Source organism: Furipterus horrens, unplaced genomic scaffold (genome assembly GCF_987537825.1).
Source record: "Furipterus horrens unplaced genomic scaffold, mFurHor1.1.pri manual_scaffold_6, whole genome shotgun sequence".
Taxonomy (NCBI): Eukaryota; Metazoa; Chordata; class Mammalia; order Chiroptera; family Furipteridae; genus Furipterus; species Furipterus horrens.
In genome coordinates this window covers 86,691,631-86,829,446 of record NW_028327176.1, presented here as the reverse complement: position 1 = coordinate 86,829,446, position 137,816 = coordinate 86,691,631, and the positions used below count along the sequence as shown (strand labels likewise).

Below are 137,816 nucleotides of genomic sequence, written 5' to 3'. Positions count from 1 at the left end.
TATCAAAGGTGGTGGGATTATTATGGATTAAAGGATACATAAGAGAATTTCAACTAAATGATATGGGTAGCCCTTGTTTCAATCCTGATCAGAACAAGCCTAATTTATAATAAGACATTTCTGAGACAATCAAGTGAAATGTAATATAAACTGGATATTAGAGAATATTGAATTCATGTCATTTGGTGTTAATGGTGTTGATATAACTTTAATTGAAATTGCCAGATAGCAAGGGAAATCCTGATCAAAGCAGAAGACCAAGTAAGGGTGCTAAGGCAACTGACTACTTCCATGGCCCTAATGTAGCAGAACGGCACACCTAATCAGACTCTGAATAAAGCCAGAACCCATCAGAAGAGTATAGCCTCAGGAAAATAAGGAACCAGAGGAAAATATTACCTTTCAGAGGGAGACAGTAAAGAAACTTTCTGACTTAATTCTAGTGGAGAGAGCATTAAGTCTCCTAGAGAATCCGTGGAGCCTGAACTCACACTATTTGGAATGGTGTGAAAAACCTCTAAGTCTCTTTTGATCCATCAATCCCATTTCAAGGAATCCTTTCTTAGATAGTTAGATGTGACTAAACAACTAGAAAATGATGTACATACAAGGCTAGTCAACATGGCCTCGTTTGTAATAAAAAAAAGGGTGGAAATAATCCAAGTGTCCAGTAGAGGGAACTGGTGAATAAACTTTGGTCCATCCACACAGTGGAGTCCTAGGCAGATGTAAAAACAATTGCATTTCTCTGTGCTAGTGGGGAGTAATCTTGAGGCTGTCTTGTCAAGCAAAACAAAGTGCAGAATAACTTATGTAAAAGAGGGAGATGTTTTTCATACAGGAGAAGGGGAATAAGCACATGCATATTGCTTGTATTTACAAAAGGAAACATTAGTAAAACGATAAATGATAAAAATGACAGGTGGGGAAGATAAGGTGAATAGGGGTGGTTTATAGCTTTTTATACAGTTTTGACCTATTTTTAAAAACTTAATTGAAAATCCCAAAGCCAATAGTTAAAAATCAGTCTAGGTGGGTTTGTGCTGCAAATGACCAGCCAATGTAAATCCTTTCTGGATGAATGTGCCCTGGCCTAAAGAATAGAAGGGGTTGGGATGGAGAAACCCACAGTCACCCAGGCCTGGGCCTGGGCTTGGTGGTAACCACACCTTGGAGGCAAAGCGCAGGGAGTTAAGAGATTCAGAGACGTTCTCTTCTAGGGGGGAAATGTTCACAAACATGAGCCTGTGGAGAGAGGAAAGGGGTAAACCCCAGCATTAGTGGCCAGATGAGCCTGGATCAGGTCTTGACCATTCCCCCTTTCCACCCCTGACCTCAACATTACAGTTCCCACACAACCCTTTCCACCTATTGCTTTCACTCACATCTTAGCGCTGCCACCTAGAGAGTTCTGCAGCAGATAGGTGAGTTTGCTGTTCCGGTATGGTATGTGGGACTCCTATGGTTGAGGGGCACAGTGATTAGGATTGGAAAGGGTTTAGCACAGTTAGCCCCAGGTCCCACCTGCCCCAACCCCATTCCCACCTTGTTGCTCAAGGCCATGATGACGAGTCCCAGGGTGGACAGGCTGCTGTTAATGGCTTGTGTTTCCCGAAGACGTTCCCGCTCACCAGGACCAAGGGCTAAGCCAGGGTCTAGCCGCTCACTCCCAGCCAGGTCCACAAGATTGAGGGGGGCCCCACACTGTAGGCCTCGTCCAGCATGTTCCCCAGAGATCTGCAGTTGGAACACACTGTGGCTGCGTGATGACCGCTCATTCTGGGCTGTGCGGGCTACAGCTCGGTTCTGGCGGGCCAGATGGAGCAAAGCCTCCACCTATGAGGGGGAAGAGAAAGGGGTAAAGGCAGGCAGGAAGTCAGTATAGAGCGATGGCAGGAAATGCAATGAACAAGAGCCAGCTCTTGCCCTCTGGGAGCTTTCTTTCTAGCCAATAAAGAGACAAATATGTAAAATACACAACATGTCTACAAGTACTAAGGAGTAAAATAAAACAGAAAAATAAGGAGTGTGTGAGGATGAGGTGAGGGTTGCAATTTTAGACAAGATGGTCAGATATTAAGGCAATGAGGGAGCAAGCAATTCCAGAAGAGGACCATTCAGGCAAAAGGAAGCAGTAAGCACAAAGACCCTGATACGTGACAAGAGTATGACTAGCAGGCTGAGAAACAAGTCAGGGAGCCAACACGGCTGCAGTGTAGTGAGCAAGGAGAGTAGTAGGAAATGAGAGCTGAGAGGCAGTGGGCAGGGGGCTAGCGACACCCCTGCCTTGGCAGGTGCCTCTCTTCTCCCCCACTCCCTGGTTATTAAGGCAAATCTACCTCACAGTCCCCAAGCCCAAACTGTGGCAACTGATCCTCACACCTTCCCTTCCCTTCATCCTTCAACATTCTCCCACTCCCTCTTCCATCCACCTCCATTTCATGTCACCCTGTCCACTCGTCCCCATTTTCCAGACACACTGCCGTTAGTGCATACCTCTTTCTCACAGGAGACAGGAACATAGCGGGCATTGGTGACAGTAAGCTCCTCGCTCCCTGGCCCAGCCCGGCGAATCTCACAATCACCCCCCTGTCCCTTCCGGGTCCCGGTGGCCAGGAGGTCTCGGACAGTTTCATTGTAGATCTCCACATAGCTTGCCACAAAGCTGTAGGTCCAGCCCTGGCTGCTCAGCTCCTGGGCCACAGAAAATAGGTGCCGTAGGGCCCTAGGAATCAGCCCCTCCACCTGGGGGTCTCCCCCAGGCCCACCCTCCATTGTGAAGGTCTTGCCGCTTCCTGTCTGGCCATAGGCAAAGATGCATACTGGGTAGCCATCCAAGGCTGACTGGACAAGCATGGCAATCTCCTCAAACACTTCATCCTGTCCACTCCCTGGTGGGAATACCCGGTCAAAGGAAAAGTCATGGCGGGTGGGGGGCACTGGCACCCCACTCAGGGTCCCACGACGCTCATCAGACCGAAAGAGGCTGACGTGGGTTGGAGGATCAGATGGCCCACCGGGGCCAGAGGGAAACAGAAGGAAGCCAGGGGGTGGAGTGGGCTCCCCTGGAAGGACAGGGCGGACCCGACAGAACACACGGATGTTGCCTTTGAGCTCCTGTAGCTGGTTGTGTAGTCTCCGGCGCTCCATCTCTAGCCAATGGAGACGGTCTCCCCGCTCAGCCAGTAAGGCCACCTGAGCTGCAGCCTCCTGGCGTAGAGATGCCACTTCCGCTTGGCTGCCTGACAGAGCTGCTTCTGATGCCTGAAGCCTCCTCTGCCCACAACAAAACAGACACAAAAGGGCAAAATGCAACCAAGAATCAGAATAAATCATGATGGGGTGGGGGGCAGAGGTGGGGTGGTCCCTGCCTCTAAGGACTTCACAGTCTGGTAAAGAAAGAGACAAGAAAGGAGGAATCATGGTATAGAATGGGGAGTGCAATGGACCTATCCAGAAGGTGTATGGGAAGATAATGTCTAGGCTGATACTGAAAAATATAGGAGTAAACCAAGGGAAGGATGGAGCACAAAAAAACATTCCACAAAGAGAAAAACAAATATGTAAATTCCCTGAACCAGAACTGAGTCATTTGAGAAACTGCAAGTAATTTAATCCAGCTGGTGCTCACCAATGCTGAATGGACATGAGAAGAGGGAGAGAGAATGCAAGGGGATTTTTGATCAGGAAAGACAACAAAGAGAGGGGGATGGAGGAGTAGGGGATACACAGATTGGGGGGAACTACAAAACTGGAGGGGTGAAGAAGGGTAGAGGACAGAGGTATGCTGCTGGACACAGGCGGTCAGGAATTCTAAGCCCAAACCTAGAGCAGCGTTTGGTGAGAAGCTGGGCTTACCTCCTGCTCCTCTAGTCGGGTGGCCAGTCCCCTCCGCTCCTCCTGCAACCCCAGCTGTTCTTTCTGGAGCCCTTGCACCAAGTGCTCCTGCGTACCCAGCCGCTCTTCCAGCTCCAGGACATGGGCACTCAGGTTCCCCAGCTCCTGTTGGCCCTGCTCAGCCTGGTCCCGAACCCTGGCCAACTCCCCTTCTAGTGTCCTGCGCTCTGCCTCCAGGGCCATGGCCTGCTGCTGGGCCTCCCTAAGCTGGTCCCGCAGCTGTTGGTTCTCCTGGTCCAAAGTCTGAGTCCTGTCACGGCAGCATTTCAGCTCTGCATTTAGGTCACATAACTGACCCTTTAAGTCCCAGGCTGGACGTTTGCTGGGTTTCTTCCCTCCTGGCCTGGGAGGAGCAGCTGCTGCTAAGATGGGCACAGAAAGGACAAAGGTCAAGGAAGTCTTGGTTTCCTATCTCACCTCCCTCCTAGCCTAATTTAGGGCCTCCACACCTGATGCTACATTTCTTCTTCTCCAGATAGGGAAGAGACCAAATAGATCCTTCTGGGTACTCACCACCTCCTCTTCCCTAACCCATCCTCTCACCCAACAGTTGTATTTGTCACCTACTGCCAGGCTTCTGGGCAGGAACAGCAGGGCCTGGCTTCTGATTCTTCAACACTACAGAATTGGGGAGTTGACATTACGAATTATAGCATAGTGACCTTTTGCCTCCATCATTCTCCCTTTACACGCACTCCATACCCCTTCTCAGCCCAGCTTTAAGGACTAATTACCTGTGGCAACAGCTGTGGAACATCGGAGTCCTGTCTTCTTGGGAACTTTTGGAGCTGTCGGGAAATGGGAAAGTGGAAAACAAGCCATCACTCTCAGGATGGCATGCACTCTGGCTAGGCCAGGGGCAGAGGAGTTTTTACTAAGGATTAGAAACAAGAAAACTTCCCTCTTCCCCTACATCTGGCCAGTTCCTAAAGATATCCTTTCCTAGAACTAGAAATTACTGAACATGCCAAGAAACAAGTTGGACCAAGAGAAGCAAAAAGAGCACGGGGCAGAACCATATGGAAAATACATCTGTCTAAAAAAAAGGTGTTGGGGAGTACCCGCGCCGCTGCCGCCAAGTCTGGACCCATCCCTGCGTGCCACCGACGCCATCCCGCCGTGCACACCCGACTCCTTTTGGTTCTAAGTCCAATATGGCAACTCTCAAGGATCAGCTGATTATGAATCTTCTTAAGGAAGAACAAACCCTCCCCCCAGAATAAGATTACAATCGTTGGGGTTGGTGCTGTTGGCATGGCCTGTGCCATCAGTATCTTAATGAAGGACTTGGCAGATGAACTTGCTCTTGTTGATGTCATGGAAGACAAATTAAAGGGAGAGATGATGGATCTCCAACATGGCAGCCTTTTCCTTAGAACACCAAAAATTGTCTCTGGCAAAGACTATATACTGCAACTGCAAACTCCAGGCTGGTTATTGTCACAGCTGGGGCACGTCAACAAGAGGGAGAAAGCCGTCTGATTTTGGTCCAGCGTAATGTGAACATCTTTAAATTCATCATTCCTAATGTTGTAAAATACAGTCCCAACTGCAAATTGCTCATTGTTTCCAATCCAGTGGATGTCTTGACCTGTGTGGCTTGGAAGATAAGCGGCTTTCCCAAAAACCGTGTTATTGGAAGTGGTTGCAACCTGGATTCAGCTCAGTTCCATTACCTAATGGGGGAAAGGCTGAGAGTTCACCCATTAAGCTGTCATGGGTGGGTCCTTGGGGAGCATGGAGACTCTAGTGTGCCTGTGTGGAGTGGAGTAAATGTTGCCGATGTTGCCCTAAAGACTCTGCACCCTGATTTAGGCATTGATGCAGATAAGGAACAGTGGAAACAAGTTCACAAACAGGTGGTTGACTGTGCTTATGAGGTGATCAAACTGAAAGGCTACACATCCTGGGCCATTGGACTATCTGTGGCAGATTTAGCAGAAAGTATAATGAAGAATCTTAGGCGGGCGCATCCAATTTCCACAATGTTCAAGGGTCTCTATGGAATAAAAGAAGACATCTTCCTTAGTGTTCCTTGCATCTTGGGGCAGAATGGAATCTCAGATGTTGTGAAGGTGACTCTGACACTTGAGGAAGAGGCCCGTTTGAAGAAGAGTGCAGATACCCTTTGGGGGATCCAGAAGGAGCTGCAGTTTTAAAGTCTTCTAATGTCATACCACCTCACTGTCTAGGCTACAACAGGATTTTAGTTGCGATGTGCATATTGTCCCTTTTATCTGATCTGTGATTAAAAACATCAATTTCCTAAAGATAGAAGATAGAAATGATAATGATTCATAAAACCCTGCATCTGTATCCTGATGCTGAAAGGTACTTATCTTGTGTAGCCCTAACCTGGTTAGTGTGAAATAGTTCCACCTCCTCAAAGGCACCATTGCCAGTGTTGCACACACTACAGTTGCCCTTCAAACGGGGTGTGTACTCACTCTGTGCTATATAACTTGTGGTTCCTTTACCCAATGTGCCTAGTCCAGCTTTTTTTTCTCTAGTCAATCCCATCCTGGGATCCAATGTATAAATCTAATATTGCATGTCTTGTGCATAACTGTTCTCAAGGATCTTATTTTGTGTACCATATGAATCAGACTAGTGTACATTGCCATATAATGTAAAATGAAAAGTCTACATATAAATAATGCAACCAACGATCCAAGTGTCATACCAACTAAAACACCAAATAAACCTTGAACAGTGAAAAAAAAAAAAAAAAAAAGTGTTGGGGAACATACCATATTTACTTGAACACTCACAGAACATCCCTAGAAGGACAAACAGTTGTCCCTAGGGAGGAAAATTGGGTGGCTGGGGGACAGAGGTAGGAGGGAAACTTTTCCAAAATATAATAACTTTTGTGCTTTTTAAATTTTGAAACAAGTGAAACATATTACCTATTCAAAATAAGCTAAAATTGAAAGAAAAGAAAAAGTGAGTTGGCGAGCACTGATCTCTATCCACTCTCAGAGCCCACCTGCAGTCTGGCTTTGTGTCTGTGCCACTGTGGTAAGGACCGGTGCTTTAGGGTGGGATGTGGCAAATTTGGTCGCTGTGCCCAGGCCTCGTGTCCTTTTCTAGGGAAATACAAGGGGTCCATAGTTACCCTCCCTGATTGGCTTACATACACTGTCTCTCCCACCTCTCTTGCATACACACACACGCACACACATATATACGTGTGTGTACACGTACCTGTACAGCCATACACACCCAGCTCACCTTCTCAGGCTCCAAGATATCCTCCATCTGGTCACACCTCCTCTTAAACCTGCTTCCTGGGAGAGGCAGCCGGGAAGGGGCCTTGACCAGGGGTTTCTTCAACTCTATGTTCCCTTTCACTTCCAACAAGGGGGACCTCTGCTGGGAAAAGAGACACTTAAGACAACACCTTGGAGCCCAAACGTCCAAAGAACTTCTCTTTGTGATTCCCCCCCCCCCCCAGCCTAATTCTCAACATCACCAACAAGCATTAATTTTGTACCTCTTGTGCCACAGATTATGTGCCAACCAAAAAGCATGGAGAAGTGGGACACAATGTAGAAGTGGGAGTAATCTCTAAGGGGGAAGCTGGATGGACATTTGACTTCAGCGAATTCTAACAGTAGTACTCAAGCAAACAGAGAAAGACCTGACTGGTGTGGCTCAGTGGGTTGGGTGCAGACTGAAAGGTCTCCGGTTCAATTCCCAGTCAGGGCACATGCCTGGGTTGTGGGCCAGGTCCCCAGTTGAGGGCATGCGAGAGGCAGCCAATAGATATTTCTCTTGCACATCAATGCTTCTCTCCCTCCCTTCCCCTCTCTCTAATAAACAAACAAACAAACCGGCAGAGAGAAATGGACAGTTACTTTAGAAGGCAAAAACACACATGGTATGGTTGTGAAATCAATAGACCCTTTTAGCTAGAGCTAAGAATAATAAATAAGGGAGAGAGTGAATGCTTCCAACAGATAAGACTGAAGACTAGGCTGGAGAAGCAAGTAACAATTATTAGGAAATGTTTTAAATGCTTTATATGTTACCAACTTAATCCTCACAGCAGCCCAAAGGAGGTGATATTATTACCCTCATTTTGCAGAGTAGGGAAGGAAGGTACTGAGAGGTTAAATAGCTTGTCTAAGCTCATCAGCTGGTAAAAGTCAGGGCCAGGGTTAGAACCTAGAGAGTCTGCTCTGGAGGCCATGTTTTAACCACTAAGCAACACTGCCATATAGGGCTTTGATGCCAAAGTAAGGAGTTTTAGTCCTGCATACAAAGAGAGCCAGACACCGTTTCTGATTAGGTATATGAAAAATATGTGAAACAGTCTATTATAAAGAATGAGTTGTAAGTAGACTGACTTGCATGGAGAAGACTAGGGAGTCGCACGAACAGTTTGAATAACACTGAAGTAGGGGTATGAGGTGGGGACAGTGGGAAGGAAAGAGAGCCTCTCCTTTAAGCAGTGCAACTCAGTGTCTGGAGATTATGTCTACCCCATGGTTACCAACCCTTCTGATTTGACCAGAACTGAAGGGTTTCTTAGAACACAGGAATGTCGGTTACCATCCAAATAGGAACAGTTAGTTACCTCACTCGTATCCTACCAGCAGGAAAACACCATGTATATATAAATCAACTTCTGATTTTCACTAGAGGTAACTTAATTCCAAGGCCAGTCTCTCTCTTCCCTTCAGTTGACTTAATTCAGTCAATGTTTATTAAGTGCCTTTTAAGTGCCTGGAGTTATCTAAGTTCTGGCTTAATAGATGTGGTCTATGACCTCAAGATGCTCATGGGACACGGGGGAAGGGAAACATTTAAAGAAATGATTAAAACTTTTCTTAGTACTATCATAAAAGGATCCCAGAGGAGGGGGTGGGCATCTAGTTTAAAAGGGGAGAGTGTCAGAGAACACTTCTAAAAAGTATTTTTAGGCAGAGCCTTGAGGGTGAAAAAGTTGGCTTGATGGATTTGGGCCAAGAGCATTCCAGGCAAAAAGCAAGGAAGAGTGCATTCCACAAATGACAAATTGTTCATTCAGCTGAACACAGATAATTGCATAGAAAGTGGGGATATGAGAACAGAGGCAGAAGAAAAAAGATTGTGGTAGTCGGTATGCCACATTAAAGAGTCTGGAGTTTACTGAAGACAAGAGGGACCCTACTGATTTTCAATCAGGAGAAAAATATGACTAGATTTGTACTGAGAAAGTTAACTATGAGCAAAGTAAAGCACGAATACAAGGAGAAGATGAGGGGTATCAGAGGCATAGACTACATTATTCCTTCATTTATTCAACAAGGATTTTTGCACTAAGATTTATTAGAAGACTGCTTTGTAACAGACGCTGTTCTAGGTACTGAAGAGTAATGAACATAAAATCTCTACCTTCCCAGAGCTTATTTTCTAAGGCAGCCTTTCCAAAATGGGTACCACAGGAGACCAAAGCTCTACAGAAAACTGTCTATTTTCTCAGTTTTCCCAAAGATGTATACAGCTCTTAACATTCTAGGTGACTAAGAAAGAAGTTAAATTCATTAGCTGCAAAGGATCCCTTAGGGCATCAGAGCTTAATTCTCACAGAACTTAGTTGAGAGGGGCTGTTCTAAGAGTTTAAGGGCTAAGTAGAAATCCATCTTAGAGAAGGCCAAAGAGGGGCTGAGTTACATGAAACTAAGCACAGCAGGCTTCCCCTGATCTGCGTGAGGTACCTTTCAATATCCGCAATGGATGCCTAAAACCTCAGAGTACTGAACCCTATATGTGTTTTTTCCTATACATGCACACTTATAATAAAGTTTAATTTAGAGACAAATAACCACAACTAATAGAACAGAATAATTTTAACAATATACTGGCTTTGGAGTCATTACTAAGTAAAATAAGTACTGCAATACCCTGACCGTTGATCAGATAACTGAAATGGCTACTAAGTGACTAACAGGCAGGTAGTGTATATAGCATAGATATGCTGGGCAAAGGGGTGATCCATGTTCCAGGCTGGACAGAATGACACGCAATTTAAAACTTATGAATTGTTTATTTCTGGAATTTTCCATTTAATATTTTTGGACCACAGTTGATTATACACAACTGAAATCACAGAAAGCAAAACCTTGGATAAGAGGGACCACTGTGTTGACCTAACTGGGAGCTGCCTTGGGGATACAGGGCAGGCAGTGAGGAAAATGGAAGAGTCCAGAGGCTGACTCCAAAACAGTTGCCATGGTTCCATTAATTAAGATCACAGGAGGAAGGGCTGGTTTTGTTTTCTTGTTTTTCAATTAAACTTTCCATGTTAAAATCATTGTAGAGTCACATGCAATTTTAAGAAATAATACAGAGATATCTGAGAGCACCTGAAGGGCTAGTTTGGTAAGTTCAGCTTTGGGAAAGTGACTGTGAGCTACCCGTGATACAAAAGATATAATCAAGGATATTCACAAAGCACTACTGTAAGAGAAAACTCTGAAACAAGTTAGTACTCTGGCTTCTTAAATTTTAGTTTATTGGTTTACTGTCTATCCTTATATTAGATTATGAGCATCATATGAACACACCTGTTTTGTTCACAACTATATAACCAGAGTGCCTAGTACAATGTTGGCTACATGGTAGGACTCATAACATTTTTAAAGGAATAAAATCAGATGTCCATCAGTGGGAGAATACTTAAAACTGTAATACATCCAAACCATTGGCTTCTATACAAATAAATGGGGAGGAGGTGGTGACATATTTTCCCCCTGCCACCTGCAGAAATGTGCACAAAGAATGCTTATTTTAATTTAATTTAGCCAAATGTATCATGAAAACCAATTTTTTTCTTTAAATTTTCCAAGGTCAAACACTGAATTTCTTCTTTTTTTTAATAACCCATGCCCTTCAGTCTCTCTATTCTACCATAGCAGACCTACTAAAGACCCACCACCCTGGAATTTGTGGGGGTTCAGAAAATGTGTACAAAGGTTTGTTTATTCAGGATGACTCCAAGAGTACAGTATTTATTTTTCTCCCATCTACATAAAACTAGACACGATGACTCACAACTTTGCATAATTACCATAAGCACTTAACCTATAAAAACAAATATTCATCCAACCCCTCCTATACCCACTTCCCTGTCCTTTAGGCAACCTCTCTGCAGGTGCTTGAGATCCCACCTCCTCACCTACTCACGAATTTCAGCAATCCTTCCTTCTCTCCTCTACATCACCAACTTCTCACTCTCTCCTGGTTCATTCCAATCAGTATGCAACACATGCTATTACTTCTTCCAACCTAAGAGTTTCTTGACTCTGCTTTCCCTGCCAGCTACTACCTTCCGGACTTCTGAGTCCGGAGTCGCCAGGAAATCAGGAAAGGACAGCGAGCTTATACTAAAGCAACTGATTTACTGGGGAGACTCTCCAGTGAGAGGGGGAATTAATCAGATCAGGACCAATTCCCACCCAAAAGGGGTACGGATATTGGTTTTTAAAGCAACAAACTGCACTAGAGGGAAGAATATGTTGGATAAGTCTCTATCGGTTACTTTCTGTATTTTAGTGAGTTATTCCCTTATTGGCTAGGGGGCTTCTCTTTGGGCACTGTAATCCCCATCCCCTTCCAGGCCTTGAGCTGAATAGACAGTCTCAAGGTTTTCCTTTTCCCAGCTAGTGGAGATAATACACATAGGCTTTCAAGGGCTACCCGATTCCTGCACTATCACAATTTACTTGTGTTGTTCAGAATGCCTGGTAGCCTTATCAGACCAGGCTCAGGATTACTGGGTCAGTGGGTGAGACACGTCTTCCTTTGCTTCAATGGTGAGGGTCCTCCCTTTGTTTTGGGGTTACAGTATTCAGTTCTTTCCTGTCCCTTCCTGTTTTTCTGTTCTGGGTTGTTAAGTCTGTTACCTATCACCACTACGTTTCTGCAGCAAAACACCTCAAAAGTGTTGACTACATAGTATTCACTGTGTCCAATTTCTCTTCTAAACCATTCCAATGAGGCTTTAACTCGGGGTCGCACAGACTTCGCCCTCCAAGCAGGCTGGGACTAGGCCGACTCGTCAACATCGTGGGTGGCCTGCAGTCGCCTCCGCTCCCCGGGGCAGGAGACCCGCGCCGCCCCTACTCACCTGAGGCTCCATGTCCAGCTCCGTGCCACACGTGTCAGGGAGGCGCAATGAAAGAGGACAGGGTGCCGCGGCTTGCGGCACCCGCGTTCTCTCGCCCGCTCGCGACGCAGAGTACGAGCGCTCCAAGATCTTGCAGCCACCAACTCTGCACCACACCCGCTACTTTTGAATTTTAACGGCTGCCACCACACTCACCTCGCTCCGCACGCAGAGAACCAATCGTCGCCGTCGCCACAACCGAGGGCCAATCGCAGCGCCCTCCGCCTCCCGAGGCCACACCCACCGGGCTGGCGCCTACTCCTTCCAGCTTCGGCGGCGCGCCGAAGGCAGGCGGGTTAGCCACACTTCCCGCCTCACTTTTCCTCTTAAACCGGGTCCTCTAGCTGCTAGAGTCTAGCAGTAATCACGCCGGGCTTCCGCTTGGCTCCAACCACCGCCCGCTACATCAGAAGTTGTCTGAGTACGCCCCAGAAACGTAACTATTGTTGGGGGCGGGACGCCGAAGGAAAGTAATCACGCGTGCGCAAACGAGGACCCTTGCGGGGCGAGGGGCGGGATGAGCGCCCCTTAGTGACTGCAGTAGGGAACGCACGCGTTTGCCTGATGGAATTGCGGCGCGTTCGCGGTGTCTCCCAGCAGAGTAGAACTGGCCCCGGGAGTGGGAGCTGGCGCCCTCACGGGGATGTGAGTGTGGCCTCGTCATTCCATTCCCCGGTCCTTTGGGCATTTCTTAAGAAATTTAGGGACTTTAGGTGCAGCTTGACATTCCATGTAAGCTCGTCAGTGGGGAGTCGAGGCTCAGGGGAGGATGATTTTTTTTCTGCAGACTTCTCACCAGACCTCTGTACCTGAACGCCGTTTACTAGTGCTGGAGAACGGGTTTAGGACCTTCAGAGCCTCGAGCCCACGGAAAGTTTACTGCTTCCATTATGGGGTATTTTATGCTTTTTTCCAGACTAATCTGCACGTGCATTATCTCGGTTTAATCGTCGCTAAGTTAAGTGCTTTGCATATCTTACTTGCAAGCTTGATGAAGGTTTAGAAAGGTTAAGTATGTCAACCTAAAAAAAAAAATCATTTGAAGAGTCAAGCATTTATTTGGGAATCTAAAAATTCCAATTCCTGAAGCACAGATTGAGGCCAAAACCCAAATGGTATCCCAATTACATGGCGAAAGTAAGGGGTTTTCATGAGAGAAAAGGAATAATTACATGAAAAGAAGAAAAAATCTTATTGGTGCTGACAAGCTGACTACTCTTGGCTATACAGGATGGGTTACTGGTTCTTTCTTCAGATAGGCCTGTGATTATTAGTCCTTGTGATCAGGATGTCCGCTTTCCTTCTGACTTCATGTTGTAAACAGTTGTGATTTAGCCCAGTTCAAAGTTTCAAGGAACAAGATGAGCAGTGCAGTTCCTCTAGAATGGTTGTTCAGACTCGGTTTAAAAATGACTCCACAACAAACAACGAGTGCTCAGGAGTGTGTGAAGAAAGGGGAACCCTTGTGTGCTGTTGGTGGGAATGCAGGTTGATGCAGGCACTGTGGAAAACAGTATGGAATTTCCTCAAAAAAATCAAAAATGGAACTCCTGTTTGACCCAGCAATTCCACTTACGGCAATTTACTGAAGACACCCAAAACACTAATTTGAAAGAATACTCCTATGTGTATTGCAGCATAATTTACAAAAGCCAAGATTTGGAAACAGCCCAAGTGTCCATGCGTAGATAAGTGGATAAAAGAGCAATGGTACATTCACACAATGGGATACTACTCTCTTTACCCTTTGTGACAGCCTGGATTGACCTGTACAACATTATGCTAAGTGAAGCAGGCCAGTCAGAGAAAGACAAATACCACATGATTTAATTCATACGTGGAATCTAATGAACAAACTAAACCAACAAGCAAAATAGAGACAGACTCATAGAGAGCAGGATGACAGTTCTGGGGGTGGGGGTGGCAGGATCAGGCAAAAAAAGAAAGAGGGCTCCTGGACAAGGACAACAGTATGGTGATTGTTGGGGAGGGTGATGGGTGGAAGTAGAAGAGGGTATAAGGGTAATAAATGGTAAGGGAAAAAAATACAATAAAAATGGCTCCATTTATGTATTTTTACAAGTAATGAATACAGAGTCACACTAATTGGGAGTGGATCTTGATTCCATTAGCTTTAAATACAAGCTATATCTATCTCATGCTACCTATAACAATCTTGGTAACAGAAACAACCTGTGAATAATTTGCAGCGTGGTTCTACTACATTTACTCATCTGAGTTTCCAACAATCCTGGTGGACAAGGACAAGAATTTTATTTATGAAACTGGAAGGCAGGGGATTTGATACATAATTAGAGACTGATAGAACTGGAACTCAAGCCACCTAATCCTCTAATCCATTGCTTTAATTCGGATCCACACCTGCTTGTGGAGGGGAGCTGACTGTGTGTGGGGGTGACACCTACAATGCCCGAAAACCCTGTCCTAATCCCCCAACCTTTGGTATCCTAGGAAACCTAAATAAAGCAGAGCTTGAAAATAAGAGTGAGGAGTGAGGGAGGAAACTGGAGAAGACCAATACTTAAAGAATGCATAAATAGGGAGAACTGAGAAAGGAAACCTGAGAAGAAATGTATAGCAAAAAATATTAATCGAAGTTAAAAATATGTTAGGAGGAATATGGACGCGTTAGTGCATTAAAGGGAAAAAGTTTATTAATCTCAATCGACGTAAAAAATACTCAAAATATTCAATATCCATCGATATTAAAGAAAAAACCCATAACCTGACAAAGGACATCTTCAAAAGTCCTACTGCACATACCACAATACTGGTGAAACATGGAAAACATTCCTCTTAAATGAAGAACAAGTAAGTCAAGGATGTCTGCTCTCAATAATCCTAGTCAATACAATAATGGAAATTTTAGCCAGTCCATGGAATGACAACAAAAATGAATAAGGATTGGAAACAAACAAGAATGTCAGTATTTGCAAATAAAATTATTGCATGTGTAGCAACCCCAAAAGAAAATTCAGATAAAATTGGTGAGTGAGTTTAGCAAGGTTGCTGGGTACAAAATCAATATAGAAAAAAATCAATATACAAAATATATTGCATTTCTATCATTAGCACCCATCAGTTAGAAAGTATAACTTTAAAATATATGTTTCCCATTTGGTTATATGAATATATGAGTATACATATATGAAAGTCAAGCTGTACCCTAGATTTGTGCACTTTATGTTATACTGCAATAGAAGTTTTAATAAATATACCATTTGCAATAGCAACAAAACAAAGTACTTAGTAATAAATTTAACAATAGGTGTGCAAGCCCTTTGTGAATAAAAATGATAAAGCTTTATTGGAAGATATTGAAGAGAATCTAAAATAACAGAAACATAGATTATGTACTTGCAGAAAAAGATGATATTGAAGAGATGTCAGTTCTCTCCAATGCCTTGGTGTTGGACTAAGGAAGATAATGAGTCCTTAATACCTGGTTCGCTGAAGTCTCTCTCATCTGCCCATCTCGGGAGCAGGCTGAGTGGGACAGCCCTTGATGGTCTTTTCCACCAACCCAGAGATCCCTCCTACAATCCAGAGAGGATTTCTTACCTTGAAAGTGATATTCCTGAACTTTATGTCCCCACCCCAGCTTTTCTTCCTGGCTTCTCTGGCAGACTCCTTTTCTCCTGCTCAATTCTTTGCAGGCTTTTCCACACATGGCAAGGTGTGCAATGAAGTTACTTTGATTATTTCTGAAGGATGTCAACCCTTCATTCCCCACATCTCACCCCAACATCTTGTGTCCGCTATTCACTCACATCTTCAAGTTTCACTTCTAATTCTAGTTCTCTTGCTGTTTCCATCACAACTACAGATATTTACTCCACTGAATCCCTCAAAGTCATCCATGATGGCTGAATCACCTTTTTCCAAACTCCTGTTAATGTTAAGATTTTGACCTCTTCCCATGAATTACAATGTTCTTAATGGCAACTACAATGTTGAATATTTTCCAGAAGGTTTTAAGTCTTTGCCCAGATCCATCAAGTGGAATCACTCTCTATGACAGCTACAACCTTATGAAATGTATTTTTTAAATAATAAGTCTTGAAAGTTGAAATTACTCCTTGACCAATGAGCTACAGAATAAATGCGTTACTTAATGTTTGTCTATGTGCATCAAAGCCCAATAAAATGTGAACAGGAGTCTGCAGCAAAGAGAGTAAAGGTTTATTTAAGGAAATGGTTTCAAGCCTGGAGACACAGGTGAGCAAGTGCTCTAAGACCTGGCTCCCTGATGGTTCCTGGGGATACATTATATATGGGAAAAATAATTAATCTTTGTGACTAACGGAGTTGGGGTCATGGGCTCTACTGATTAGCTGGGAACAGGGTAGAAAGTAGTTGGTCATTGTATCGGGTCCTGATGTCAGCCATGGCTTCCTTCTGTCTTGTTTCACAAGAGTGTGATCAGTAGAATCATTCTGCTTTCATGAACCTGGAGCTTAAACACAACTGATGCCAAGATGTTCAAGATGTTATCTTTTTCTTTCTCTTTTTAATTTTATTTTTATTTATTTTTAGAGAGAGGGAAGAGGAGAAAGAGAAGAAGAGAAGCATCACTCTGTGGTTGCCTCTCATGCACCCCCAACTGGGGACCTAACATGCAACCTAGTCATGTGCCCTGACTGGGAATCAAACCAGCGACACTCAATCCACTGAGCCACAGCAGCCAGGGCTAAGATGTTATCTTTAATTTGACTGAAATTCTGTTCCCTTGATCACAACTTAAGACAGGTTGATGCTAATGTCCTAAGTGCTTAATGATTATGTGAGTGGGCATGGAGTATGTCATGGTGTTATTATGACTGGACAAAGCTAGCTTAAATTAAGTAAGAAGTCATATTATGGAAATAAAGTTCTTGTGTGGTTACAGTTTCTGTGTTAGCAGGCATGAGAACAACAACATTAATCTCACTGTACATCTCTTATCAGAGCTCTTGGGAGACCAGGTGCATTGTCAATGAGCAGTAATATTTTGAAAGGAATCTTTTTTCTGAGGAGTAGGTTTCAATGGTGGGCTTAAAATATTCAGTAAACTGCCCTGACCTCTGTGGCTCAATTGGTTGGGCATTGTTCTGCAAATCAAAAGGTTGCCTATTCAATTCCTGGTCAGGGCATGTACCTGGGTTGCAGGTCTGGTCCCCAGTTGGGGCACGTATGAGAGGCAACTGATCGAAGTTTCTCTCCCTTTCTTTCTCCCTCCCTTCCCCTTTCTCTAAAAGTAAGTAAATAAAATCTTTTTAAAAATAAAATAAAATAAAATGTTTAGTAAACCATATTGTAAAAATGTGCTATCATCCAGGCTTTGTTGTGCCATTTATAGAACACAGGCAGAGGATATTTAGTACAATTCTTAAGGGCTCTAGGATTTTAAGAATGGTAAATTGGCATTGGCTTCAACTTAAAGTCACCATCTGCATTAGTCCCTAGTAAGAGAGTCAGCCTGACCATTGAAGATTTGAAACCAGCCATGGACTTCTCTGTAGCTATGAAATTCGTAGATTGCATCTGCTTCTAAGGCTGTTCTGTCTACATTGAAAATCTGTTGTTTAATATAGCCACCTTCATTAATTATTTAGCTAGATCTTCTGGATAACTTGTTGCAGCTTCTACATAAGCTCTACCCTGCACTTTTATTTTATGGAGATGGTCTCTTTCCTTCAACCACATGAACCAACCTCAGCTAGCTTCATACTTTTCTTCTGTAGCTTTCTCACCTCTTTCAGACTTCATAGAATTGAAGGAAGTTAGGACCATGCTCTGGATTAGGATTTTGCCTAAGGGAATGGTGTGGCTGGTTTGATCTTCTATCCAGACCACTAAAACTTTCTCCAGATCAGTATTAAGACTGTTTCATTTTCCTATCATTCTTGTGCTCACTGTAGCAGCACTTTCAATTTCCTTCAAGAATTTTTCCTCTGGGTTCATAAATGGGCTGTTTGGTGCAAGAAGTCTAGCTTTTGGCCTGTCTTGGCTTTCAACATGCCTTCCTCACTCAGCTTAATCATTTCTAGCTGTCAATTTAAAGTGAGAAATGTGCAACTCTTTCTTTCATGAAAGCTTAGAGGTCTTTGTAGGGTTATTAATTTCACTATTGTTCTATCTCAGGAAATAGGGATGCCAGAGGAAAGGTGTAGGGGACCGCCCTGCGTGGTTTTGGAAATTGTAGCCCAGCTGCAAGCTAGGCCCCCCCAGGAGGCCTGTAAGTCTCGACCAGAAGACCGGGAAGGCTGCAGGCAGGCATGATCCAGAAGCCCATTCAAGGGCTTCCCGTGGGAATTGGATTTAAAGAATGCATATTCTGCTTTGAAGCTTGCCCTGTTTTTCTCATCTCTTAAGTTAACTATAGACACTGTGTGACATCAAATACCTGAAGGGTGCATAAAGCTTTGCACCTGATGTCCACATAGTGCCAGGATGCCTAATAGACTGTGACCCAGAATGCTCATTGTGTTCCTTACATAGTTATTGGTAATCATTGATTGTTAACAGTAATCCAAGCATTTGAAATTGATTGATGGTGTATGTATCCTGACTCTGTATCCCCTGGATATCCTTCTCAATAAAAGGAGCTTGGAAGGCGTAATCGGTGCTCTTCTCCCCTAGAGAGATCAGCCACCTTTCCTCCTCCAGACAAAATACAGTGTTTGGGTTACTTATTGTCTCTCATCTGCGATCCTGAGACCACTGCTGAACAGTGAGTTTCCACTGAACTGAAGGTGTTGGGGGTGACCTGCCTCAGAGAGGGAGAGAGGTAGGGAAATGGCTGAAACATGGAACACTCAGAACACACACAACCTTTATTGTTAAGTTTATCAATTTTTTATGGGCATGGTTTGAGGTACCCCAAAACAATTATGGTAGTGATAGCAAAAATGACTGATCACAGATCACCATAGCAAATATAATAATAATGAAAAAGTTTGAACTATTTTGAGAATTACCAAAATGTGACACAGAGACATGAAGTGAGCAAATGCTATTGGAAAAATGGTACCAACAGACTTGCTTGATGCAGAGTTGCTACAAACTTTCAATTTAAAAAAAAAAGGCAGTATCTGTGAAGTTCAAGAAAGCAAAGCACAATAAAATTGGGTATGCCTGTTGTTGGGGTTTTTTTTTTATAGCTATGCCCAGCTCTTCCACTTTTTCACCATGAGAGCCTTTAAATGCATTATCCTTTGAATCAACTGACATGTACATAAGAGATTTTAGCCTTGAACAAGATTTGGAGAATAGGATATTATACTAGGTAAAAGCATGTGCTTTGGAGACAAAGCCTGGGTTCGAATCCGACTTCCAGCACTTCTCTGGGCGTCATGGAAAACAGGGATAATAAAAATCCTGTAGCAGTTAAAATGCATTCAGCTGTTAACAACAGAAAACTCAGCTAAAAATAAAGACATTAAGTTGTTTCATATTACAAAAAGTTCTGGAGGTAGGCAACTGGTAAAACCCCTCAACTATCTCATCTAAGACCCAGGCTCCCTCAATTCTTCTCTTGGTGTTCTGGCTTTTTGGGCCCTCTCTGACACTCCACTGATACTCTTGACTTATAAGAAACTTTGCTCCTGGACTTCTCAGACAAATCAGAGAGTGTTACTGTTTGGGTGTTGGCCCGATGGTGGTTTGGACTGTTTATTCTCAAATTTTTGCTCCCATTATTTAAATATACATCCATGCCCTTTGCTGTGTGACTTGCTTGGGCCAACAGAATGTCACAGAACACGATGCAAGCAGATGCTTTAAATGTGTTTTTGTAATTTGACTTAGCCTATGACAAGAGAAAAGAAAATTCCAGATATCCGCTGCCCCTTCAGCAAGGATCCCTGAATAAAGACCCTGGACCAGAACTGAACACAGCCAGAAGCCGGGAGCCCTACCAATTCCTGTTGAGCCCAGCTTGGATCACCCAAACCACAGCCACCTTTTAGTACCATGAGGATGAAAATAAGTGGTTGTTGTAAGCCATTGAGATCTTGGGGCTATTTGTTACATAGTAAAACTGAGTATTACAGGCCAGTTTTAGGGCCTCACCAATGTCTAAACTTTTTAACAATATCAGTTATCTTACACCACCACTCAGAGATGTGAGGAGATGTAGTTTATCTGTAAGCAATGTGGTCTTTCTTGTAATCCTCATCCTCTGGGTAGCAGTAAAATCTCAGTTGTTATAGTGCAATGCTGCAGAACAAATGAGCTGTTTAGATACATTTTAGTCTCTAGATAAAAATGCTCAGAGTCTCAGATTTCACAGAGGTCATCCCTCCTTCCAGGCTTCTTGCCAAGCAGCTTTTGGGGTTCTTGGAGAGAAGAGGTTTAAGCCATCTCCTAGGGGACAGAGGTACGAGGACACATGCTTTCAGTGTGTCCTTTGTCTCCTTTTGTTTATGGGTCAATATATACTTGGTCACATTGACCCTGGTGGTCTTTGGCTAAAGTCAGCACTGAGAGTATTTCATGGGTCTCTCTCAGCTGGTTCTGTTCTCATTGGTACTCCTGGCTGATTCAACCTCCCTGTGGCTCTGGAAATCCCAGTGGACACCCTAAATCTCCACCATGTTCCCCATCCATCCCCTGACCTAAGATGTCCAAGCCACATGTCTTTGTCTTTTCACCGTCTTCCACGTCTTCCAGCCACGCCATGCCCCATGGCAGGCCCATGGCTCTCATTTATTGCAGAAGGACTGGAAGTGCAAAGTAGTCCCCATCATACCGACTTACCCCAATCTGCCCACTTAACTATATTGGGCACAAGTGTGTGTCAACCTCAATGATTTCTTCTATTTTCTGGATGTTTCTGAAGTCATTTCTCCAATTCCAAATTAAACCTGTTTGATTCCTATTTCAAGCTCACCTCTGGGCTTTCTTCAGTCCCCAAGGCAAGAAGGGGCAGGCTTTGCCATAATCCCTTTCATATTATATGCTTGGTTTCCTGGCTTTATTTGCCACTCCCGAAGATGGAAGTAATCTTTGAGGTAGGTGTTATCATCATCATTATGGACAAATGAGGAAATCAAAGACGAGAGATTAAATTACCTCCTCTTTGGTAGAAACTTGAATCTAGGTCTGGATCTTGATTTTGTTAAATGGAGGGGCTAAAGAAAATGTAGAAATTATTTATTTCTCATAGAGTCCAGTTTTCAAGCCTATTGTCTTGTTGAAAAATCCTATTTTGAATTTCAACAGATTTATATTAGTTCTCGTCTTCTCTTTATAGTCCTCTGAGACAATCCTAATCTCCTCATAAGAGGGCCAAATAAGAACATCATTTAGTTGCTGAGGGCAAAGAAAAAGCACATGAATAGTTTCTCCATATATTACACTGGGGAACACAATTTTCATTGAGTTAGATCTGAAACTTGTTTTTGACTAACTTTTTGGCATCTGAATCCAAAAATAACCTCAATTTTTCTCTATCACATCAACTTTTTAAGGTACAGGATACCTTTGTCTCTAAAATTATACAAAATGTACATAAAAAGGAAAATAAAGGAAAAATTACTTGAATATACTGTTTATTTAGAGTTATTTTAGTCACATGAAGGCTATATATTGTTACTGTAAGTCAAATTGTGTACAAGTAGTAAAGTTCTGCTACCAAACACACGTATTAAGATATTTTATCTTTTCAAACAACAGTCTAGGAAATGCCAAAATGAGATACTTGAAACACTTTCCTTCAGTTGGCAAAGCTTTAACAAATTGCTTCATGAGACCCAGTTTTATGTGCAGAAGTGGAAATATAATGTTCTTTCTGTCAACAAGTGACTCGTGTAGAATGTTTGGATCACCAGGTTTGAGGTCAGATCTTGGAGGCCAGTTTGACTCCACTCAATGCTTCTCACAAACTCTGCTGTCCCATGTACACAGAAAACAAGGATACTTGGTGGGTCTGCGTTGCTGAGCAAGGAGGAAGCAGACCATTTTAAGGTCTATACAGATGATCCAATTGTGCTTGTGATATTGCAACAGATCAGTGACTCTCTTTATGTCTTCATATTCTTCATGAAAACAAACTGAATGGCCAATTGGGCCTGCACCAAATAAATTGCCATTGTGGAGGAGGACACACTTCAAGCTCAGCTTTGAGCTATTGATGAACAGTCGCCATTCAGTTGTGTTCTAGATTGGACTTCCCAATTTCTCAATTAAACCATGTATGTTATAACAATACACAAAGCCACCGTCACTTCAAAAGTACTGCAGAAATGCACTTTCTCTTGATCGAAAGTAGGATACCTTTGCTCCTTTTTCAAGCAAGTTTTTCTCATGCAGTCTTGATGCTAGGAGTTCTGAAGCCTTTTTGGATAGTCCCAAATCTCATGCCAAATCATTTAGCTCGTGTTGATCAAATACCTTACGAACTGAGTCATTTTCAATTTCGAAATCTTCATTGTTGCTGTCACTTAGTTCTTCACCATACTCCTGTTTTTCGAAAGAGGATAGTTCAATGAAAACTGGCACTGGGATTTCAGCTGAACGAGGCACTAGGCATATAGCTGATGGTAGAATAGGATACTCTATTTTACATTTATTTTTCTTGTTATATCCTGATGTTTTCACTATACAAAAGTAACAGTGACTTGAATGATTTCTGGGCTCTTGCCAAACCATAGGTATACCAAATGGCAATTTATCACATGTTCCCTTCGTCCACATCTATAAACTCTCGACACACTGCTTGCACACCTTGTGAGGGCCCAAGACTTATCTTGATCACCAAGTTTCACTTTAAAATATTCAAAGTAGGCTTGACTGACAAATGCACCGGTGTTTGTCCTTTGGGAATGGTGAAACTGCCACAGATATTACAAAATGAATCAGGGTTGTTTAGGCACTTATGACGAGAAATAGCAGAGGTGGACATGATCTGAAGGAAAGGAAATAAGTACATATGTAAATACAAAAGTAAATTCTGCTAACTCCTTGTATACAGACAATAACTCAGACTACACATCGGAATACAATTCACTATATAGACTGGCACACAACCTCTCACCACACTGTCTCATGTGTAACTGAATAGCCTAGACAAGTATGACCCTGTTGCTGGTCTCCAAGGTTGTCCCCCACCCCTCCCTACTCAAGGGAGGTTTGCTCTCAGCCAATAGGAGAGCACTAGTGCTTCCCTCGATCCAGGCTCGATCCAGTCTAGAGTGGTCACATTAAGATAAGCTGTACAGAAAAACAACATGGTAGAAGAAAACTAACTGCAGTTTTGAAATCAGCATGCCTATTTAAGTCTAAAACAGCTGAAAAATCAAACTCAACAGGAATTATGTTAAAAATTGTTCCCCTATGTTATGCATTTGAGCTTCATGTTTCTACCTGACTTCCCCACTTCAAAGTCCAGGGAATTTTTATCTAGTCCTTTGAGTGTGCGTACACATGTGTGTCAGTGTGTGCACACCCATGTGTGTCAGTGTGCACATACGTATATGTATGAGTGTGTGTGTGTGTGTGTGGCATGTTGAGAAAAATAAACTCTACAACTGTTCTTCCAAAGCTGTTTTCTTTTGTCATGAGTCTTTGGCTTTTAAAACCCCAAAGTCATCCCAGGCTGGTGTGGCTCAGTGGATTGAGCACCAGCCTGCAAAACAAAGGGTTGATGGTTCCATTCCCAGTCAGGGCACATGCCTGAGTTGTGGGCCAGGTCCCCAGTTGGAGGCGTGCAAGAGGAAGCCACACATTGATGTTTCTCTCCCTCTCTTTTTCTCTCACTTTCCCTCTCTCTAAAAATAAATAAAAATTTTCTTTAAAAAGCCAAATTCAAAGATTTGGTTCATTTGTAATTTGTTTTTCGGTGATGAGAATAGGGACAACGGTTGCAGGATATACAGGATAATAAGTAACTATTTTAAAATCTTATATTTCCAGGAGCTTAGCCAATGGCAATGTAGATAGAAAAGAGGACAATGATAGTGACTCAACCAAACTGCCACTGAGCTGGCTCCAAATGCAGGAAAATGAAGCCAAGATACTTTTGAGTCTCAGTCATATACCCAAAAATATGTTTTGTACTTTCATATACATGACCTCTTTTTATTCTCGAAGTAGTCCTTGAAGGTAGGTATTATCATTATTACTTTTTAATGAAAGATCATAGACTGAAACAGGTTGAATAAATTCTCCAAAGCCTCGCAGCTAAAACCTGAAAGAAGTGGGATTCAAACGCTATTCCTTGTGATTACCAACCACACTATTCTTTCCTTACAAGGTGCCTCTTGAGAGAATGTGCCGGCATTATGTGAGGAGAACTCTATGAAAAGGAGTATTTTCTTCCTTTAGGAATTTATTTTAAAACAAGCTTAAAATAAGTTTACCTATCCTAGCTTTAAACTAAAGGGATCAGATTTAAGCCTTTCCCAAGAAATATCACTAGTGAGAGTGAGGCCTCAGCGCCCCTGCCATGTGTTAGCAGGAGCTCACCCTGGGATGGGTCAAGAACCCAATATGGAAGTGCTATTTGGGGCATTTCCCACTCTTGTCTTTAAACTTAGGCTTTTTGAAGGCTATAATAATGGGTAAATAAAACAATGCCGAGGAGACTCCAACGGCCCCTTGAGGTGGACCGGGAGTCTCCTCTCTCCCTCTCTTCCCCCTTTCTCCTCTCCCACTTCCCTTGCTCCTATGGGCCCTCAAGGTGGACTGGGAATTTTCCTCTTACCTCTAATCCCTTTCCCTCCCTTCCTTCAATAAACCTGGTGTAAAAACCTAAAAAAAACCAAAAACTAAAAACAATGCCTATGGTTTCTATTTTTTGAAGAACTCAAAAAATTCTAAAATGCGTATTTTATTTCATATCAGCATATACTTTTAGCTGCCCTTCATGTTTAGTTCCTTTCAAGCACAGTAAAAATGTCATTAGATCTTCCTGGTCTATAGAGGGAGTACATCAAACACCAAGAACCTAAAGTTCTTCTTTTGGTTCAGTTTGGGTTATTTATTGATTCAAACAAATGGCCCCAAAACCCAGTGTTTTAAAACAGTTACCATTGTATTGTTTCTCACAATTCAGTGGGTCAGGAACTCTGGCCAGTGATGTTCACTAGGCTGGATGTCCATCAAGGGTTCTTCACTCATGTGTCTAGAGCCTCATCTGGAAAAGCTTGAATACAACTGCTCAACTGGGCTTACATGCCCTAGGCCTTGGTTCTTTGTCATGAAATCTCAGGGTCTCTCCCTCTCTATGTGACCTCTCCATGCAGTCACTGCAATAGGGTAGACAGACTTCTTATTTGAACATTCAAAGTTCCCAAAAGGAAAAATGAACACTACCAGGGTTTCTTAGGGTTTAGACTCAGAACTGGTATATAGTCATGTCCACTGTGCCTAACAGTTAAATCAGGTGACAGGGTCAGCACAGATTTAAGGACAGGGGACTACACAAAGTTGCGAATATTGGGAGGCCTCCATTAGGGGTTACTAATATAATAGACCACCACAAGTCTCAAATTGCATCAGCCAGCCCTGCAGAAATGTCCCTCCCCTGATTGTTCTAGACAAACACACAAGAGGCCTTACGTGTGTTCATAAACATCAGCTGTATCTACCACAAAGTATTTGCCCCGTTCCTTCTTTTCTATTCTAGTTCAACACCCATAGTTTTCAAAGCTGCTCAAGGAAGCTTTGCTGTTACCTCAAATGATACCTAGAGAGGATGCCATCAGCCAATTTTCAGAGTATTACATTAGTCCTGGAGTCTGTGACAACTTGAGACAATAAGCCACACCTTGGCAGTTGGGCCCCACAGCATTGTGGGGACTTGTGTCTAGAGTCTTTGACATCTCTCAACAAACAGCACCTTCCCCTGATGACCACAGGCCTACTAACCACTGGCACTCAATCCCATACTACAGCGTGGGATGGTGATGAGCATACATCATGTTATCCCCTTCTCTTTCCCATAGATGTAAATCAAGTCAATGCTCTCAAGCTCCTAAAGCAATATAGGCAGAAGGTGGAAGGCACAGATGTTTTCACCAGCCAGAAAAATGCCCTGTTACTCAATTAATTGTGTGACAATATCTTTCTGACAAATTCCTAAACTCGTATTCTCCCAATCTATTGGAGTTGGAGATTAAATGTCACAAATGTCTGTGATAAATAGCAGGTCATAAAAGGATGCAGATGGAATTCTGATGAAGAACTTTTTTGTTTTCTTTTTTAAATTGTATTTTATTAATTATGCTATTACAGTTGTCCCAATTTTTCCCCCTTTTCCCCCCTCCACCCAACACCTCCACTCCCTCAGGCAATCCCCACACAATAGTTTATGTCCATGGGTCATGCATATAGGTTCTTTGGCTACTCCATTTCCTATACTGTATTTTACATCCTCATGGCAATTCTGTAACTATTTTACTTCTTAATCCCCTTACCTCCTCACACTTTCCGCCACATTCCCCTCCCATTTAGCAACCATCAAAGTGCTCTCTGCATTCATGATTCTATCTCTGTTCTTCTTGTTTGCTTAGTTTGTTTTTAGATTTAATTGTTGATGGATGTGTATTTCTTGTAATTTTATTGTTCAAAATCATGAAAAGCAAGAACCTACAGCCAAGATTCCTCTACCCAGCAAAGATAACATTTTGAATTGAAGGACAGGTAAAGAGCTTCCCAGACAAGAAAAAACTAAAGTTCATCATCACCAAACCATTACATCAAATATTAAAGGGACACATTTAAGAAAAAGGAGAATATCAAAACTATGAACAAACAGTAAAATGACAACAAACTCACAACTATCAAATGAATTTAAAAAACAAAAACCAACTAAGTAGACAACTAGAACAGGAAGAGAACCATAGATATGTAGATCATATGACGGGTTATCAGCTGGGAGGGGGGAGAAGGAGAAATTCGGAAATGGTGCAGGGATCAAGAGACATAACTGGTTGGTACAAAATAGACAGAGGGAACTTAAGAATAGTAAAGTAAATGCAGAAGCCAAAGAACCTATATGCATGACCCATGGACTTGAACTAATGAGGAGAGGGATTGCTGGAGGGAAGGGAGGTAGAAGGCAGAGAGGGGCAAAAGGGAAAAGAAATTGGGACAGCACGCTGTTACAGTTGCCCCAATTTCTTTTCCCTCTGCTCCCCTCCACCCAATGACCCCCTCCCTCCAGTTGTTCCTCCCCTTAGTCCATGCCCATTTGTTGTGCATATAGTTCTCAGCATCTTCCTGTCTACTTCACTCCCTCCTACTATGCTTCTTAATTCCTGCATCAACTCCCTCCCTTTCCCCCTTCCCCCTCCCCACTGACTTACCCCAATATGTTCCCCATACCTATAATTCTTTTTCCACTCTCATTGCCTACTTAGTTTGCCTTTGTTTCGATTCCCTAGCTTCTGTTGTTTGTTGCTGTGATACAGTTTTCATTTTAATGTCAGTAGTTTTAATCCTCCTTCTAAAAAAGTCCCTTTAATATCTCATATAACAGTGGTTTGGATCGAATGAACTCCTTCAGTTTTACTTTGTCCTGGAAGCACTTCCTCTGCACTTCTATTCTGAATGACAGCTTCACTGGATAGAGTAATCATGGTTGTAGGTTTTTGCTTTTCATTCCTTTGAACATTTCTTGCCAATCCCTTCTTGCCTGCAGAGTTTCTTTTGAGAAATCAGTTGATAGTCTTATTGGGACCCCTTTGTACATAATTCTCTTCTCACTTACTGCTTTTAAGATTCTCTCTTTATCCTTAATTTTTGACATTTTGATTATAATGTGTCTTGGTGTGGTTCTCCCTGGGTCCAGTTTATTTGGAACTCTCTGTGCTTCCTGGACCTGTAATTCTATTTCCTCCCCAAGTTAGGGAAGTTCTGCTTCATTATTTTTTCACATAATTTTTCCATTTCTAGTTCTTCTTCTTCACCTTCTGGCAGCCCTATGATTCGGATGTTGGCCTGCTTATAGCTGTCCAATAAGTTTCTGAGCCTCTCCTCATTTTCCTCACTTTTTGTTTCCTCTTTCTGCACTGGTTGACTGTTTGTTCCTTCCCTATGTTCTGATTTATTAATTTGATCCCTGGTTTTCTTTCCCTCACCACTAGTTTCGTATGTGTTTTTGTTCATTTCAGCAGGACTAGCCTTCATTCCTTCCTCATCTTGTTTAAGATCTGCTGTTAGGTCTGTAAGCATTTTTATAACCAAAGGTCTGAACTGAGCCTTAGAAAGATTTCCTATCTGCTGAGCCGTTAGATTAGATATTTGCTGTCTGGTCAGCTGTGTCACCGGGATCTCGATCATGATCTATGCCATCCTGATAATTTTGTGTTTACCTTTGCTTCCTGGGCAGGGCTGCCACACCTCCTACACTCTAGGGGGTGGAGCCCCATGCACTCGTCACAACTGGGTGACCCTTCTCACCACGCTGTGGCATTTTCTGTGAGGGTGGGGGTTCAAGTTGGATTCCTGTCATTCACTCTCCGCTGAGAGAAAGGGAGCCTCCTCCTCTGTCCCCACCCCCACCGGGGCTCACAGTCCAAGGCAATGGAGGTCTGCCTTCCCGGCTTTGGAATCACAAGCTGATGGGTCTGGTCTGCAGCCGGGGTTGCTCCCCAGGCGCTTCTCACCTCCCCCTAAACACAGGTGTTTGTGCTTACCTCTGTCCTGCCTCCATCGCTGCTGCTGCTGCTGCGGACAGCACAGCTTGAACTCTCTTCTGCAGCTTCGCCCCTCCTACCTGTCTGGATGAGCACCACTTCTTTATAACTTCATACGTTGGACTTCCATTTATTTTCTGGAACCTCTGGCTATTTCTGGTTTTGCGGTAGTTGTATTCCTTCTTAGTTGTGGAGGGAGATGGAGCATGTCAGTCTAGACCTCCATCTTGGCTGGCAATAAAATATATATTTTTAAAAAGTAAATATTTATGAGACATCAGAATTTTTATTCTTTCTGTAGTTACTTAAATTCACAAGAAAAAAATTAGACATAAAATTAAAAAATATGCAAGGGCGATGTAGTTTTCCAAAATGTTTTTAGGGAACATGCAAGCAAAAAAAAAAAAAAAAAAAAAAAAAAATTAAAGACTAATTAAGTAGTCCTGGTAATGATCTTATACTCAGGAAAGAAGGGACTCCGCCTTGAACCCCACATTTTAGAGAGCCCCACGTGTCATAGCACAAAAAGAATAAATTTGGAAAGTCTATCTCCATTATTAAGATCTGATGCTTAGTTCTAGCACAGTCTATTACTCATCCATTGCTGTATATGACATTACCCCAACACTTAGTTGCTCAAAACAACACATATTATTATCTCACGGTTTCTGTGGGTCAGAAATCTGGGAGAAACTTAAGTGGATCCTCTACTTCAGGGTCTCTCACAAAGCTGCAATCAAGGTGTTAACACTGATCTCATCTGAAGACTTGACTGGGGAACGATGTGTTTCTAAGCTAGCTCCCACAGTTTTTGGCAGAATTCAGGTCCTTAAGGGTTAATGGACTGAAGGTATCAGTTTTGTGTTGGCTGTTGTCCAGAGGCCACCTTCAGTTCCTTGCCATGTGGGCCTCTCCAACATGGCAGCTTGCTTCCTAAAAGCCAGCAATAGAGAGAGTGCCACCAAGACAGAAGTCATGTCTTTTATAATGTAATCTCAGAAGTGACATCCCATCACTTTCATCATATTCTATTCATTAGAAGCAAGACACTGGGTTTAGACCACACTCAAGGGGAGGGGATTACACAAGGGCATGAATATCAGAAGGCAGAGCTCACTGGGAGACATTTTAGAAGGCTGCGTACTCTACACAGCATGGTCATAAGTTTAAACTCTTGTAATTAGTACTACTGAACTCCCAAAGAAATTTGTCTCCATATCTCTTTCCCTCCATCATTGAAACAAAAGATCACAGTAACCAAATGCTGTGAAGATTTATCAGCTGTGCTGCTGCTAACTCTAGAAATGGACCTTTGGAATGCAGGAAGAATTTAGGAGTGATAGTGATTACATAAGAAAAAAGACTAATTAGTCCTGGCTAGTGTGGCTCAAAGGATTGAGTGCTGGCCTACAAACCAAAGTGTTGCTGGTTTTATTCCGTCAGGGCACATGCCTGGGTTGTGGGGCAGGTCCCCAGTTGGGGGCGTGAAAGAGGCAACCGCACATTGATGTTTCTCTTCTTACTCTTTCTCTCCTTTCCTTTCCTTCTAAAAATAAATTTAAAAAAATTTTTTAAATATATTCTTTAAAATAAAAAGAAGAGCTCTGGCTTGTATGGCTTAGTGGACTGAGCACTGGCCTGTGAACCAAGAGGTTGCCAGTTCAATCCCAGTCAGTGCACATGCCTGGGTTGCAAGCTGGGTCCCCCACTGGGGGCATGGGAAAGGCAATTGATCCATGTTTCTCTCTTTCTCTTTCTCCCTCCCTTCCCCTCTCTCTAAAAATAAATAAATTAAAATAAATTAAAAAAAAAAAGAAAAGACTAATTAACTTGTGAAACATCTCTCAGTTACTATGAAGGTGGTATTTACTTACATGATAGGAAGAATTTACTTACCTAATGTGGCCAGTAGGGCCACAATCATACATGGTGGCCGAGGAACATTTTCCTGTACTAAATAATTCATATTACTCTTTTTTTTTTTTTTTTTTTTTGCGGGGGTGGGGGAGAGAACAAGATGTTTATTTTTCAACTGGAGTATGATGTGCCATAATCATCGTCGTCGGCAGCCGTCCGTCTCGAGAGACGATGGTGTAGCTTCTTAAGTGTCTATCTGCACCGCCGAGAATGGCTGTGCAGTCCGACTCGGGAGTGACACGGCATCTGCCTCCTCCCGTGTTGAATCGACATCTTGCGATGACGCTGGAGTGTCCTCTCCAGTGGAGCTGAAGCTACAGAGCCTGGGCAGGGTGATATGGAGGGTCTGCTGTTGCCCATGCAGCAGACCCCCCCTCTCTTCGCAGCTGAAGGGTCCAAGGGAAAGACGGAGTCGATACAGCTTGGTTTCAGGTGCGCCGCAGGAGTTGCCGGTGTTGACTACAACGTCAAACCGCCTTAGGGACTCCGGCTCCGGATTTTCTGTCGGGGTTTACTCCCTTAGCCTTTCCCCAGAAGAGGTATGCCGCAAGGCAGCGGAGGTTTTTTGGAGTCAGAGTTTTCCTTCTCTGATGTACCCTGACTGGAAGATCGAACCAGCAACACTTAGCCATAATCATATTACTCTTAAATTTGTCTATATATGTGTATTAGCCATAACAAGCGTGAGGCATGAAGTTACACTGGGAACTAAATAAAACATCCAAATGTTTGAATTACATATAGTTCTGTCTTATAAAAATATTTAACAAGACAGCCCTGGCTGATGTGGCTCAGTGGATTGAGCGCCGCCCTGTGAATCAAAGGATCACTGGTTTGATTCCCAGTCAGGGCACATGCCTGGGCTTCAGGCCAGGTCCCTAGCTGGGGGCAAGCGAGAGGCAACCACGCATTGATGTTTCTCTTCCTTTCTTTCCCCCTCCCTGCCCCTCTCCCTAAAAAATATTTAACAAGATTTAGTTAAAATTTCAAAAGTTCAATTTTAAAATGTTAGCTTTCTATAAAAAATTTTAAATAATCAGTATAATTTACATATCATATTTTAATTTTAATAGATAATTTAAACAGAAGAAAAATAATTTTGAAAGTATGAAAATGATTTTAATTTTACATTCATTTCATTTCACATTTTTATAAAAATATATTTAAATTGTGTAAAGTTTGAATACACTTGCATTTAACATTTTAAGTCTTTAGCTCATTACTGTCAATAGAACATGGATTATATAAAAATCTTGATTATAAGAATATAATTAGTGACTTTGCTAAAATGAAGAAAAATATGTTTTAGAATATATATTTACTACTTTGTTAATAATTCATGCCTTTATTTTATTACTCATCCTACCTATCTGGTCCAACAACAGAATACCTAGATATATGTGGTTACAATTAAATGTAGCCCTGGCTGGTGTGGCTTAGTGGACTGAGTGCAGGCCTGTGAACTAAAGGGCCGCCAGTTCAATTCCCAGACAGGGCACATGATTGGGTTGCAGGCCATGTTCCTGGTTGGGGGCTGGTGAGAGGCAACCACACATTTTGATATTTCTCTCTCTTTCTTTCTCTCTCCCTTTCCCTCTTTCTAAAAATGAATAAATAAAATCTTTTTTTTTAAATGTGGTCATTTTGATATTCTTCCAGTTGTGTTGCTTTACACACAATTATCAAAGTATGAGTAAAGAACATATGTAACAGTTTATTAGCTTGATTATTAACTTTAAACAATTTAAAAAATATCTAAGCCTCCATTTTTATGGTTGAATTTTTTATTTCACGATTGTAGTTGAAGTAATTATAGTTGATTAATATAATTTATGTTGTATTAGTTTCAGGTGTATAACATAATGATAGACATTTATATACCTTACGAAGTGATCACTCCAATAAATCTAGTACCCATACATAGTTATTACAACATTATTGACTATATTTCCTAGGCTGTACTTTACATCTCATGACTATTTTTTATAAGTGGCAATTTGTACTTCTCAAATCTCTTTCACTTTTTTCTCCTAACCCCTCTCTCATCTGGCAACCATCAATCTGTTCTCTGACCCAATGAGTTAATTTCTGTTTTGTTTGTTTGTTTATTTTGTATTTTTAGATTCCACATTTAAGTTAAATCACATGGTATTTGTCTTTCTCTACGTGGCTTATATCACTTGTATAATATCCTCTAGGTTCATTCACGTTGTTGCAAATGGCAAGACTTCATTCTTTTTAATGGCCAAGTAATATTCAATTGTATATATGTATCACTTCTTCTTTATCCAATCATCTATCAATGGACACTTAGGTTGCTTCCGTATCTTGGCTGTTGTAAATAATGCTGCAATGAACATAAGGGTGCATATATTTTTTCAAATTAGTGTTTTGAATTTCTTTGGATAAATACTGAGAAGGGGAATTGATGAGTCATATGGTTGTTCTATTTGAGGAAATTCCATACTGTTTTCCATAGTGGTTATACCAATTTACAATCCTACCAACAGTGCCCAAGGGTTCTCTTGGTGTATGTTGATTAATTCATAGTAGCCCATTCTGAGAGGTGTGCGGTGATATCCCATTGCAGTTTTCCTTTGCATTTCCCTAATTGTTAGTGATATTGAATATCTTTTCATGTGTCTGTTGGCCTTTTTTTTTTTAATCTTTGGAGAAATGTTTATTCATTGTCTCTGCCCATTTTTTAATTGAGTTATTTATTTGTTGTTGCTTTTGTTTTGTTTTGTTTTGATGAGTTGTATGAGTTCTTTATATATTTTGGATATTAGCCCCTTATTGGATATATCATTTGCAAATATTTTCTTCCATTCAGTAAGTTGCTTTTTTGTTTTGTTGATGGTTTCCTGTGCAGTGCAAAAGCTTTTTAGTTTGATGTAGACCTATTTGTTTATTTTTGCTTTTGCTGTCTTTTCCCTAGGAAACAAATCCAAATTTTTTTTTTACTAAGACCAGCGTCAAAGTGTTTATTGCCTACGTTTTCTCCTAGGAATTTTATGGTTTTCAGTCTTGCATTTAAGTTCTTAATCTATTTTGAATTTATTTTTGAATATGGTGCAAGGAAGTGGTCTGATTTGATTTTTTTGCATGTGACTTATGGTGTCCCCAACACGATATACTAAAGACATAACAGTAGAAAACCAATAATTGGAAATTGTAACCCACCTCACCATTCTTTTGACATTGTTTCTTGTAAGTGCTGATTCTCACTAATATGTGATTTGTAGATGAAGAGCATGTTTGTATAAGAATCCTTGGAACTAGTTTCAAAAGATATAGACTCTGACCTTTAAGCATTCCAGCTCCAGGAGATCTGCTAACCTTAATCCATGGAGCCAAGATGACATGAAGCCAGGATGATGCACACAAGACCATCCCTTGCCTTATTGGAATGAACTGTGCTCGCCTGCACGTAGAGAACTTTGCAAATCCCTTCCTTGATCTCTTTGTTCCCCTCTTCCTCCTTATAAAAACCTCCGCCTCCACTGAGAGAGGGAGATGGGCTTTGAGACATTGAGTCCCACATCTTCCAGGTGACTGGCACCTGAAAATTAATCACTTTACATCAGCATCTGCTTCTTGAGTATTGGCTTTCATAGCAGCAGGCAGCAATACCTTCTTTTGATTACAAAGAGACTGTTTTTTACCTTATTGTGTACTCTTGCCTCCTTTGTCATAGATTAATTGACCATATCGGTGTGGATTTATTTCTGGGCTGAACCTCAATTTTTTTTTTCTAGATCTGGGCCCTGCATATATCTGCATCTTCTTTTCTCTTCTCCAACCAACCCCTTCAAGCCCAGCTAATGGTGTTACTTCCTAGTTCACTGAGAAGCAATGCGCAACATACAAGAACTCCTTTTCCCACCTCCTACTAAATCTCCTTGCCGACCTACATTTCTACGCTTAGACTCTGTCTTCCCTCAAGGCACCACAAATATAAGTATCTATCTAAAGCTAACCCCCTGCCCAGCTGGTGTGGCTCAATTGGTTGGAGCATCCTCTCATGCACTGAAAGTTTGTGAATTCGATTCACAGTCAAGACACATACCTAGGTTGTGGGTTTGGTCCCCAGTTGGGACACGTGCGAGAGGTAACCAATTGCTGTTTCTCTCTGTCTCTCTGGAATCAATAAATATATAAATTTTTTTAAAATTTAAAGCTGCCCCTTCCACTTGTGCAATGAATCCCAGCCTCTCTCACTCAGGGACATCACTCCTATAATTGCTCCTTCAATCCCTGTCTCCTTTCCTCCCTACTTTGTCATTCTTATCAGAGCATACCTTTTAAAAAATCCTTCCTCTTGATCCCACATCTCCTTCTACATTATGCTGCATTTCTCTCCTTCCTCTTATGACAAATTTCTTTAAAAGAACTGGCTATATAGTCAGAGAAAGACAATACCATGTGATTTTGCTTATATGTGGAATCTAATGAACAAAATAAACAATAGAAACAGACTCATAGAAACAGAACAGACTGACAACTGTGTGTGTTTTGGGGGGAGTTGGGGCCTGGGTGAAATAGGTGGAGATATTAAGAAAATATTCATTGACATAGACAACAGTATGATGATTACAAGAGGGAAAGGGGGATGGGGTAGATAGAAGAGGGTAAAGGAAGGATAAATTATAATGGAAGGAGACTTGACTTTGTGTGGTAAACACACAATACAGTAAACAGATGATGTATTATAGAATTTTACACTTGAAATCAATGTCACCCCAATAAATTCAATAAAAAAAAGAGTTGGCTATACTCTTGTTCTCCTCTTCTTCACTTACTACTTTCCCTTGAAACCTCACACTTATTCTATCAAGAAGTTGGTTTATGGGTCTATATCTCCTCTGTGTAAATCAAACAGCTTTATGACTCTGTTGTAACCAACACGCTGCATAAATTCTGAGGCTAGGTCAGAAAAGATGAAACAGCCTCTTTCTTGTTCACTGCAACACTTGCTTCTGGAGCCATGAGTGCCATGTAAGGTTCCTAAGTATCCCAATGTTGCCATGCTGTGAAGAAGCCCCGGCTACATGGGAAAGACACACATAAGTGTTCTGGCCAGCAGCCCCAGCAGACATCCAGCTGACAGCCAGCGTCAACTGTTAGACATGTGAGAGAAGATGCCTCTAGATGACTCCAGCTCTCAGCATGTAAGTCACCCTCAGTCTTTAAGTCTTCCCAGCAGACATCACTGAGCAAAAGCAAGCTGTCCTCACTGTGTCCTTTTTGAATTTCTGACACAGTATTCCATGAGCATACTAAAATGGTTGTTTCACACCACTAAGATTTGAGGAGGTGTGTTAGGCAGCAATAATAACTAGAACAGTATGTGTGTGTACATACGAGGTCTGTCTTGAAGGTATCCAGCCATGTAATATGAAAAATGGAGACATTTATTGAAGAGGATACAAGAAACATTGTACATAGGATAGTGAAGCCTCAGTCCCCTTCAAAGTAGGCACTTTGGGATGCTCACACAGTTTCCCCAATCACCATCAGCTGCCCCATCACATTTTCCTGAAACTCACTGATGGTCTGAACTCTCTTCCCTTTCAAAGGTGATTTTAGTTTGGGGAAAAGCCAGAAGTTGCAGGGTGACAAATCTGAGTCACCTGGGTGATTTGGTGTTTCACCAAAAAACTCTGCATGAGATATGATGCATAAGTGGGTGCATTGTCGTGATGAAGCTGCTAATCTCCAGTTGCCCATAACCGTGTCCTCCTAAATCATCCAAAGAGTTTCTGTGGAGAAATGTTCAAGCTTAACACAAAATTTGATGCAGATTCATTGTTATACTTGCTCGGTTATTTTTAATGCAACAGCCACACAGTACAGATGCTCACTCAATAGTGTCTACCGCCCCCATTGATTAGTATAATGAAGTCATCATTGTTCACACATGTGCATTCCAGGCCTCTCTCCTTGGCCGCCAGGTTACATCAGTGTCAAGCAAATCATTCTCATATTAACAATGGCTGGACTTTTTCCGGAAAGACCTCATATATTCTTCTATATTCATATAGTTTCTAGCTCTGTGTTCTGAGAAGGCCTAGAAACAATGGCATCCTGGTAACAATGAGGAAATCTGGCATCCAGATCTTGGTTTCCAAATACCATCCACTTTTAAAAGAAGCCAGAGCCCCTTGAAGAAATGACAGATTCCTGGGCTAAAGCAGGAAAAGTACAAACTGATTCTAGATTACCTCTTGTACCAGAAAGTAAGGAAGTGCTTAAATAATGTTAAAGACATTTCAAAAGGACACATGAGCTAGCCTGAAGGGCTTTCCCAATTGCAAAATTGGGGATAATTTATATATCCAAGTAATAATGATAGTAAAATGATTACAATTTATTGAATAAAATGGAAATTTATTGGTCCAGACAATCTAAGTAAATATAGTAAGGGGTTACACTTCATTGAGTAAAATAAGAATCTATGAGTCCATATCATATAAATAAATAATTAATGGGAGAAAAGGAATGTTTTCCCTTACAGAATATGTCAACTAAAAACTGAAGATAATGAATAAAAAAGAAAAAATCACCATTTAACAAACATTATGGTGGTTATTTCAATAGAGGCCATAAGTGAGTAAGTCAGGTAGGTGGAGATTTGATAATGTATCATCAGATACTTAGGAATTACAAAGAGACAAATGGCGGCTTTATGGAGGAGAAACCTGCCAAACTGGGTTGGCAGTGCCATGGATGAGATGGGCTCACCTTTTGATGTGATACATTGCAAAGACCACCTTGCCCTAACTGGTGTGGCTCAGTGGATTGAGCACTGGCCTGCAAACCAAAAGGTCGCCGGTTCAATTCCCAGTCATGGCACATGCCTGGGCTGTGGGTCAGGTCCCCAGTTGCGAGGCATGCGAGAAGCAACCAATCAATATCTCCCTCGCACAACAACGCTTCAATCCCTTTCTCCTTCCTTCCCCCTCTCTTTGAAAATAAATAAAATCTTTAAAAAAAGAAGAAGGGCACAACATTTCTCTTTGCCCTTATATACACTTAGGTTTGAGGAACATCTTACAGAAATAAAAGGCCTGTACTCTTTAAAAGGGATTCATTAAATCCTGGCTGATGTCCTTCAGTTGGTTGGGTGTCATCCCACAAAGTGAAAGGTTGCCAGTTTGATCCCCAGGCAGGGCACATGCCTGTGTTGTGGGCCAGCTCCCCTTTTGGGGGTGTGCAAGAGGCAACCGGTCAATGTATCTCTCGTACATAGATGTTTCTCTCCCTTTCTTTCTCCCTTCCTTCCCATCTCTCTAAAAATAAACAAAATCTGCCCTGGCTGCTGTGGCTCAGTGGATTGAGCGTTGGCCTGCGAGCCAAGTGTCGCTGGTTCAATTCCCAGTCAGGGCACATTACTCGGTTGCACATCGGGCCCCTAGTTGGGGGCGCAAGTGAGAGGCAACCACACAGTGATGTTTCTCTCCCCTTATTTCTCCTTTCCCCTCTCTCTAAAAAATAAGCAAAACAACAAACAAATAATAAATTATTTAAAAAAAATAAACAAAATCTGAAAAATAAATAAAGTCTTTAAAAGGGATTTATTAAGGACAGGGAGCCCTAGCCAGGCGGCTCAGTTGGTTGGAGTGTTGTCCCCGTACATCAAAAGGTCACGGGTTTGTTTCCTGGTCAGGGCACACACCTAGGTTGTGGGCTCAGTTCCTGGTTGGGATGCATATAGGAGTCAACAAATTGAAATTTCTTTCCCACATTGATTGATGTTTCTCTCAAATTGATGTCTCTCTTTCTCTCTCTCTCTCCCTCCCCCTACCTCTCTCTTTAAAATCAATTAAAAACAAAAACAAAACAAATCTGTCAATGAGGATTAAAAAAACAAACAAGAATGCTTTATAAATAAATAAATAAATAAATAAAGACAGAGAAAGACAGAGAAACTGCCCAGATTGAAGGAGACTGCAGATATGCAGAAACCAAATGCAATATGTGATTCTGGACCAGAAAAGACAGAGACATTATAGAGACAGTTGATGAAATTTTAATGGCAACTGTGAATTAAGTAGTGGTGTTGATTTCCTGATTAGAGGATAGTGTCTTCATTTGCTAGGTCTGCTGTAACAAAGTACTGCAAACTGGGTGGCTTAAACAAGAGAAATTCATTGTTTCACAGTTTTGAAAACCGGGTCTAAAATCAAGGTGTTAGGAGAGTGGGTTCTTTCCAAAGGCTATGAGAAAGAAGTCTATTTCATGTCTCTCCCTTAGTTTCTGGTGCTTTGTTGGCAATCTTTGGCACACTTGGCTTGTAGACACATCAACCCTATCTTTTCCATCATGTTCACCTGGTGTTCTCATTGTATGAAGGTTTCTGTCCAAATTCCCTTTTTAAATAAGGACATCAACCATACTGGATTAGAGGTCTACCTTACTGCGTGTAGTATGACCTTATCTTAATCTAACCAATTACATCTGCAACAACTCTATTTCCAAATGCGGGGATTTAGGACTTCAATGTTTGAATTTGAGATGGGGACAAAATTTAATCCCTAACTGATGGTTATACTGGGGTTGAGAGAGATAGAACAAATACAGCCAAATGTTGACAAGTGGAGAATCAAAGCATACCAGAGTTCTTGACACTGGTCTTAAATGTTTTCAGTGACTTTAAAATTATTTCAAAAACTTGCCCTGGCTGAGTGGCTCAGCTGAGTGGAGTGATGTCCCGTACACCAATATGTTGGGCGTTTGATCCCCGGTCAGGGCACACATTAGGTTGTGGGTTTGATCCACAGTTGGGGTGCATATGGGAGGTAACTGATTGATGTTTCCTTCTCACATTGATGTTTCTCTCTCTCTCTCCTTTCCTCTCTCTAAAATTAATAAACACATCCTAGGGTGAGGATTTTTAAAAGATTTAAGAACAAGAAATTACTTCCAAAATTTAAAAATAATAAGATGCCTGGTTCATGTATCACATACAATCTTAGTACTGAACCTACCATGGGAAAGGAAATGTAGGAAATGATAAAGGCGTTTGGGTAGCCTTATTGCAAATTTGCCTGCGACATAAGTGAGTGTTTCAGAAATTAATACATTATATTTACATAGCACTTCATAATTTACAAAATATAATGATGCTTATTTCGCATTTGTCTCTCATAACAATTCTGTGAGGAAAAAAGATTTCTTAATTTTATAAAAAGCTTTTAAAAGTTCAGGTGATTTGCCCAAGGTCACAGTCACACAACTGTTAAAAGATAAACTGAAGCATGTTCAAATTTTTAAGTTTATTTAAAACAGCAAAAATCCATTTGAATGAGGCAGCACCAAATGGTAAGTGGTTATGAGTACTCTGGAGACATGAGCCAGAGAAAGTGTGGAAGCAGATAAAAGAAAGTTATTTTATTGGAGGAATTCCGGTCAAGATGGAGGTGTAGGTAAACGCAGTTTGCCTCCATGCACAACCACAGCAAAATTACAACTAAAATATAGAATAACCATCACTCAGAACCATCAGAAAATTGAGCTCTATGGAAATCTGACAACTAAGGAATTAAAGAAACCACGTTCATTCAGATAGGTAAGAGGAACGGAGGGCCAGAAACAGAGAGACATGGAACTGGCTAGTCCCAAACCCATATGTGGTGAATATAAAACAGAGGTATATCTCGGGAATGAGGGATTTCAGTCACAAAAGACCACCCAGCCCAGGGCTCCAGTGCCAGGAAGATAAGTCCCTGTGACTTCTGGCTGTAAAGACCAGTGGGGTTTCGGTCAGCAAAAAAAAAAACAAAACAAAAAACCTGCAGGATTCTCAGGCCTCTGCTCTTTAAGGGTCTCCCACTGCACAAGGACTTACTCAGACTCTCTCCCTCTGAGCTCCAGCACCAAGGCAGCAGCTTAAGGGTCACCAGTGGCATACAGGGAGGGACTGAAGTGTTTAGCATCAGGGCATGAGTTGGTGATGCTGGAAATCAAGACTTCTGATTTGAGGTATGTTTACATGCCTCTCGGTCCAGGTGTTTAATGATCCCAGCAGAGAGCTGGACTCGCTGGTGCCGACAGTCTCTGACTGCTCAGGCCTCAGGATCTTAAAGACATCCTGTGACTTAAAAAGAATCTTGCTGAGTACTCCATCTTCCTTGATGTTGATAAGGAAATCAAACAAAACTAAATACAAATGGTGTTTAACCTTGATTGATTTCTGAACAGTGCATCCGTTCCTTGGTCTTAAAAGAATAAATGATTGGATTTCTGTTTTTCTGTTTTTGAATTTATGGATGATATTTAGACTTGTTTATCAGGAAGCGTTCTCTTCAGTTGATCCTTTAAGCTTCCTCCGTTGTAAGTTTCAAGTACATTGTAATAATTCCTGGGATGTGCCTGTGAGCTCATTCCTGGACCCTCCCTGTTGATTAGCATATCTGCAAAATCCAGTAAAAGGAAGGTGCTTGCACTGCTCAGTGCTGATCCTGCCTGAGCGAGCGGCAGCCCTCCGACCGTCCCACATTCTGTCTGTTGGAATTACTTCCGCGCCCTCGACCACAAAGTACTACAACAAGCTGGGGACAACTTTCTCCCAGACAGAACTGCAGACAGTGGTCATTGTACTTTTGCTGAGCCCTGCTCCCCACAGAACCAAAGAGCACAGGCACCATATCTGAGTCTCCATTGACCTGGCTTACGTGGTAAGCCCCATCCTGATGATTACCTACAGTTCTATTTTATCCAACTTATGGGCCCACCCAAGCAACCCTCCTACCCTGATAACAGTGGCTTTTCCATCTGAAGGTCTGAGCTAGGCATAGGCTTCAGACCTTCCTAAATCCACTCAAACAAGCAATAGCTGAGCCCAGCCCTGTACCTCTCACTGAGTGGCCCCAGACCCAGCACTAGCAGCAGCATTCTGCAGATTGCTTTATAGTTTACACCAAGGGGCCTTAGATGGAACACAGGTGGAGGCTGACCTTCGCCTGTACCACCCAGGAAATCCCGGAGCCTGCACACCCAGTGGACAGTTACAGAAAGCATTAGCACACCACCAACCACCTCCACAAGCCCAGAGGGAGGTGGTTGCTGACCAGGGTTCACAGCCAGTCCTACCAGCTGCCTGGACTTGGTAAATCCCTCCCACTGACCTGCTGACGGCAATCAAGAATCATCTACAAGAAGAGGGAGTATTAAGTCCACATGGAGGGAGCACCTCGAGTACATATCTTGGGTGATAGGGAAGGGTGGGCCATTGGATCCTACAGGACAGCTACTACACTACTACACTACCAAGACATGGAGTCAAAGCAGCCCTACCTAAAACATAGAAACAAACATAGGGAGGCTGCTAAAGCGAGCAGACAAAGAAATATGGCCCAAATGAAAGAACAGAAAAACTCCAGAAAAAGAATTAAGCAAATTAAAATATAAATAAACAATTTATCAGATGCAGAGTTCAAAACACTGGTTATAAGGATGCTCAAGGAACTCAGTAGATACTTCAACAGCAGAAAAAAGAAAAGACCCAGGCAGACCTGAAGGATATACTAACTAAAATAAAGAAAAATTTATAGGGACTCAACAATGGAGTGGATGAAGCCAAGAATCAAATCAATGATTTGGAACATAAGGAAGAAAATGACATCCACTTAGTACAGCAAGAAGAAAAAAAGAATCCAAAAAATAGAGGATAGTGTAGGGAGCCTCTGAGAGAACTCCAAACGTTTTAACAATCGCACCATAGAGATGTCAGAAAGAGAAGAGAAAGAGCTAGAAATTGGAAACCTATTTGAAAAATAATAAAAGAAAGCTTCCCTAATTTGGTGAAAGAAATAGACATACAAGTCCAGGAAGAACAGAGAGTCTCAAACAAGTTGGATCCAAAGAGGACCACACCAAGACACATCATAATTAAAATGCCAAAGGTGAAAGATAAAGAGTCTTAAAAGCAGCAATAGAAAAGCAGAGTTACCTACAAAGGAGTTCCCATAAGACTATCAGCTGATGTTTTAAAAGAAACTTTGCAGGCAAGAAGGGACTGTCAAGAAGTATTCAAAGTGATGAAAAGCAAGGACCTACAACCTAGATTACTCTATCCAGCAAAGCTATCATTTAGCATGGAAGGACAGATAAAGTGCTTCCCAGAAAATGTAAATCTAAAGGAGTTCATCATCACCAGACCATTATTATATGAAATGTTAAAGGCACTTATTTAAGAAAAAGAAAAGCCTTGGTTTGTGTGGGTCAGTGGATTGCATGCCGGCCTGTGAACCAAAAGGTTGTGGTTCAATTCCCAGTAGGGCCCATGCCTGGGTTGCAGGTCATGTCCCCAATTGGGGGTGTGGGAGAGGCAACTGATTGATGTCTCCCTCGCACATCAATGCTTCTCTCCCTAACTTCCTCCCTCCCTTTCCCTCTCTAAGACTAAATAAATAAAGTCTTTCTTAAAAAAAAGATTAAGGAAAAAAAAGATTAAGGAACTAGTATACATGACCCATGGACATGGACAACACGGTGGGGATTGACTGTGGTGGTGGTGGGAGCAGTGGAGAGCAATGGGGGGAAAATTGAGACAACTATAACAATTTTAAAAGGTATTAAGAGACTTCTGGCCAAGATGGAGGCCTAGATAGACACACAGCATCCCCTCCACAACTAAGAAGGAATACAACTACCTCAAAACTAGAGACAACCAGAAGTTCCAGAAAATCGAGTTGCATGGAACTCCAACAAACAAAGATATAAAGAAGAAATTCTCAGCCAGCCAGGGTGAAGAGGAAGCAGTGTGGCAGCGGCGTTAGCAGCAGCAGTGGCGGCAGTGGCAGTCCGGCGGAAAGCACAGTCACATGTTTAAAAAGTAATGGGGGATGTCTGGGGAGCACTCCCAGCACCAGCACCAGATCAGATCAAGCAGCTAGAGTTCCAGCACTGGGAAAAATAAAGCCCCATTGCTTCTGACTGTGAAAACCAGTGGATGTTGGGGCAGAGGAAAAAACTGCCAGTCTCTCAGCAGAGTCTGTTTGTTTAAAGAGCCCCCACAGTCACAGAATATCTGTAAACCCACCCACTCTGGGAACCACGGACAGAGCAACAACTAAAGGGGTGCCAGTTGCATAGGGAAGCAAGAGAAGTGCCTGGAAAATGAGTGAGTGCTGAGGAAGTGGCATTGTTCCCTCTCAGACCCCTCCCTCACATACAGTGCCACAAGGTGGTGAAACGGGTCACCCTGTACTGATGAGTACCTAAGGCTCCGCCCCTTACAATGTAACAGGTGCGACAGCTCTACCTAAGACACAGAGGCAAACAAACACAGGAGTCTGTCAAAAGAGGGAACAGATGAAGGTTCCAGTGGGGGAACTAGTGATTAGAAGATAGCCAACCTAATAAATGTAGAGCTCAAAACACTGGTGATAAAGATGCTCACAGACTTGACAGATATGCTTAAGGACAGCAAAATCATAAGGTAATAAGTGAAGGCTATGCTAAATGAAACGAAGGAAAATCCACAGAAAACCAGTGGTGAAGGGAAGGAAACTGGGGTTCAAATCAATGATTTGGAACATAAGGAAGAAAAAATAGTCAACTAGTACAGATTGAGGAAACAAGAATTGAAAAAAATGAGGAGAGGCTTAGGAACCTCTGGGACAACTTAAAACAGCCAACATCTGTGTAGTGTACAGATATGATGTTAAATATGACCAGGGACGCTGAGGTAATTCCAATAAGCAGGATGAATAGCCAGTATGCACTGAGGACTGTGGCTCGCTCAGACCAACAGCAGAGAGCGGGAAGCCTCATCCTCCTTTTATTGGATTTCACTGATATGCTAATTAACAGGGAGGGTCCAGGAAAGAGCTCACAGGCAGATCCTGGGAATGTTTACAAAATACTTGAAGCTTACAACAGAGGAAGCTTAAAGGATTAACTAAAGAGAAAGCTTCCTGACCAACAAGTCTATATAGCATTCCTAGACAGAAAGACAGGAAAACAGAAATCTAATCACTTACTCTTTTAAGGCTAAGGAACGGATGCACTGTTCAGAAAGCAATTAAGGTTAAACACCATTTGTCAGAAAGCAATTAAGGTTAAACACCATTTGTACTTAATTTTGTCTGATTTCCTTATCAACGTCAGGGAAGATGGAGTACTCAGCAAGATTCTGTTTAAGTCACAGGATGTCTTTAAGATCCTGAGTCCTGAGCAGTCAGAGACTGTCAGCAGCAGCAAGCCTAGCTCGCTGCTCGGATCATTAACCACCTGGACCGAGAGGCATGTAAACATACCTCAAATCAGAAGTCTTGATTTCCAGCATCACATCTGAATCATAGGGGTGCCTGAAGAAGAAGAGGAAGAGCAAGAAATTGAAAACTTATGTGAAAAAATAATGAAGGAAAATGTCCTTAATTTGGCAAGGGAAAAAGATATACAAGTCCAGGAAGCACAGAGAGTCCCAAACAAGCTAGATCCAAAGAGAACCACACCAAGACACATCATGATTAAAATGTCAAAGGTTAAAGATAAAGAGAGAATCTTAAAAGCAGCAAGAGAAAAGCAGAGTTATGTACAAAGGGGCGCCTATAAGACAATCAGCTGATTTCTCAAAAGAAACTTTGCAGGCAAGAAGGGACTGGCAAGAAGTATTCAAAGTGATGAAAAGCAAGGACTTACAACCAAGATTACTCTATCCAGGAAAGCTATCATTTAGAATGGAAGGGTAGATAAAGTGCTTCCAAGACAAGGTAAAGCTAAAGGAGTTCATCATCACCAATCCATTATTATATGAAATGATAAAGGGATTTACTTAAGAAAAAGATAAAAACTCTGAACATTAAAATGACAACAAACTCACAAGTATCAACAACTAAATCTAAAAAATAAAAACAAAAGTACTAAGCAAACCAGAGTAAGAATAGAATTATAGGTATGGAGATCATTTGGAGGGTTATCAGCTGGGAGGGGGGAGGGGGAGAAATGGGAAAATGGTGCAGTGATTAAGAAGCATAATTGGTTGGTACAAAATAGACAGGAAGAAGTTAAGAATAATATAGGAAAGGGTGAAGCCAAAGAACCTATATGCACGACCCATGGACATGAACTAAGATGGGTGGGATTGCTGGAGGGAAGGGGAGTACTGGGCAGAGGGGAGCAAGGGGAAAAGAAATTGGGACAACTGTAACAACACACACAATAAAATATACTTTAAAAAATATATTAAAAAATAAATATAAAAAAGATCAAAACTATGAATATTAAAATGGCAATAAATATATAACTATCAACAATTGACTCTAAAAAAGCAAACAAGCAAAACAAAAACAGAATGATAGATATGGAGAACATTGGGATGATAGCCACTGGGGAGGGGTGAGTCTGGGAGAATGGAGAAAAGGTGATAGTGTTAGTATAGATAGCAAACCAAGGCCGGGAGGAAAAGGAGTACATGTTTTAGTCACTGACTCGGCAGTCCTTGAAATTCTATGTACCTTTTCCATTATCTGAGAAAGAAAGTTTTTTAAACTGTGCTTTCATCCCAAGGCCTGAAAGACTGCAAAGAGTCCTTGTGCCTAAAGGAAGAAGGCCATTAACACCTTTGGATATTCACGCCCAGTCCTGGAAAACTAGCACCACCTTTACCTGTCAATCAATATGTAACTGCTTCACCCTCCCCTATACAACCAACTATGTACGTCCTCAGAACAAAGAACTTGCTCTCTCTCTGTCCACCCAGCCGTAGTCCACTCCAGCTGTTGCTCTTAACACCCCTTGCCCTTGCCACTCCTGCTCTTGCCTTTCTCCCCCACCTCAGCAAAGCCCATTCTCTTCCATGAGAACATATCACCATTAAACCTTGCTTGCTTGCACTATAACAGATTAGCTGATCTGTAATTCTTTACTGCGTTGTCGAGAAGAACCAAGTTTCTGGGAGTTTCCCTCGTAACAAAGGGATTAAGAAGTACAAATTGGTAGTTAAGGAATAGGCAAGGGAATGTTAAGAGCAAGTACAGGAAATGGAGTTGGAAGAACCCATGGACATAAATAAAGGAGGGGGGGGTCACTGGAGACAGTGGGGGGTGCTGGGTGGAGGGGGGCAAAAGGGGAAAATTGGGACAACTCTAATAGCATATTCAATTAAAAATTATTTGATTGGCTATGGCTTAAAGCCTAGTTGAGGCATTTACGGGTTTAGATTTTGGTTTGCTTAAGTAGACTCCATAGCATTAGTGTTAAAAAACAAAAATTCAACTGAGTAAATGTAAAGATATAATCGGCTTTATTTGATGATTCATGAATCATGCAGCACCCAATCTAGTAAATAGAAAGGTGATCCTGGGAGCTGGACAAATGTAAGGCTTTTATAGGCAGAAACAGGGGTAAGGGGTAACAAGGAAGTTAAAAGAGTGGATTATTTCAGGCAAGGTCATCTTTTCTTAGGGGAAAGTAGGGGGTCTTATCGGGCAGATTATCTTACTGCTTTGACTAGGAAATTACAAACTGATTCATTTAACATCCATTGCTGGGAGAGGCTGAAACTGCAGTTAAATTAGGTATTGTCTTGGTGGGGATTAGCAAAAGTGACTCCATTTTAGGCCTGGTTCTTTTTAATAAGAGCTGTCTCAATAAAATAGCCTCTTTGTTTAATTAACACAATTAATAAATGATTAGTTTGGACCCTAATCCCAGGTTTTTGGATTCATAATGTGAACCCCTATGGGAACAGCAAACAATACTATGATTTGACTAAAACAAAATTGTGACATCCTTTGCACCATTTGAGGTCAACAAAATCTACCCAAGTAAACAAGGTTTTCCTAGCAAGGTCAAAATGAAGTTTAGGTAGGAGACTTTAAAGGCTCCAGGTATGAAGTCCACTAACACATGCATACTTCCTCTGTTGTCAGCCCCATCACCACCATTTATCCCAGGGGCCCCAGGTCTCCCTAGAGACCTCCCTTTCTTTCACGGAACTTCAGGCCAGTGCCTGGGGAACAGGGCCCAGAAAAAGCCTTCAATCCTTGCTCTAAGACTTCTTGGGGAATATTTCCCACCAGCAATTCTCTGACCAGACCCTCCCATGGAAAAATCTCATTCTTCCTTATTGCCCCAACTGGTAAATCCCAATCATACACACTTGCCCTGCTGACCAATCATGGTCTTTCTTTCTTTTTCCTCCATCTCCCCGTTCCCCTCCTCCTCCTTCTTTTTTTTTCTTCTTCCTACTTTAAAATTTTTTAAAAAATTTATAAACCTCCCCTTGGACTCCTGCAGCTGCTTGTTCTCACCAGCCTCATGAAGAAACCCCCCACCCCCAGCCCCCATTAATCTGGAATGGACTTTAAATCTTTGACTGACAGTGGCTCAGAGTAGCATACCAGATCATTCACATTGCATTGGATAATTATATGACTGTTCCAAAGGCTCAGAGGCTCTACTCTCCTGTCCCCTTCCCACTCTCTCTCTGCCTCTCTTTCTCTCAGGAGTTAGTTAGGGTCAAGCCAGGCAGGTGCAGGACTTGCAGCCACCACACCTCTTAGTCCTGGTATTGCTGAGCAAGGGCTTCCATCCCAGCCTCCCTGATCCCGCTAGCTGCCAGACTGTAGGTTAGGATGGCAGAGGAGGAAGGTGATGTGGACGAGGAAGATGTGTTCCTGGCTTTTGTCCAGGGTCCTTCTCCTTCCAGGGGTCCCCTATGTCAGGCCTTGGACAAGGCCTTCTTTATCTTCCTGGCTGTCTTTCTGACACTACTGATGCTGGAGGCTCTTTATAAGCTGCTGTGGCCTCTACTATAGGCAAAGTTTGGGGACTGACTCCTGGGAACACCTCAGAACAAGGAGAAGCTGGAATTGTGACCACTTTTTCTATAAACATCTTCTTATCCTGCTACAGAGGTGAGTGGGGAGATGGGCACAAGTGAGACTGTTGGGGACTGTGGAGGGCACACTTGGATAGCTTAGAGAAGCTGTCTAAAATTTCTGCACCTATATTCCAGGAAACAATTTTGAAAAAAATCTGTACTCCTCACATATTTTTAAGTAAGCATCTAAATTTTTTCATCATAAATTGAAATCGTTTCAAGGATGTAATTCTTGGCATACTAAAAATATTCACATTTGACTTTTTTAGTTTATTTTATTGTTGTTCTGTTATCGTTGTCCCAATCGCCCCCCTTGCTTTCCACTGCCCCACCCCTTCCCACAGTCAATCCCCACCCTGTTGCCCATGTCCATCCGTCATTTATACTAAAAAATATTCACATTTTAAAATAAATCAATTAAACCACCCTTTTAAATGTCCAGGGGAATTGAAATATCAAGGTGACTTGATACCTGCTATCATCCATTAAAAAATACATAAGTTCTTAACAATTAGGAATCATTCTTTTTCTTCTCTCTTTTCTCCTTGAACTCCTCTTACCATTCACTCCCCCAGAGGCAGTTTTATGCATTTATACTTGAAAGTCTCAGATGAAAAATATTTTTCTTTCTTGTGACCAAAACTCCAGTTTTTAAACAAATTTCTTCAGGGTTATTATTACAATTATTATGAAAGCAGAACTGATCAAATAGCATGAAGATTGTACACATTTTATAATTGTTAAAAATAAAAACTACATTTTTAATGAGTAGACAAGGTGGTGTTTATAGTGCCTTGGTGAAAGAAATAGGCTATATATCTGTTAATTTAAGACAAGGTAAGGTTATCTCCAGATTTCATGGCTAAGAACTGTATGTTTTTTTTAAGAGGGAGAAAATCTATTGTAAAAGAGAAAAGGAAGAAAAAGAACCTCTCCTCTAGGTACTTACTCAGGAAGACAAATTTTGGGAAAGTTGAGGATCTGGAAATTAAATCCCTTATATCTCCCAAGTCCGAGTACTCTTTGAAGAGTTTTCATTTTCCCCAATTTGAAGATGGTAGGTTTAGAGGACTGGAAAGAAGTGGTGTGGGATTCTTTAACTGAAGGGAGGGTTTGAAGTTATGAGACTGAGGGCTTGGAGGTGTAGGGACCTCTGCGGTCCTAGAAAGTGACAAGATGCTCACCACCTGTGGAATGCGCACGGATGCAAGAGGTGGGGAATCTCAGCGACTGGAACCGTCAGCCTTTCTGGTTTCTCTATAAGCTCACCTTTCTAGCCAGCTTTGCCTCCATGAGTCCCTCCCACCTCCCTAAACTGGGTGAGGGGGGCATCAAAGTGAGCGTCTTCTGCTCTGGTCCGGTAGCTCAGTTGGCTGGCGCTTGGTCCACATATGCCAGGGTTGAGGGTTTGATCCCCGGTTAGGGGCACATGGAAGGGTCAACCAATAAATGCGAGGATGGGGTCGAACAACAAATCTCAATCTCTCTCTCTCTCTCCCTCATCAACAAATAAGAAAAGGGGGAAGGAAATTTCCAAGTCAATCTTTCTAAAAACTAAGTCGGTTACTTCTCTCTTTGTTCTTTCCTCAGTTTCTCCAAAGGAAAAAGAGACGAGACCCGCTGTATTTTCTGAGACTCATTGCGTCTACAGCCCTCACAGCGGCAATTCTCACAGATTCTCCTCAGGGCCCCCCACCACATATATATCCCCCTGGAGCTCCTGAGCAAAGCACTGCTTCGCTTAAGAGACTCCTCTAAAAATGGACGGAGAACCATCTAGGTCCCACCTATTTGGTTGGCAGAGGCAGATTAAGGTCGGTTGAGGCCCCGGGCGCAGAAGAAAATATTGGGCCCTTTAAAAAAAGGAGAGGGACAGGGAAAATAAAAGTATTTATTTATACGCACAGAAAACTATTTTTAAAACCGTAAATGAAACAAGTACATATCCACAAACTAATTTACATCCCTGAATATTTGCGTATATCCTAAGTCTGCTCTGCAGGAAAACCGTTGTTAAGTACAGCGTAGCAAATAGGATTCTATTGCTCCTAGGAGCGGTAATGCAGCCGCGCGGGGGCCTTTGCAGAGTAGTATGTGTATAGTATGCAGCGTAGTAATGAAATAATGAAAATAAGTGAATACAAACATACTATCAGGTTTTACCGCTGATTGTAAACTTGTACATAATTAAAATTGCACATATGAAACCAAACTTGGTGTCATTAGAAAAAAAAGTGTAAAGTTGGGGCTTTGCGGGGCCCTTCAGAAATCGGTGACCGTTGTTAAATCCGCCTCTGTTGGTTGGTCCTTAGTTCTGTGGTGACGCTTGAAAAACAAGTCAACAACAATAGCAATAATAATAACACATTGTTTAGCGTTTTGATTTGTGTGCATGTGTTTTGATTTCACGATTGGGAGACAGAGTCACCAGGATGGAGAAGTAGCAAGGGAGCGAGCAGCCCATGTAAGGGAAGGCGCTGTCGATTAAGCCGTGGAATTGAGTACCTGGAGGGTAGGAAAGCAGCTCAGGAAGGCTTGTCAATAGCCCATCGGAAGGAAAAGCTTTTATTTCCCTTACAAGAGACTCCCGCTCTTCCGTGCACCAGGCGCAGCCTTGGAGGGTCCAATTCCTTAGCTGCCTTGTTTCGTTGCCCCTCACCTACTGGGAAAGGTGGCTCAGCGCTCTCTGCACGCGACTCACAGGCCGTTGGGCCGGCCACAGGAAGTTTCTGATTGGAGGAGTCGTAGAAGCGCTGGGTGAAAAGAGCGCCACTGGCGGCGCTCTGGAGTCTGGACAGAGTCAATGACGTACGGCAGAATGGCGGCCCCCAGGTGCTTAAGGACGCGCGTCCAAGGAAATGAGCCCGTCCCTTACAGGTCAGGCGGAAAAGAGCGTCATACTGTGTAGGCGGCGATGGAAGGGCTCTGAAATCGGGCGTACAGTCACTTCCGGCCACAGCGAGTTCCGTACGACAATATGGCCGCGTTTAGGTGCCTGTAGGCGGAAACTCAGCGGCTTCCGGCCCAGAATAGGGCCTGTGGTAGGAGGGGGACGGAAAGAGGAGGGAACCATGCGAGCTTCTGATATCCGCGGTGAGGGTCGCCTCGGGAGGCTGTTTGTGAGGTGCGGGCCGGACGGTGCGGGGATCGAAGGCGGGGGCGGGGGTGTCAAGGGAGAGGTAATGGGGAGTCCCGGGCGGTAAGTCTGAGGGGCAAGCTGTGGTACTCTCCCCACTATCCCTCGAGGGGAGAGGGGCGGGCGGGGGCTGAACTGGGGGAGGGGGACTTGGCGGGAAGCTCATCTTGGGGAAGGGGCCAAACATAGGATTAGGGTCTGAGAGGAATCGAGAGAGCCCATTGCGGGGCTCACAATCGATTACAGGTCTTGGAGAATGAGGAAAATTAGGGTGGGGTGAGAGGGAGGGGACTTGAGATGAGACACCTCCAATCTAACTCCGCCGTTTGAGACCCATTAGGGGTGGAATATGGAGATAAATCAGAAAGAATAATGTATTGTTAGGAGGGGCTCTTCCTCTCAGAGAGGCTATGAGTTGGGGGTGATCCTTCAGGATGGGGTGGTGTGAATTTGACGTGTTTGAGAGCAAAAGGTGGAAAACACGTGAGGTGGTGCTGACCGGGGTGTAGTTTTAGTACCTGTGCGAGGAGATGTCAGTGAAATCGGGAGTGCAGTGTGGGAAGTGGTCCAGGGGTTGGGAGGACAAATCAACTTGCCAACTAGGAGAAATACTGGGGAAACCGCAACCAAAAGACCGGATATAATATCAGGGGTGGGGCTGGGGGTGGGGACTTGAGGTTTCAGATGCCTTGGGGCTCCCTAGTAGGGGGCCCAAAAACCATGGTGCTAGTAGTTGCTGAAGACAGGCAGGGAGGATACTGTTGGGCAGGGCTGGATGTTACTGAAACCCAAGAAGATTGGAAAATGTGTGAGATGAAGGGGTGGGGCTATGCTGGAGGGGGCTCTTTCTAAGGCCCCATCCCCTTCCAGCAGGAATTACGAAATCCCCAACACTTCCTCCCTCCGGGGGATTTGATCCCCCATGGCCACCGATAACAGCATCATTGTGCTGGATGATGATGACGAAGATGAAGCAGCTGTTCAGCCAGGGCCCTCCCACCCACTCCCCAACCCGACCTCACCCAGGGCAGAAGCCCCTGGCTCCTCTCAGCCCCATGGGGCTGGAGGGAACAGTAGTTCGGGCGGCAAGAAATGCTACAAGTTGGAGAATGAGAAGCTGTTTGAAGAGGTGAGCTTTAGGGGAGAAGGTTCTTGTACCCCAGGGAGAGGGGTGGCTCACTGGCTTTCCTGTCCTTTCTTCCCCACTAATCCCACCTTGCCTTCTTTCTCTCAACCCCCTCCCTTGTCTCTTTCCCCCTACCTTCTTCCCTTGAACCCTCCAGTTCCTTGAACTGTGTAAGGCGCAGACAGCAGACCACCCCGATGTGGTCCCATTCCTCTATAAACGGCAGCAGCGTGCCCACTCTCTGTTTTTGGCCTCAGCGGAGTTCTGCAACATCCTCACTCGGGTCCTCTCTCGGGCCCAGAGCCGGCCAGCTAAGCTCTATGTGTACATTAATGAGCTCTGCACTGTTCTCAAGGCTCACTCAGCCAAGAAAAAGCTGAACCTGGCCCCCGCTGCCACCACCTCTAGTGAGTCCTCTGGGAATAACCCTCCCGCAGACCCCTCCTCGGACCCCACAAATGCTGAGACCACTGGCTCTGAGGCCCCAAGGACCCGTGGTTCCCGGCGGCAGATCCAGCGCTTGGAGCAGCTGTTAGCACTATATGTGGCAGAGATTCGGCGGCTGCAGGAAAAGGAGTTGGATCTCAAAGAATTGGATGACCCAGACTCCACATACCTGCAGGAGGCAAGGCTGAAGCGGAAGCTGATCCGCCTCTTCGGGAGACTATGTGAGCTGAAAGACTGTTCTTCACTGACAGGCCGTGTCATAGAGCAGCGCATTCCCTACCGTGGCACCCGCTACCCAGAGGTTAATAGGCGCATTGAGCGGCTCATCAACAAGCCAGGGCCTGATACCTTCCCTGACTATGGAGATGTGCTGCGGGCTGTGGAGAAGGCAGCTGCTCGGCACAGCCTTGGCCTCCCGCGACAGCAGCTCCAGCTCATGGCTCAAGATGCCTTCCGAGATGTGGGCATCAGGTTACAGGAGCGACGCCACCTTGATCTCATCTACAACTTTGGCTGTCACCTTACAGATGACTATAGGCCAGGTAGGGATTAGTGAGATGCACATAAATCAATAACCCTTATATGTCAGGTGTGTGGTAGCGGGGGCATCTCTGTAGTCTCTTTTTCTAGGGTTTGGACTGAGTACTCTGACTTTATATCTTATATAGGCATTGACCCTGCGCTGTCAGATCCCGCCCTGGCCCGGCGCCTGCGGGAAAACCGGAGCTTGGCCATGAGCCGGCTGGATGAAGTAATCTCCAAATATGCGATGATGCAAGATAAGAGTGAGGAGGGCGAGAGACAGAAGAGAAAAGCCCGGCTCCCCCAGGCCACCTCTTCCCACTCTGCAGAACCCCCCAAAGGCTCCTTGGATTCTGGTGAGGTGTGGAAGGGATATGCCCTTCAGAGAAACGGTGTTCTTCCTTTGCACTTGCCAGCAGGGAGTCCAGGGTGACTGACAGGGGAGTTCGTAGAAGGAACATAGAAGTAGACCCTCTGGGGCAAGGGATTACTAAGAGAAACTCCTTTGTCCCTCAGGGTCCTAGTGGAATGGTATCCCAGGAACACCCTACCTCCTCTAAGGCTGAGACAGATGACGAGGAAGATGAGGAAAGTGAGGAAGAGGATGAAGAAGAGGAGGAGGAAGAGGAGGCCACAGATTCCGAAGAAGAGGAGGATCTGGAACAGCTGCAGGAAGGTCAGGAGGATGATGAAGAGGAGGAGGAGGAAGCAGGTATGTCAAGGAAAGTCTCCTTATGTCAGTTCCCTCTACTCTGTTGGGTATAAGCCATCTGTTTGAGACCCTTCCCTTCATCCTCTTACTCCTAGCGTCTTAGCAGTATTCTTTCCCCTAGTTCTCATGCTACCCCTCCCCTTTGTTTTCATTTCCCAGGTAAAGATGGAGACAAAAGTCCCATGTCCCCACCACAGGTCTCCACTGAAAAGAACCTGGTACCTAGCAAAGGGGTCAACATGTCTTCGGGGAATCAGCAAAACAAAGGACTCATAGCATCACCATCTTCACTGTCAGAAGAGCCACTGGCCCCCTCCAGTATAGATGCTGAAAGCAATGGAGAATACCTCGAGGAGTTGCCCCTGGAGAAAGAGAGTCCCGTGTCTCAGGTCTTTGAGCTAGAGATTGAAGCCTTGACTGTGGATAACACCCCTTCCCCTGAAGAGGGGGACATTTCCTCTTCTAGGAAACAATCAGAGGACCCCCTTACCACTGTCTTGGAGAATGGAGCAGCCATGGTCACCTCCACTTCCTTCAATGGAGGTGTCTCTCCTCACACCTGGGGAGGTTCTAGTCCCCCCTGCAAGAAATTTCGGAAGGAAAGGCAAACAGGAGCAGGGCCATTAGGAAACAGGTAACAAGGAAGAAAAGGAGGGAAGCCAAGGAGGGATTGCAGGGGGCTTTCTAAGGAGTTTTGAGGAACTGAGTCTGCTGGGAGAGACTGACACTCACCCTCCAGCCTCAAGCTCCGTACATTTATGTTTCTGTCCCTAGCTATGTGGAAGGGCAAAGGGCAGTACATGAGAAGACTGGGAAGAAGATATGTACCCTGCCCAGCCCACCTTCCCCCTTGGCTTCCATGGCCCCAATTGCTGATTCCTCAACAAGGGTGGACTCTCCCAGCCATGGCCTGGTGACCAGCTCCCTCTGTAGCCCATCTCCAACCCAGTTGTCACTAACCCCCCAGTTACAACCGTCCAAGCCTGGTACTTACAAGGTAAGAGGGGGAGGCTGTTTTTCCTGACTTCATTCTCTTTCAATGTCTGTTCATTTTCAGGCGCTTCATCTGAATATTGCACTCAGCGCATCCTTTCTTCCTTTTTCCTACCCTAATTTTTAACCTGATAGGTCCTTCCCTCTGCTTCTCCTCTCCCTATATTCCAGACCACTCTGACTCTTGGTCTCTCACTACCTTGCAGATGAGTGTGGCCACACAATGTGATCCAGAGGAGATCATCGTGCTCTCAGACTCTGATTAGCTGCCTCTCCCCCACTCCCTGACTCCAAAATGTTTGGGGATAGTATTTGGAGGATGGTGGGAAGCAGATGATTGAGGACAGGATGGACTGAGCTAACCTCCTTTTGGTGTTGTTTCTTTTGAAAAGTTGTTTTACACAAAACATTAATAAACAATAAAGTTCTTATTGTATTCCTGTCTTTTCTTTGTCTTTCTGCTCTTACCCGATTGGCACCAGCTGTTCTCTGAGTCAGGGTTATCCTGGTCCCGGGGTAGCACTGGATCCTCCCTTGCTAGCCTGCCCTTAGCCCAGCTGCCCTGGAGATTCCTTGCCTTTACGTTTTCCCCCAGCCCTTTGCCAGGCACTTAAAAAAAAAGGAGGAAAAAAAAGTGCTTCAGCGCTTTATTTTCTCGCTTCGAGCGGTAGGAGTAAAAAGGCCAATCAGAAGCCGACTTAAGGGTATTCGGCCAATCCAAGGCCCGGAGGAAGGGGGCGGGGTTGCAGGGGTACTGTCAGAAGCTAGGAGACTTGGGCTATTAGATCCTGCAAACCCGTTTAAGGCCACAGCTCCAAGGCCAAGACCCATCGCCAGGGGGAAGAAGCAGGCTTACAGAATTAAAGGGGAATGAGTGCTTCGGCCAAACCAAGTCTTGAGTGCTTAGCGGCGGAAGAGAAATGGTACCTTTAAGGTGGAATGAAGCAACTTTTTTAAAGGAGAAGTGGCCGAGTCGGCCAAGTATTGCCTAGTGGCACGGGTGGGGTGCCTGCCTGTGCCTTTAAAGCAGGAAAAGTAGGAGGTGGAGCGGAGGCGGAGGGCGGAGGGAGTCGGCGCAAGATGGCGGCGGGAGGGGCCCAGGCTGCGGCTCTGGCAGCCGAGTGAGGGGCGGGGGGGCCCGGGGGCGCGCGGCTCGGTAAGCGGAGACGCGCGGGGTTGTGGGGCGCCTTCCGGGTGGGAGAGGAGGTCGAAGTAGCTCCTGGGGCGGAGCAGAGGGGGGCGGGGGTAGGCAAGGGGCGGGGCCGAGAAGGCTACAGAGGCGGGTCTTGAAAAGGGCGGGACCGAAAGGGCGTGGGGGCGGGTCTTGATGGGGGCGAGGCTAGAGTTTAGCGTGGAGGGGCAAAGGGGCGTGACCGGCGAAAGAGTCCCAGGCACAGCCTAAAGGGAACTGGAGACAGGGTGGTTTTAAGTAATCGAGCAGACCTTCCTGCCAAGAAAAGGGTACAAAACATCAAAAAGGTAAATTTTGGATAGTCTGGCTCTCTGGCATATTGGAAATTACAAGGGGAGGCACCCCATTCCCAAAGAAAGAGGCATTAGGTTTGGAGTTAGAACACCCGAGTTTGCTGGCGTTGCCACTTGTTGGCTGTGACCATGAATAATCTTTGTCTTTCTTAGCCTCAGTTTCTTCAGCTATCAAATGGGGTTGAGAGGAACAACAGTGTTGTGGGGAATTACTCAAATAATCGGTGTGAACATGTTTTTAAACTGTAAAGGGCTGTTTCATTATGAAATGTTCTCATTCTTCTCTTCTTTTCTTCCCAGAGAACCCCCACCCCCCCGGCCGCCCTCCTCCTTCCCTTGATCCTGTGGCTGGGGGGGGGTACCCCCTCCCTCCACACCATGGAGCCATCTCCTTTGTCTCCAAGTGGGGCAGCACTTTCCCTGCCTCTGTCGCTGGCCCCGCCCCCACTGCCCCTGCCTGCAGCTGCAGTGGTACACGTATCCTTCCCCGAGGTAACCAGTGCCCTCCTGGAGTCCCTCAATCAGCAGCGGCTACAGGGCCAGCTCTGCGATGTGTCCATCCGAGTGCAGGGCAGGGAGTTCAGGGCTCATCGTGCTGTCCTGGCTGCCTCCTCCCCTTACTTCCACGACCAGGTCCTACTCAAGGGCATGACCTCCATCTCCCTGCCCAGTGTCATGGACCCAGGCGCTTTCGAGACTGTCCTGGCTTCAGCTTACACTGGTCGCCTCAGCATGGCTGCTGCTGACATTGTCAACTTCCTCACAGTGGGTTCTGTGCTCCAAATGTGGCACATTGTGGATAAATGCACTGAACTTCTTCGCCAAGGTCGGGCCTCGGCCACCAGCACCACTGCTGCAGCCACCTCAGTCACTGTCCCTGGTGCTGGGGTCCCATCAGGAAGTGGGGGCACAGTGGCTTCTGCCACCATGGGCTCTGTGCGCTCCCATGCCTCTAGTCGGGCCAGTGAGAATCAATCACCCAGCAGCAGCAACTACTTCAGCCCCCGAGAGTCCACTGACTTCTCATCTTCCTCCCAAGAGGTGTTTGCAGCTTCTGCAGTGGGCAGCAGAGAGCAACGAGGAAGTGGCACTGTATTCCCAGCCCCTGTGGTTGGCAGTGGTGGGGCTACCTCTGGGAAGCTGCTGTTAGAGGCAGATGAGCTGTGTGATGATGGTGGGGATGGGAGGGGTGTGGTGGTCTCTGGGGCTGGGTTCCGGAGGCCTAGCTATGCACCTCCTAGCATCATGCCACAGAAACACTGGATATATGTGAAGCGGGGTGGAAACTGCCCAGCACCAGTGCCCCTGGTTCCCCAAGACCAAGATATGGAAGAGGTTGAGGAGGAGGAAGACCTGGTTTTGACCTGTGAGGATGATGAAGATGAAGAGCTAGGGGGTGGCTCTGGGGTTCCAGTGAGGGGAGGACCTGAGGCTACCCTTAGCATAAGTGATGTCAGGACCCTGACTGAGCCTCCGGCCAAGGGAGAGGAGCAGGTCAATTTCTGTGAGTCCTCCAATGATTTTGGCACCTATGAGGGTGGAGGTCCTGGGGTAGGGCTTGATGATTCAGGGGGGCCGACTCCTTCCTCCTATGCCCCCGCCCACCCACCGCGGTCCCTGCTTCCTGTGGACATGCAAGGCAACCAGATCCTAGTCTTCCCATCCTCTTCATCCTCCTCCTCCTCCTCACAGGCTCCAGGCCAGCCACCAGGGAACCAAGCTCAACATGGGGCTGTGACCCTGTCGGGCACATCTGCAGGAGGCCTGGGTGTCCCTGGTGGCACTGGTGCGACCCCTGGAGGGACAGGCAGCGGGGATGGCAATAAAATCTTTCTGTGCCACTGCGGGAAGGCCTTCTCTCACAAGAGCATGCGAGACCGACATGTGAACATGCACCTCAACCTTCGGCCCTTTGACTGCCCTGTATGCAACAAAAAATTCAAGATGAAGCACCACTTGACTGAGCACATGAAGACACACACAGGCCTCAAGCCCTACGAGTGCAGCGTCTGCGCCAAGAAGTTCATGTGGCGAGACAGCTTCATGCGCCACCGAGGACATTGCGAGCGCCGGCACCGCCTCGGTGGCAGTGGGGCTGGAGTGGGATCCGGGGGGCTCACAGGGCCAGCTTTGCCACCCAGGAGAGAGTCCCCCGGGGTGGGTGGGGGCAATAACGATGAGGTGAGTGGGGCCACACCCCCATCCAGCCGTCGGGTCTGGTCCCCACCTAGTGTCCACAAAGTGGAGATGGGCTTCAGTGGGGGCGGAGGAACAAACTAAAGGGGCAGGCTACTGGGAGTAGTTTTCAGGTAAGAGGAAATAGGGAGCCGGGCGCCAGTGGCGCTGTGGCTCCCAGGTGATCTCCCGCCACGGTTACTGTCTTCCTTAGCTCTATGGACTTGTATATACGCTGGAGGGGGAACCGATTGCACCATCGACCACCCCATTCCACTCCTCAGCCCTAACCCCTCAAAGTATCCAGAAATTAAGACCTTCCTTTCCCTCAGGTGTGTACACTGAAGCCCCAGCTCCACAATAGGGCGCATGTAGTGGGGGAGGGAGAGGGCGCCTGTTGAGCATCCTGGAGTCACAGGGTTAAGGGTCAGGTGGTTGCAGTCAGTATCTAAAGTCTGTTGTGGGGACCAGGCCTTGGAGCCCCATCCCTCCCCACCCCACTCCCCCAACTATGTGCCCCGTAATATCTACCCTAATCCCTCCTCCCCTTCCTTGGGGCCTCTCAACTCTATTCTCAGTGGGGAGGGAGTGGAGACGGAGGAAGTCATATGAGTACGAGGTTTTTATTTTAAATATTATTTTTTTTAAACAGTGATTAAAATATTTATTGGTCATTTCACTTGGTTTCTCGACAACCCCTGTTTGTTTGCTGCCGACCAGGCACGAGCGGGGGCGGGGGGCGGGGCGGGGTGGTGGTGGTAGTGAAGCCGAGTGGATTCTGGGGGCCGGAGACCGGAGGGAGTCTAGGGTTGGGAAGGCCTCTGAGACGAGGCGCTGGGTGGGGTGCGGCAGAGGTCTTTGGACCGCCACTGGAGAGGATGTTTCAGCAACCCTACCCCACCAGTGGAGAAAGCACCTTCCTCCCACGTGCCCTCACCTAACCTTGGCGGGGATTTCCTCCACCCCTACTGCTGGCCTTTCGAGGAAAGTGAAAGTGAAAGGGGAAGGGGAAGAGGAAGCTTCAGGGCTGAGGAGATCACGGCGCCATGAAGCTCCTGTCCCTACTCCTCGCTGTGGCTTTGGGTGAGCGAACCCAGCGACTCTTTGCCCTGGAACCGAAGTGGGGGTGGAAGCGGAGGGAGGTGATCGGGGGTGGGAGGAGATCGGGTCACCTGACTTCCGAGCCCCCCTTCACTCTCACCCAGATTCGGTGACCGTGGTCTCCGCTGGACTGGCGGTGATAGAGTGCTGGTTCGTGGAGGATGCAGGCGGGGGCCGCCTGGCCAAGAGACCCGCTGCGTTGCTGCTGCGCCAAGGCCCGGGGGAACCACCTCTACGTCCGGACCTGGATCCTGAGCTCTACCTCAGAGTGCATGGTGAGCCTTCCCAGACTCGCCCGCAACTTTCACCTCCACAGAAACCTCGTCCTCTTTAGGTCGCGCAGTGACCTTGGGCCTCGGTTTCCCACTATGTAAAACGAGTCTTGATTACTTCAAAATCTTTCCCTACCGGGTAGTGTGCACATTTAAAATTCTCTGGACGCTGCCCTCCCAATCCCGTTTTAGCGGTGACTATACAGCTGCAACCCTTCCTCCGCCCTCACAGATCCTGCGGGCTCCCTCCAGGGGGCCTTCAGGAAGTACCCTCGGAGTGCACCTGCACCACACTGTGAAGTGAGCCGCTACATCCTTCTCCCCGCCTCGGCGAATTGGGCCAGCGGCCTGACCCCGGAGCAGAGCTGCCCGCGGGCCCTGGACGGGGCTTGGCTCATGGTCAGCGTGTCCAGCCCGGTCGTCAGCCTTTCCAGCCTCCTGCGACTACAGTCCGAGTCTCAGAGGGAGCCTGCACTCATCACCATGGCAACAGGTAGCTGGAGATGGAAAGTGGAGCTGAATGGGTGGATTCTAAGCATCTAGATCAGCTGGCTACTGCTGTGTGGACGTGAGCTAGTCATTTCCCCAATCGGAGTTCAGTTTCCTTATTTGTAAAGTGAGTAGGTTTGACTGGAAGGAAACTTCTGTCTTCTAGTCCCAACCAATTAAAAAAACCAAAACCAAAAACACCCTGAGGTTTGGGGCGGGGCTTTGAAGAGAGGCGGGATTTCCAGATATCTGACTGAGAAAGTTGTAAGGCAACTGTTGGGAGGGGCTCAGGGCAGAAACTTTTCTCCCAGATCTGTAATTTGCTAGGTACCTCCACCTTTGCGGTTCATCCAGGATCAAAAACTAGCCTTCGAGCAACACCCGTGCCCACATCAAGTGCTGCAGCCATCAGCTAGATGAAGGCTCTGGCGCTCTAGGGTGTTGACCTTCCTGACAGCCTCTTCCCTATGGCGCTTGGGGATGGGCTGACTCTGGTCACCAAATGGTGTGCTCAAGTGGGCAGAAGGGGCACGTGGGGGAGACCAGATAATTCCCATTGCAAGCGATTCCTGCTGCTTATTGCATCGGGCAACTCGGTTTGAGGCCCCGGAGTCCGGCCCTGCACTGGGCTGGGGCCTGGGGATGGAGAGGGCGGGTAAAGCAAGAATGGTGAGATCTGACTGGGATGTCTAGGAGCTCTTCCAGTGAGGGAGGATATGAGAAGAGTTCTTGGCTTCCCTCAGTTTTGTGCGATTTTCTGTAAACAAGGCAGCCTGACCAGCAGGTCAGCCGTAGCCCAGTTCTGCACCTTTCCAATGCCAGTACCACCTCCTTGCCACCCTCCTCACTGAATCACCCACAGGGCTCCACCCATGGGGCAGGGGCAGGAGCAAACTGCCCTTGGGTGCAGTAGCTCTCTCTAGTGTGGAGGAGTACCTCCCAGAGCTACTGGCTTTACTGGGGTGGGGTGAGAATGTCCTTTTCTCTCGGAGTCTGTTTTTCCAACTGTAAAATGTGGATGCTGTTTCCCATCTGCCTTTCTGTTGTTGTGACTATCAAGGGACATCCTTTGTTAATTTTTTCACTTATTCAGTAAATACTTACTAGCACCAAGAACCCAGTAGTTCTCAGTCTAGCCTGCAAATAGGAATCTTCTTGAAGTTTCTAAAATATATTGTAACCTTGAGTCCCACTCCAGAATCTCTGGGATGGTCCTGGGCCCTGTAAGGGTCACAAAAGTGATATGATGTAGACTCTGCTCTGGAGAAGGTTCTTGGCAAATTTGTCATGGGTAATTGTGGAGTAGAAAGCCACTTGGGCCCTGAAAGAAGTGCAGCCAGGGGAATGCCCAGGTCTTTCTTACTTTTTCACACCTACTGGAGGTAGAAGCTAGTTGGCTGTGCTCAGCCTTCCCTTTCAAGCATTTCTGCTTGATTAGGAATTTAAGACAATGAAATTTGTTATTTTAATGTAAAATTTAAAATGGAATCTTTCTAGGGTCACAGATCATTGATAATTTTGCTAATACACGTTTATATGCATTATTTCTTATCAAATATAGGGTACTTTAAATATTGACAAATACACTTTTAGCATATGTTGAATGATATTTAATTCTCATCTTTCTTTTAAAAATTGTTATGGAGCCTTGTCCAGGTGGCTCAGTTGGTTGGAGCATCATTCCATCCACCAAAAAGGTTTCAGGTTTGATTGCTGGTCAAAGCACATAACTAGGTTTCAGGTTTCAACCTCTGTCTGGACTCTCAGGGAGGCAACTGATGGATGTTTCTCTCTCTCTCTCTCTCTCTCCCTGAGATCACTAAAACATATCCTTGGGTGAGGATTGGAAAAACAACCACATTATTATGGAAAATCTCAAAGATACACAACAGTTGAGAGAATAGTATAATGAATTTTCACATACCCATTACCCACTTGTAGAGTTATTATATTTTGCCAAATTGTTTCACCTCCCCTTACCTTCTTTTCTTTTTTAAAAGTGTTTTGGAGAAGATTCCAGGCATTATATTAAATATTTTACTCATAAGTAATTCAGAAAGCATCTTTTTTTCATGAATTTTTTTTCTTCTTTGCTTAATCCCTCCACCCCCTAGTTTATCCCCTCCTCACAGCTGTCAACCTGGCTATCTATGAATCTCTGTTTTGCTTATTAGTTCATTTTGCTCATTATATTCCACATAAGAGTGAAATCATATGGTATTTGTCTTTCTCTGCTGGCTTATTTCACTTGGCATAGTGTTCTCCAGGTCCATCCATGCTGTCACAAAGGTTAAGATTTCCTTCTTTTTTACAGCCGAGTAGAGAAAGCATCTTTATTAAATATGGACTTAAAAAACCACAATACCATTATCATACCTAACAAAATAAACAGTAATTCCTTAATATAATTTAATTCCTAGCCCTTATTTAAAATTTCCTAATTGGTCAAATGATGTTATTTTATAGTTTATTTGTTCAAATCAGGATCAAAAACAGGTCCATGTATTATATTTTGTTGTTTTATCTGCTTGGGCTTGAAAAAAAGGAATTTATTTTCTCATAGTTCTGGAGATTAGAAGTCTAAGATCAAGTCAAAGCTCAAGACGCTCCAGGGTTGGTGTCTGGTGAGAGCTGGCCCCTTGTGGCTGTGTCCTCACCGGGGAGAGAAACATCTCTGATGTTTCTCTTTTTATGAGGACACCAATTCTATCAGATTGGGACCTTACATTTTTTATGTCATTTAACCTTTCTCACCTCCTCATAGCATCTATCTCCAAAAATAGTCACATTTTTTTTTTTTTACTGTGTGGTTGCCTCTCACTCGTGCCCCCAACTGGGGACCTGACGTGCAACCTAGTAATATGTCCTGCCTGGGAATCGAACCAGCGACACTTGGCTTGCAGGCCGACGCTCAATCCGCTGAGCCACAGTAGCCAGGGCTCAATAGTCACATTTTGAGTTAAGGCGTCAGCATATGAATATGGGGAGGAAGAAGACCACAGATATTCAGCCCATAACAGTTTTGTTTCTTAAATCTCTTATCTATAATTGCCCTCCTTCCCCACCTTTTGAATGCTATTGATTTGTTATTTATTCTATAGAATTTCCCACATTCTAATTTGGCCAATTGTCTCCTCACTGTGTCATTTTCCTTGTGCCTTTTCCTCCGTATTTCCTATAAATTGATAGATCTAGAGGCTTGATTAGATTTGAGTTTACATTTTTTTAGTAATACTTTATAATAGTTATAACCATTCACTTTTTTATTTTTTATTTTTTAAATTACATTTTATTGATTATGATATTACAGTTGTCATGATTTTACCCCCTTTGCCTCCCCTGCTCAGGCAGTACCCCCACCATTGTTCATGTCCGTAGGTTATGTGTGTAAGTTCTTTGGCTCCTCTATTTCCTATATTGTACTTTACATTTCCCTGGCTGTTCTGTAACTACCTTTTTGTACTTCTTAATCCCCTCACCTCTTCATCCATTCTCCCCCCCACCCCCCTCCATCTGGCAACCATCAAAATGGTATCCGTATCTATGATTCTGTCTTGTTTCTTCTTGTTTGTTTAGTTTGTTTTTTAGATTCAATTGTTGATAGATATGTATTTCTTGACATTTTATTGTTTGTAGTTTTGATCTTCTTTTTCTTAAATAAGTTCCTTTAACATTTCATATAATAATGGTTTGGCGATGATGAACTCCTTTAGTTTTTTCTTGTCTGGGAAGCTCTTTATCTGCCCTTCGATTCTAAATTATATCTTTGCTGGGTAGAACAATCTTGGCTGTAGGTACCTGCTTTTCATGACTTTGAATATTTCTTGCCAATCTCTTTTAGCCTGCAAAGTTTCTTTTGAGAAATCAGCTGACAGTCTTATGGGAACTTCTCTGAAGGTAACTAACTTCTTTTCTATTGCTGCTTTTAAGATTCTCTATCTTTACATTTTGGCATTTTAATTATGATGTGTCTTGGTGTGAGCCTCTTCACATCCATCGTGTTTGGGACTCTGTGCTTCCTGAACTTACATGTCTAATACCTTGACCAAATTAGGAACGCTTTCTTTCATTATTTTTTCAAATAGATTTCCAATTTCTTGCTCTTTCTCTTCTCCTGGCACCCATATGATGTGAATGTTGGACCTCTTAAAGTTTTCCCAGAGGCTGCTTACACTATCCTCATTTTTTAAAATTCTTTTTTCTTCTTGTTTTTCTGATTGGTTATTTTTTGCTTCCTTATGTTCTAAATAATTGATTTGATTCTTGGCTTAATCCACTCTACTGCTGTTTCCCTGAAAATTGTTCTTTTCTTCAATTAGTGTATCCTTTGTTTCTGACTGGACTTTTTATGCTGCTGTGAACCTCATTAAGTTCTTTGGTCATCCTTATAACCAGTGTTTTGAACTCTGCATGTAATAGATTGTTTATCTCAATCTCTTTTAGCTCTTTTTCTGGAGTTTTGATCTGTTCTTTCACTTGGGCCATGTTTCTTTGTCTCCTCATTTTGGCAGCCTCCCTACGTTTGTTTCTATGTATTAAGTAGAGCTGCTTTAACTTCATGTTTTGATAATGCGGCCTAATGTCGTAGGTGTCTTTTAGGGTCCAATGGCCTGCCATATCATCCAAGCTGGGTATTTGAAGTGTGCCATACGTGTGGGCTGAGTACACCCTCCTCTTGTAGTTGAGCCTTAGTTGCTATTGGCATATCAATGGGAGGGATATATTCAGACCAGTCAGTGGCAAGATTGACTGTGACCACTGACCACCAACCTCAGCCCTCCGTGGAGGATCAGCTGTGCAGGGGCAGGGTGGTGGTTCTCTGATGTGGTCTGTAGTTGTCCCCTGGGTGTGCTGGCCCTAGGGTTTCCTGGGTGGTGCAGGCTAAGGTCACCCTCACCTGTGTTTTGCCAGGGGCCACCCTGCCTGAGCTATAAAGTAATCTGAGATGGCTGCTACTTGTGCTGGACTTGGAAATTTGCAAGGAAATCCAAACTATGAATCAGAGCTGTCCGCTGCTATTGCCAAGCGAGGGTGCTCACTGAGGGTGCTCACTGAGGCCAGCTGTTCCTTAATTTGAGAGGATTTAGGAAGTCATGTAACATGAACCAAGATCAGCCGTTCATATGGAAAAGCAGCTTGGGTGGGCCCATAACTTGGGTGGGACAGAGTCTCTGGAGATCTTTAAGGCAGGTCAAATAGTGTTAGCCAAGTTGATAATCTCAGATGTGGCACTAGCCTTCTGGCTCTGTAGGAGGAGGGCCCAGAAAAGGGGCAATGGCTTCTGCTTGCCTTGATGCTTGACACCTCAGCCTCAGCCACTGGTGCCCCTTAAGTTGCCACCTTGGCACTGGAGCCCTGAGGGGAGTGAGTTTGAATAGGTGAGTCCTTGTGTGGGTTAAGAGGAACTGCTTAGGATTCCAGTAGTTTCTTCCACCAACTCACTCCCTGCTGGTCTTTGCAGTGAGAAGTTGTGGGGGCTTACGTTCCTGGCACTGGAAACCTTGGCTGGGGGGCCTAGTGTGGTGCTGGGACTCCTGGCTCCCAAATTTTTATCCACCACATGTGGGTGAGGGACCAGCCTGTTCTGCGTTTGCGCCCCTCCTACTCGTCTCAATGGATGTGGTTTCTTTAATTCCATAGTTGTCAGACTTCCATAGAACTTGACTTTGATGGTTCTGAGTGATGGTCAGTCTATATTTTAGTTGTAATTTTGATGTGGTCGTGTGAAGAGGCGAACCATATCTGCCTATGCCACCATCTTGACTGGATGTCACTTTATTTTATTTTTTTTTAACAGAAAAGCAAAAACCTATATAATACAGGCTGTAAAAACAGATAGAGCCCTGACTGATGTAGCTCAGTGGACTGAGCACTGGCCTGTGAACTACAAGGTCACTGGTTTGATTCCTGGTCAGGGCACATGCCTGGGTTGCGGGCCGGGTCCCCAGTTGGGGGCACGCAAGAGGCAACTAATCAATGTTTCTCTGACACATTGTTGTTTCTCTGTCTCTCTTTCTCCCTCCCTCCCCCTCTCTCTAAAAAATAAGTAAATAAAATCTTAAAACAGAATTTTTCTTACTGTTCTGGCCCTGCTGTACTTACACTTGTATTTTTACAGAGTCCAGTTTGTAAGCTGCAGGTCTAAAACTACTTCAGTCGTCGTCGTCGTCGGCAGCCGTCCGTCCCGAGAGACGATGGTGTAACTTCTTAAGAGTCTATCTGCACCGCCGAGAATGGCTGTGCAGTCCGACTCGGGAGTGACACAGTATCTGTCTCCTCCCGTGTTGAATCGACATCTTGCGATGACGCTGGAGTGTCCTCTCCAGTGAAGCTGAAGCTACAGAGCCTGGGCAGGGTGATATGGAGGGTCTGCTGTTGCCCATGCAGCAGACCCCCCCTCTCTTCGCAGCTGAAGGGTCCAAGGGAAAGACGGAGTCAATACAGCTTGGCTTCAGGTGCGCCGCAGGAGTTGCCGGTGTTGACTACAATGTCAAACCGCCTTAGGGACTCCGGCTCCGGATTTTCTGTCGGGGTTTACTCCCTTAGCCTTTCCCCTGAAGAGGTATGCCGCAAGGCAGCGGAGGTTTTTTGGAGTCAGAGTTTTCCTTCTCTGATGTGCCCTGACTGGAAGATCGAACCAGCGACACTTAGCTCGCAGGCCGACGCTCAATCCACTGAGCCAAACCAGCCAGGGTCACTACTTCAGTAACCCATACAAAAAGAACACTGTTAGCTTAAGGGTTAAACTGTAAAACCTCTAGCTTTTGTTATTAATCCCCTGGATTGTTTTTAACAATTCAAAAGTATGTTTCTGGATTTTGATAAACTAAGTGACATTGTCTACTTTTTTTTAGTCTATTGAACAAAAACAATCCTATGAAGTTAAGAGAAATTTAACCTTGTAGGCCTCAGAAACTAGGATTGAAAATCATATACAGATAATCACAAGAGAAAAAAAATTAGTTTTATGTGGAGGACCCAGACATTTCTGGAAAGAAGTAGCAGTGGAACCTTGAGGGACATGGAGTTTAGATGTGTGAGAGGAAATGGGGAGGGACATTGGAAACTGAAAGAACCTTATGACCAAAGGAAAGAAATTCCCTATGATTAGCATTCTACTAGTTGCAAGAAAGGGATTCTGTGTGGCCAGTTCTTAGGTTGCAAGAGAGGCCTGGAAAGATAGGTTGGGGGTTGAATTATCAAGTACCCTAAAAACTTCATATGTGATAGTGAACTATCAGAAGTTTTTCTTTTTTAAATATATTGTTTTTGAAAAGATTTATTTATTTTTAAATATTTTATATATTTATTTTTAGAGAGAGGGGGAGGGAGGGAGAAGGAGAGTGTGAGAAACATGGATGTGCAAGATACATCAATTGGTTGCCTCTCACATGCCCCCAACTGGGGACCCAGCTCACAGCCCAGGCATATGCCCTGACCGGGAACTGAACCTGTGACCCTTCGGTTTGTAGGCTTGCACTCAGTCCACTGAGCCGCACCAGCCAGGGCAGAAGTTTATGTGTGTGCGCATGCATATCATTTTCCCAAAGAGCCTGTTATTTTACTTGATTCTTAGAAAAGGTGGGCAAGGATCAGATCATTGGAGTAATGAGGAAAATATAGATTAATTGGTTTTCCCAAGATACCCAGTCCATGATGATAGTAATGGAAATAGTAACAGCTAACATTCATTGAGCATTTTCTGTATGCCAGGTCCTGTTCTAAGCACTTTATAGGCATAATCTCACTTATTCCTCTCAGCAGCCATAGGAACTACATTCTGATACTGCCCACATGTCACAGATGAAGCAGTATGAGACACAGAGCAGTTAGGTAATTTATGCATAGCTTGTAAGAAGCAGGACTAGAAATTGAACCTGGGCCATCTAGCTCCTGCCTATGCCTTTACTCTTCCAAGGTAGCTAGGGTTTTTAAACAGGCAAGTGACTGGATCAGACTTGCAGCCACAGTGGCTATAATGCAGAGGATGAGTTGAAGGAGAAAGATTGAGGATAGAAAGACCAGAAAGGAGGCTATTGTAACTGTCCAAATGTTCGTTGATGAGAACTTGAGTTAGAAACAGATCTATTCAGGAGACAGAACTAGAGCCTGGTGGGGACAGCACATAGCATATTATACTTGGCAATTTGCTCATCTGTCTCCCTTATTAAACTGTGAGCAATTTGAGGGCAGTAACTGCCCATCTTGTTTACCAGTCTGTCCTCTACCATGAACATACTAGGTGCTCAGTAAATATTAGTTGACTGAATAAGAGGAAGGTGTCTTATGACTCCAAGTGTTGATTCTTCATCAAGGCAGGAAAGATGGAGATTGGAACAGGGTTGGGAATGTTGCAGAGATGCTGTTGATTTGGACTCTGTTAAGTCTGGCAGATGGTTAGAGGTAATCACATCAAACACTTGTGAACTTACTGTGTTCCGGGCACTATGCTAAGTGCCTTTCATATATAGGTGTCTTTGTTATCCAGAATCAGGAACTGAATATATCTGGGTAGCAAGAGGGATTAAATGATTTAACCCTCTGTACAACCCCATGAAATAGGTACTGTCATCATCATTATTATCTTTATTTAGGAGATTAGGAAGCGGAGCCATGGAAAAGTGAAGTAACTGATAAATAGCTTCAGAGTTGGATTAGCAAGGGCAGCCAGGCTCCAGGCACTTAATCAGCACTGTTGCTTCAGTAGAGCAGAGGTCTGTGCTCAGGTCTAGGCTAGAACCAGAACCTTCCTGAGTCAGTAAGTACTCTATAGCACCATAGGATCAACAAACAATGAGTCATCATTGTCTTTACCAGCAAACCAAGAAAGATGTGGGTCTTTAAGGGTGGTACATGGAGACTGGACTGGTTTAGGCTGTGTCAGAAATGCACTCAGATCCCGCTGTCCTTAGAGCTCAAGAAGACTGTGTTCAGAACAGCCTGCAAGGTCTGTCATTAACTCCCTGCCCCTATTCACCTCTAAACCTCTCCACTTACCCTCAGCCACACTGGGTCCCAGCCAGTCCCAGAGCAAAGGTGGTTTGCAGGGATGGCTGGGAGATGGTGAGTCTCAGAAAAGGATGTGTTTTCTGACAGGTGGGTAAATTGGAGTTCATTTCACCATATAACTCCATTTCTCTATTTTTTCCTCTTTTCTCTCCCTCATACACTGCCTCCCCCCGCAACTCTCTCCTCTCCCCATCTTCCCCAGCTGTGCTGACTGTCATCACCCACACCCCTACCACCCGAATCCGATTGGGACAAGATGCTCTGCTGGACTTGAGCTTTGCCTACATGCCCCCCACCCCAGAGGCCACTGCATCTCTGGCCCCAGGTCCTCCCCCTTTTGGGCTGGAGTGGAGACGCCAGCACCTGGGTAAGGGGCACCTGCTCCTGGCTGCAACTCCTGGGCTAGGTGGGCAAATGCCAGCTGCCCGAGATGGGGCAGTGGCATTTGCTGCTTGGGATGATAATGAGCCATGGGGTCCATGGACCGGAAATGGAACCCTCTGGCTGCCTTCAGTGCGGCCCTACCAGGAGGGTGCCTATCTGGCTACCATACACCTGCCATACCTACAAGGGCAGGTCACCTTGGAGCTTGCTGTGCAGAGTGAGTTGGGGTCCCCATTGGTATAGGGTGGGCACTGGGATTATAGGGACACCATTATAGGGGGAGGGATGGTGGAGAAGAGGATGCAGGGTAAGTTGGGGGGAAATAGATTGGGGTTCTTGGGAGTCAGAGGAGTAATGGGTGGAGGCTCCCTGAGAATCTGAGGGACTCTGGGATAAAGGTTCCCAAATCTGAGGAAACATGGGTTCCTGAGAACCAGGGCTTTGACATGAGAAGTCCTGTGATGCGCCAGTGGGGAGACAGTGGATTCCCTATTCTGGAAGAGAAAACCTAAACCCGCCTTAGTTTTGGGGAAGCAAGAGGGCAAACTGAGAGTCTCGGAGGGAGGACAATGTAGATTGATTCACTCCATGCTCCTTTCCTTTCCTCATCCCAGAGGCCCCCAAAGTGTCCCTGATGCCAGCACCTCTTGTATGGGCTGCCCCTGGGGAGGTACCCCCAGAATTGCTCTGCCTCGTGTCCCACTTCTACCCCTCCGAGGGCCTGGAGGTGGAATGGGAACTCCGAGGTGGTCCAGAGGGCAGCTTTCAGAAGGCCAAGGGGCAGAGGTGGCTCTCAGCCCTGCGCCACCACTCAGATGGCTCAGTCAGTCTCTCAGCCCACCTGCAGCCGCCTCCAGTCACTGCCGCTCAGCATGGGGCACGCTATGCCTGTCGTGTCCACCACCCCAGCCTGCCTGCCTTGGGGCGCAGCACTGAAGTCACCCTGGAGGTGGCAGGTAAGAGCCAAGGGACTGAGAAGAGGGTGTGGTGCTGAGAAGGGGGTAGGGTCTGGGGAACCCATGGGGGAGCTCACTCTTAACCCCTTCTGCCAGGTCTCTCAGGACCCTCCCTAGAGGATGGCATAGGCCTCTTCCTTTCTGCCTTTCTGCTCATAGGACTCCTCAAAGCGCTAGGCTGGGCAGGTGAGTGTGAGCCGACACTGGAAGTCATTTCCAGCTTACTCCCAGAAGCCTCACCTCCCATCCCTCTGCCTGCCCTACCACTCCCCGATCCCATTCCTTCTCCATCTCTCCACAGCTGCCTACCTGTCTACTTCCAAGGAGTCAAAGGAGAAGGTAATAGCCTCCACCTTAACATAATCTTTCCCTTCTCATTTTATTCCCTTCCCCCAACTCCTCACCCATGGAGGGAGACTGCTGGCATGGTGGGCAGAACCCTGCCTGGGAATTCACAGACTTGGGTTAAATCCTGCCCCCTTAAATACACTTTTTAACCAACATCTCAGTTTCCTTGGGTGTAGGGATAAAAAATAACTTAGGCAATGCTGACCTATAGAAATATAATGCAGTGCCCTGACTGGGGTGGCTCAGTGGATTGGGTGTTGTCCCACAAAGAAAGGTTGCTGATTCGATTCCAGATCAGGCACGTGCTTGGGTTGCAGGCTAGGTTCCCTGTTGGGGGCATGCAGGAGGCAGCTGATTGATGTTTCTCTGACATTAATGTTTCTCTCTCTCTTGTTCTCTCCCGTCCCCTCCAAAAAAAAAAAAAAAAAAAAGATATATAATGCAAGCCATGTACATAAGTTTAAATAATCTAGTAGTCCATGAAAAGGAATTGACATGAAAAGGATCCAAGCCTGTAAAGAGTTTTTGTGAGTTTATATGAATCAAAACTGACAATTGCCAGGAAGCAAGGTTTCAGATGTTCCTCAGAATGACAGTTTGCAGCTTCTTTTATGCATTTGAAATTAAGGAGGGAATATAAGGAAGATTACATAGAAGGGGGGAACTACAGAATAGTTAACAAGATTATATGCTCTCTTGAGGGTGGTTATTGTTTCAAAGGCTGTTAACTTAGAGGTACGAAAACAATGGGCAGGGCTTGCTTAAGGCAAAGATAACCCTTTCAGTAAAGAAGCTATAGGCCCGAGGTGTGACTATCCACAATGACCTGCTCAGTTAGGAATTCATGATTAGAGCACCCTGTGAGGCTACTTTCCATAAGACTTCTTTTTTTGCCCAGAAAGTTAAAATGAAACAGGTAAAATTAATTTTAATAATATACTTTTCAACATATAATCAGTGTAAGAAATTCTAGTGTTTGTTTCTATTCGAAGTCTTCAAAAATAGATGTTTATTTTAACCCTCGCTCAAGGAAATGTTCATTGATTTTTTTAGAAAAGAGAAAGGGAGAGAGAAACATTGATTGGTTGCCTCCCACACGCTCCTTGATGAGGATCGAACCCACAACCTTTTGATGCATAGGAGGACGCTAAACCAACTGAGCCACCCGACCAGGGCAACAGGTGTTTATTTTAAACTCAGCACATCTCAGTTCAAACTAGCCACTTCTGAATGCTCAACAGACACATGTAGGTGGTGGCTACTGCATTGGACAGCAGAGCCTTCAGAGGACTTTTAGGATTAGAGGTGATAGTGCATCTCCTTTGGGAGCTACAGGAGCAAAAGCATTTGGCACAGTGTTTGCCAGGCAGAAAACAGAAAATGTCAGCTCCATTATTCTCCCACCCTCTATGCCCATGGTGGTTCCCTTTTCTCTGGATCAACCATGAGCACTTCGCCCGAATTTCTAAAACACCGAATTCTTCACCTTGTTTTTACTTCTTTTCCAGAAAGCACAGTGAGGACACTCACAACCATCCAGGGGAAGCCACCATCATCCCTGGCCTGAGCTGCTGTGGTAGACCCCACCCCCCATCCCAAAACATGCCATCACCTGCTCCTGCTCCTTTCAGTCTCTCTCAACTGAGTCGCCAGAATGTTTTTTATTTTTGCTTTTTTAAGATTTTATTTATTTTTCTCTTGCAGGTCCCCAACTGGGGACTAGGCATGTGCCCTGACAGGGAATTGAACTGGCAACCTTTCAGTTTGCAGGCCATGCTCAATCCACTGAGCCACACCAACCAGGGCCAGGATGTGTTTTTTTTTTGTTGTTGTTGTTTGTTTTTTACAGACACAAATCAATGGCATTCACCTTCTTAGAGTTCTGGGGGAGTGGTTCTCAATTTTTTTGGTCTCATGACCTCTTAAAAATTATCAAGGACTCTAAAGAGCTTTTGCTGATGTGGGTTATAGATATTTATCATAATAAAACTTAAAAGGAAAGTTTAAACAGAATACATAAGCACATTCCATTAGCTGTGAGGGTGATGTATGTAAATATACATCATGTAGCTTCTGGAAAACTCCACAGTACATTTTTGAGATGAGAGTGAAAAAAGCAAATAACATCTTAGTATTATGAAAAAGTTTTAACTTCGTATACCCTTTGAAATAGTCCCAGGGACCCCTGAGACAGTGCCCACACTTTGCGAATCCGTGCCTTACAGGCCAAATCGATTCTTCTTGCTCTTGGCACATGTATTTTCCACTGGAGCCACTGCTTACTTCTTCAACCCCACCTGGTATCCTCCTGCCTTTCTCTCAAGGCTCATCACCCCAAGGGCTATTCCTTTCCTCCAATGGCCTCCCACCCACCCTTCCTGGGTCTGAGAGCTTTGCTCCCTCTTCCTGGTCCACCCTCGTTTTCCCTGGACTCCAGACCAGGCCAGTCTCGTCTTCCCCTCAGACCCCTGCGTGTCCCATTTGTGCGGTTCACCACGTTAATATTTAAGTCGTTGATAAAGCCTGTCTCCCCTCCCCCGGACTCTGCTCCTGGAAAGCAGGAACAAGTCTGCTCACTGCTGTATCCCCGGCGCTGTCCCTGGGCTTGGCACACATCGGAGGCCGCTCGGTACAGATATTATAGTATTTTTCTTTTCGTTATAAGTATTCGAACACCTGTGTTGGGTGAAATAACTACTGGATGAAGGAAACAGCGGCTCGATTTGAGGACCTCCGAGGGGCAGGGTGGTGGGCCAGACCAATGGGAGGGGGCGTGTCTAATCGGGTGAAATAAAGTTGTGTTCGGTGCTTCCAAAGGAGTGACTCCCAATCATTTCTGGTGCTTTCCAATTACCTCCACCTACTGTCGACACCCAATATATTTAAGAAACAGTTTGGGGTCGGGAGCCACTAAAGTCGTATCCGACGCCACCTAGCAGCAGTCTTTACCGATCGACCAAAATAGCAGAGATCCAACACCGGAAGCGCCAGAGCGCCCATTCTGGAACCGGATATAGTGGCTTCCTGGTCCGCCCACTGGCGGGGAGGGCGGGCTCTGAGGGCTCTCCGGAAGACCCGGAGTGGATTACGGCCAAGACACGCGTGGGTGGGGAGTATAACCCCGCGGGGTGGAGTAACTGGATCTCACCCGCCTAAAACGCGTCCCGCGGGAGTTTTAATCTTGTCCGGGAACGGGAATCTGAAATTCTGCTCCGGCCCTCCTCCAGGACTGGAAATTAGACATTATACGAATCCAGTGTGGGCGATATGGGCTCCAGGATCCCCGAGGCGGAGCTGGGGCTGGGGCGGGGGGGCGCGCAGGATTGTGGAGCTGGGGACCCGGGCTCCTGGGTCCTGGCCCCTGGGCGTCCAGCGCTCCTCTAGTCCGCGGCCCTGACTCCTGTTCTCACTTCCTTCCCTTTTTGGCTCCTACAGTCGGAGCGGACGGACGTAGCGGGGAGCGGAAAGGGCGGGAGGGCCGGGAGCCTGGCGGGGGAGTACAGGGGGGTGCGAAAAGTCGGGGAGGGGACTCGGTTGGGGGCCGGAGACCGACGGAAACAGCGGCCCGGGACCCGTGCCGTCCCCACCCTTCCAGAGCAGGTCAGAGCCAGAGCACCTTGTGACCCTGCCTGTTCACGTACTCAAGACCCTCTCACTCCCCAAAGGCACCAAGGCCCTCCCATATTGCATCCCTGTGTTGCCCTATCCCCAGCCTCCCTGCAGGACGCCCATCGGGTTACCTAGACACCCACCCGCGTCCTTCCCTGCTCACCAGCGCCCACCAGACTCCCCACCAGCCCCACTCCTGTCTCTCCCTAGTCGCCCTGATGACCAAGTCCCGCTGACTGCTCGGCCATGCTCCCCCGGCCCCTGCGGCTGCTTTGGGACACAAGCGCCCCCGGGGGAGTGGTGCTGAGCAGCTTCCGAAGCCGAGACCCCGAAGAGGGTGGGGGCCCAAGTGGCCGGAGCGTGGGAGAGGGGCAGGAGGAAGAGGAGGAGGAGGAAGAAGACGAGGTGAGATGTGGGTGGCGGGAGGTTGGGGGTTCTATTTCGGAGACTCCACCTTTCCGTGTCTGTGTTCCTGAATTCCTTACTCCCTGTATCGTTTATTTTCGCTCCTCATGCTGGTGTCTGCCTGTCCCCCAGCTGCTGGGAGTCCCGGCATTTCTGTGGTTCACTGTGGCAGTGTGACTCGGGGCCTGCCCTGTTACTGCCAGGAGCGTCTGGCTTGCTGTCCTGCGGGTCTCTCACCCTCTCCGCCTATACCAGAGTGTGCCTGCATCTCTGGGCATTGTGTCTTGGTCCCCGTCTCCCTCCTTGATTTTGTTTGGCGGGGAGGGGTTTGTTTCCACAGTAACCGGCTCCTCTGACTCTGGGATTGGGGAGGGAACCCTTCGATTTTGTGACCCATCCCGTTCTCCCGCCTGGCGCTGGGTGGAGGCGGGGAGCCAAGGTTCCTGGATCTTGGAGGGATGATCCCAGACTGAGCTGGGGGTGGTCACCTGCTTTCCTCTGGGACTAATAGTGGTGGCCAGGAGCAGAATTTGGGGCTTCAGAAGGTACCAGAAGTTGGATTTGGGGCTCCGAGGTTCTGGACTCCTGGGTCCAGAGTCTGGGTGAGGGCAGAGTGACTGGCAGAGCTGGTTTTTCGGGCTCCGTTGGGGGAGGGCCAGGAGCCACGTGACCCTTGAGTCTACGCCCCCCATCATCCTCACTTCCCCTTCTCTCTCCTGTGCTGGGTTAGGAGCCGCCACCTTGCGGGGGTGCGGGGAGGGTCTCTAGGGATCAGGGGAAAGGGGGCTAAGGGGAAAGGCTAAGTCTTACGGCTTGGCCAGTTCCTTTGGGGAAGGGCGGGGCATGCGGCTCTGTCTGTGACTGAGGTTTCAACTTCCCAAGGTCTCTGCCTTTGCCTTTCTGTCTGTTCCCTCTCCTACTCTTTGCACTTTGTTTCTCTGCTGGGTTAGGGTTCAGCTCTGGGGAGAAGGGGTTACAGTGATCTCCTGGATCAGAGTTCCTGCATTCTACTCTCCCCCCCACCCCCCGCCCCCACAACTCCCTCGATTCCACCAGGCCCCAGAGGCCCTTTGGGTAGGGCTTTCTGGGCCCCAGTGAAGGAGACCTGGGGTCACCAGTGCCCCCGACCCCACGCACTCGCTGGTACTATCCCCCACCACCACAGGTTAGGGGTACAGAGGATCTGGGTGTGAGGGTTGGGGCAATGGCGTGTGGTGCGGGCCTGTCTAACCTTTTACTTACTCCTGCAGGCCCGTGTGTCTGTCTGGGATGAGGAGGAGCATGGTGCCACCTTTACTGTTACAAGTCGCCAGTATCGGCCTCTTGATCCCTTGGTGAGATCATAACTTTGGCTTCTCATCTCTGACTGATAACCCACAGAATGGCCAGCTTTCTGGCCAGAGTGCTAGATTGGAGGTCTGGAGACCTGGCTGGACTTCCACTATGTGACACTTGTCAAGTCTTTTGTGTTCTCTCTGAATCTTAATACAGTCGTCGGCAGCCGTCCGTCTCGAGAGACGATGGTGTAGCTTCTTAAGAGTCTACCTGCACCGCCGAGAATGGCTGTGCAGTCCGACTCGGGAGTGACACGGTATCTGTCTCCTCCCGTGTTGAATCGACATCTTGCGATGATGCTGAAGCTACAGAGCCTGGGCAGGGTAACATGGAGGGTCTGCTGTTGCCCTGGCTGGTTTGGCTCAGTGGATTGAGCGTCGGCCTGCGAGCTAAGTGTCGCTGGTTCGATCTTCCAGTCAGGGCACATCAGAGAAGGAAAACTCTGACTCCAAAAAACCTCCGCTGCCTTGCGGCATACCTCTTCAGGGGAAAGGCTAAGGGAGTAAACCCCGACAGAAAATCCGGAGCCGGAGTCCCTAAGGCGGTTTGACATTGTAGTCAACACCGGCAACTCCTGCGGCGCACCTGAAGCCAAGCTGTATTGACTCCGTCTTTCCCTTGGACCCTTCAGCTGCGAAGAGAGGGGGGGGTCTGCTGCATGGGCAACAGCAGACCCTCCATATCACCCTGCCCAGGCTCTGTAGCTTCAGCTTCACTGGAGAGGACACTCCAGCGTCATCGCAAGATGTCGATTCAACACGGGAGGAGACAGATACTGTGTCACTCCCGAGTCGGACTGCACAGCCATTCTCGGCGGTGCAGATAGACTCTTAATACAGTGATCCTGGGTTATCTCCTAGGACTAGGGTTTTCCCCAGAGATGTAGGGGCAGAGTTAAAGGAAGAGGCAGTGACTGGTCCTCTGTCTCCCCCAGGCCCCGACACCTCCCCCGCGTTTGTCCCGAAGGCTCCGAGCTGGCACTCTGGAGGCTCTGGTCAGATACCTGCTGGATGTCCGGACATCAGGAGCTGATGTGACCTTCACGGCAACCTTCCTGGCCACCCACCGGGCCTTCACCTCTACACCTGCTCTTCTAGGGCTTATGGTTGACAGGTCAGGGTCATAAGGCACCAAGGGTCATAGACGTATCTGGACTTTCCAGAACCACAATATCCTACCAAAGTAGTTAAGCCACTGGGGGTTTAGAAAAAATGGACAGTCAGAATCTTGTTCCATCCCCAGGCTGGAAACCCTTGAATCTCATCCTACTGATGAACTAGAGAGGACAAAAGGGTGAGTGACTCCTGATTCTTAACTTCAGAGTCCCCTGTGCCCAACCTGCACCTTGACATCTGACCCGTGGCTGATCCCCCTTCTCCCAGGGTAGCCATCTCTGTGCTGTCAACCTGGCTGGCCTCTCACCCTGAAGATTTTGGCTCTGAGGTCAAGGGTCAGCTTGACCGGCTTGAGAGCTTCTTGCTTCGGACAGGGTATGCAGCAGGGGAGGGTGTTGGGGGGGGCAGCGCTGACTTCATCTGCAACCTCCGGTCCCGGGTGGATCTCCAGACCCCTGACCTTCCTAAGCCCCTGGCCCTCCCCGGCGATCCCCCTGCTGACCCCACGGATGTCCTGGTGTTCCTCGCTGACCACTTGGCCAAACAGCTGACCCTGCTAGATGCGGTGAGACCCTGACCTGTGACCCCCATGCCTCCTGCCCCCTTACTAACCTTCCCCTGACTCTAGGTCCTCTCCTTGCTTCCAGCCCTCCTCCTCTGTCCCAGCCTCTTCTGTCCACCCAGTTTTGACCTTCCCCTGTTTCCCCTTGGTTGTTACCCTTCAAGTTCTGTGCCCCTCTGGCTCCTTGGCCACCTGAAATCCTCACACCCCTAATATTGGAAGGCTGGCTCTCTTGACTATGAAACTTAACCTCTGACCTCTGCCCCACAGGAGCTGTTTCTCAGTCTGGTTCCCTCTCAGTGCCTGGGGGGCCTGTGGGGCCACAGAGACCGGCCGGGACGTTCCCACCTCTGCCCGTCTGTGCGGGCCACTGTCACACAGTTCAACAAGGTGGCAGGGGCAGTGGTCAGCTCCGTACTGGGGGCTACCTCAACTGGAGAGGGGCCTGGGGAGGTGACCGTTCGGCCACTCCGTCCACCCCAGAGGGCCCGGCTTCTGGAGAAGTGGATCCGAGTGGCAGAGGTAAGTGAGAGGACGGGCCCTGTTTGGGGACCGTGGCGTAGAGAGGAGTCCCACAGCTGTGGCCTCCCTCTCTGACCCCTACAGGAGTGCCGTCTACTTCGAAACTTCTCTTCAGTTTATGCCGTGGTGTCGGCCCTGCAGTCCAGCCCCATCCACAGGCTTCGGGCAGCCTGGGGGGAAGCAGCCAGGTGGGGAGGATGGGGCACTGGGTTGGGGTGAGGGCTGGGAGAGAGGTGCTAAACCAGGCCCATCCTCAGACCTGCTGCCCCCCACCCCCCAGGGACAGCCTCAGGGTCTTCTCCAGCCTCTGCCAGATTTTCTCTGAGGAGGATAATTATTCCCAGAGCCGGGAGCTGCTCCTTCGGGTGAGGCCCTATTCCCTGGCGTTCCTAGCCATCCCTGCCCGCTCTCCCACCCCCATTTCTCCTTGTTCTGTCACCCCCAGGAGGTGAAGGTGCAGCCCTCTCTGGAGCCAGATTCCAAGAAGGCCACAAAGTCTGGCTCCTGGGGTGGGGTGAGTGCCTGGTGGGGGCATGGTTGTGAAGGAGCAAGAAGTGTGTGGGGGAGCAGTCTGAGGGACAGAAAAGGGAGACACAGCCGGGTGAGGACAATTCACTTTGTCCTTTGAGGCAGTGGGATGGGAAAGTGCAAGGGATGGAGCCCTCAGGAGCAGTGGCAGGGGTGTCTGACTCTGGCCTCTGACTTCAGGGTGTGGTCCCATACCTTGGCACCTTCTTGAAGGACCTGGTGATGCTGGATGCAGCATCCAAGGATGAGCTGGAGGTCAGTGGTGTGTGTGTTCAGAGCAATGGTGGAACAAGTGGCCTCAGGGTCAGACAGAGCTTCCTCCAGGAAGGGGCTGCAGGCATGAGGACTGAGGTCTCCCCAGGGCTCAAGCCAGAGTGCCAGGGTTCTGGTTCTGTTTTTCTGGCAAATTGCTTAAACTTCTTGTGCCTTAGTGATCTGTGAATGGGAAACTAGTGACAATATCTACATCAATCTGTTATGAAGGGCAAATGAATTAATTTTTAGCAAGTGCTTAGAACATGCCTGAAATTTAAACATGTTGTTTGTAAAATAAATGAATACTGGGACTTTGGGAAAGTTCCTAATCCTCTTTGAATCCTAATTTTCTCTTCCATGAAGTGAACACAATTTCTACCTGAGATATTCAGTTTAGAGGGTAAAGTAGGATGCTTAGAGAATGATAGATGGTCGGGGGAAGGGGTGGAGGAGTCAGAGGTGGGAGGAATATGTGTGGTTGGATGCGGAGGTGCCTGTGTCTGGGAGGGGGTGTAGCCTCTCTGGCAGGGTTGGGACTCTTACCCCACCCCCTTATCCTTGCAGAATGGATACATCAATTTTGACAAGCGGAGGAAGGTGAGGGGAGTGCTTTGGGCTGGGTGCTAGACATCCCTAGCTATGTCCCAGGAAAGAGGAAGGGGAGAGGAAGGTTGGGGTCCTTGAATTTTGGCTCCCATAGTCTGAGGGTCCCTTCCTAGGAATTTGCTGTCCTTTCTGAGCTGCGGCGGCTCCAGAATGAATGTCGTGGCTATGACCTTCAACCTGACCCCGACATCCAGCAATGGTTACAGGGGCTCCGACCACTGACAGAGGTCCAAAGGTGACTGGCTGGGAGAGGTTGGGACTTCAGAGCTTGGGCAGGATGTGGGGATTGGCATGTCATATCCTTATTTTTTAAAAAAGGTTTTATTTATTAGAGAGAGGGGGAGGGAGGGAGAAAGAGAGGGAGAGAAACAATGTGTGGTTGCCTCTCACGTGCCCCCAGCTGGGGACCTGGCCTGCCACCCAGGTATGTGCCCTGACTGGGAATCGAAGTTGTGTTTCATACTACCTCTGCTGTTGCCCTTCTCCCCAGCCATCGAGTGTCCTGTGAGGTGGAGCCACCTGGTATCAGTGACCCTCCTGCCCCTCGAGTGCTTCGGCCAACACTAGTCATCTCGCAGTGGACAGAGTGAGGAGTCAGCAGTTGGGGGGTGGTCTCTTGGGGACTGACCTTCTTTCTCTGACCCTCCCAATCTCCTCCACTGCAGAGTTCTGGGCTCTGTTGGGGGTCCCACGCCCCTTGTATCCTGGGACTGGCCCAGTGTTGGGGGAGATGAGGTGCCTGGAACCCCTGCTCCTCTGTTGACCCGGCTGACCCAGGTGAGCTCTTCTCCTGACCTGTAATCTCAGCACTGACCCTGACTGTGAATATTTCTTCCTTGACCTCTCTGCCTTCACACCAGTCCCCCATGTTGCTTGTCCCCAGCACGTGAAGTGGCCATCTGTGTCATCTCTGGACTCTGCCTTGGAGATCACTCCATCCCTGCCCAGTCCGGCTGGCCCCAGCCACCTCTCCCCACCAGCGTCCTCCCCTAGGCCCTCTCGAGGTCACCGCCGCTCAGCCTCCTGTGGTTCCCCACTCAGTGGGGGTGCAGAAGGGGCCTCCAGGGGGAGTGCATCCGGGGGAGGTGGGTCTGGGCCAGGGGCTTCTGATTGTCGAATCATCCGAGTCCAGATGGAGCTGGGGGAAGATGGCAGTGTCTACAAGAGCATCTTGGTGAGGGAGCCGTGGGTTGGGAGGTGGGGTAAAGGATGGTGACTTGTGGGACTATAGATGATTATGGTTTTAATTCTGACCTTTGGTTTTAGCAGCCAGGTTTTATCTTGAAGCATTATTAGCTGCTACACCTTTTGTTGGCCATATTAGATGTTTTCCCCACAGGGACGTAGCCCTATCCCACTGGGCACCATGTGGGTTGGCCTGTGGACAGGGAGATACCATATAGGGTTTCCCTGTTCACTCTAAAGTATTGGACATGGGTAACCTTTTTTGGTTGGAAGTAAGTGGCTGGGGTTGGAGGGATGGGAAGCAGAGGTCATTCTGGCCAATTTATTGCTCTTTTGGTTTCCTGTCCTGCCAGGTGACAAGCCAGGACAAGGCTCCAAGTGTCATCAGTCGTGTCCTTAAGAAAAACAATCGTGACTCTGCAATGGCTTCAGAGTATGAGCTAGTGCAGCTACTCCCAGGGGAGCGAGGTCAGAGGCAGACTGGGGAGGAAAGTGGTGCCCACCAGTGGGAATGCTTCTACACCTGGGTGGTTGTTGGGGGAATGACTGGGCTTGAAACCCTCTCTCTCAACCTACAGAGCTAACCATTCCACCGTCGGCTAATGTCTTCTATGCTATGGACAGAGCCTCACATGATTTCCTTCTGCGGCAACGGCGAAGGCCATCTACTGCTACATCAGGCCTTGCCAGTGGTCCCTCTGCCTCAGGAACTCCCCCTAGCGAGGGAGGGAGGGGTTCCTTTCCTAGGATCAAGGCCACAGGGAGGAAGATTGCTCGGGCACTGTTCTGAGGAGGAAGCTCTCTTGGCTTACATAACTCTCAGTGACCATATCAGATGCAGGTAGCCATGCTGAATCGCAGCAGTTACGTTGCATTGGGAAGAAACCCAGAAAGGTGGCCAGCCGTCCTGGAGTGGTGAAGTGCCACTGTTTTATTGGACTGCCAAGAGAGCCTTCCCTGTGGGAACTGGTAATCTTGGTAATCAAGTTGGATATCTGTGTATAACTCCCCACTTTCCACAAATGCAGTACTTGGCTAGTGCTGGAACAAGGGGTCTGATTCCTGGCCACATGCTAGCATGCCAGGGGCCAAAGAAAAGGCTGTAAGTATGGGGAGAAGAAAGACCTAGAGGCTCTGAGCTCCAGGGAGAGGGGATGGCAAGAAGTAGGTACTAGAAAGTTTACCTATTCTGGGGGTTCCTGTCACTGTGAACACTAAAATAAACCAAAACACTATCTGAGTTCTACTCCTGTCCTTGCAGTGTGTGAACTAGCTACTGGGAGAGGGGGGTGGGGGCCTGTATGAAGTACAGATGCCATGGAACACAAAGGGACCCAGTGTTTTCTAGCTCCATGATCTGAAAGTGAGGTGTTGCTGAAAAATGGTTTCCTAAGAATGTTTTATTATTTTTTTTATGATTTCATTTTCAGAGAGAGGGAAATGGAGACAGACATTCATGTGTGAGAGACACATTGATTGGTTACTTCCCTCACACCCTTACTGGGGACCTGGCCTGCAACCCAGGCAGGTACCCTGACCCTCAATTGAACCTGTGACCTTTTGGTTTGTGGGAGGACACCCAACCCACTGAGCCACATTAGGCTCCTCCGAATGGTTTATTCCTCCCTAGCAACATCTCCATCCCTGGTTCCTTTATTTGCTCTTAAATTTTTCTCCTTAGTTGTCACAGACCCATGTCAAGTACTAGCCACCCAATTAAAGTGATCAGTATAAAGAACTACTCTGTAAAAAAACAATTTTAGGACAAATAAATGGAAGAACTGTGGGCAATGTACAAACTTGGAGGACTTATATCACAAAGTATGTGTTGAGATTTTAAATCAGTCCAAGCTACATTCAGACAAATTCTAGGAAGAGAGATACTAAAAAGAATTAAGAGATGCCAAGGCTATTTGGAGGATAACAGGAAATCATAGCCCAGAGGGTCACCACCTTTCATCCTGGGGTCTCAAGTTAGAGAACTGTGAGTTCCTAAACAGATCTTCCCAACAATTGTTGAATTGTAAATGACCTCATGTTTCCTAAAGGGGAATGCCAACCAAGATAAGAGAGAGTTAGGGTTTTATATACAGACAAGAAGTTTGAGATACTTCAGATTTTAGTCTCAAGAAAGGATGGATTGCTTTGTCACAGATTTCAGTTGCAAGAATTTGAACCTGAGGTAACAGGTGGCAGGGGCTGGGGGAGAGTATGGAGACAATTAAAACAGAAGTGGCTGGTCAGAAAACAGCCAGGTATTTTCACATTTTATTAGCTACAGTATTGGCCCTAGAGCTGCCTGGTTACCCTCCCTCCCCCCAACTATGGGGTCAGGCCTTCCCAGGAGCCCCTGCCTTTGCTGCCTGGGCCCGCTGGAACTCCTGCTGCAGCAGAGAAAGGGTCTCCCTCTGTTGCTCTGACTGCTGCTCAAGGTCCCGGAGCTGGGATTCATATCTCTTACTGAGTAAAGAGATAAAAAAGCAAATAAATTAGTGAGACTTACTGAGGATGCTGAAATCAAGAAAGAGATCAGTGGACAACTTGAGATCTAGGGGAGGGAGGGGAAGAGGTTAAAGGGGAAGGAGTTGGAGGAAGTAGACAATGGGGGTACTCTGGAGAGCTACTTTACAATGGTTCCTCAACATCTCCGGTGGTGTCAGGCACATCACAGGGTGGTGAGACAGACTCACATTTCAGCTGTGATATAGTCCAGTCTCTTCCCCACTGTGGCTCGAGCCTCCCCCAGGTCCTGTTTGACCAGCACAGGACCCAGAAGTTTAAAGACCACGTTGGACCCATCCAGCAGGGCCAGTTCCTGATGAAGGGGTTGAACACATACGATCAGAATTCTTGCCAGTACAGATCCTTCCCCTTTCCACAAATCCCAATCTCACCTCCTTCACGATATTATTTTCTGTTAGTTGTGCTTCAAGCTTCTGTCGCCCTGACATAGATTTACTCAAGTCTGGGGGTGGGGAAGTGTGGGTGAGAGGAAAAACTTGATTAGAGACATCAAATGTGCTACCTGACCTCCACAATCCTAGCCAGAAAATGGAGCTTACGAAGTAGACAACGATGGGCGGCGGGTCAGGGGGCAGCGAAGAAAACACCTTGGTATGGCTTTGGATTTGCAGTGAGCGAAGGGATTGGGGAGAGAGGATACACCCACCCTGCTGCCTTACCCTTCTGTAGCTGTTGATATTTCTCCACTTCTCCTTGTAGCTTCTTCTGGATCAGCTCAGCCATGGCGGAGACGAAAGTCTGCGGGAGCGGGAGAAGGGCGCTGGGTCTCACACTTTGGAAGGTATCTGAGCTCCCCTAATGGTCTGGCCTGAGGAAATGACAGCACTCTTTTGAGAGGCAGCCTCTCGGGGTACCGCCAGCTTTCTCCGTCCGGATATCGACACGACCCAGGCTGTAGGGTGTGGCGGTTGAAAGAAGACCCCAAGCCTCTCAACCGAAACCTCACCCCGCTCACGTTCTCTTTGGTATTCATAAACCCGGAAGTAAACAAAGGATGTTGGGAAAAGACTGCAGAATGCTACCCTCTGATGCATGCCGGGATTGTAGTTCAGAAGCATGTAATAAGCGGCGTTCCGCTTAAAAAAACAAACAAAACTTTGAAGGTTTTAGGCAAGAGGGGGAAACTAAAATGGAAAAAGAAACTGTACAGTTTCTTGGGACCTGGTCCCGGACTTGCCTTTCTTCTGTTATTAGTACATAAACTGCTACTCACGGGGGCGGGACCGAGGCCCACCTCTCTCCTTAAAGGCGGGCGCGACTAAAGGCGTCACACTTGGTACGCTGCTGATTGGATGAGGGCTAGAGGACTTCCGGGAGGTCCCAGTCCAACCTTTACAGCTGAGAAGAGTTTGCACGTGTGTCGTTCGTAGGGTGGGCTAGATGGAGTTTGCCCCCGAGCCGGGCAAGGTTGCCCCTCCCAAGAAAGACAGACTTCAGACCAAGAAGAAGGTAGAGATCTTCTTAGGGTGGGAGGGAAGTTTTCAGCTGTGGGGTCGGAGGGGCGGGGCTCAGGTAGCGGAGCATCAAGGGTCTATCTTTCCGTAGAAACCGCGGCGATACTGGGAAGAAGAGAGAACTCCGATCGCTGCTGGAGCCTCTCCAGGGACCCCTCGTAACAAGAAGAGGAATGGAGAACAACTCCCCCAGAAGCCAAAGAACACTCACGTTCCAAAGAAGTCTCGCATCTCCAAGAAGCCCCAGGTCCTGAAGAAATCCCGAGAACGGAGGAATCCGAAGCCTCAGCGGAGTTTGTCTGGGGTGAGCATGGGGCCAGATAGGGTGGCGGGGCAAGTCGGCTAATGCTTTGAGGATGCCTAGGTTGGGGTCAATCCAAGCCTGTCCGCGAGTTGCCTACTCCCTGCCCTAGGCCCAGGACCCATTTCCAGGCCCCGCCCCGGTCCCTGTGGAGGTGGCTCAGAAGTTCCGTCGCATTGACAAATCCAAAAAGGTGAGGATTTTGGATCCTGAGAGTGGGGTAGCAGGCAGGGAGTGTCTGGATGATCTAGATGGAGGCGGGACCAGGTGGCTCTCCTGTGACCACACAGTCTCTGGTTCTTTTCACACTCCTTTCCCACTGTGAATGTTGTAGCTGCCACATTCTAAATCCAAAACCCGAAGCCGGCTTGAGTTGGCTGAAGCTGAGGAAGAGGAAATAAGTGTTAAAGCTGCTCGTTCTGAGCTGCTCCTTGCTGAGGAGCCTGGGTGAGTGGCCCCTGATTTGAGCTCTCCAGCCCCTGCTTTATGGAACTATCCTTTCTTACTTTGTTGTTGGCACACTCAATTCATATTAGGAAGCTTTACTGCAGCTCCAACACTCACTTGCAGGTTTTTAGAAGGTGAGGATGGGGAAGACACAGCAAAGATAAGCCAGGCTGACATTGCGGAGGCTGTGGACATTGCAAGTGCAGCCAAGGTGAGCCTGAGGATGGGAAAGGAGCCAGGCAAGAGCGAAGTGGGGACTAGAAGAGGGAATTACTGATGTGAGCCAATTATTGTACTTCTTAATTCTTTTTGAAACTTCCCTTCCCCAGCACTTTGATTTGAACTTGTGGCAGTTTGGACCCTATAGGCTGAATTACTCTCAGACTGGGAGGTAAGGTTGAATTCCAATGACACTTGAACTGGGACATGGTCATGTCTCCTTACCCACTGCAGCCATGGCCACCTCAGCCATACCAGTGTATGTTTGGGTTGTTGACGTAGGGAGTCTCCTGTGATTTACTTGCATGTGAGGGTGAGCACCTGGAGATATGAGGCTGGCATCGGCAGATTGTCTAAGGGTGCTCCCCTTCTTGTTCCCCACCTCCAACAGGCACTTGGCTTTTGGAGGGCGCCGGGGTCATGTGGCTGCCCTTGACTGGGTGACAAAGAGGCTCATGTGTGAGATCAACGTAATGGAGGCGGTGCGGGACATCCGGTCAGTGGCCTGTCAGTAGTCAGTGGCAGTGAGACAGCCCATTTCTGATTGAATGATGGCTGTAACCCCCTTACCCATTGAGCCACTCCTCCTTTCCTCCCAGGTTTCTGCATTCAGAGGCACTGCTTGCTGTTGCTCAGAACCGCTGGCTGCACATCTATGACAACCAGGGAATCGAACTCCACTGTATCCGCCGCTGTGACCGCGTCACACGGCTTGATTTCCTGCCTTTCCACTTCCTCCTGGCCATGTCTGTGAGTGGCTGTGCAGCACAGAGACTGGGTGGCAGCCCCTAAAAAGACCACTTCTCTGGGGCCCCAGTAAAGGGAGAACAGGGCAATCAGGACTTATTCTTTCTCTCACAGTCAGAGACAGGGTTTCTGACCTACCTGGACGTGTCAGTGGGGAAGATTGTGGCAGCTCTGAATGCTCGGGCTGGACGGCTTGATGTCATGACCCAGAACCCTTACAATGCCGTTATCCATCTTGGTCACAGCAATGGTTGGTTCCTGGCTGAGATTTGACTCTCTTCACCATCCTGACCTGCGTTTCTTCTATATTTGTACTTCATGAATCCCTTAAAGTTGCCCTTTTACTTTTCTCTCGGCCCCTCTTGGTTTTGGGTTCCCATCTCTCCCAAGTTTAATTTCCTCAGTTCCCATTAGTAACTTTAGCTCTTCTCTGACCTCCAGGTACTGTGTCCTTATGGAGTCCAGCCATGAAGGAGCCATTGGCAAAGATTCTCTGTCACCGTGGTGGGGTCCGGGCTGTGGCAGTAGATTCCACAGGCACGTAAGTCAGTTGTTTGGACATGAGGTGCTGGGGGTCACAGCTGGGCAGAAAGAAGTATAGATTCTGTAGTCAAGCTGCCTGGGTTTAAATCCTGGTGCCACCCCTGATAAGCCAGGGTAGTGTGAGCACATTACATAACTTCTGTGCCACACCTGTCTTAGCCTCAGATGATGCATGAGTATCTAGCTCAAGGGCCAGCAAACTTTTTCTATAAAGAGCCAATTAGTAAATATTGTAGGCTTTGCTGGCCAAGAAGCAATATGAAGGGCGTTATGTAGAGACTTAAATAATAAGAGAGAAAACAGTATCACAGATTTTTAAGCAATGAAATTCAAAATAAATAATGAATAAAATATTTTTCAAATACAGGCCTACTAATGGGAAGAATTGGATTCCTCTTTTTGAGGATAGTTTGCTTAATTGATATTCAAAGTTGGTGTTCCAAAATATAACTTAAAAAATAAAATAATCTAAGTTAATACAATGAAAAAAAAGTTAGCATTTCAAATACTCAAACCTGACTGCAAATGTTTATTTGTTAATGCTGATCTGTAGAGAGATTTTACATATTTTATCTTTGAAAACATGCCTGACACGGAGAGGTAATGAGATTGGTGGTCTGTGAGGTGCTTGCAGTGCTCTTAGATTACAGCTGCGTCACTGTGACTCCAGCAACTGTGAGGCGATTAGTGGTCTGTCTTGACCACTCTACTGTGCAGTCAAAAGCAGTAAACGAATGTGGTTGTGTTCTAATAAGACTTGATTTGTGCACACAATTTCATATAATTTTCTAATCTCGAAATACCTGTAAAAAAAGAAAAAGAACTGTATGTCATCCTTGCATAGGGGCTGGGCTAATCTTCTCTGTGTTGTTCCAATTTTTAGTACATGTGCTGCTGAAGTCATCACTCAAAATAGTCTTAATTTTTTTCTAACCACTTAGAAATGTAAAAACCATTCTTAGCTTGTGGGCATTAATGAGATAGGTAATTGGGCCATATTTATTTGGCTGTAGTTTGCCAACACCTGGGCTTAGCTCATAAAGCTGTTATAGACAGTGAATTAAGGCACAAAGAGTTTAGCATGGTGCCCAGTGAATAGGGAGCACTGTACTTCAGCAGCAGCATCATTAAAGATGACCGTACTCTTCAGGTCTGGCTGGTGATGTGAGGGGTGAGGTGGTGGGTCTGCCTTGAATTACTGTACTTCCTGAGAGAGTATTTGCATTTCATAGTTGTTCTGATTTGTATGTATGTCTGGATCTGGTGGACAGTTTTTCACACAAATTCTCATGTGTTTTCCTCTAGTTACTTTGATTTATCAGGCCTTTACTGGGCACCTGCTGTGGACTGGGCTCTGTGTTAAGGTTCTGGGTAAAAGGATGAATCGGCCTTTGGGCCTGCCCTGGGGCAGTATTCCTGTTCCACTTTATTTACAAACACAAGTGGCAGTTGTTTTCAGAAATGATTCACTGGGGGGTGTGGGGGTGGTGCATTTAGTTTCTACTCATTTAAATGTCTTATATCACCCCAGACACTTGATGTGTCCATCACTGGATAAGATACCCCACACCCAGGTTTCCTCATTGCTGTTCCTTCTCTGTCATGTTTTCCTGTCAGCCACAATTTTACTTCCTTGTCACGTCTGGGTTGCTACACAGCCCCATGTTCCTTAGTCATTAGAAATATCAAGAATCGAAAGCACTGTTTACCAAGTGCTTTCTGTGTGCCCAGGTTCTGCTGTTCATGACCTCCTGTGAAGTCCTGACTGCCTCTCCCCTCCAAGGTCCGTTTCTCTCCACCCTGTTGTCTCAGGGGGCATGTGTGGTGCTCACAATCAGTGTCCAGCCTCCAGTTTTTCCTCCTGCCTTGTTCTGCAGGGTGTTGTCAGAATAACCTTTCTGACAAGTTGCTTTCCTCTTTTACACTGCTGCTCAGGATTCTACTTTAAATATAAACTACATGACTGTATCTTTAAGTTGTTTTAAATGAAATCAGGAAAAGCCCAGCAGCCACCAATTTATGAAAGTCTTCCAGAGGCTCAGACCCCTTAGACTCTTGGAGTTGTATGTTTGTGGGCAGGTGATTGGTTCCACCCTCTTTGATTCCATAGCTATGCCAGCTTGGCTCTAGGACAGTGAAGAGGCCTATCTTGGGGCTTTTTGGGTTGCTGGACCTGAGCTATAGTTCGCCTTCCCGGGGCTACCTGGGTCAGCTGCTCCTGCTCCTAGGTGGTCATCAGCCAGTTTACTGAGGTGTGGTCAACTCTTAGATACTAAACCATTTTGGTCTTTGATCTTAGGTCCAGCCCCCTTATCTCTGGCCTTCCTCAGGAGAGCCTCAGACAGGCCACAGGGGCTCCAGAGATGAGGCCTACTGTCTTCCTTAAGAGGCTTTCTGGAAGCTTGCTTTAGGATTGGATTCTCAAAGTTGAACTGTTTCTTACAAGTTTAGTAGTGTGGTGCTTGGGTGCCCATCTGACCAGTGGGTTGGTATTTGCATAGGGTATCCCAAAGGTGGGTGAGGAATCAGCATGTGCCCCAGAGTTGTTGGTTCACTGAAGGGTGTGACCCTGTACACCATGAGCCCTCAGTAATTCCTGGTTTGTACTGATGGCCTTTCCCTTTGGTGGAGTTGGGGCCGATGGTCTTGTGAGAAGTATCCAGCTGGGCCTCTGTTTGGCCCCATCACAGGGCAAGTCTTTGCTCTTAGGAACTCTTCAGTTCCCCGCTCCTGGGTTCACAGCCATAGCTAAAGAGTGTTCTTGGCCCTTAGGTAAACATACATCTCCTGGTCTGGCTGGTTCTTCTTCAGCCTCCCTTTCTGAGGAACAACTTCAATGTAGGTAGAAACTCCAAACTCAGAAAATAAACAAATTATGCAGTGCCTGATTCCTTGAGAGACTCTTGTCAGCAAACTTGCCCTCCCTCCTTCAGGGCAAGAGAGAGTGCGGTAGGGCCGTCTAACACTTGACTTCATTACCTCCTAGGGTTTTCTCAGGTCCATGCAGTCTTCAGTTGTGACTTGTTATTGGCAGAGTGCTTTTGAGGCATTGGGGCCTCAGTCTGACTTGAAAGAACCCCTGCAGCTTGTTCCCTCCTGATCCTCCTGGCTGTATTTCCCACCATTCCTGAAAATAAACTTTTGCTTCTGTGTCACCATCTCCACTCTGATCATTCATTTGTACATGCTGTATCTCTGATTCTTGTGCTTTCTTGAGAATTACTGAGATTGGCTTACACTCCAGTTTTCCCAGGAAGTCCTCCCTGACCACTGTAGTCAATCCTTCCTGATCCTTCCCTTTGCTGAGCTGCTGTGCTTCCTATCTGCAGTGGGACATCATATTTAGAGAGACATTGCCACCTGCATGCTCCCTTTGGTTCACGTCTTGAGTAGGTTAGAGGACACATGCTAAAGAAACAAGCCTGCCTGGAATTCTAGCTCTATCCCTCACCCTGATTTCGTTCCTCTGAGCTTCAGTTTCTTTATCTGTAAAAGGGAAATAAAAATAGTACAAGAGTTATGTGACACGTAACCAAGAGTGTCTGCAGAGTGTCTGGTGTGATGGCTATGGTTACTATCAGTCTTTCTCCTCAGCCAGACTTGATGCCTGGACTTGGCCACAGGCATCTTTAGTAACACCTTACTTAGCTTAATTGATCCTCCCTCTTCCATCAGGTACATGGCCACCTCTGGCCTGGATCACCAGCTAAAGATCTTTGACTTGCGAAGAGCATACCAGCCTCTGAGTGCTCGGACCCTGCCCCAGGGAGCGGGGCACCTGGCCTTCTCCCAGCGGGGACTGCTTGCTGCAGGAATGGGTGATGTGGTCAACATATGGGCAGGGCAGAGCAAGGCCAGCCCACCCTCCCTGGAAAAGCCCTACCTCACCCACCGGCTCTCAGGCCACGTGCATGGCCTTCAGTTCTGCCCCTTTGAAGATGTGCTGGGGGTGGGGCACAATGGAGGAATCACCAGCATGCTGGTCCCTGGTGAGTGGTCCAGGTGATGGGGCTCAAAGTCAATGAACTCTAGATAGAAGTTTGAGTAGGCCTGAGACAGCCAGGAGCAAGGCGCTTAATCAGGCTGGTATTGTTGAACTAGGTTCCTATTTATGACTCCATGCTCTTCCCTCCCTCCAGGGGCTGCTGAGCCCAACTTTGATGGCCTGGAGAGCAACCCATACAGGAGCCAGAAGCAGCGGCAGGAGTGGGAAGTGAAGGCCCTTCTGGAGAAGGTGAGTATGTGGGGCTTGGGGGTGGGGAAGAGGTCCCAAGCTGGGGGTCTTGGGAAGAGTGGGATTTAACAGTCTCCCTGGCTTCAGTCCCTCTTTGGGGTCATCCTCCTTATCCGTTGCTGTCCTGTGACATTTACAGGTACCTGCAGAGCTCATTTGTCTGGACCCACGAACCCTGGCAGAGGTTGATGTCATCTCTTTGGAGCAGGAAAAGAAGGAACGGATAGAGAGGCTGGTACGGAACAGGCCCGAGTGCTCAGACACATCCTCCCTGACCACATCCCCAGACGTGTGGCACAGCAGGTGGCTGCTGCCACAGTTCCCTATCTCTGAGGCTGTTACAGACTTCACTCCTGTCCCCTCCCCCAGGGCTATGACCCAGAGTCCAAGGCTCCCTTCCAACCAAAGCCAAAGAAGAAGGGCCGAAGCTCGACAGCAAGCCTGATGAAGAGGAAGAGGAAGGTCATGGACGAGGAACACAGGGTAAAGGAGCATTTGGGGGGTGGGCCAGGCCTTCCATGAATTGCATCCTCCTTCTGTGTATGCCTTTGGCCTTTCCAGCCTGCCATTTCTCACTTTGCCTGTCTCTCTACCACACCCCAGGACAAAGTCCGGCAAAGCCTTCAGCAGCAGTCACAGCAAGAAAAGGTGGCCAAGTCCACAGGGGCTCGGCCATCTGCCCTGGACAGATTTACGCGCTGAGCCAGGCTCCAGGGTGGCCTGGGAACAACAATCTCTCCTGAAGATCACCTGTGGGGAAATGACTGCTTCTTGGGAACTGGGAGTGAAAACTGGCTCCTGGGGTGGGTTGGTATTAAAGAGGAGGGTGAGATTTTTGAATGTGTCTGGATCGTCCTGTGGGCCTGCCCCCTACCTTTGCCCAGCATGGGGCTACTATAGGCTCCAAGTGGTCATGGTGTCCTGCCTCTGTACCACCCCATATTTTGTGGTTGCTATGCCCTTAGCTTTGTTCTTTAGGGACCTTTCTCATAGAGACTGTCCTCTATCAAACCCATGTCTCTGGAAACGTGCTTCCCATCCAGCAGGGCCTAGCATCCGCCAGGCTCCCCAGGTGTGTGTGCCAGGACTCCTGGTGAGGACCACACTGCGCTCAAAAAGGTTAAAAGACAAGTTTATTGAGGGACTTGTGCCCTCTCCTGCCATAGATGGAGAGGAATGACCTCAGCATTGTTTTATTCTCTTGATGACTATATTTGGGGCTGGTAAGCCAGGCCTCGGATTTCCCCTCTATCCTTCAGTCTTCAGTGACAGACTGAGCTGAGCATCTGGTATAAAGAAACTGCTCAGCTGTAGCCAGTGGCCTTGGGCTTGGGAGAAGGGTTGTGGGGGTGCTAGCTGGCCCCGAGTGCCTCACCGCTCTCCTACGGCTCAGGTCCTCTCAGCTGTGAAGCCAGGCTATTATCCGACACCGCAGGATGCCCAGGAATCCCTGGAGCCAGGAGCAGAAGGGTGCAGGGCTTTCCCCATCAGAGCCACCCACCAGCTTCCAGGCTTCCTCCATCTTCCAGGGGTCCAATTTGTGGGATGTCAGCAGGAATTTGCCATAGCAGCACCGGTCCAGGGGGTAGTGGGTGGCACCAGCCAGCTTGACACAGTGGGTTGGGGCGAGGCCTCCTCGTCGGGCACTTACTCCTACAAAGACGTCCTCCAGTGGCAGAGGAGGTGTCCGGCTGGCCACTTTGAGGATGAGCTGCACAGCAGAAGCTGAGAGCACATACCCTGTGCCCGAGGCATAGGGTGGAAAGGGGCCCCAGGTAGAAGGCCACTGCTCCTCTGATATCTGGTGCTTGCCCCCTGGTGTCCGAGAGGGGTGGACCCGCCAGTGCACACGGCCCAGGTACAAAAGAGGCACGGGCTGGCTCCCCACAGTGGGGCCGCCTCCTTCCCTCTCTTCATCTCTAGGCTCAGTCTTTCTCTGGGGCTCTGTGTCCCTCTCCCATTGTTCCCAATGGCCCCCTCGACGGACCAGTTCTGTTACCAGTTCTGGGACGTTGACAAACACATCATCATCAGTCTTGAGGATGTAGCGGGCCATGGGGCAGTGTTTGTAGGCCCACTGCAGCCCGCTGAGAGTCTTGAGAGTAAGGTTGCGGTAGGAATCCTGGAAGGCCGCCTGCAAGATGTCCCCTTGGGCCGCTGACTCCCGTGCCAGGTTGTCCTCATGGGAGCCCCAGATGGGATGCCCCCCACTCGGCTCTCCCAGAAGAAAGAGAGTCTGCACCCTGAGCCCTCTGGCCTCGCGCTGCCCTCCCCACGAAGCCCGAATGGCGTTTCTTTGGTTCAGGTTCTCCGGGGCTGTGCACACCAGGATGAGCAGGAAGGGAGGGGAGCCAGGGCCGCGACACGCGTTCTCGTTGGGGATCAAAAGGCGGGGCAGGGCCAGGGGTGGTCCCGGCGACGCTGGTGCTGGGGGCAGGAAGGCTAGTGAGAGGTTCAGCAGCTCCTCCCCGAGGCCCGCAGGCCCGAAGAGGATCCAGACAATTACCAGCAGCAGGGCGGCAAGGAGAAGGCGCCGGAAGAGTTTGAGGGACATGGTGTGGCGCAGTCAGAGGGAACCTGGAGAGAAAGATGGAGGGCGGCTGGTGGGTGGAGCCCAGATCTCAGCAGCTTGGGTCCCCAGTCGACCACGCCTGGGATGAGGCCAGCTGAGCGCGCGGGCCCTACTAGCATCGAGGGGCAGATGCGGGAGACCACGGCCGGAGCAGAGGGGAAGTTACCTTGTCGCAGCCCCTTTGCCCTGAAGCTCGCCTCCATGGCTGGCGAAAAGCTGCAGCACCAGCGGCTCCGGCTCCGGCTTCCGCCAACCACCCACGGCAGCCCCGCCCCTTTTCCGGGGAGGGCGTGCCCAGAATCCCAGCAGGAAGCGTCCGTCGGCAGCACACCAACCCTCCTGAAAGTAGGGCTTTCCGGGGACAGGGCAGGAATTTAATTGAATCAGTGTGCCTTCCCAACCATGCGGTGCATCTCCGGGTATGGAATCCATCGATTCTACGTCCAAGAAATCTGTAGCCCACTCCCAAATCTCTGACATCCACCTCACATCTTTAGAAAGCTAGGGTGGCCAAAACTTAAAAAATCCTCTCTGGAGCTGCTATCGACTGGGTTCAAACTACCTAAGTGTGCTACACCACTCTGCACTCAAGCCCCAGGGAAAACTGGTTGGGATCCTCAAGGCCCAGTGTTGACTGCTGACTTCTTAATAACTTAGGGGTGGGGGCATCAGCTAAGAGATTTGGGAAGGTGACCAACAGGGTCCTTCATGATATCTAGCATTCCCTATCAGTGTCCCCAAAAGAAGGAAGAAAAAGCACAAGGGAAGTCACAGGTGTATAAGCACAAGGGAAGTCACAGGTGTATAAACTATTTATTAACAGACGAGGCCTACAGATTTATTTCTTCTTGGACACACCCACAGTGCGACCCCGGCGGCCAGTGGTCTTGGTGTGCTGGCCTCGGACACGAAGACTGCAGGTGAGAAAAGGGAAGGATCACAGGTTATACACATTACACAGAAAAGATCTGGTAAGACAGAACACGAAAAGTCTCTGGGAGCCTAGGGGCAGGAAGGAAAGGAGACCCCCACCCAAGACTCACCCCCAGAAGTGGCGCAGCCCTCTGTGGGCCCGAATTTTCTTCAGCCGCTCCAGGTCTTCACGAAGCTTGTTATCCAGACCATTGGCCAGGACCTGGATTTGGAAGACAGGGTGAGGGATGTTTGTTTTACCAACAACCAACCCCCATGACCAACTCTGTTTTAACTGGGTCCCCTGCCTATCTAAGCTTTCAATTCAATACACACCTGGCTGTATTTTCCATCCTTCACATCCTTCTGTCTGTTCAAGAACCAGTCTGGAATCTTGTACTGGCGTGGGTTCTGCATAATGGTAATCACACGTTCCACCTGGCAGGCAGGATAAGGGTCAGACCCAGATGGCACCCTTCCAAGGTGGGCCCAACCACAACCCCCTTCCTTGTCCTCACCTCATCTTCTGTGAGCTCTCCTGCCCTCTTGGTGAGGTCGATGTCTGCTTTCCTCAACACCACATGAGCGTATCTTCGCCCCACACCCTAAGGAGAGGTTTTGGAATTGGGTCTGAGCCACCCCTTTTTCCTTTATAGCTCTATTATTCAAAAAGCACACAAAGGTAAGGTCTGCAATAACCTAGTGCTTTACACCTCCCCAGATGACCTGTACTTCACCCACTTTTCCAGATAAGAAGTCTAAGCATTAAGTAGCAAAGAGGAATAGTTTTGTTTGTGGGCAGGGCTAGACCAAGAACAGAGAATTTGGGGTAGATAACTGCTTGAACGCAGGAACTTTTCTTTCACATTGCCCAGCTTGTGTACTTGTCGATAAATGCTGGCTATTAGACATTGCAATGGCACTCAGGAGCAGAATCTTCTGGTTTCTGCATTGAGGCAAACAAAGGGCTTGCCTCTCAAAGCAGCAAAACTAGGGTCTTTTGGTCAACAGGGTTGATCAAAGGGGTAGTATTGTCAGCTGCTTGGAACCTCTAAAAATCATCATTCTTTGGATAAGCCACTGTAGCCCATGATCAGGCTTTAAAATTTTTTTCACTTTATTGATTTGAGGTGTGTGGGGGGGAAGACATCAATTTGTTGTTCTACTTATTTATGCACTCACTGGTTGATTCTTGTATGTGCCGACTGGGGATTGAACCCACAACCATGGTGCATCAGGATGACACTCTAACCAACTGAACTACCTGGCCAGTGCCCCCATAATCAGTTTTTGAAGATCATAAACTCAATTTTATCAGTCCCCAGAGATGACCAGTCCCTAGAGAACTAATTGCCCAAATCAAACTTTAAAACAAACAAACAAAAAACCTAATTCTTACACTGGTGATATTACATAAACACCAACACTGGTTATCTGCCACCTGAACCATCAATCAGATTTGGATAGTAAAGGATGGGAGGCTGGGTTAAATAGTGTCCCCTGCCATGTATTTTCATCCAGAGTCGCAGAATGTGACCTTATTCAGAATAACCTTTGAAAATAGTTAGAATGAGGTTATACTGGAATAGCTGTATCCTTACAAAAGGAGAGAACCCTAAGACACAAAGGGAAGGTCACGCTATAACAAAGAGATTGGAGTGATGCAGCTATAAGACAAGGAACATTATGAATTACTCGTGATGACCAGAAGATAGGAAGAGCCTTCAGAGACAGCATGGCTCTGTGACACCTTCATTTTGGATGTTTGGTCTCCAAAACTCTTAAGAGTAAGTTTCTGTTGTTCTAAGCCAAAAAGTCTGTGGTAACTTGTTACAATAGCCCAAGGAAATGGAAAGAGATGGTATTTCCTCTCTGTAAGAAAGTGACCTAAGAAATCAAGTGAGGCTTGGCTGGTGTGGATCAGTGGATTGAATGCCGATCTGCGAACCAAAGGTCACCGGTTCGGTTTCCTGGGTTGCAGGCTGGGGCGAGTGAGAAGTGACTGGTCGATGTATCTCTTGCTTATTGATGTTTCTCTCCACCTTTCTAAAAATAAATAAAATCTTAAAAAAAGAAAAAAAAAAAAAAAAAAAAAAAGGAATTCAAGTGACCAGGTCAATTCAGAAGAGATTAGGGTCTAAGTTTCTCAAATTTAAATACATGCTGATAAAATAGTATGTCTGAGCTTTGACATATGTGTGGATAGAAAAGTGCATAGATAAAATAAAGAGTTCTAATTTTAGCTAGATGATATATCCACAGGGGTTATTAATTTTCTTTCCTTTCCTTTTTAAAAGACATTTTTATTTATTTTTAGAAAAAGAAAGGAGGGAGAAGGAAACATCGACTGGTTGCCTTCACTACACAACCAACTAGGTACCAAACCTGCAACCCAGGCATGTGTCCTAACTGGGAATTAAACCAGCACCCTCCTGGTTTGTGGGCTGACACTCAGCTGACTGAGCTACACTTGCTAGGGCCCCTTTCCTTAAAAACAAAACAAAACAACAACAAAAAAAACAAAACACAAAACTTTACATCGACTGCAAAACATTGATCAGTTGCGTTCTACACCTGCCCTGACAGGGACCGAACCCACAACCCAGGCATGTGCCCTGACCAGGAATTGAACCAGCAACCTTTCAGTTTGTGGGATGATGCCCAACCAACTGAGCCACTCTGGTCAGGGCATCTTCCCTTCACTTTTAGATGTTTAAAAACTTCCATAATCAAGTTTTTAAAAGTCGCCATCAAGCTAAGATTTTTGCAAACCCTATTTACTGATTTTGGATAATGGCTTACAAATTTCCTGAGTTAGATCCAGATGCTCCCTTTTTTGCCCCATTATCACCCCTGCTTTCTCCATCCAGAAGGCTATACTACAGGAGACCAACACGCATCTTTGTAGCCCAAGGGCCTATACCATATAATAGAAGAGCTGATACCAACTTTATATTACCTTCTGAAAGTATTTATATAAGTAGTATTCACAAGGACACTAGCATTTTTGGCAAGAGAGCTCCTTTAAACAAGGCCAGTGGGTACACTTCCCAGTCATCGTACCCAAACCCCATACCCCCTCTTTCCATGTTTCCCAATAATCCACAGATAGCAGTTATCCCTGATTTAGAGGAAGAACAGAAGACTAGCCAGCTTTAAAGAATACCCATAGCAAAGGTCTACAGGTGGAAATACATCAGGAAGGGATCAGGGCATAGAAAAATCTTGCATGATCTTAATTACCTCTCAATACCCTCTTCTGCTCATAGCGACTTCCATTCCCTTCTCTACCCTTCCCTGGCCAACTAATCTTGCTTATTACTTCTATAACCACATCTTTTGAGGCACCCCTCCCCACACTCAGGCTGCCTTTCCCCCAGCCTGGATCTCTACCTCCAAGATTTATAGAGTTCCCTTACCAGAGGAAGAGTTGGCTATTTTTACTGGCTCTTCACAAAATTAGCAAAAAGCTAATACTTATCTATAGGAACAACTTTTCCCAACTATAAGCAGACATTCAGGTTCCCTAAAGACTTATCAAAATGTTCATTCACTATCTGAAACTGCTTAGGTTAAATCGTTTCAAGTTCACTACCAAAGTTATGATACATGTTTAACTAAAGTAATAAATACAAAAGGAATTAATTTTGAAGAAGCAGTTTAAGAGAAGAATCCTGTTAACCATGGTCACCTTTTACCTTTACCATCTCCCTTAAGTCTTGTAACAACTCTTGAAAAAGGTACTTCTTAATTTTACGCTACCTTACTAGTGTCCAAGAACGTACAAATTGCGAACAAATACAAGTTGTGCTCCCTGCAGTGCAGATTTAAAAACCAAGGAAATCTGATGAAGCTATGATTTAGTTTTGAATTAACTCACCTATAAAACACCAGTTTCTCTCAAAGTTCTTTGAGACCAGGCCACAGTATACCTGATAACATGCATTTCCTAACACTGCCTGAGCACCTACCACGCACCAGAAGCTGGAAACTGAGAGCAAGACAGGACTATCCCAGACACCAGAGGTGGTACATACAGTAAGAAAGTTAGTCATTCAGCCATCTCCACAAATAACTACACATATTCCAAAAAATAAAAACAGACACCCACCCCCTGGAGGGCCATGAGTTCATTAGGCTGGTGAAGGGAGACACCCAAGCTTGCATTCACCAAATGATTCATGCAATAAGCCAAGTACTGGTACCTGCTTGAACTGAAAAGGGGCAAAGACCTTCACCTCTGGCATCCGAGCAAATGTTCTGCTCATGATGTAGTGACACCCCTTCCAACTATACCTTTCTTTCCACTTAGAATCCAGAATCTGTTGGCCTTTCTACCCATCCCTCAAGGTGCATAATTATCCAACTTATAGGGCATATAAATGTCACAGGAAGGGCTGCTGTTAATGATGCACGGAGGGAAGGGGGCAGGAACCAAACACAGAATCTCAAGATGATGGCTGATGGTCCAGGAAAATCCTAGCAAATTCACGTAGACAGTGAAACCTACTCCCCATCCCCTAGGTGAAATATTTTGGCTTGACCTGAGACGATTCTCTGGCTTTCCTCACTTTTCAGGGTAAATGTGGTAAAGGTCTAAGGGGATTACCCAGCAGCTGAGGTGACCTGGTTGGGGGTTATGTTTTCTTAACCTTGTCTCACTTATAGCTGAGGTCTTAAGTTTCATTTGTGTTCTCCACGCCTTACCCTATTTTACCTTAATTGCAGTGATGGCAAAGGCAATTTTCCGTCGCCCATCAATATTGGTGTTGAGTACTCGCAATATGTGCTGGAACTTCTCAGGAATCACTAGAGACTGACAGAGATCGAGGGAGAAAGCAGACACTGTGAACTACTATCAAATCATAACCTCAAAAAGGAACGTTAAACTGTGTCACACAGGGAGCAATGATTCCCCTCCAGGTTTTCACGACAGAGCAAATTGCTTAGTTCTGCAGACAGCAAGAACACGAAGTGTACGGGCTTGGGAAAAATGCAGCCTCCGGGAAAGAACAAATCCCCTGCCTGTTTCCAAAAGTATACTCTGAGTGGCGGAGGCCGGAGGTCTCCATACACACTCAAGCCTTTCGCCGCTTTCGAGTGCCCAGGGGATGACTCTTCCTCTGGCCCCACTCCCCAGAAACGAATGTCTTTAGTCATTCCTTCCCAGGGGCGCGATCCAAGGTCCCACGCAGAAAGTTGCAGGCCCCTAAACAGGGTGTTTTCGATTCCCTGATAGCAGACTTTCCCTGCCCCAGTTCCGATGTCGCTGGATCCCCGAACAGACTCGAGTCTTACCATGGCTGCAACGGCGTGTAGGCCTCCTGTGGAAGAGAGAGCGGAAGTTACGAAATAGTCTTATATAGCAAGCAGGCGGAAGAGGCGGGGCGATCTTGGTGAAGAGCTTCTAGGGATGGAGGAATCCATTGGACTACTCAGAGTTTCAATTAGTTGCCCCAACTTCCGGTGCGGTTCTTTACAGTTCGTCAAGTTTTGGGGTGTAAGAGCAGCGAAGGTTCCGGGTGAGATCGTGCGTAAGACTTCCAGTTCCCATTGTACTTGGGTGAAGTGGTTAGAGCTCAAAGGGAGAGCTGGAGTCAAACAATTTAACGCAAATATCTGGGAACGATTTCGCGCCGTGCACGACACTCTAGCCTTGTAGTTCCATTCGGGAGAACGGACTTGACACGACTGACAGGTGCCGGAAGTGAGACTGCGCAGAATGGCCGCCGCTGCCACTATGGCGGCAGCTGCCCGGGACCTGGTGATGCGGACCGGAGCCTCAGATATGGAGGAGGAGGAGGGACCGCAGGTGAGAACGCAGGGCTTTTTCTCCTCCGGAATCTCGTTCGGTCGTCCTTGCGTCAGAAAAACCTGGGCTGGGTTTAGGTATAAGGGTGGGAACTCGGTTGCTACCAGAGGTACTCTTCGTAGCCCTCCGTGGGATCGACCTCAGCGAATGGTCGACTCAGATTCCCGGGGCACAATTTCAACTAACCTCCAAATTTTGGGGCAGAATAGAGAAGCAGTGCCGTGTAAAGGTTAAGAACATGGCCTCTGGAGCCAGATTGCCTGTGTTTTAATTCAGTTCTGCTACTTTCATGCTGTGTGTCCTTGGGCCAGTTCTCTGTGCCATCACTTACCATACAGATAAGGTGAAGAAAATAATAAGACTTACCATATAGGTTGTTGGTTAGACAAATGAGTATATTTAAGATGGCACCTGGCATGCAGGTGAACATTGTGTGTTAGCTGACATTTCTAGAAAAACGAGCTCCCAGAGGGATTGTGATAGAACACGTAAGTTAGCAGGAGTCTGGGGGCACCTGAATTCAGTTGCAAGTTCTGCTCTGGTCTCTGCAACTCCTAATTCTTCTCATTCAGACACCTCCATTCTCTGTGGCTTGCTTGGCTCCTTGTCCGTCAGTCCCAAATTGTAGAGCGGGTACAATGTGAGACTTTTGGAATTTTTTGACTCCATACCTATGGCTCCCCAGTAGAAGTTCCTCTCTCCTCCTTGAAGGATTAGGGATTATTCCTGTTATAGTTCATTCTTCCCATCTTTCCCTGTATCCCTTATGCCTTCCAGGGAGGTGGTCCTGGTCTTCAGGAACCTTTGCAGCTTGGAGAGTTGGACATCACTTCTGATGAATTTATCCTGGATGAAGTGGATGGTAAGTGATGGCATGGGATGGATGCAGAGCGCCTGTAATCTGGAAGTAATAAGGCAGGGATTGGTGTGCAGATGTTCAGTGTGGGGAGAGGGAGCTGTGGAACTGAACCCTTATAATAAACTTCTGTTTCTAGTTCACATTCAGGCAAATCTGGAGGATGAATTAGTAAAGGAAGCTCTTAAAACGGTGAGGTTTTCTACTATACTAACCAGCCCCCAGCCTCCACCCTCCCTACCGCAACACTTACCCTCCCCACCGCAACACTTACCCTCCCCTTAAAGAAAAAAAAAAAAAAAAAAAGAAACATCTCATGCACTTACATCATCCTGGCCTCTTACGCTCTAGTCCTTTGTTGATTCTGTTCCAATGTCTTCTTGCTGTAACTTTTTCCTGATATGTCATGTTTATGTTCTCGCAGGGTGTGGATCTCCGTCACTATTCAAAGCAGGTAGAGCTGGAGCTACAGCAGATTGAGCAGAAATCCATTCGGGATTGTATCCTCCAGCAGAGGGAAAGGGTGGTGTTATTAAAATTGGGGATTTTGTGGAACATGGTGCAGACAGCCTAGCTGGGAATGACATCTTCTCTCTGAGGTTTTTGTCACCTCAGGGGGAAATTGGAGAGGTCCTGCAGGTCTGAGGATCTCCATCTTCACAGTGAGGCACCTTGACTTTCTGTGGGTCAGATATCCAAGAGAGTGAGAACATAGCATCTCTGCACAACCAGATTACAGCCTGTGATGCTGTCCTTGAGGTAAGTGACCATGACCTGTAATCCTTAAGATAACTTTGAACCAGCCCTGGCTGGGTAGCTCAGTTGGTTAGAGTGTCGTCCTGATATGCCAAGGTTGTGGGTTCGATTCCTGGTCAGGGCACATACAGAAGTCAGCCAATGCATGCATAAATAAGTGGAACAACAAATCTACGCGCCCCCCCCCCCCTTCTCTAAAATCAACCAATTAAAAAGAAACAACCTTGAACCAGATCACGGTCTCTGGTATCATTCTTTAGATCATAAACCTAAAGGGGCACGGGAGAGAAATGTTGATGTGCAAGAGAAACATTGATTGGTTGCCTCTTGCACGTCCCCACCTAGGGACCTGGCCCGCAACCCAGGCATGTTGCCCTGACTGGAAATTGAACTGGCAACCTTTTAGTCCACAGGCCCACGCTCAGTCCACTGAGCCACACAAGCCAGAGCAGCAACCTTTTTTGTTATTGCCGTAACTAATGTTATTTGCCAGTGGCCTTTGGGGTACCTCTTTCCTTATCACCTGCTACCCTTGTGGGCTGATAGATACTGGAGACTTCACCAATGCACTTAAGTGGCCTACTTGTTCCCTACCAACCCTTTGGTGCTCCAGCAACATCTTCTGCCTTTTCCCCAGCGCATGGAGCAGATGTTGGGAGCTTTTCAGAGTGACCTCAGCTCTATCAGCTCTGAGATCCGGACACTGCAGGAACAGTCAGGAGCCATGAACATTCAGCTTCGAAACCGCCAGGCAGTTCGGGGGAAACTTGGGGAGCTTGTCGATGGTCTGGTAGTGCCCTCTGCTCTGGTCACGTGAGTTACTAGTTTGAAGGGCCACAATGTGTATAGCAGGTAGGTGGGTTGGGCTGACCAAAGTTACTTACCACATGGGTTCCCTGGCTCCAGGTTATTAGGTCCCTGCCAGAAACTGATGATTGGGTTAACAACTCTTTCTAACCTCAATGCATGCTTTAGGCATCAAAGATTAAGAATCATCCAGGGCCAGGTAGGTAGTGAGGGGGTCCAGGAACAGAAAACTGTATATAAATTCTAACTACGATATAGCATACGAAGGGAAAGGAGACAGAGACTGGATGTAAGGGATGTGATTTGAAGTCTAGGGATGTCTGGTCTCCCTCATACCCTATCCCACTTCTCCCTGCTACCCAGGGCAATTCTGGAGGCACCAGTGACAGAGCCCAGATTCCTGGAACAGCTGCAGGAACTGGATGCCAAGGCAGCTGCAGTCCGAGAGCAGGAGGCTAGAGGTACAGCAGCCTGTGCAGACGTCAGAGGTGTCCTTGACCGGCTCCGGGTCAAGGTGAGGGGTGGGGGATACCCTAGAGACTATTAGAACTAGCCTCCCCAACACATTCATTTTGATTTTCCTGGCATAGCTCATTATAGCCTGCCCCCAAGAACTTTACCCTGTTTTACCATGGTAGAATTCATGTTCACATCTCTGGGTTCCCCTGAAAAATCTTTAAAAACACTGAAGAGATATTCTCCACCCTTCCTCCTACTTCATTTAATATGCTCCTAAATAGTAAGCAGGTGGCAGCTTCATGCCCTGTGTTTGGTCTCCCATGTCTAGGCAGTGACGAAGATCCGAGAGTTCATCCTTCAGAAGATTTATTCCTTCAGAAAACCAATGACCAACTATCAGATCCCCCAGACAGCTCTGCTGAAGTACAGGTCATCATGGGAAGGATGGCCTCTTTGAGCTCTGAGCAGCCAAGTGTGGTGTCTGGTTCCTTGGAGAGGCAAGGAGACTGACTGGTCCCTGGCCTCTCCAGATTCTTCTATCAGTTCCTGCTGGGCAATGAAAGAGCAACAGCAAAGGAGATCCGGGATGAATACGTGGAGACACTGGGCAAGATCTATCTGTCTTATTACCGCTCCTACCTGGGGCGGCTCATGAAGGTGCAGGTGAGGTCAAGGAGGGAGAGGCATTCCTGAGCATCTGGGCTGGGAGGAAGGACTACTGCTGGGCAAGGGGGAACAATGTAAGAATACAATTTTTATGGCACTGTGGGAAGAGATGTTTACCAGTTCTCTTTGCTTTCTTTTCTCTAGTATGAGGAAGTCGCTGAAAAGGATGATCTAATGGGAGTGGAAGATACAGCAAAAAAAGATATCCTTCAGCTGAGGAACCCTCATGCTAGGCCTGGAGAACAAGGGGGCTTCTGGCTCTAGCTTCCAAGACACTGTTTCTTACTTTTTTCAGTGGGACCAAAACCTTTGATAATGTGATGAAGGCTATGGCTATTCTTCCCAGAAAAAAAAAAAAGGCATTTTGATCCTTAGTTTTGCATATTATATTGGGGTATAGAGGTTTCCTGAAGCCCATTCACAGATGTCAGGTGAAGTGGGAAGGAGGGGCATCCAGGCTGCGTTGGGCTGCAAAAGACCCTGGAGGTACTGATCTGATCTTCTACCACAGCTGTGATCTTATTGTTTTCTCTGACTCTGACCCTTCACGATTCTTTTCGAAGCCATCACTGCGAAGCAGAAACACTATCTTCACCCTAGGGACCCGTGGCTCTGTCATCTCCCCCACTGAGCTGGAGGCCCCCATACTGGTACCCCACACTGCCCAGAGGGGAGAACAGAGGGTAAGAGGAAGAACAAGATTCAGTCATGAGATGGGTGGGCCAGGAAGTTTCCCACCCTGCAGGCCGCACTGTCAATCCGTTGAGGCCTGGGAGTGGCCTGTTTCAATCTACCTAGTGTTCAGCGATGTGAAGGGGTTTGGGACTATAGATTTAAGGGCGTATGGGGGGAGAGACTCAATGAGGGCAGTGACATGTCCTGAGGCAGGTGTAGAGGTATATGTAAGAGTTGCAGGTGGGGTTGGGCTGTTCTATTGTAAGCCTTTCCTTGCTGCATTACCCACCCATTCAGCGTGCTATTTCTTTTTATTTTTTTAAAGGTTTTTAAATTTATTTAAAAAAAATCCTCATCCAAGAATATGTTCATTGATTTTAGAGCTAGAAAGAGAAACATTAATGTGAGAGAGAAACATTGATCGGTTGCCTCCCATACATGCTCCAACTGGGGATCAAACCAACAACCTATGTGCCCTGACTGGGGCTTGAACCCACAACCTTTTGGTGTATGGGATGATGCCCCAACCAAATGAGCCACCCAGCCAGGGCCAGGATGCTGTTTCAAAACAACCTAGATTGGGGTTAGATTGGAAGAGTCTCCTGAACTCTATACCCAGAGTTGTTGATTTTCCAGCTATATCTGGGGAATCAGTGTTGGGGTTCATCCCCCTGTCTCTCTTCTTTACCCTCCCATCCTAGTATCCATTTGAGGCCCTCTTTCGCAGCCAGCACTATGCCCTCCTAGACAATTCCTGCCGGGAATATCTTTTCATCTGTGAATTCTTTGTTGTGTCTGGCCCGGCTGCGCATGACCTGTTCCACGCTGTCATGGGCCGTACGCTCAACATGACGCTGGTAAGATCCCTAGTTCTTGTGCTCTTAGACCTCTGTGTCCTCAGTCCTCACTGACACCATAGGAGCATCATAGCTCTGGTGGTATTGAAACCAGGACCCTTTGTTCTAAAATGTCTAAGCCCTATACTTACAGTGTGACTCCCTACTAAACCGTCAAAGCTTGGGATCCCCAAGGCTCCCCCTAGTGCTAATCTACACCCAGGCATTAGCATCTGAAAACTGAGGGGCCCTAAACTTTGGTGCTCAACCCTGAATTCTATACTGGGCTTGTGATCGTAGATCCTGGTGAGCAAGGCAGCAGTATCACCCGAATTGTCAGTGGACCGAGACGGAGGGGGCATTTCCCTTTTAGATATCTCTCCCCTCCCTCCCACCCTTCCTCCCAGTGCCACATTCCCTAAAGGAGCACATGCATTTGTCTTTAGCGACTGGAAAGGACTAAGTAACATTCTCTTTCAATCCTTTACCTGTTCCTAAATTGCAGAAGCACCTGGAGTCCTATCTCACGGACTGCTACGATGCCATTGCTGTTTTTCTCTGTATCCACATTGTCCTCCGGTTCCGCAACATTGCAGCAAAGAGGGATGTTCCTGCCCTGGACAGGTCACTGAGTTCTGGTTTTTGAAGCCCTGCTGGTCTTACATGAACTCTTGGTCTTACATGACCCTAGTCTCACCCTTAGGCGCCTAGTGACTTGATACCATTGATCTTATTCCCTTTCACCTGCCAGGAGGCAGAACTACTGGTTTTGACTCACCTTTCATACCCAATCCTACCAGCACCAGCCACCAACTGTTAACCTGAAGGATACTCCAGAATTGGATGGTTTCCCACACATGCACACACCCTAACCTAAACACCACCCCTCCCGACCATCCACCTCACCCCTACCCTTGATCTGACATTCCTGGCCAGCTGATCACTGATTCTGGTTAAGCCCACAGGTACTGGGAGCAGGTGCTTGCTTTGCTGTGGCCACGGTTTGAGCTGATACTGGAGATGAATGTGCAGAGTGTCCGAAGCACTGACCCTCAGCGCCTTGGGGGCCTGGATACTCGGCCCCACTATGTGAGGGAGGGCAAGGGTAACAAAAGGGTTCCTGAAGGGCAGGGTGCTAAGCTTCAGTGGGGCGGGGAGTGTCTACATGGTTTGTTGGGCCCAGCGGGATGTGGAGTCACATGGTGTGAGGGACAGTCCCAGGAGTGAGGTTACACTCAGGATGACTGGGCACTTCGTAGAATTGGAGGCAGGAGTCACAGGTTGGTTGGCCAGCTCCAGGAGCTGGGAGGTTGTGTTGGCTGAGTCAAGGGGTTGATGTGATTTTTCTTCCCACCTTCCAGATCACACGCCGATATGCGGAGTTCTCCTCTGCTCTTGTCAGCATCAATCAGACAATTCCCAACGAGCGGACGATGCAGCTGCTGGGGCAGCTCCAGGTGAGGGGCAGCTCCAGCTGCAGCTGCTAGGGTGTGAGGAGGGCCATGTGCCCTCTCCTTCTCCTGTCACCTCCTTCGGCTTTTCTAGGTAGAAGTGGAGAATTTTGTCCTCCGAGTGGCAGCTGAGTTCTCATCAAGGAAGGAGCAGCTTGTGTTTCTGATCAACAACTATGACATGATGCTGGGTGTGCTGATGGTAACAAATGCTCCCTCTTTTTCCCTACCCAGGGAATTTGGGTTCCCCCACTGTTGTGCTAGGTCTGAGGGCAGGTTTATGCTGGTGTTCTTCAGTCATTTATTCTGGAGTCTGATACATTGGCTAAGTTCAGTAAATGCAGAAGGAAGGGGATATCCCACAGTGAGGGCTGCTTCTCCCCAAACTTCAGATTTCCCTTTGTCTTCCCTTAGGAGCGGGCTGCGGATGAGAGCAAAGAGGTTGAGAGTTTCCAGCAGCTGCTTAATGCTCGGACACAGGTAGGGGTGTGAGGAAAAGGAAAGGGACAGTCCTGTGTGTTGTTCCCTGTGTATGTGTGAGTGTGTGAGTGCATGTATAGGAAGTAGCAGTAAATGGACTCCACTATACAGATTCGGACTTATAACTCTTGGTTCACAACATTGCTGTCATTATTGGTCTATTTTATTTTATTTTGTCTTTTTAAATTTTACTTACTTATTATTAATTAGTGGAAAGGTTAATTTAATTTAACTTTTAATTTTTATTTTTTTAAGTATATTTTATTATGTTGTTACAGTTGTCCCAATTTCTTTTCCCTTAGCTCCGCTCTTCCCAGTACCTACCTCCCTCCAGCAATCCCACCCCCCTTAGTTCATGTCCTTGGGTTGTGCATATAGTTCTTTGGCTTCACCCTTTCCTGTATTATTCTTAACTTCCCCCTGTCTGTTTTATATCAACCAGTTATGCTTCTTAAGCCCTGCACCATTTCCCCATTTGTCCCCCTCCCCCCTCCCAGCTGACATCCCTCGAAATGATCCCCCTACCTATGATTCTGTTCCTATTCTGGTTTGCTTAGTTGGATTTTGTTTTTATCTTTTAGATTTAATTGTTGCTAGTTGTGAGTTTGTTGTCATTTTAACGTTTAAGTTTGATCTTCTTTTCCTTAAGTAAGTCCCTTTGACATTTCATATAATAATAGCTTGGTGATGATGAACTCCTTCAGCTTTACCTTATCTGGGAAGCACTTCATCTGCCCTTCCATTCTAAATGATAACTTTGCTGGTTAGAGTAATCTTCATTGTAGGTCCTTGCTTTTCATCACATTGAATACTGCTTGCCAGTCCCTTCTTGCCTGCAGAGTTTCTTTTGAGAAATCAGCTGATAGTCTTATTGGAACCCCTTTGTACATAATTCTGTTTTTCTCTCTTGCTGCTTTTAAGATTCTCTCTTTATCCTTAATTTTTGACATTTTGATTATAATGTGTCTTGGTGCAGTTCTCCCTGCGTCCAGTTATTTTGAAACTCTCTGTGCTTCCTGGACCTGTAAGTCTTTTCCTCCCCAAGTTAGGGAAGTTCTGCTTCATTATTTTTTCACATAATTTTTCCATTTCTAGTTCTTATTCACCTTCTGGCACCCTATGATTTGGATGTTGGCCTGCTTATAGCTGTCCCATAGTTTTCTGAGCTTTTCCTCATTTTCCTCACTTTTCATTTCCTCTTTCTGCACCGGTTGACTGTTTGTTCCTTCCCTATCTTCTGATTTGTTGATTTGATCCCTGGTTTTCTTTCCCTCACCACTAGTTTCATATGTGTTTTCATTCATTTCAGCAGGGCTAGCCTTCATTCCTTCCCATCTTATTTAAGATCTGCTGTTAGGTCTGTAAGCATTCATATAACCAAAGCTCTGAACTGTGCCTCAGAAAGATTTCCTATCTACTGATCCATTAAATGAGATATTTGCTGTCTGGTCAGCTGCGTGATTGGGACAGTTTTGTGTTTACCTTTGCGTCCTGGGCAGGGCTGTCACACCTCCTATGCTATAGGGGGTGGAGCCCTGTGCACTCATCACTATCAGGCGACCCTTCTCACCACACTGTGGCGTTTTGTGTGGGGGCGGGGGTTTAAGATGGATTCCTGCTGTTCACTCTCCTCCGAGAGACTGGGAGCCTCCTCCTCCGTCCCCACCCCTCTGGCCTCACAGTCCGAGGCAATGGGGGTCTGCCTTCCCCATGGGGGTCTGCCTTCCCCAGTGTTGGAATCGTGAGCTGACGGGTTTGGTCTGCAGCTGGGGGTGCTCCCCAGGTGCTTCTCGCCTCCCCTTTAATACGGGTGTCTGTGCTTACCACCATCCCACCGCCATTGCCACAGCTGTCACCGCCAGCACAGCTTGACCTCTCTGCCCCGGCTTCGCCCCTCCTACCCGTCCGGATGAGCACCACTTGCTTATAACTTCATACGTTGGACTTCCATGTAGCTTTATTTTCTGGAACTTCTGGTTATTTCTAGTTTTGCGGTAGTTATATTCCTTCTTAAGTTGTGGAGGGAGACTGAGCATGTCAGTCTAGGCCTCCATCTTGGCCACAAGTCACCTTTTTCTATTTTATTTAGTTCTTTTTCTGGAGTTTTGTTCTGTTCTTTCATTTGGGTCATATTTCTTTGTCTCATCGTTTTGGCAGCCTCCCTGTATTTGTTTCTACGTATTAGGTAGAGCTGTTTTGACTCCCAGACTTAGTAGCATGGCCTGTCATAGAAAAGTGCACCTGAAAGTTGAATGGGGTGGAGTTTAGGTAATCACCAGGGCAGGGCAACCTATGAGAACCAGATTGATGGAGTCTCAGATATGGCATCTCTGCTCTGTGGCTCTGTGTTGGGGAGGGCCCAGAAAAGAGACAGTGGCCACTGCCTGGCTTTAGGGTTTTGTCCAGGAGGAAGCTGTCCCCTGGCACTCTCCCTGATGCCAGATACTTCCACTTCTCCCCATGTGCCACTCATCCCCTTCCAGTTGTTGTCCTGATGCTGGAGCCCAGAGGGAGTGAGTCTGCATAAGTCCTAAGCCTGTTTTGGGCCCTTTAAAAGGAGATGCCTGAGAATCCTGCAGTTTCTTCTGCCAACCCAGCCTGCACTGGTTTTTACAGCCAGAAGTTATGGGGACTTATCTTCCTAGTATTGGAACCCTGGGCTGTGTGGTCTGGTGTGGGGCTGAGATCCCTTGCTCCCGAGGTATCCTTCCTGATTTTTATGCACCACACTTACGTGTGGGACCACCCACCCGATCTGCATCTCTGTGTCTCCACCTCTCCGCCTCTTCTACCCATCTGGATGAATGTGACTTTTTAGATTCTTTTGGTTGTTGAACTTCCATATAGCTCAATTTTCTGATGATTCTGGGTGATTGTTGTTTTGTATTTTAGGTATAATTTTTGCTATGATTGTGTGAGGAGGTGAGCTGTGTTTACCTATGTCTTCATCTTGACTGGAAGTTTCTTGTTTTTTGTTTGTTTTGTTTTGTTATTAGAGAGGGGAAGGGAGGGAGAAAGAGAGAGAAAGAAACATCAATGTGTGGTTGTCTCTCACGTGCCCCCAACTGGGGACCTGGTCTGCAATCCAGGCGTGTGTCCTGATTGGGAATCGAACCAGTGAACCTTTGGTTCGCAGGCCAGGGCTCAATCCACTGAGCCACAGCAGCCAGGGCTACTTCTTATTGTTTTATTGCTGTGGTTAGGACTTCCAGTACTGTGTTGAATGAGAGAAGTGAAAGTGGACATCCCTGTCTTGTTTCCGATCTTAGGGGGAATGCTTGTAGTTTTTGACCATTGAGTATGATTCTGGCAGTGGGTTTGTCATATATGGTCTTTATTATGTTTAGGTATGTTCTCTCTATTCCCACTATGCTGAGAGTTTTTATCATAATAGGTGCTGGATTTTATTAAAAGCTCTTTCTGCATCTATTGATATGATCATGTGGTTTTTATCTTTTATTTTGTTTATATGGTGAATCACATTTATTGATTTGTGAATGTGGTATGAGCCTTGCATTCCCGGAATAAATCCCACTTGATCATGGGGTATGATCTTTTTGGTGTATTGCTATATTTAGTTTGCTAATATTTTTAAAAGATTTTATTTATTTATTTTTAGAGAAGAAGGGAGAAATAGGGAGAGAAACATCGATATGTGATAGATACATTGATAGGTTGCCTCTTGTACATCCCTGTCTGGGGACCTGGCCTGCAACCCAGACATGTGCCCTGACTGGGAATTGAACCAGCAACCTTTTAGTTCGCAGGTCGGTACTCTCTCCACTGAGCCACACCAGCCAGGGTTCAGTTTGCTAATATTTTGTTGGGGCTTTTAGCATCTGTGTCCATCAGGGATATTGGCCTATAATTTTCTCTTTTTGTAGTGTCTTTATCTGATTTTGGATATAGGATAGTGTTGGCCTAGTAAGATGAGTTTGTGAGCCTTCTCTCCTCTTGAATTTTATGAACTAGTTTGAGAAGGAGAGGTGTTAGTTCTTCTCAGAATGCTTGGTGAAATTCACCTGTGAAGCCGTCTTGTTTTTTGATTACTGCTTCAATTTCATTAGGTATAATCTGTCTATTCAGATTCTCTGATTCTTCCTGATTTATTGTTGAAACTTTGTATGTTTCTAGGAATTTATCCATTTCATCCAGGTTGTCCAGTTTGTTGGCATATAATTGTGTATAATATTACCTTACAATCTTTTGTATTTCTTTGGTGTCAGGTGTTATTTCTCCTCTTTCATCTGATTTTATTTATTTGGGTCTTTTCTCTTTTTTTCTTGATGAATCTGGTTAAAGGGTTGTCAATCATATTTATCTTTTCAAAATACCGGCTCTTGGATTCATTGAATGACTCTTATCTCATTTATTTCTGCTCTGATATTTATTATTTTTTTCCTTCTACTCACTTTGGGCTTTGTTTGTTGTTCTTTTTCAAGTTCCTTTAAGTATGAATTGTTTATTTGAGAATTTTCTTGTTTTTTGAGATAGGCTTGTAATGCTATGAATTTCTCTTAGGATTGCTTTCCCATTGTCCCACTGATTTGGATTGCTGTGTCCTCATTTTCATTTGTTTTGAACCAGTTTTTTGTTTTTTCCTTGATCTCGTTGTTGACCCATGCATTAATTAATAACATGTTATTTAGCTTCCATGTCTGTGTGTTTTTCAGTTTTCTTCTTGTGATTGATTTCTAGTTTAATAGCATTGTGGTCAGAGAAGAGGTGTGATATGATTTCAGTCTTATTAAATCTATTTATTTATTTTAAATTATATTTTATTGATTATGCTATTACAGTTGTCCCAATTTTTTCCCCTTTGCCAACCTCCCACCCAGCACCCCCCATTCATTCAGGCAATCCCCACACCTTTGTTCATGTTTATGGGTCATGCATATAAGTTCTTTGGATACTCCATTTCCTATACTGTACTTTATATCCCCATGGCTATTCCGTAACTATGTATTTGTACTCCTTTTTTTTTTTTAAAGTATATTTTATTGATAATGCTGTTACAGTTGTCCCAATTTCTTTTCCTTCGCTCCCCTCCACCCAATATCCCCTTTCACTCCAACAATCCCACTCCCTTAGTTCATGTCCATGGGTCGTGCATGTAAGTTCTTTGGCTTCACCCTTTCCTATATTGTTAACTTCCCCCTGTCTATTTTGTACCTACCAATTATGCTTCTTAATCCCTGCACCATATTTTCTTTCTCTTCCTCCTCCTAGCTGATAACCATCCAAATGATCCCCATACCTATGATTCTGTTTCCAGTCTGGTTGTCTGCTTCATTTGTTTTTGTTTTTATTTTTTTAGGTTCTGTTGTTGATAGTCGTGAGTTCGTTGCCATTTTAATGTTCATAGGTTTGATTCTCTTTTTCTTAAATAAGCCCCTTTAGCATTTCATATAATAAGACCTTGGTGATGATGAACTCCTTTAGCTTCACATTGTCTGGGAAGCACTTTTTCTGCCCTTCCATTCTAAATGATGGCTTTGCTGGATAGAGTAATCTTGGTTGTAGGTTTCTTTTCATCACATTGAATACTGCTTGCCAGTCCCTTCCTGCCTGCAAAGTGTCCTCTGAGAAATCAGCTGATAGTTCTAAAAGCACCCCCCTGTAGGCAACTCTCTGCCTCTCTCTTGCTGCCCCCAGGACTCTCTTTATCTTTCACCTTTGGCATCTCAGTCATGATGCATCCTGGTGTGGTCCCCTCTGGGTCCAGCTCGCCCAGGACCCTCTGTGCTTCCTGGACCTGTATGTCCATCTCCTTTGCGAAATTTGGGAAGTTTTCCTCAGTGTTTTCAATTCTTGCTTCCTCGTTCTGCACTGGTTGACTGTTTTTTTCTTTCTTATGTTCCAAATCATTGATTTGAACCCCGGTTTCCTTCCCTTCACCATTGGTTTTGTGTGGATTTTCCTTCGTTTCACTTAGCATAACCTTCACTTCTTCTCTTATGTGTTTGCCATAGTCAAGCATATCTGTGAAGCCTGTGAGCATCTTTATCACCAGTGTTTTCAATTCTGCATCTGTTAGATTGTCTGTCTCCTCAGGTTTGTTACGTTGGCTATCCCCTCACCGCTTAATTCTCCCACTGGAACCTTGATCCGTTTCCCCTTTTGGGCCATACATCTTTATCTCCTCATTCTGACAGGCTCCTGTGTTTGTTTGCCTCCGCATCCCAGGTAAAGCTGTCACTCCTGTTAACGTTGTAAGGGGCAGAGCCTTAGGTATACATCAGTACAGGGTGACATGTTTCACCATGTTGTGGCACTGTATGTGGGGGAGGAGTCCAAGAGGGAACAATGCTGCCTGCCCAGCACTCACCCCTTTTCTAGGCACCTCTCCCACATCCACACCAGACTGGCGCCTCTCTAGCTGTTGCCCTGGCTGTCGTTCCCAGAGTGGGTGGGTCTGCGGACGTTCTAGGACCGTGGGGGCCCTTTAAACAAGCGGACTCTGCTGAGATAGGCAGTTTCTGCCTCCACCCCAACCCTCACTGGTCTGCATAAGTCAGAAGCAATGAGGCTTGATTTTCCCCAGTGCTGGGACCGTGGGCTGCGAGGTCTGGTGAGGAGCTGGGAATGCTCCCCAGGTGTCCCTGACTTTTTAAAACATGTGACTGTGCTTTATGCTGGCCTGCCGCTACCACTGCTACTGCTGCTGCTACTACACGACGTCCTCTCTGCCTCGGCCCCACCGCTCCTACCTGTCTAGATGCGTATTTCTTTATATCTTTGTTTGGTGGACTTCCATGCAGTTTGATTTTCTGGAACTTCTGGTTGTTTCTAGTTTTGAGGCAGTTGTATTCCTTCCTAGTTGTGGAGGGAGACACAGAGTGTCTGTCTATGCCTCCATCTTGCCCAATTCCCAGTCCTTTTTGATGGGCTGCTGCTTAATATTGTGTGGGTAGGATTGCTAGCTAAAGCACAGTGTGCACTATTTCCCTCTGATCACTCCTCTACTATGAGAATGTTTTCTTTTTCTGGATAGAGAACATAAAGAAAATTTAGACCAAGTCTAGACTAGTGCTGTCCAATAGATATCTAATGCATGCCACAGTATGAGCTACTTAAGTAATTTTAAATTTTTCTAGTAGCTACATTTTAAAAATTAAAAAGAAGCAGGTGAAATGACTTTAATAAACGTATTTTATTTAAACCACTATATCCAAAAATACTATCATTTCAAAATATAACCAACACAATTTTATTATAAATTTATTTTTAAAAATTTCCCGTTTGAAGCTTCCGAAGTCTGGTATGTATTTTATACTCACAGCACATATCAGTTATGAATAGCCATGTTTCAGGATCACTCATGGTACTGTGTGAGGGCAGGTCATCTCTGTTAGCTGAACTTCCCTTTGCAGTCCACTTCCTTTGTCTCTCACTGCTAGGTTATTAAGATGTGAGTGGGTTATTGCATTGAGGCAACTGTAATAGGTTTAATTTAGTTATTTAATCTTTATCCAAAATTGCATCACAAAGAAAGATCTCTTGTTTACAGAAAGATCCATTCTTGAGGATGTCTCACTAGTCTCTTATTAGTTACCTGACAGCCTTCAGGGGATATAAGTAGACATTTGATGGGAAGAGTTGAAAAGATTTTATTTAAATGGAAATAGTTTTATTTATTTATTTATTTTTGAGATTATATTCATTTATTTTTAGAGAAAGGGGAAGGGGGGGAGAAAGAAAGAAAGGGAGAGAAACATTGATCATTACCTATGCATGCCCTGGCCAGGGACCAAACCCCCATGCATGTGCCCTGACTGGGAATTGTCCTTCAATTTTGCGGAACGACACCCAACCAACTGAGCCACACTAGTCAGGGTGGAAGTAGTTTATTTTTAAATGGCATAAAAGTTTCACCTTTACCTTAACAAGTCTTACTCTGGGTTGGGTTTTTTATTGTATCCATGTTTTTTTTTTCTTTTTAAATTTCCTTCTTCCGTTAAAAAAAAATTTACTTTTTATTATGGAAAATTTCAAATGTATATGCTAATACAGAGAACAGTGCAATGAACCCCCCTGGTACCATCACAGGCATTCAACCAGTAACAGTCACAGTTTTGTTTCATTTGTACCAACACACATTGTTCATCCTCTTCCCGTGGTCGCTACCCCAGTTATTTTGAATTAAATCCTATATATCATTATTCATTTGTAGCAGGATGTGTTTTTAAAACCACAATATGTTGTCACACATTAAAAATTTATCACATTTAAAATAGCTAGTGTTCAGACTTCTGGCCAAGATGGAGGCATGGTAGACATGCTCCATCTCCCTCACAACTAAGAGGGAATTTACAACAACCTCAAAACTAAAAAAGAACAACCAGAAGTTCCAGAAAATCGAACTACATGGAAGTTCAACAAATGAAGAAATGAAGAAATATTCAGCCAGACAGGAGGGGTGGAGCAGGGGAGAGGATGCAGTATGGTGGCAGCAGTGGCTGTGGCATGGGCTGAGGCAGCGTTGAAAAGCACAGCCATTTTATTTATTTAAAAGATTTTATTTATTTATTTATTTTTAGAGAGGGGAAGGAAGGGAGAAAGAGAAGGAAAGAACATCAGCTGGTTGCTTCATGCACACCCCCAAGTGGGGACCTGGCCTGTAACCCAAGCATGTGCCCTGACTGGGAATCAAATCAGTGAACTTTTGGTTTGCAGGCTGGCACTCAGTGCACTGAGCCACACCAGCCAGGGCAGTCATACATTTTAAAAGTAGGGAGGAAAACCTGGGAAGTGATCCCAGCCCCAGACCAGACCACGCAACTCACGGTTCCACCACCAGAGAAAATAGCTACATTGCCTCTGACTATGAAAACCAGTGGGGGCTGGGGTGGAGGAAGAAACAGTTAGACTCAACAGAGTCAGCTACAGGAAGTGGGAGAAGTGCCCAGAAAAGGGGTGAGTGCTGGGCAAGCATCATTGTTTCCTTTTAGACCCCTCCCCAACACAACACCACAATGTGGTGGAATGGGTGCCCAGCACTGATGAACACCTAAGGCTCCACCCCTTACAACGTAAGAGGTGTGACAGCTCTGCCTAAGACACAGAGGCAAACACAGAAAGCTGTCAAGTTGAGAAGACAGAAACGTATGACCCCAAAGCAGGGGCAGTTCAAGGTTCCAGTGGGAGAGCTGAGCGATGAGGAGATAGCCAACCTAAGAGATGGAGAGTTCAAAACACTGATGATGACGATGTGCACAGACTTGACAGACAAGATTAAGTATGACAAACGCAGAAGGGAAGAAGTGAAGGCTATGCTAAGTGAAACGAAGTAAAATGCACGTGAAACCAACGGTGAAGGGAATGAAACCAGGGTTCAAATCATTGATTTGGAACATAAGGAAGAAAGAAATAGTCAACCATCACAGAATGAGGAAACAAGAATTGAAAAAAATGAGGACAGGCTTAGGAATCTCTGGGATAACTTTAAACGTGCCAACATCCGAATCATAGGGGTGCCAGAAGGAAAAGAGGAAGAGGAAGAAACTGAAAACTTAAGTGAAAAAATAAGGAAAACTTCCCTAATTTGGTGAAGGAAATAGACATACAAGTCCAGGAAGGACAGAGTCCCAAACAAGCTAGAGCCAAAGAGGACCACACCAAGACACATCATAATTAAAATGCCAAAGGTGAAAGATAAAGAGAATCTTAAAAGCAGCAAGAGAAAAGCGGAGAGTTACCTACAAAGGGGTGCCTATAAGACTGTCAGCTCATTTCTCAAAATAAAATTTGCAGGCAAGTAGGGACTGGCAAGAAGTATTCCAAGTGATGAAAAGCAAGGGCCTACAACCAAGATTATCCAGCAAAGCTATCATTTAGAATGGAAGGGCAGAAAAAGTGCTTCCCAGACAAGGTAAAGCTAAAGGAGTTTATCATCACCAAACCATATGAAATATTAAAGGGACTTATATAAGAAAAAGGATAAAAATTATGAACATTAAAATGACAACAAACTCACAACTACCAACAAAAGAACCTAAAAATTAAAACGAAGCAGACAACAAGAGTGGGAACAGAATCATAGGTATGGGGATCATTTGGAGGGTTGTCAGCTGGGAGGGGGAAGGGGGAGAAGAGGGGAAATGGTGCAGGGATTAAGAAGCATAGTTGGGTGCAGAACAGACAGTGGAATATTAAGAGTAGTACGGGAAAGGGTAAATCCAAAGAATCATATGCACAACCCATGGACATGAACTAAGGTTGGTGGGACTGCTGGAGGGAGGGGTTGCTGCACAGAAGGGAGCAAAGGAAAAAGAAATTGGGACAACTGTAACAGCATAATCAATAAAATATATAGTACTTAAAAATAAAATAACGTGTTCAAATTTCCTTCATTACCTCATATTTGATCTATATATGGTCCATACATATGTCTCTTTTTAATCTATAGATTTCCCTTCCACCTTTGCCTTCCTCCTCTGCAATTTATTTGTGGAAGAAATTGAGTCACTTGGTCATTTGTCATGTAGAATGATATATAGCTTGGATTTTGCTGATTGCATTCCGTGGTGTGGTTCAACTGTTCCTCTTTTCCCATAAATGTATGGTTAGACAGAAGGAGTTGATCAGACTCTAATTAGATTTTTATATATTTTTTACAAGGATGTTTGAGAAGTAGTGGTGTGTACTGCCATCAAGGGCACATTAATGTCTTCTTGACTCTTTTTGTCAGTATCCATCAGTAATCACTGCCTAGATCCATTAATTAGATGTCTATACCTCTCAGTGTCTCAAAATTATCCATCTCATCTGTCTGTGCTGCATTCTGAGTTATTCAATTATAAGTTAAAATTTGAGTATCATTCAGGTATTTCTAATCTGCTATGTAGCAGATTAAATTTCAAACTTTTGGACTTTAAATACTTTTTAATTTTTTTCAAGGTTTAATTTTGTTATTTTTTAGAGAGAGAAGACGGGAGGGAGAAGAAGGTAGAGAAACATTGGTGTGAGAGAGAAACATCAACTGGTTGCATCTCATAAGCTCCTCAAGACCAGGGACCAAACCTGCAACCCAGGCATGTGCCCTGATCAGGAATCAAACGGGTGGCCTTTTGCTGTGCAGAATGATGCCCAACCAATTGAGCCAAACTGGTTAGGGCTAAATAACTTTTTATTTTCCAAGTCCAGTAGACATACGATATTATATTAGTTTCAGGGGTATAACTCGATGATTAGACATTATATAACTTACTAAATGATCACCGTGATAAATCTAGTATCCATCCAACACCATACATATTACAATATTATTGACTGTATTCTCTATGCTGTACTTTACATCCCTGTGACTATTCTATAGCTACCAGGTTATACTTCTTAATCTCTTCATCCTTTTCACCCATCTTCCAATCCCCCTCCCATCTAGCAACTTTCAAAATGCTCTCTGTATCTGTGAGTCTGTTTGTGTTCTGCTTGTTTATTTATTTTGTTTTGTAGATTCCACATACAAGTGAAATCATATGGCATTTGTCTTTCTCTGTCTGACTAACTTCACTCAGCACAATACCCTCTAGGTCCATCTGTGTTGTTGCAGATGGCAAGATTTCATTCTTTTTTATGGTTTGAGTATGCATCTCTTCTTTATCCACTCATCTATTGATAGACATTTAAGTTTGTTCCATCTCTTGGCTATAGTAAATAATGCTGCAGTGAACACACTAATGCATATATCTTTTCGAATTAGTGTTTTGGCTTTCTTTGGATAAATACCCAGAAGTGGAATTGCTGGGTCCTTCTTTGTCCCTTGTTATATAGCCTTTGTTTTAAAGTCTTACTTTGTCTGATACAAGTATTGCTACCCCAGCTTTTTTTTTTTTTTTTTCATTTCCACTTGGATAAATATCTTTTTCCATCCCTTTACTTTCAGTCTCTGTGAGTCTTCTCATCTGATAGGTAAGGGTCTTGGTTTGTTATCCATTCAGCCTCCGTATGCCTTTTATTATTGCATTTTTACCATTACCATTTATTCCCCCTATACCCTCTGCCACCTTCACTCCCCCCTCCCCCATATGTCTTTTGATTGGAGCATTTAAGCTATTTGCATTTAAAGTAATTGTTGATAGATACGTATGTATTCCTATTTTTTATCTTCTTAAAGAAGACCCATGATTATTTCTTATAATACTGACTTGGTAGTGATGAACTCCTTTAGGTTTTTCTTGTCTGGGAAGCTCTTTATGTGACTTTCAATGCTAAATCTTTGCTGGGTGGAGAAATTTTGGCTGTAGGTCCTTGCTTTTCATCACTTTGAATATTTCATGCCAGTCCCTTCTGGCTGCAAATTTTCTGTGGAGCTGACAGTTTTATGAGAGTTCCCTTGTAGATAACTAACTGCTTTTCTCTTGTTGCTTTTAAGATTCTTTCTGTCTTTAACCTTTGCCATTTTAATTTTGTTGTGTCTTTGTGTGGGTTTCTTTGGGTTCATCTTGTTTAAGGCTCTCTTAACTTCCTGGATTTGTGTGTCTATTTTCTTCACATTAGGGAAGTTTTCTTTCATTACTTTTTCAAATAAATTTCAAATTCTTGCTCTTTCTCTTCTCCTTCTGGCACCCCCATGATGCAAATAGTAAATTTACTATAGGCTCCTTACACTCCCCTCATTATTTTGGATTCTTTTTTATTTATGCTGTTCTGATCGGGTGTTTTCTGCTTCCTTATCTTCCATACCTCTGATTTGATCCTCTGATTCATCTACTCCACTGTTGAGTCCCTGTAATGTATTCTTCATATCAGGTAATGTATTCTTCATTTCTGACTGGTTCTTTTTATGTTTTCTATTTCTGTTTTGTATTTCCTGTCTCTTTGTTGAAGTTCCACTGAGTTCATCTACTCTTCCTGTTAAGTTAATTGAGCATCCTTATAACCAGTGTTTCCAACTCTGCATCTGGGAGATTGTCTCTATTTAGTTTAGTGGGGTTTTTTTTGAGCTTTGTTCTGTTCTTTTATTTGGGTCATGTTTCTTTCTCTCCTCATTTTGCCTGCCTCCCTCCATGTGTTTTATGTATCACCAAGAGCTGCAGTGTCTCCTGTGCTTGATAGAGTGGCCTTATATAGTAGGTGTTCTGTAGGGTTCAGTTGCAGAGCCTCCCCAGTCACCAGGTTGGGAACTCCAGGTGTGTTCTCTGCTTTGTATACCCTCCAGTTGTAGTTGAGCCTTGATTGCTGTTGGCACCTCAGTGAGCAGGATTTATGCCTGGTCCAATCAGCTGCGAGGACCAGCTGCGAGGCTGTGACCACTGTACAGGGGCTCACCTTACCAAGCAGGACTTACTTCAGCAGGGCTCTGGTGCCCACTGAGTCTGCCCCTTGAATGTGTGCCCCTTGAAGTGGTTGCATGGTGGTGTTTGATGTGGTCTGAAGCTGCCCACCAGGTACAATGGCCCTGGGGACTCCTGGGAAGTGCAGGCCAAGGTCAGCTGTCCCTGTGCCCTGCCCAGCGTCACGCAGCATGAGCTCCAAAGTAGTCTGCAAGTGGCTGCTACTTGTGCTGGGCTTGGAGGTACCCAGGAGAGGCCAAGCTGCAAACCAAGGTGGGCTGCCACTAGTGCCTGGGCCTGGGGCCACTTAAAAACAGACCATTTGTTTGGAAAAGTCACTGGAAACAGCTTGTGTGGGTCCACAGTTGGGTGGGGTGGGGGTAGTGGCTTCTCAGGTAATCACCAGGACAAGGGGGACAGTGTTAGCCTGGTTGATGTAGACTCAGATATGGCACTTTGGGGGAGGGCTCAGGACAGGAACAATGCTGTCAGCACTTCTGTCTGAGAGAAAGCTGCCCCTCCGTCTCTCGCCCTGATTTTAGACCACTCAGTTACTCCCTCTGTGTCCCTGGTGCCCCAGTGCTGGAGCTCAGAGCAAGAAAGTGCAAGTAAGTCCATGTGCAGGCCCTTTAAGAGGAACTGCCTAGGACTCCTAAAGTTCTCTGTCTTACTCAGCCATAATCTCCACTCACTTTTATAGCCAGAAGTTACGGGGACTTGTCTTCCTGGCTCTGGAACCCTGAGCTGGGGGGCCTGATGTGGGGCTGGGATCCTGTGCTCCCCTCGGGGGAACCTCCATAGCCCAGATAACCCTCCCAATATTTATCCACCACTCTTGGGTGGGGACCAGCCTGTTCTGCATATCCACTCCTCATAGCATTCTCCTTGTGGCTTCTTTATATCCTTGGTTGTAGGACTTCTGTTCAGCTAGATCTCAGGTGGTTCTGAATAATGGTTGTTCTATAGTTTAGTTATAATTTTGACATGGTTGTGGAAGGATTCGAGTGACTGCATTCACTTCTGCCACCATCTTCACTGGAACCCCTAAAACATGTATATATGTAAAAATATATATTTTTTTAGGGAGAGGGGAAGGGAGGGAGAAAGAGCGGGAGAGAAACATCAGTGTGTGGTTGTATCTCTCGTGCCCCCAACTGGGGACCTGGCCTGCAACCCAGGCATGTGCTGTGACTGGGGATCAAACTGGCAACCCTTTAGTTTGCAGGCTGGTGCTCAATCCGCTGAGCCACACCAGCCAGGGCACATTTTTATTTTTAAATAATTTCTAAAAAGTTACATTTGTTTCAAGTTTCTTCATTCCTTCTCTTGTTAACTAGTCATCTTTGTGTTTGTATTTTTTTTTAAAGGTTTTCTTTTGTTAGGTCACCTTTAAATTTTTTTAAAATTGCTTTTAAAGAGAGAGAGGAAACATCACTTTGTTGTTCTACTTCTTTATGTATTCATTGGTTACTTGTATGTGCCCTGACTGGGGATCAAACCTGCAACCATAATGTATTGCTCTAACCAACTGAGCTAGTTGGCCAGGGTCTGTGTCTGTATCTTTAACTTCTTTAAACATTTCATAAAGAATGTACAACTGCCCTGGCCAGGTAGCTCAATTGGTTAGAGCATCTTTCCAACACACCATGGTTGCAGGTTCGATCCCCAGTCAGGGCACATACAAGAAGCAACCAGTAATGCATGAATAAGTGGAACAACAAAGTGATGTTTCTCTCTCTTTCTTTCTAAAATCAGTCGACCAATCAGTCAGTAAATTAAAAAGAGTGTACAACTGTTGGCAGTTTTTGGAGGCCTTAGGGCCATTACTTATTGTCTATACTGACTCTCATTGTTTTCTTTTTTAAGATTTTATTTTTAAGATTTTATTTATTTTCTGAGAGAGGGAAAGGGAGGGAGAAAGGGAGAGAAACATCAATGTTCAAGAGATACATTGATTGGTTGCCTCTCTGACGCCCCCAGCTGGGGACCTAGCCCACAACTCAGTCATGTGCCCTGACTGGGAATCAAACTGGTAACCTTTTGGTTCACAGACCAGCACTCAATCACTGAGCCACACCAGCCAGGGCTCAGTGCTTTCTTATGTGTCTGTGATCTTTTGAGGTCATTGCTTGATCTCAGTCAGTGGGAGTCATATGGACCTAAGTTGGGTTGAAACTATTTTCCTTCAGAAAGGGTTTGTCTCTACTTTTGCAGTAGCTGAAAGATGCCATCCGCCTGGGTCTACATCAGCCCCTCTTTGTGGTTCTCAAGGAGACTCAGCTTCCCCACTTGAGACTGGCATCAGGCTCTTTCCATACAAGAGTCAGTGTGGCAATTTGCCTTCTGGTAGCCCTGCCTCTCCCAGCGCCCACCTCTCTAGTTCCAGCCCGGACCCATATTTCTTGTTGCTCTGCTCCAAGCTCAAGTTTAGTTTTCTTAGTTTTGTTTTGTTTCTGAGGAGAGGGAGCCTTGAAGATTTTCCCTAACTCGTGTGAGACCAGCAGTTTCTTAAGGTGTATGACCTTTGTAGGGTTTAGCTGTTCTGCTCTGGGAGTATTCTAAGGCCTTGGTCATGATACCAGAATTGGAAAAGTCCGCTGACACTGGACATTCAACTGTGTGTGTGTGTGTGTGTTTGTTTCTCCAGGAATTCATTGAAGAGTTGCTGTCTCCCCCTTTTGGGGGTCTGGTGGCATTTGTGAAGGAGGCGGAGGCTTTGATTGAGCGTGGACAGGCTGAGCGACTTCGAGGGGAAGAAGGTATGAGGGTGGTGTGATAGTAATAGGGTCAGTGGTAAGCTGACTGGAAAAGAAAAATGAGAGAATGTGTATTAGATGGGGAGTGGGCGGAGCAGGAAAGAATGGGTCGGGAAAACACCAGAAAAGAGGGGTTGGATGGTGAGGATGGCTGTGCCTTGGGGAGGACTTAGCGGGGTCAAAGATCATTTAGCCTTGTCCCTATCTGACATTATCTCTTTCCTCCTACCATCAGCCCGGGTCACTCAGCTGATCCGTGGCTTTGGTAGTTCCTGGAAATCATCAGTGGAATCTCTGAGTCAGGATGTAATGCGGAGTTTCACCAACTTCAGAAATGGAACTAGTATCATCCAGGTGACCTGCAACTCCCAGCCCCCACTCCCACTCTTCCCCATCACTAATTTTTTCCCCCTTTTCCCTGGGCTCACCATCATCCAAGTGACCCTTGATCTTCACCTACCAGCTGTGCCCCAAGTTCTGGATAAGCCCTAATCTGATTCTTAATCATCATTCTTAGCATCACTTCTTCTTGACTTTCTCTGACCAGGGAGCATTGACCCAGCTGATCCAGCTCTATCATCGTTTCCACCGGGTGCTATCTCAGCCCCAGCTCCGAGCTCTCCCTGCCCGGGCTGAGCTCATCAACATTCACCACCTTATGGTGGAGCTCAAGAAGCACAAGCCCAACTTCTGATGTGTGGGACCCTGGGATTCACCAGCCCTCTCCATGGACTCCTATACCCCACATCCCATACCCTTCTTCACCTCGCGTTCCCCTTCAGTTCTCCCCTTGCCTCCCAGGTCTCTGACATGCCTTACCCTGCCTTCATTCCCAGAACCCTGCCTCATCAGGGTAAGCTGGATCTCCTTGGGTTTCTGAATCTCCCAATGTCTTCAGGTTTCCCAAGACCACCTTTTTCCCTGGGCTTCCAAAATGACATCATTCTCCCAATTTTGTCTTTTGTCACCCCCAGTCCCCCCCCCCAAAAAAAAACCCTCAAAAAAACAAGACTCTTCTCTTCCTCTTCCTCTGGTAAAACCTTCACTGCCTCAATCTCTGGTTCATTCAACTCTTGTCACCATATCCTGAGGCGTGAAGCCTCAGCTTTTGAAATTGCTGGTAAAGGGAAACTGCCTCCAAGTCAATGAGTCCTGCCCCGCCCCGCCCACGCAAAGTGATTTTTTTTATGTAGCTGTTTGACCTATCTCAGCAACTTGAACACTAACCAGTTCCTCTCCTGGCTTGAAAGGTACTCCAAAGTCAGTTTGCAGAGAACAATAAATATTTAATATGACACAACACACTTCTCCCATTTCCTTTCTCCTGGGGCCTTCAAGTAACCCCATCTCTGCTTCAAGGTCACCTGCATCTCCAAATACATCCTGGGCTTACATCCCTTCTGGTGGTGTTGAAAAAGTAGGAACACATGGTAACCTCTAACCTCTAGCTGCTTTAGGCCAAAGTGGCTGCATTGGTTTTAGAGTGGATTATTTCATGAGTAACCTACCTGGTGGAAGAAGGTGGCCCCTAGTTAAAATGGCACGAGCAAGGGCTGGGTATATGGCTGTGCAGCCTCAAAGATGTTCCAAGGGCTACATTGGCTCCCCCACACCGGCTTTCCTTGGATACCATCCCCTTGATCTGTCCATGGGATTGACGCTCCCTCAACGCCAGCTCCCTACCTGCTCTGGTTGTGGCTGTCACAGCCCCTTGCAGAGGGCTGTAGCACCCAAACCATTGGGGTTAGGTTTGCAGGGTGTCCTTTTCACCCACTTCTGTGTTTGACTTGGAGTCTTCCTGCTGCCCCCGCCTATACACTTCATTAGAACTTAAGACTGGACTGGAGAGACACGGGGGAGCCTTTACGTCCTACGGATAAGACTTGGGCAGTTGGGAAAACGGTAGGTTGGTGCTATAAACTCTGCCCCTATGGCCTAATCATTCCCTCAGGCCTGGGCGAGTGGTGGAAGGAAAGCAGTTTCTATGCCCTGCTTATACCCTCGGGGTGCGGGCCCAGAGAGCCTGGGCCGGCAGAGAAAGCATCCTCGGGCGTCACACGTGGTCAGACCGCTGAGCGCCTGAGTGTCCAGCGTGCGGGCAGCGGAGGGAAGACGCGCTTGTTTCTTGGCTGGACTCCCGCGGTCGCGGTCGCGGTCGCGTCCGCGTCTGGTGGGCTCTCCCGACTGGCTGCCGCGGGGAGGGGTTCGACCCCATCTCCGAGGTTGGGCCTGGCCGCTTTGAGAGTCTTGGCACCCAAGACTAAATAGAGCGGTGGGCGGGCTGATTCGGGGACTGAAAGCGGCTCCGGATTGGCCCAGACGCCTCGGGGGCGGGACCAAGGCTGCATCCTTAAGTGACCTCACCCGGCAGTGGTGTGCTGGGCTCCGGGAGACCAAAAGCTCGTCCAGGTCGGCGGCTCCCCAACAATCCTGTTTCTCCACCTTTCCCGCTTCTCATTTCTCGCTCAACACCTGTACACCACTTCTAAGTTTCAGCATTAGGCGGTCCAGATGACCTTACATTTGACCTTACTCCAGTCTCTACTCGAGAACAGAAGGGCTCAGGGGTTGGGACTTGAAAAGGGGAAGCGCAAGCTGCTTTTGACAGAGTGGGTTCTCAGGGAAAGGGCCACCCAATATCCTGCGAGGAAGAGCGCCCCACCCCCCATAGACGACTTCATCGGAAGTCAACTAATGCTCCGATGGAAGGCCTGTGCAGGGAGGCACCTTGGATTTTCAGTTTCTGACCTATCCATTCTATCCATCCCCAAACCCAAATATTCAGACTTGACTGATAAGCGAAGTTTTTTGCAGGCCTAACTGACGGGCAGTGATAGCGTGTGAGAAGGTTCATGATTCTGAAACCCAGAGGCATTCAAATTATACTGGAACACACAGTTTTCAGGGACAATGAAGTCTCTCGGGGATCCATACAAACCCAAAAGTCCCTCCGGATGGGATGAAAAAGGACACAAGAGCGGGGAAGGGAACCGCGATACCACTGCTGACGTCCAGGGGGCAGCATCGACCAGGAGATGGAGTTGTTCTCAGCTGCGAGGTTTCTCCCGTGCCCCCTTTATGAGGCAGCACAGAGGGTCTTCTTTCAGTTGAAAAACCCTTAGATGGGACCTTGTGCTCCCTAGTGTGTAACTTCTGGGTAACATCACCTAATTGTCCCTCAACTTTCTCTCTTCGTTCCTTTTGCTGATGACGGACACACTGCCCTCACAGACCCAGAAGTATCTGGGATCACTCCCTAGGACGGTGTGTCAATATCCTGCTTCCCTTTGCTAATCTCCAAGAATGGTGTCTGTATCTGGTACGAGGGTCCCTATTCTTACCTAGTGTCATATAGGAAGGGCTTGGAGGTGTCCTTATGGGTTGTAACAGCAATCTCAAGCTGTTCAGGGATGTCGATCCTTTAAAAAAAATTTTTTTTTTCTCTGTCCACAGTTGTGCTCTGAGTTATTTTTCAACTGGGCTGTCTGGGAAATATTTACTCTGTTCAACAGCTCCATTCCTGCATAACATGAGGGTGCCCATCTCAACATCAGTTTTAGAGCTATAGAAAGTGGATACTACTACAAGGGCAAAAGAAATGAGGGACATCCTTTTTTCTTCTCATCATATCCATATGGACCCACTCACCCTCCACTTAATAAGGGTGGCTTTTCTGATTTCAGGAAAGCAGGCATCAGGAAAAGCAAGCAGATTGGCTGGGTTCCAACATAGATTTAGGGCAACGATTCAAGGAAAAAAGGAGAAAGCAAGACCAAGACAAAACTTTGAGAATAGAGATCAGCTCTCTTTGTTGTGGGACTAATGGATACAGCAATTCATGTTGCATTTTAGAGTTATGGAGTGTTTTCAGACACAGTATTCATTAAACCAAGGCATTTATTGATCCCCTTCTCTGTGTTCTGTGGTCCCTGATTTCACAGAGCAGGTATTTCATTTCACTGGATTCACACACCTGCTTTGCAAGGTGCTGTTCTTCCCATTTTGTAGTGCGCCCCACACCACAGAGCCACACAGTGGCTTGGACCTTCTGTGCCACATTCACCCTTTATGCCATGGCTCCAGGCTGGGACTCATAGAGCTGAGGAAGCAGCTGGCTGTAGAGAAATAACAAATTAACTCCAAGAAGTAAGAATAACTTATTGGAAGGATATTCACAGAACTGAAGGGAAAGCTGAACAGGCAGGCTTTGGAAAAGGACAAAATCCAGGACAGTCCCAGGATCTGGGTAGGAGGCACCAAGGGTGAGAAGGTTTGAGGGCAGGAAGCAACACGTTCTCAACCCAGCCCCCTTTCCACGCTAGCGCGTCGCTGGCTTTACTGCAGGGCCCCAAAGGACCTGTGAGTGAGGATGGGAAAATTAATTTTATTTTCACTAACCTCAAGCTAAAATTTAGCTTTTCTTCCAATGTTAAATGTAGGCAACAAACCAGGTATGAGCAGTACCTGTGACTCTCGCCAGCAGGAATCACAGATTTTTTGTGTGTGTATTTTATTGTTCATGCTATTAGTTATCCCTGCTTTTCCTCACTTTGCTCACCTCACCACAACCAGAATCACAGACTTTTTGTATCACCTTTCACTTCCAGAAATTTCCAGATGTCATATGTACTCATCTTTACTTTGTAGTTATGGTTGTGGTTAGACCCACCACTAGATCTTATCATCATACATTTGTTCCTTAATTTGATAACTGTACTTCATTATAATTGTTTTCTTTTGTAATCCTGTGTATTTTATTTTATGCAGTTGAAAAAATATACTGAGATTCCATAGACTTCACCAGACTGCCAAAGGGGTCCAAAGTGTAAAAAGGTTAAGAATCCCTAGGTCTCTGATGAAATGGTAGTTTCATGTTTTGCCTTTTTTTACAACGTTGGTAATTGGGAAGGTTTTCTTTATGTTTGAACTAAATGTGTACTTCTGTAATTTCTGCCTGTATTTTCTTGCCTCCATTATTACTCAATTCAGTTATTCATTATTTCATCATATATTTAGGAAACAGCTTTTTGTATAAAACATTGCTCCACAAAACTATGCTACTAGGTTGAAAACAATCCTCACTTGCCATGGGTTTCCATGGGGGCTCCTATACTCACTAGGGCACTCAGGCTGCATCTTATCAAGGTCAGGGAGCGGGAAGGGGCACCCTGGGACAATCAATAAGAAGGTGTGTTTGTTGTCTGTAGGGAATTTTATATTAATTCTAAAACTGACTTTTTATTGTTGTCATGTACCAGCAATTCTACAATGTTAAGCCACTGCACACAGGGAAGTTTATCCATGTCCAGCTGACATGTAACACACACGTAGCCCTTAGAGAACTCCCTTTGCCCTCCTCAACTCCTCCATCCCAGTTCTTACCTCACTCTACTCAAGGTGGGGTCAACAGAGCTGCTGTACCAACATTCTCCTGGGTGAATGTCCACGCCCTCTGTAAGCCCTGTGCCCACCCTGCTTGAGTGACAATAATGTAACCGCCACATACTGACTGCTTACTCCTTTCTAGGAACTGCCTTTTTTCCCACTTTGTTGAATTTCGTCATTGAACATTTCTTTTTCTGATGTGAAACCCAAGAGTTGGAAAATTTTAGTTTTAGGTAATAGTCAATAAGCTTAGTAATTAATGTATGTAAAGAGCTATTGTTTCAGGAACTGAAGGCATGACCCACCTGGACTCCAGGAGACCACAAGCAGTTCCACCCTTGTGCCTCAGGAGGACTGCAAGAAATCAAGATGGTATCTGAGCTGTTGTACTCCAGGGTGAGACTCCCATGCACAGGACACAGATAAAGACCACCACCCAGGACACAGATAAAGAATCACCCATCAACAAATGAAAGAATGCGCAGCTATTTATCTGATTAACCTTTTCCCTGAATTGCAAACCCCTTTTGTATACTTTTCTTCTGCTTATAAAAAGGGTCAGTTGAAATGGAATGTAAGACGGTCTATTAGGGTACGTTAGGTTACGTAACCTGCCATCTTCTCAGGTTGCCGGCCATCTGAATAAAACACCCATAAAGATTTGACTCAATCCCTGTCTCTGCTTATTGGCTCTGGTAGTGACAGGCAGCAAAAATGCTGGCTTTCCCGGTTTCATTTCTATTTTATTGATGTCATCTTTTTTATTTTTCCTACTTGCTGTCTTTGAGTTTGATATACTAACCTTCTCTAGTGTCTCAAGATTGATGCAGGGAAATCTGATCAGATCACTGGGAAGGAATAGGGAGGGGCTGTAGGAAGAGGATGCCTAAGGTAATGGGAAACAGCCTATGACGGGATTGGCTAAGAAGCTGAATGCCTCCAGAGAGAAGGAAATTACGGGCGAGAAGGTTTGAAATAAAAGAAGCACACTTGGGCTCTCAGATGGGCGCTGGCTGGCTTTGACTCTCAGGCTCTCTCCCTTGAGGATGCCTGGATGATTGTGCTGCAGCTGCCTGCATTTCCCAACAGACAACGGACATATTTTGGATGGAAAGGAACACCGGGAACAACCTAGGATCAGACTGGCCTGGCAGAGGGTGGCAGGGTTATCCTTCTTTGGGTGTCATAGAGGGTGCTCTGAGGCAGAAGCCTGCCATTCTTCCAAAATTGTGTAGCTTTTGTATCTTATGTTGTTTTACTTTTAAACTGACCCTAGAAATAAGATAATTAAAACTAATGGGGAATGATAGGAGAACTCAAGTGTTAAAGAATTTAGCCTTAATTGATAGCCTTATGTGATTAAGGCTGTAACTAAAGAGTTAAAGAGTTTAGTTTTAATTGACAGGCTTAAGTGACTAATGCCTGTGAAGCTTTTGAATAAAGACTCCTTTCCCTTATCACCAAATCTTTGCCTCTGGAATTCTGCCTAACAGGTGGCAGCAGGCAGCGGGACCCCAACTGCTGTTCAGTAACAAGATGATTCTCAAATCATAGGTTTTTAGCCCTGTCTTCTTTTCTAACATAAGGATTTAATTATGTAAATTTCCCTCTAAACACTGTGTAGTTGTATTTAACAAGTTTTGATATGTTTTATCTATCACTCAGTTCAAAAGGTTTCTAATTTCTGTCATATTTTTCTAAATCCAGGGATTATTTGGAAATATATTGCTCAATATCTAAGCAGTTTGATACTTTCTTATCAGTTTATTATTGATTTATACCTTTCCAAGAACATATACTGAATGGTTTCTTTTTTTCTTCTTAATATTTATGGGCACTTTATTCAGATGGTCTGTGATCTGAGAAGACGGCAGGTTTGTACCCTAACAGACAGTCTTAAATTCCATTTTTAAACCGACCCTTTTTATAAGGAGAAGAAAAGTGAGGGTAAGGAGTTTGGAATTCAGGGAAAAAGTTAATCAGATAAAAACTGCAGCATTCTTTCATCTGTGTCCTGGATCGTGGTCTTTGTGTCCTGGTTGGTGGTCACCCTGGAGTACAATGGCTCAGATACCACCTTGATTGCTTGCAGTCCTCCTGAGACACAAAGGTGGGACTGGTTATGGTCTCCTGGACTCGAGGTGAGTCATACCTTCAGTTCCTGAAACAATAGCTTTTTACAAACATTGATTACCAAGCTTATTAGCTGTTACATGAAACTAAAATTTTTCCAACATTTGAGCCCCTCATCATTCCCCACTGTTAAACTATCTTATTTCTATGAGATCAGTTTCATATGCAAGTACTCATTTTGTTGTTGAGCACATATCTTTCTTTTTAAAATTTATTTGTAGAGAGACAGAGAAAAAGGGAGAGAGCGAGAGAGAGAGAGAGAGAGAGAGATGTCAGTTCATTGTTCCACTTATTTGTGCATTCATTGTTGTTTCTTGTATGAACCCTGACCAGGGATTGAACCTGCAATCTTAGCCTGTTGGGACGATGCTTTAACTAACTGAGCTACATGGCCAGGGCGAGCATGTATCTTATAGGAATACATTTAATTGCAGTTCCACATGAGGGGGTACATTGTATGCAACAAAAAGCTATGATAAAGCACAAAGCAGTTTTTAGTACAGTTGACAAATGGTGCACACTGGGGCCACATTAGTGACTTTTAAGGAAAACAATTTCCTGTTCTTTAGAGTTACCACAGATCCCCAATTATAAATGTCAGAGTAGGTTATTTTCTTATTGATATGCTTAAACAAAGTATAATTTCAAAGGCTTTCAAGGGAAGTACGAACACCTGTAAGACATGTAGTGAAAGTCTGTTCAACATAAATTCTTCCTGCAAGACAAAATTCAGAGATGTTTAGAACATTTTTGCTAAATATACCCAAATATTTTCATCTCATTTGAAAAGAACAAGTTCTCCATAACATGGGGTTAAACAAAAGTAATAAAAAGAATATAAGTCATTGTTTTTGAAAGATGACTTTCAGGTCTTCAAGATGGTATCTGAGCCATTGTACTCCAGGGTGACCACCAACCAGAACGCAAAGACCACGATCCAGGACACAGATGAAAGAATGCTGCAGTTTTTATCTGATTAACTTTTTCCCTGAATTCCAAACTCCTTACCTACAATTTTTGTCTCCTTATAAAAAGGGTCAGTTTAGAAATGGAATTTAAGACTGTCTGTTAGGGTCTATTGTTACTCCCAGTGCTTTCTTTACTCTGGTGCGATGAATCCAGGGCTTATTCCTGCCAACTTCATCACAGTGGGGGTGGTGAGGAGTACATCCCAAGGTTTGGTCCACTTTTCTTCTAGTTGGCTCTCTGGAGATCCTGTCTTCCAGGTCTTGAGTAGTGCCTTATCTCCAGGCTCAAAGGAATGCAGCAGACCTGTAGGGGAGAGGCCTATAATACAAACAAGGTCATTAATTACAGCTAAGGTCTGACTTAAGTGTTGTACATTTTATTTACCTTCACTTCTTGATCTACATATATATCTCCCACCTCAATCATAGCCTGAAATGGTCACCTGCACACAATTTCATGAGAACTCCATTGAGTCCCACTTCAAGGAGCCACCCTTATACTGAGCAGGGCAACAGGTAAAACATGATCCTAGTGGAGATGAGCTTGGCACAGCTTGGCTATATTTTTCTTCAATGTGTGATTCATTTTCTCTACTTTCCCAGAAACCTGAGGTCTTCATGCCGTGTGGAGTCTCCACTTGATTCCTTAAAAACCACTAACCTGTGTAATTTCTGTAACAAAAGCAGGTTCATTATCGCTTTGGATGTTACTGGGTAGGCCAAAGCAAGGGATTATTTCCTTCAGTATGTCTTTTACTACCTTAAGGATTTCTCTGTTCTAGTAGGATAGGCTTCTACCTGAAAAGGTGTCAACCAAGAAGCAAATATTTCCACCCTTGGACCCTTAGCATCTGTGTAAAGTCTATTTGTCAGTCCTCACAAGGACACTGCCCTTCTTTGTTTTGATGGGGTTCAGTCATGGGGTTGTTCTTCTAGCAATTATTTTTCGTATGGCATTAGAAATTCCAGGACTTGTGAGTCACAGCTTAATATATGTGGTTAATGAGTCTCTTATATACTGAGTGGCCTCATGCAAATGCTTAATGACTGGATCTATTAAATGTTCAGGAAGCAGCATAACTCCTTTCTTATTCTTTCTTCATCCACTATCAGCTCCTTTACCAAAACCCCAGCTCTCAAAAATTTTTACTGGGGGGAAAAATATGAAAGCAAAATAAATTAATAAATGAGACAGTAAATCCACCCTCCCCTCCCTCAAAAAATCCTCACATGTAGGGGAAAAACAAAACAAAGCCCAGCTCTCAGCTTTCTCTAAGTCTGCAGTCAAATATTCAGGGTCAAATTGTGACAAGTCTAGAACAGGTCCCAAAGGCACTGTAAATGTTTGTTGGGCAGCCTCTTTTGCCGCTCTATCAGCCAGATTGTTTTCCCTAGCCACTTCCATCTCCTATTTCTGTCACCCGGGGCGGTGCCTAACTGCCATCTGTAAAGGTACCCGAGTAGCCTCTAATAATTTAAGATTTTCTGCTGCATGCTTAACCCCCTTTTTATTGGAGATTAACATTTCTTTTTCCTTCAAGATGGAACCATGTGATTGCAAAATTAGGAAAACTTACCTTAGTTGATATATGCATTCACTTCCTTTTAATGCAACAATTCCAGTGCCCTTGTCAATGCAATCAGTTCAACTTTCTGAGCAGAGTTTCCTGGTGGAAAGACTTAGGCCTTGAATGATTTCAATCCTTTGACATTTAAAAAATATTTTATTTATTTATTTTTAGAGCAAGGGGAAGGGAGGGAGAAAGAGAGAGAGAGAAATATCAAGGTGCAAGAGATACACTCGTCAGCTACCTCTCACGTACCCCCAACCGGAGACCTGGCCCACAACCCAGGCATGTGCTCTGACCAGAATTGAGCCTGCAACCTTCCAGTTCACGGGCTGGCACTCAATCCACTGAGCCACACCAGCCACACATTTTTTTGAAGCTTGTTCTGTGACATGGCATGGGATAATTTTGGTAAATAAAATTTGATATGCAAAAAATGTAGATTCTTTTGCTGTTGGAGGAAATGTTCTATATTTATCATAGTTCAAGTTGTTAATTGTATCTTCAGATGTTCTGTGTCCTTAGTGGTCTTTCCTTGTGTTTTTTAATTGGTTGTTGAAAAAGATATGCCAGAACCTTCTATTATGAATGTGAATTTTTTAATTTTTTTCATCTAATTATGTCAAATTGTTTTGTATAGTTTAATGTGTGTTTTTGGATATACATTACCTTGGGTTTGGGGAAGGGAAGGAGTCATGAGTATATGGAACTGCAATATCCTATTGTCTTTCAAATGAAATTAGAATCAGGGGTTCAATTTACCTTTAAGTTCAGGATCTGGGTCAGAGTCAGAAGAGGTTGACATGACTGCTGGAGAGTGAAATATGGTGGGAGACACTCAGGAAACAGCTATGGAGATTACCATGGAGTGCTGCTCACGGTCCAGGGCTCTAATTGTAACAGAGTGGGGCAGGGGTCCCCAAAGTCCCCACAGCTCATGATTTGGGGGATGGGGAAAGGAGGTAATACAGCTTTTAAGGTACTTTGCATATCTATGGCAAGTTGGTAACTGGATAATAGCTATGCTGCCCCCAGGTAAAAGGGAGGATGATAGGCTTAAGATACTTTTCGTAACAATGACATATGATGCTCTGGGTCAGCATTTAAAATAAGGCATGGCAGCCATAAAAGAAGGGAGAAGCCACACGGTCTGAAAGAGTGTAGACTGGAGTTAGCTAGGAGGTCTGGGGAGTAAGGGGGAAGCCACGTGGTTTGGAGAGAGTCTGCCGTGAGGTCTGGAGTGTGGGTCCAGAGTCGCCAGGAAATCAGGAGAGGGCAGCAAGCTTATAGCAAAGCAATTGATTTATTGGGGAACTCTCCAGTGAGAGGGGGAGTTAGCCAGATCAGGACCAATTCCCACCTGAAAGGGGCTCTGATACTGGTTTTTAAAGCAACAAACTGCACTGGGAGAAGTGTATGTTGTATAAGTTTCTATCAGTTACTGTTTATATTTTAGTGAGTTGTCGTTCCCTTATTGGCTAGGGGGTTTCACCACCCGATTCACCCCCTGCGCTGTACTCTTTCTGCTCCTGGAATGTGTTTTGTCTGTTTTTAGTCTTCCATAACCACTTTTCTTCTTTGCTCTTGTGGTTGTTTTGTTCTTTTCTGTCCCTTCCTGTTTCTCTGTTCTGGGTTGTTAATTCTGTCACCTATCATGGGGTAAGGAAGAGGAGACCCACTGGGAAACCTGCCTGGAGAACACAGCAGCACAGCTGATGAGGCTGGAATTGTGGGGACCTGCCTAACCAAGCATGGATCTATACCTGAAATGCTGAACTGTGATTGGGAATGCAGAGCCGTGGATTTCTGTTTTTCTGAAAGTTGGTACCCCTGAATGGCGTATTCTGAAACCGGCCCGGTTTTGTAGGGGGAGGCAGTACTAAGTGTTTTTGGGTGTTTTAAAGGGAATGGGACATAACGGTAGAAACCCGCCGTTATTCTGATTCTGTAAAACTTTAAAACAATCCCCCTTTCCTTTTCTACCAAACTTTTGTATTGGGAGTCATGCTTCTTGGTGAAGGGCAATCAGATCCCACAGCTGTTCCAGAACAGCACAGACTGGGGTTCTGTAACATGAGGATCTCTCAAGATAATTGCAAATATTGAATGTTAGGTGTATAAATTCATCCACTGTAATGTCTGGAGGCAAATCAGATGTATAATGCATTTGTACTTCTATCGTTTTCAACATGAAACCATCTTGATTTCACCTTTTTTAAATTTTAATTTAAAAAATTTAAAAGTTTGTAGTAGAGCTAGATATGCCATCCTTAGAAAAGACATAATTGACCTGATGTATAACAATGAAACCTTCCATGATCTTGGGGAACCAAGTCTTCTTGTCCAGATTCCATTTGTAGGGAGTGTAAGCCAGCTGTTGCCTGAAAGAATTAATTTTCCACAGGGATTTTCTTTGCTGTCCTTGGTGTTTCCATGTATTTCTTGCATTTGCAGCTGTTCATCAAACTCATCATTCCCATCCAGGTGGTTGTCACTTTGTATCCTACCTGGCACAGGGCCAGGGCCAGGGCCCAGGCAAGAAAAGAGGCTGCTCTGCCTGGCCTGGGTGTCACCACCAAGATTCTGACCAAGGTCACTGCCAAGATTCTGTTTTAAACATTTAACACACTAATTCACTGCAGCAACAGAGCAACCCTGTGCAGTAGGTACTATTATTATCTCCATTTTACAGAAGAGAACATTGAGGCCCAGAGACCTTGCCCAAGGTTACAGAGAAGTTGCACACGACAAGGCTTGGGTTTGAAACTAGGCAGAACTGCTCTAGAGGCTACACCCTTAACCACCACTTTTTACAGCTTCCAAGAGACTGAATGGATGAGACCCCGCCTGCCTCCTTCCCTCCCTGTTTGTGTCACTCAGTGGTGAAAACGTAAACTCTGCATTCTCCCCACACTATGGCATTGTTGTCTCCATGACACTCTCTCTGTACTTCCTGGCTGTGACCAAGCCCTCTACTTGCCCCCTCCCTAAACCTCCCTCATGCCCTCTAGTAAATGGCAAATCTCCTCCTATCCTTAACTTCTCCTTGGAGCCTCCCTCCACTAACTGGCTTTAACTGAAATTTAAGTCTCCCTTGAGGGCATGGCCTCCTCTGCAGGCTTCTGAAGTGAGAGCTGTTTATTTTCTTATAGGTGAGGCCACTTCCCTTGCTCCAGATGGCTGTCTCCAGACTCCTCCTCCTCCAGCCTCCACTTCCTAGTTTAAAATAACTCTCTGCCTCTGAGGTTCAGCCACTGGAC

At 45.7% G+C, this 137,816-nt stretch overlaps 11 protein-coding genes and 2 pseudogenes across 15 annotated transcripts in view; 8 read left to right on the top strand and 5 right to left on the bottom strand.

The window, feature by feature from the left end:
- Window positions 1–12,152, bottom strand: part of KIFC1 (kinesin family member C1) — a 13,402-nt gene extending 1,250 nt beyond the window's left edge. Inside the window, exons 1-10 of one of the 2 annotated variants that reach the window (XM_090282210.1) lie at window positions 12,014–12,152; window positions 7,132–7,269; window positions 6,887–6,986; window positions 4,632–4,685; window positions 4,465–4,515; window positions 3,859–4,259; window positions 2,497–3,276; window positions 1,546–1,836; window positions 1,386–1,459; window positions 1,170–1,245 (exon numbers count right to left, since the gene is read on the bottom strand). In XM_090282210.1, the coding sequence (XP_090138336.1) occupies window positions 1,170–1,245; window positions 1,386–1,459; window positions 1,546–1,836; window positions 2,497–3,276; window positions 3,859–4,259; window positions 4,465–4,515; window positions 4,632–4,685; window positions 6,887–6,986; window positions 7,132–7,269; window positions 12,014–12,025 (1,977 nt within the window). In that variant the 5' untranslated portion in view covers window positions 12,026–12,152. The remainder of the gene's footprint in view (window positions 1–1,169; window positions 1,246–1,385; window positions 1,460–1,545; window positions 1,837–2,496; window positions 3,277–3,858; window positions 4,260–4,464; window positions 4,516–4,631; window positions 4,686–6,886; window positions 6,987–7,131; window positions 7,270–12,013) is intronic. The other variant, XM_090282209.1, reaches the window with a different exon arrangement.
- Window positions 5,052–6,092, top strand: LOC150006830 (L-lactate dehydrogenase A chain pseudogene; annotated as a pseudogene).
- Window positions 12,153–48,197: 36,045 nt separating the features above from the next.
- On the top strand, window positions 48,198–48,440 carry SMIM40 (small integral membrane protein 40). The gene is given in 1 exon segment (XM_090280399.1): window positions 48,198–48,440. A coding segment is annotated over 1 exon segment (243 nt).
- Window positions 48,441–51,404: 2,964 nt separating this feature from the next.
- On the top strand, window positions 51,405–55,817 carry DAXX (death domain associated protein). Of its 4 annotated transcripts, none has more exons than XM_090282208.1 (8): window positions 51,405–51,538; window positions 52,455–52,710; window positions 52,865–53,696; window positions 53,823–54,037; window positions 54,193–54,388; window positions 54,548–55,022; window positions 55,163–55,385; window positions 55,588–55,817. In XM_090282208.1, the coding sequence occupies exons 2-8, from the start codon at window positions 52,504–52,506 to the stop codon at window positions 55,645–55,647; spliced, it is 2,208 nt and encodes a 735-aa protein (XP_090138334.1). In that variant the 5' UTR covers window positions 51,405–51,538; window positions 52,455–52,503; the 3' UTR covers window positions 55,648–55,817. The 4 variants fall into 4 exon arrangements, with proteins under 4 accessions (XP_090138334.1, XP_090138333.1, XP_090138332.1 ...); XM_090282207.1 differs by having other exon boundaries at window positions 52,452–52,710; XM_090282206.1 differs by having other exon boundaries at window positions 51,505–51,569.
- Window positions 55,818–56,724: 907 nt separating this feature from the next.
- Window positions 56,725–59,720, top strand: ZBTB22 (zinc finger and BTB domain containing 22). The gene has a single exon (XM_090282203.1). The coding sequence runs from the start codon at window positions 57,245–57,247 to the stop codon at window positions 59,144–59,146; it is 1,902 nt and encodes a 633-aa protein (XP_090138329.1). The 5' UTR covers window positions 56,725–57,244; the 3' UTR covers window positions 59,147–59,720.
- Window positions 59,721–59,822: 102 nt separating this feature from the next.
- Window positions 59,823–74,416, top strand: TAPBP (TAP binding protein). The gene is made up of 8 exons (XM_090282204.1): window positions 59,823–60,124; window positions 60,247–60,417; window positions 60,647–60,907; window positions 70,115–70,513; window positions 70,911–71,252; window positions 71,349–71,438; window positions 71,554–71,591; window positions 73,109–74,416. The coding sequence occupies exons 1-8, from the start codon at window positions 60,088–60,090 to the stop codon at window positions 73,118–73,120; spliced, it is 1,350 nt and encodes a 449-aa protein (XP_090138330.1). The 5' UTR covers window positions 59,823–60,087; the 3' UTR covers window positions 73,121–74,416.
- A 717-nt stretch (window positions 74,417–75,133) lies between these two features.
- On the top strand, window positions 75,134–82,968 carry RGL2 (ral guanine nucleotide dissociation stimulator like 2). Its single transcript, XM_090282198.1, has 18 exons — window positions 75,134–75,200; window positions 75,420–75,614; window positions 76,865–76,948; window positions 77,884–78,062; window positions 78,192–78,242; window positions 78,332–78,629; window positions 78,897–79,148; window positions 79,233–79,336; window positions 79,429–79,513; window positions 79,594–79,662; window positions 79,857–79,931; window positions 80,496–80,528; window positions 80,651–80,772; window positions 81,028–81,123; window positions 81,203–81,314; window positions 81,421–81,711; window positions 82,076–82,190; window positions 82,301–82,968. The coding sequence occupies exons 2-18, from the start codon at window positions 75,456–75,458 to the stop codon at window positions 82,510–82,512; spliced, it is 2,337 nt and encodes a 778-aa protein (XP_090138324.1). The 5' UTR covers window positions 75,134–75,200; window positions 75,420–75,455; the 3' UTR covers window positions 82,513–82,968.
- A 1,008-nt stretch (window positions 82,969–83,976) lies between these two features.
- On the bottom strand, window positions 83,977–85,269 carry PFDN6 (prefoldin subunit 6). Its single transcript, XM_090282202.1, has 5 exons — window positions 85,192–85,269; window positions 84,905–85,053; window positions 84,617–84,687; window positions 84,413–84,537; window positions 83,977–84,182 (listed from the first exon to the last, which is right to left on the bottom strand). The coding sequence occupies exons 2-5, from the start codon at window positions 84,966–84,968 to the stop codon at window positions 84,053–84,055; spliced, it is 390 nt and encodes a 129-aa protein (XP_090138328.1). The 5' UTR covers window positions 84,969–85,053; window positions 85,192–85,269; the 3' UTR covers window positions 83,977–84,052.
- A 277-nt stretch (window positions 85,270–85,546) lies between these two features.
- Window positions 85,547–93,030, top strand: WDR46 (WD repeat domain 46). The gene is made up of 15 exons (XM_090282200.1): window positions 85,547–85,694; window positions 85,791–86,003; window positions 86,113–86,193; window positions 86,335–86,447; window positions 86,571–86,658; window positions 86,777–86,838; window positions 87,058–87,162; window positions 87,266–87,416; window positions 87,528–87,663; window positions 87,855–87,954; window positions 91,632–91,945; window positions 92,096–92,190; window positions 92,330–92,425; window positions 92,560–92,673; window positions 92,794–93,030. Exons 1-15 carry the CDS (start codon window positions 85,626–85,628, stop codon window positions 92,890–92,892), a joined length of 1,836 nt encoding a protein of 611 aa, XP_090138326.1. The 5' UTR covers window positions 85,547–85,625; the 3' UTR covers window positions 92,893–93,030.
- LOC150006822 (U6 spliceosomal RNA) lies at window positions 88,764–88,863 on the bottom strand (annotated as a pseudogene).
- A 277-nt stretch (window positions 93,031–93,307) lies between the features above and the next one.
- B3GALT4 (beta-1,3-galactosyltransferase 4) lies at window positions 93,308–95,024 on the bottom strand. Its single transcript, XM_090282201.1, has 2 exons — window positions 94,929–95,024; window positions 93,308–94,767 (listed from the first exon to the last, which is right to left on the bottom strand). The coding sequence occupies exon 2, from the start codon at window positions 94,742–94,744 to the stop codon at window positions 93,590–93,592; it is 1,155 nt and encodes a 384-aa protein (XP_090138327.1). The 5' UTR covers window positions 94,745–94,767; window positions 94,929–95,024; the 3' UTR covers window positions 93,308–93,589.
- A 539-nt stretch (window positions 95,025–95,563) lies between these two features.
- RPS18 (ribosomal protein S18) lies at window positions 95,564–100,975 on the bottom strand. Its single transcript, XM_090280790.1, has 6 exons — window positions 100,919–100,975; window positions 100,392–100,526; window positions 96,193–96,279; window positions 96,011–96,112; window positions 95,806–95,897; window positions 95,564–95,676 (listed from the first exon to the last, which is right to left on the bottom strand). Exons 1-6 carry the CDS (start codon window positions 100,973–100,975, stop codon window positions 95,601–95,603), a joined length of 549 nt encoding a protein of 182 aa, XP_090136916.1. The 3' UTR covers window positions 95,564–95,600.
- Window positions 100,976–101,088: 113 nt separating this feature from the next.
- Window positions 101,089–125,802, top strand: VPS52 (VPS52 subunit of GARP complex). Its single transcript, XM_090282197.1, has 20 exons — window positions 101,089–101,486; window positions 102,264–102,348; window positions 102,482–102,534; window positions 102,767–102,842; window positions 103,034–103,101; window positions 103,736–103,911; window positions 104,269–104,419; window positions 104,693–104,793; window positions 104,895–105,027; window positions 105,175–105,232; window positions 105,580–105,713; window positions 106,407–106,562; window positions 107,047–107,165; window positions 107,507–107,630; window positions 107,903–107,998; window positions 108,087–108,194; window positions 108,407–108,472; window positions 124,394–124,505; window positions 124,738–124,856; window positions 125,050–125,802. Exons 1-20 carry the CDS (start codon window positions 101,397–101,399, stop codon window positions 125,194–125,196), a joined length of 2,172 nt encoding a protein of 723 aa, XP_090138323.1. The 5' UTR covers window positions 101,089–101,396; the 3' UTR covers window positions 125,197–125,802.
- The last annotated feature ends 12,014 nt before the right edge of the window (window positions 125,803–137,816 follow it).

Excerpts from the sequence above, each read along its gene's own strand:
- ZBTB22 (XM_090282203.1), top strand. The coding sequence starts at position 57,245 with ATGGAGCCATCTCCTTTGTCTCCAAGTGGGGCAGCACTTTCCCTGCCT.
- VPS52 (XM_090282197.1), top strand. The coding sequence starts at position 101,397 with ATGGCCGCCGCTGCCACTATGGCGGCAGCTGCCCGGGACCTGGTGATG. Across the intron at positions 103,912-104,268 it reads GTGCCCTCTGCTCTGGTCAC|GGCAATTCTGGAGGCACCAG; the intron begins GTGAGTTACTAG and ends CCTGCTACCCAG. Across the intron at positions 105,028-105,174 it reads GGCGGCTCATGAAGGTGCAG|TATGAGGAAGTCGCTGAAAA; the intron begins GTGAGGTCAAGG and ends TCTTTTCTCTAG.
- DAXX (XM_090282208.1), top strand. The coding sequence starts at position 52,504 with ATGGCCACCGATAACAGCATCATTGTGCTGGATGATGATGACGAAGAT. Across the intron at positions 52,711-52,864 it reads ATGAGAAGCTGTTTGAAGAG|TTCCTTGAACTGTGTAAGGC; the intron begins GTGAGCTTTAGG and ends TGAACCCTCCAG. Across the intron at positions 54,038-54,192 it reads GCTCCTTGGATTCTGGTGAG|GGTCCTAGTGGAATGGTATC; the intron begins GTGTGGAAGGGA and ends TTTGTCCCTCAG.
- TAPBP (XM_090282204.1), top strand. The coding sequence starts at position 60,088 with ATGAAGCTCCTGTCCCTACTCCTCGCTGTGGCTTTGG. Across the intron at positions 60,908-70,114 it reads ACTCATCACCATGGCAACAG|CTGTGCTGACTGTCATCACC; the intron begins GTAGCTGGAGAT and ends CATCTTCCCCAG. Across the intron at positions 71,439-71,553 it reads CAAAGCGCTAGGCTGGGCAG|CTGCCTACCTGTCTACTTCC; the intron begins GTGAGTGTGAGC and ends ATCTCTCCACAG.
- WDR46 (XM_090282200.1), top strand. The coding sequence starts at position 85,626 with ATGGAGTTTGCCCCCGAGCCGGGCAAGGTTGCCCCTCCCAAGAAAGAC. Across the intron at positions 87,664-87,854 it reads CCATCTTGGTCACAGCAATG|GTACTGTGTCCTTATGGAGT; the intron begins GTTGGTTCCTGG and ends TCTGACCTCCAG. Across the intron at positions 92,674-92,793 it reads TCATGGACGAGGAACACAGG|GACAAAGTCCGGCAAAGCCT; the intron begins GTAAAGGAGCAT and ends ACCACACCCCAG.
- B3GALT4 (XM_090282201.1), bottom strand. The coding sequence starts at position 94,744 with ATGTCCCTCAAACTCTTCCGGCGCCTTCTCCTTGCCGCCCTGCTGCTG.
- RGL2 (XM_090282198.1), top strand. The coding sequence starts at position 75,456 with ATGCTCCCCCGGCCCCTGCGGCTGCTTTGGGACACAAGCGCCCCCGGG. Across the intron at positions 78,243-78,331 it reads GAACTAGAGAGGACAAAAGG|GGTAGCCATCTCTGTGCTGT; the intron begins GTGAGTGACTCC and ends CCCTTCTCCCAG. Across the intron at positions 81,124-81,202 it reads GTCATCTCGCAGTGGACAGA|AGTTCTGGGCTCTGTTGGGG; the intron begins GTGAGGAGTCAG and ends CCTCCACTGCAG.
- RPS18 (XM_090280790.1), bottom strand. The coding sequence starts at position 100,975 with ATGGTAAGACTCGAGTCTGTTCGGGGATCCAGCGACATCGGAACTGGG. Across the intron at positions 96,113-96,192 it reads GAGAGCTCACAGAAGATGAG|GTGGAACGTGTGATTACCAT; the intron begins GTGAGGACAAGG and ends CCTGCCTGCCAG. Across the intron at positions 95,677-95,805 it reads GGGCTGCGCCACTTCTGGGG|TCTTCGTGTCCGAGGCCAGC; the intron begins GTGAGTCTTGGG and ends TCTCACCTGCAG.
- PFDN6 (XM_090282202.1), bottom strand. The coding sequence starts at position 84,968 with ATGGCTGAGCTGATCCAGAAGAAGCTACAAGGAGAAGTGGAGAAATAT. Across the intron at positions 84,538-84,616 it reads AAAATAATATCGTGAAGGAG|GAACTGGCCCTGCTGGATGG; the intron begins GTGAGATTGGGA and ends CCCCTTCATCAG. Across the intron at positions 84,183-84,412 it reads GACTATATCACAGCTGAAAT|TAAGAGATATGAATCCCAGC; the intron begins GTGAGTCTGTCT and ends CTCTTTACTCAG.